General features: G+C 41.4%; 11 protein-coding genes across 20 annotated transcripts in view; 4 read left to right on the forward strand and 7 right to left on the reverse strand.

Moving 5' to 3' along the window:
• Positions 1-886, reverse strand: part of LOC306961049 (OCIA domain-containing protein 1) — a gene marked incomplete at its 5' end in the record, with an annotated part of 2,076 nt that extends 1,190 nt beyond the window's left edge. Inside the window, 4 exons of the mRNA XM_079553657.1 lie at positions 299-346; positions 417-470; positions 581-662; positions 836-886. Of these exons, the coding sequence (XP_079409783.1) occupies positions 299-346; positions 417-470; positions 581-662; positions 836-886 (235 nt within the window). The remainder of the gene's footprint in view (positions 1-298; positions 347-416; positions 471-580; positions 663-835) is intronic.
• A 3,075-nt stretch (positions 887-3,961) lies between these two features.
• slc34a2a (solute carrier family 34 member 2a) lies at positions 3,962-10,243 on the forward strand (the record flags this gene model as incomplete). The annotated part of the gene is made up of 14 exons (XM_079553658.1): positions 3,962-3,985; positions 4,825-4,870; positions 4,949-5,041; positions 6,247-6,375; positions 6,454-6,597; positions 6,758-6,869; positions 7,271-7,463; positions 7,558-7,653; positions 7,966-8,089; positions 8,860-9,027; positions 9,107-9,223; positions 9,307-9,431; positions 9,511-10,002; positions 10,235-10,243. The coding sequence occupies 14 exons, from the start codon at positions 3,962-3,964 to the stop codon at positions 10,241-10,243; spliced, it is 1,872 nt and encodes a 623-aa protein (XP_079409784.1).
• A 2,086-nt stretch (positions 10,244-12,329) lies between these two features.
• On the reverse strand, positions 12,330-13,621 carry bglapl (bone gamma-carboxyglutamate (gla) protein, like). Its single transcript, XM_079554250.1, has 4 exons — positions 13,512-13,621; positions 13,064-13,432; positions 12,848-12,938; positions 12,330-12,765 (listed from the first exon to the last, which is right to left on the reverse strand). Exons 1-4 carry the CDS (start codon positions 13,570-13,572, stop codon positions 12,663-12,665), a joined length of 624 nt encoding a protein of 207 aa, XP_079410376.1. The 5' UTR covers positions 13,573-13,621; the 3' UTR covers positions 12,330-12,662.
• A 5,004-nt stretch (positions 13,622-18,625) lies between these two features.
• On the reverse strand, positions 18,626-25,116 carry erp27 (endoplasmic reticulum protein 27). The gene is made up of 7 exons (XM_079553216.1): positions 24,905-25,116; positions 24,736-24,821; positions 20,885-21,022; positions 19,995-20,111; positions 19,785-19,910; positions 19,494-19,691; positions 18,626-18,722 (listed from the first exon to the last, which is right to left on the reverse strand). Exons 1-7 carry the CDS (start codon positions 24,960-24,962, stop codon positions 18,678-18,680), a joined length of 768 nt encoding a protein of 255 aa, XP_079409342.1. The 5' UTR covers positions 24,963-25,116; the 3' UTR covers positions 18,626-18,677.
• Positions 25,117-35,334: 10,218 nt separating this feature from the next.
• On the forward strand, positions 35,335-35,979 carry LOC306960226 (retinal cone rhodopsin-sensitive cGMP 3',5'-cyclic phosphodiesterase subunit gamma-like). The gene is made up of 2 exons (XM_079552594.1): positions 35,335-35,683; positions 35,763-35,979. The coding sequence occupies exons 1-2, from the start codon at positions 35,574-35,576 to the stop codon at positions 35,878-35,880; spliced, it is 228 nt and encodes a 75-aa protein (XP_079408720.1). The 5' UTR covers positions 35,335-35,573; the 3' UTR covers positions 35,881-35,979.
• Positions 35,980-36,631: 652 nt separating this feature from the next.
• rbfox2 (RNA binding fox-1 homolog 2) lies at positions 36,632-67,083 on the reverse strand. Of its 4 annotated transcripts, XM_079554197.1 has the most exons (14): positions 67,052-67,083; positions 66,016-66,193; positions 59,825-59,875; positions 48,852-49,052; positions 48,008-48,172; positions 47,042-47,095; positions 46,829-46,921; positions 43,371-43,458; positions 42,273-42,329; positions 42,035-42,179; positions 41,535-41,580; positions 39,763-39,854; positions 39,614-39,686; positions 36,632-39,047 (listed from the first exon to the last, which is right to left on the reverse strand). In XM_079554197.1, the coding sequence occupies exons 1-14, from the start codon at positions 67,066-67,068 to the stop codon at positions 39,003-39,005; spliced, it is 1,305 nt and encodes a 434-aa protein (XP_079410323.1). In that variant the 5' UTR covers positions 67,069-67,083; the 3' UTR covers positions 36,632-39,002. The 4 variants fall into 4 exon arrangements, with proteins under 4 accessions (XP_079410323.1, XP_079410324.1, XP_079410326.1 ...); XM_079554198.1 differs by lacking the exon at positions 67,052-67,083 and having other exon boundaries at positions 66,016-67,045; XM_079554200.1 differs by lacking the exons at positions 59,825-59,875; positions 66,016-66,193; positions 67,052-67,083 and adding an exon at positions 55,797-56,213 and having other exon boundaries at positions 36,634-39,047.
• Positions 67,084-78,993: 11,910 nt separating this feature from the next.
• LOC306960985 (epithelial membrane protein 1) lies at positions 78,994-81,867 on the forward strand. The gene is made up of 5 exons (XM_079553595.1): positions 78,994-79,106; positions 79,864-79,953; positions 80,224-80,320; positions 80,498-80,638; positions 81,700-81,867. The coding sequence occupies exons 2-5, from the start codon at positions 79,879-79,881 to the stop codon at positions 81,858-81,860; spliced, it is 474 nt and encodes a 157-aa protein (XP_079409721.1). The 5' UTR covers positions 78,994-79,106; positions 79,864-79,878; the 3' UTR covers positions 81,861-81,867.
• Positions 81,868-81,980: 113 nt separating this feature from the next.
• f8a (coagulation factor VIII associated) lies at positions 81,981-86,296 on the reverse strand. The gene is made up of 12 exons (XM_079553594.1): positions 86,189-86,296; positions 85,595-85,641; positions 85,437-85,509; positions 84,560-84,719; positions 84,301-84,369; positions 84,080-84,200; positions 83,914-84,006; positions 83,743-83,807; positions 83,535-83,616; positions 83,379-83,425; positions 82,999-83,054; positions 81,981-82,912 (listed from the first exon to the last, which is right to left on the reverse strand). The coding sequence occupies exons 1-12, from the start codon at positions 86,245-86,247 to the stop codon at positions 82,831-82,833; spliced, it is 954 nt and encodes a 317-aa protein (XP_079409720.1). The 5' UTR covers positions 86,248-86,296; the 3' UTR covers positions 81,981-82,830.
• Positions 86,297-87,205: 909 nt separating this feature from the next.
• Positions 87,206-88,653, reverse strand: nfam1 (NFAT activating protein with ITAM motif 1). The gene is made up of 6 exons (XM_079553804.1): positions 88,549-88,653; positions 88,213-88,476; positions 87,862-87,983; positions 87,616-87,720; positions 87,389-87,511; positions 87,206-87,315 (listed from the first exon to the last, which is right to left on the reverse strand). The coding sequence occupies exons 1-6, from the start codon at positions 88,637-88,639 to the stop codon at positions 87,253-87,255; spliced, it is 768 nt and encodes a 255-aa protein (XP_079409930.1). The 5' UTR covers positions 88,640-88,653; the 3' UTR covers positions 87,206-87,252.
• Positions 88,654-90,709: 2,056 nt separating this feature from the next.
• Positions 90,710-93,995, forward strand: LOC306960996 (uncharacterized protein). The gene is made up of 4 exons (XM_079553607.1): positions 90,710-90,934; positions 91,528-91,668; positions 91,901-92,030; positions 93,602-93,995. The coding sequence occupies exons 2-4, from the start codon at positions 91,551-91,553 to the stop codon at positions 93,903-93,905; spliced, it is 552 nt and encodes a 183-aa protein (XP_079409733.1). The 5' UTR covers positions 90,710-90,934; positions 91,528-91,550; the 3' UTR covers positions 93,906-93,995.
• Positions 93,996-95,542: 1,547 nt separating this feature from the next.
• Positions 95,543-143,023, reverse strand: part of grin2bb (glutamate receptor, ionotropic, N-methyl D-aspartate 2B-b) — a 75,568-nt gene continuing 28,087 nt past the window's right edge. For 4 of the 7 annotated variants that reach the window (XM_079553929.1, XM_079553928.1, XM_079553930.1 and 1 more), the window contains 13 exons: positions 125,241-125,384; positions 124,069-124,339; positions 122,898-123,090; positions 115,181-115,295; positions 114,890-115,095; positions 113,180-113,351; positions 109,590-109,743; positions 109,019-109,144; positions 105,558-105,787; positions 105,010-105,170; positions 104,051-104,238; positions 102,040-102,278; positions 95,543-100,716 (listed from right to left, as the gene is read on the reverse strand). In XM_079553929.1, the coding sequence (XP_079410055.1) occupies positions 98,368-100,716; positions 102,040-102,278; positions 104,051-104,238; positions 105,010-105,170; positions 105,558-105,787; positions 109,019-109,144; positions 109,590-109,743; positions 113,180-113,351; positions 114,890-115,095; positions 115,181-115,295; positions 122,898-123,090; positions 124,069-124,339; positions 125,241-125,384 (4,548 nt within the window). In that variant the 3' untranslated portion in view covers positions 95,543-98,367. The remainder of the gene's footprint in view (positions 100,717-102,039; positions 102,279-104,050; positions 104,239-105,009; positions 105,171-105,557; positions 105,788-109,018; positions 109,145-109,589; positions 109,744-113,179; positions 113,352-114,889; positions 115,096-115,180; positions 115,296-122,897; positions 123,091-124,068; positions 124,340-125,240; positions 125,385-143,023) is intronic. The other 3 variants (XM_079553932.1, XM_079553931.1, XM_079553933.1) reach the window with 3 other exon arrangements.

Consider the following 143,023-nt stretch of genomic DNA (forward strand, 5'->3'; position numbering starts at 1 on the left):
ACACCCCGATATTCTATAATCTGTTTATTATTTCCTTATTGTTATAATTCCACCCCCCTATTTTTGCTTTACTTATTGTACAAAAGATGCCACGTTTTTTTCCTACTATTTAACTGTTTGCACATTTCCTGTCTGTTTTTGAACACTCTGAGCGATCTTATTGAATGCCGATTGCAACAAGTGAATTTTTCCGTTGTGAGATCAATAAAGGATTATCTTATCTTATAACCTTCTATATTAAGCAACACGAGTGTGTGAAAGGGAAACTTGCATCCATCCATTAACAAAATGTACTCACATGCAAGTTTAGGAAGAGATCCAAACCTTGGCGATGCTGTCAAAGATCCTGACAAACAAAGGGTTACTTTAAAATACTCAAACATGGACAGAAGATAGTGGTCACCTTCAGGTATTACCTCTTGCAACAAGGGCCTGGGTGATAGCCATGCTCACCACAGAGAGGGGCACAGCTGCAAAGAAAACACACCTGAATAAAGCACGAATGGCCTCATCTGCATTAAAGCGTCAGCAGCAAACAACAACAACAACAACAACAAAAACAATAAACCCCCAAACTTACACCTGTACCAGAAGCTCTCCTGGTTGCATTCTTTGATCACCCTCCTCTCCTCATCTGTGGGGATGTAGTCCAACCCTGGACCCTACAAAACACACACAGCTCTGTACCAGCGTTCAACAAGCAGAGCACACATAGCAGACAGTTTAGACTAAAAGCTCAAGACACTGCACGAGACAAACCATGGGGTCAACGGTTCTACCTAAGCTAGCTCACACATTAGCCTCCCGCAGATAATGCGACTTCAAGAGTGTTTACCGGGACTGCGCTGTGCCGCTCATCGGTATACCCTGGACCGGAGGCTGACATTATTCCTGTAATGATAATTTTACTTCAGCTTTCAACGTATTTGAAATACACAACTGTGGCATGGCCAGAAAACGGCTCAGCTGTCGGGCACAATGTCATAGCAGCACCAGTAACCCGGAAATGAATTGTGACAGCCCAGCAAAAGTCTTTTACAACAATGCGTATCTGACCTTCAATTGTTCTGCAGTTCGGCTTCAAAGCGTTGAAAAGTGCCCAATGAGGCGGTGCACAATTTCATAAATATATATTTAAGCGTGGAGGGTAATTATTTGTCATTGTCAAACAGCGTCCTCGCGTGGTTACATTGTATTACTGCAAAAACTCATGGCAAAAACAACCTACTATTGTCTGAAGGCAGGCTAGGGAAATTATCGGATTATCAGTAGAACTATAGCCAAAATGTGGCTTTTCACTATTGGCTTCTTGAGTATATTCCAAATAAACATTTATAAAACTGTTTGGCTTATTCCATTGTACTATGATACTTGAATATGGCCTATCTGTTGCCTCCTCAAATTTAGGACGTCAGTGCGGCTGTGGGGTCACCACAACACTGTCTGTGGACTCATGTGAACACTGTGATCAACTGAGTTACATAGGACTGTCATCATATGAATTGTTTGTATAAAACATAAAACTAACCCAAACATATCCTATCGTGACATATTCGTTTTGTTTCAAAGCATTTTATAATGTAAACTGTTTTCAGTAGTGTATTGTCTTTGGAATGCTGAAGAGAATGCCATCTATTGGTGCAAAATATAACAGGCTTTTTTGATTAATAAACGAAGGCTTGAAAACAGCCATATTAAGACTGTGACATCAGTCTATCCACAACAGCTGGAAATTGGCATCTTTGCTATGATTACAGTGCATATTTCCCCTGTGGTCAATATTAAATTGTACTATGTTCCTCTAGGCCTACAAAACAAAAAATGTGTGAGAGAATATAGCTACATAGACAAATTGCGCCCTCGCGTGGTGATTTTGTCTTGTCGCAGGCCTTTGCAGTCAATAATAAATAATTTCAGAACACTGTAACTTGCATTGGAGATTTCTTCATACAGGTTGTGGCTATGACCAACTTCAAGATAATAAACCAAGACTTGGTTTAGACTCAATCTGGATTTTACCTGGCACAGACTGGGTGTTGAGCTAAGACGTGGTTATAAAATATTCAATTAGACCCAAAGAGCTTAATGGTGCATTATGCAACTCATAATGGTGAGACATAGGAATGTGAATATCTGTAGAAAAGAATCACAGTTCTTTATTATTCAAATAGACCCACGCAATAACACAATGACTAAGTGTTGTTTGTCCATTTTACGTTTGCCATTATAGACCTGTCAGTACAATCTGTACAATATTATAACAACAGAAACATTGACAGTCTGGTGTTTTTCAAATTAACACTGTAAACTATGTATAGACGTAGGTCTATACTGGAACCATGTTGGACTTCATTTGGCAAGTAACAAATGTAACAAAAATGACAAAGAGTTATTTAAGCTTTGATGACACTTGTGTGTATAAAACTCATAACTAGTTTTGGTATTTAAACACAATTAAAGAAACTTACTTGAGTGTCCCCTTTACATATTACTGGGTGCACTATGAAATAATGTGATTTCCCGGGGACTAGAGAGGGTCTAAAAAGGCTCTTAAATAGACCCTGTGGAATTATTTATGTCCAAACTGGAGGGAGGCCATGTCAGCTCAACTTAAATGTGTTACAAAGGCATTAATGAAGTGATCTCTAATTGAAATGAATATAGTCTAAAATTTCCCAAGTGCCCAGAGTGATTCAAGTACTGACACAGTTTGAGAATCACTGGCCAATAAAATATTGTGCTTCAGTGAATGTTGGGTGACTAAAATGTCTACAAAAGTGAACATGATCCACATTGTCTTGGATTGTTGCACTTGAACATGTTACACTGTTGTTGATACAATCATAATGAAGGCACCAGCAATCTAAAAGAGGAATTTTACATCCATTAAAAAAGAAAAGATACAGAATTAACTCACAATATTTGGTTTATCCACATCAACAGTGCCATATTTGAAGCATTTTCGAAAGTTTATGCATAAAATTCCCCAATGGGATAGTGTCAAGGGAAATCTGACTTTGGGGTATTGAGCATATTCTGTTTAATGGGTGATAGAATATAAAGATAAATAATGCTGAAAGTTTAGCATACAATATTCTCCATTGGAGCCGACACAACAAAACAACCCAAAAAAGTGTGCAACATGGGTAAACAAAATGTAAAAGATTGGTAAACTAACAGGCCTAAAGTTTCAACTCAGCACCGTCACTGGTCATTACACTTTTGTGAACTACTCCTCTGTTTTTGTTCCATTGTGATAAATATGTCACATGGAAAAGACTGACCAAATATCAATATGTGGGATCTATTTTTATAGCCCACCCCCCGACAGAGTGTTTTTCAATGGAGGAGGGAGCAGATCCAAAAATAGTTTGTAAAGTAATCAAATAAAAGAAATAATAAAGTAAAAAAAATTATTGAAAAAAAATATCTAAGCTGTGAGGTAAGTAAAACAAAAAGGTAAATAAAAATGTATAGGCCAATTTGTAGCACCAAAAACATATGCAGTCCACTGATTTCAGAAGGCACTGACGAGTGGCAGGCTAAGAGAATCAATACATTGATTACAAAATCACGGATCACATTGTGCCAGTAGTTCAAGCTCAGTGCTATTGGTGCCTGGGTGAAAAACGTCATTCTGGAAACTATACTGTCATGGAGTAAACCCCTTGTCAGAAGAGCACCTCTGGATTATTCAAGTGCATTACTGAAGGACTCAACTTGAGGTATATTTTTCGTTTGGACTTCTGTTCAGATGACTGACAACACACGCCTCATACAGTATGGAGCGGATTGCAACACGACTTTCAAAGCATTTACAGCGGTGTGAGACAAGGAAAGGTGTGTCCTCCTTATCACTGCTATATACATTTTCATGGTGATGTGACAGCGACACATCACTGGCTGCGTGGACTGCAAACTCTTCGCAGGTGTCTTTCCCAGAACTATCTGCATATGGATAATGGACTCGCTACGCCCGGTGCAGGTCAGGTTTTAGTTTTTTTAATAATCAGGTTTCTAAATCATCATGTATTTGTAGATTTTATTATGTATCCCCATTCATGTCCCTTTAAGTGCACTTTACGCACTTTCAGGCCAACTTGGTAAAAAACATTGTCTTCTTAATGTTTTGCCTGATAACATTTTCAGACAGTGGGTTAGAGGACAGTACCATCTTAACACACACGTTTTACTTCCCATCTCCCATCCTGTGACCAGCTGACCCGTTCCCTACACCTCATGTCCCTGAATCCTCCTGTCCCATCTCCCTACCCCCCTATTCACCCATCCCCCTCCCCTAATAGTGCTAGGACCTGGAAAAAAAAGAAGGGAAAGTTAGAATAAAATAAAACAGAAACAGAAATAGGGGGGAGTAGGGGAAAATTTAAAATAGATAGATAGATATAGATTGAAAAGAGAGAATTAGACATTTTAACACACTTTATTTCAGGTCATTAAGGTCTATGTAGGGTATTTTTATGCTTGACTAGTTATTTTCATATAGTTTGCAATGGAAATGATAGGAGAGAAAATTATCTTGCTTAAACAAAATCAATAATAACTTTTAATTGCCTCATAAAAGTGAAGCGGTGAGATCAGAAAGTGTGATATTCCAGGGCTTAAGCTGGTATCTTTGAATGGAATTGTACTGGGGACTCTCTCCTGACCATGTGACTGATCAATATAGTGTGGCATGTGAGAGGTGCGTGTCCACAATCTAATACCGTGATATGCAATATGTTGACTTCGTAATCAGGATATAGAAATGAATGTATTGATTACTTCTTATAACTGTCATATGATTGATTTGTTTGTCTTTTCCAGACAATGGAATCTCACAAGAATGGAGAACTTGGAGAGGGCAACGAAGGTATTTTCTGGGGAATAATAGCATCAAAGTTGGTCATATAAATGCAAACAATCATTCATTATTTTCATTTGGTTACAGCTCATTCGACCGTAGACCTTATAAATGGGGAGAAAACGGAAATTGATCCATGGGATATGCCTGAACTGAATGACACTGGGGTTCCCTGGTCAAGTAGGTATTTAATTAAGTCTTTATTATAGCATTACTTCATGTTGAGACTACTACTATGAGTCAGCTATACAGAAGCTGCCAACGCCACTTTTGTCCCAAGGTACAGATAGTGTTCACTCAGTTATATGACTACTGCTGATACTCTTTCTTAGTCGACTCAAATTATCGCCCCCTCTGAAGGACAGTAAATCAAATCCTTCTGATTACAGAATGCAGGTCTGAGAGTGCACTGGGATTATGCTGACGTCACACACTTGTATATACTGATATTGTAGTAAAAATAACTCAACAAAAATGACTGTCAAATACACTTACTCCTCCCATTCATTCAGTTGTTGAGTGTCCTATGCTTGGATGTCTCAGGGATGTTTGGTAATGGACACCCCGAGACCCACAGTCTTGAGTTTCTTTACAAAAACACATCTGGGGTTGCCTTGTTTCATACTTGCTATGTTGAGGACATATTCAGTCCATCCTTTCTCCTATAAAAAGCTAATTATGTAGCTGATGTCATCTCCAGTGTGATTTTTAAAATCCAGACAAGTCTGGACTTGTTCTGATCCTTTCAGGACTAAAATTGCCTTCACTACAAATGATTTTGAATTAGTCATCAACTATTTAAAAAGCTTTCTTTGAACTCTTTCACTCTCTTTGTGTCAGAAGATGGCAATTTTTACATACACAAATGAGACTGAGGAATTACTGTCATCAGTTTTCCAAGCACAGGGGTGGACAAACCTTTTTTCTTAAGTAAAGGTACGCATACACCAGGTGACACACAACTTCTACTGTCAAAGTATGGATGAGAATAAGACTTTAGTGAAAGTAAGTACTTGCTTTTTTATAAATACTTGTGCTGATGTTAATTAGGTCAAACAGTAAAGACTAAATGTGCTGCTGGTGTTTTCTTGTTGACTTTATTATTCTGATCAGCACAACTTTGCTGCTACACTACTCCATTCAAAAAAAATTAAATAGAAGTGTTCATTTTAAAAGTAGCCTAAAATATCTAAATTATTACACATAATAGGCTACTTTTACTTTTAAATGTGTCCACCACCTCGTACATGTACATTATTTAAAGTTATAAACCGTGACATACTGAGGAAAAGATGTCCAAAAGCCCCTCAAACACATTATTTATAACCTTTGAGTTTGTATGTATGAGCCTATTCTGACTCACTCACTCCTCTTTAATCTTTCAGCTCTGGACACAAAAGGCAAAGTGCTGAGGGTTGTGATCTCTGTCGGGAAACTCTTCCTGTTATTAGGATTTCTCTACATGTTCATCTGCTCTCTGGACATCCTCAGCTCTGCCTTCCAGCTGGTTGGAGGCCAGTAAAATTCAGCTCATGCATAATCAAGCCCCAAACCTTTCTCGCACTAGATGATTTTCTTTTTGCCATGTGTAGGTAAAGCAGCGGGAGACATTTTACAAGACAATGGTGTATTGTCGAACCCGCTGGCTGGACTAGTGATTGGCGTTTTGGTGACCCTTCTTGTCCAAAGTTCATCCACCTCCTCCTCTATTGTCGTCAGCATGGTTTCATCAGGATGTAAGTATACCGGAGGAAAGCGGGATACTGCATACATTCCGTATTAGTACATGTGGAGTTGTAAAGCAGTACAGGGAAGAGTAGAAGTAGCGTTGTTTCTAGATTAGTAGTGGTGCTTGTGATCGTATGAACATTGTTGAGTGAGTCTGTGTGTTCGCAGTGCTCACAGTCCAGCTGGCGGTTCCTATTATTATGGGGACTAACATTGGCACTTCAGTCACCAACACACTGGTTGCCATGACGCAGGCTGGAGACCGCAGTACTTTTCGCAGGTAATAATTTTGACATAATATTCAATTGAAAGTCTACAAAGTATACATTTCTCAAAGTTCAAACAGTGGATTACTTGGTAGAACTTTACTTAGCACAGTAACAGAATAGAAACAGCATGTGAATAGCATAACTTAAAGTGTAATAAACTTAATTATTGGTGATTGTGAGGGGAAAAAACAGGAACATATTATGTATTTTGTAACATTCGAACCCTTACTCGAACCACATGAGGACTGTAAATGAGCAGGAAACATGGTTAGCATTATATAGTGATGAGGAAACAGGGCTGCAAGATGCATTCTCCTCTGCTATCACCAGAAACCACACCATTTCCATCCAAAATAAAGTGTGACCAATTGTTTTGTCAAGAATGCAACACTGAGCTTTGTCTAATCCCCAGAGCGTTTGCGGGGGCCACTGTCCATGACTTCTTCAACTGGCTGTCAGTGCTGGTGCTGCTTCCACTGGAGGTGGCCACTGGTTATCTGTATAAGGTCACGAAGCTCATCATAGATTCCTTCAACATTGAGAGCGGAGAGGCACCCGACCTGCTGAACGTGATCACAGATGTGCTCACAGAATCCATTATTCAGGTACCCTGTTTCCACTAAGTGTTTCTTTTATTGCTGTGACTTTTATTATATCAATTATTTGTCTTTGCTCTTTTTTGTTTGATGCAATCTTTAGCTAGATGGCGACGTGATCAGTCAAATCGCCACTGGGGATCCTGAAGCCAATAACAAGAGTCTTATAAAGAAATGGTGTAAAACCTTTACCAATACAGTAAGATTATTTGTACTATTTTACTATTCAGAGCTCCTCAGATATGAAATGGAAGCAATTTACTTCACAGCGCAGTAATAGCATCTTAATTGGATGGAAACAGCATGGTTCCTGAAAGTGTAATTACATGGTATTTATGGTAATTGTACAGAAACAGACACACTTTGTTTAATGGTAACATCTTGGTCAATACCCCAATCCTAACTCAACCCAGACTGAAATTTACCAGGAGACATGGACAGTTATGTTATTACTGTGTTGTAAAGCTCAGTGTGAGGAGGCACTGACACTAGTTTTGTTTGTACATTGTAGACTTTGATGAATGTGACAGTTCCTGGTCCAGAAAACTGCACTCTTCCGTCTCTATGTTGGACTGATGAAAATGGACTGACTACTACATTGCAGAATAAATCTTCCATTTACAACATAGAAAAATGTGAGTAAGGCAAGGGCTTTTCTTTTGATGTTAAAAACAACTGAATGTGCCTCCCAGAAACAACATTAAAAATGAACACAGTAAAACACCAATGAAAGATTAAGAACAATACCACCTATTTATTATTCACTAAACTCTAAATGCATTGATCTGTAACTCTTCTAGCGTCACTTCCACCCATTTACAGGTTGTGTAGGTGAAATACATCGCACTCCTTCTAGTTTAAAAAGGTTCAACACTCACAATTATTCAACCTGGGTTGCCTTAGCTCTATAATCAGTTCATAGAATTCAGTCACTGGGGTTTTACTTATGGAGACCTGCTACTTTCATCATTCGGCACAGATTTGGGACATGTGCTGGGCAGTTTTGGTGGGTTGTATTTAGATCCAAGAGAACTATACTGGTTTTAGCTGTAATTTAGTCTCTGGTTAAGTATTGGGCAAAAAATAAACATTTTTACATGAGGTAAAATGTTTTGGTAATTGCATAAATGACACGTGTTATTAGTAAAATCAATATCCAATATGGACATGTTTACTTCACAGTATCTGGAGAGACATGTGTGACATGTTATTTATGTCTGTAAGTGATCACTTACTATGTTGCTCACTAATACAGTATATCCACTCCAACCAGCAAATGGTGGCTCACTTATGAAAAATTCAGTTTAATTCAAAGTAATCTTAATGCTACGCCTAATTTGGTCACAATATAGACAATCCTTCCTGGCACATGCACATTTTAGCTGTGCTCTTTTTAAATCTGTAGGTAATCACCTCTTTGTGAACGTTGCTCTGTCCGACCTGGCTGTGGGTCTGATCCTGCTGGCTCTGTCTCTCCTGGTGCTGTGCTCGTGCCTGATCCTCATTGTGAAGCTGCTCAACTCCATGCTCAAAGGACAGGTCGCAGCGGTCATAAAGAAGATCTTAAACACTGGTGAGACACATTTCCTATCTACTGGTTCTACCTACAGCAGTGAGTGGTGCTAATACTCTGTTTCTGATCATGTGTTCAGATTTCCCCTTTCCCTTTGGCTGGGTTGTGGGCTACATTGCCATTTTGGTCGGTGCTGGTATGACTTTTGTGGTGCAAAGCAGTTCAGTGTTTACATCCGCCATCACTCCACTTGTTGGTGAGGTCAAACATGCATTTACCATTTATTATTACATGTTCATAGTTGTCAGACGAGTGACTAACTTTTCATGCATTTTGTAGGCATTGGTGTGATCAGCATAGAAAGAGCTTATCCACTCTCACTGGGCTCAAATATAGGCACCACCACTACAGCGATCCTGGCTGCTATGGCTAGTCCGGGAGACACACTGAGCAATGCATTACAGGTAGATATAGGCAGGTAATTATAGGCTATTCCATGTGTATATTTACAAATAAAAGTAAATGTTTCTTTCTCTCCTCCAGATTGCCCTGGTACATTTTCTGTTCAACATAAGTGGTATTATCCTGTGGTACCCAATACCCTTCACGAGAATCCCCATCCGCCTAGCCAAAGGCCTGGGCAACATCACGGCTAAGTACCGGTGGTTCGCCGCTGTCTACATCATCAGCTGCTTCTTTGTTCTGCCCCTGCTCGTCTTTGGTCTGTCGATGGCAGGTTGGCAGGTCCTGGTAGGAGTGGGTGCACCTCTGATAGCCATCCTGATTATCATCATCATCATCAATGTGCTGCAGAAGCGTAAGCCTGGCTGTCTGCCCCCTGCACTGAGAAACTGGGACTTCCTGCCTCTATGGGCCCATTCCCTGGCGCCCTGGGACAGAGTGGTGGACGTGTTTGTCACCAAATGCTGTTGCTGCTGTAAATGCTGTCACCTGCCTGTGGATGAGGAGAAGCAAATAGAGGAGAGGAAAAGTCACGAGGCTTATGACAACCCTGCCATGGAGACGGAGAAAGAAGTAACAAATGACACCAGCAGTACAATAGATAAAATAGAGATGAAGATTCTGACAATGACCAGGCTTTAATGTTTATCTACATCGCACCATTAACGTCAGAGCTATTGATTTGTCTGAGTCAAAAATGTTCTAAATTATAAACATTTCCTTGTGTGATCTTTGAAACTCAGATCTGTGATACTAGTACAACATATGTGTAATAGCTGATTCTTGTTAAATTATGTTTCTCCAGGTCACTTGACCTTTTTGAAGTGCAACACATTACTGTTCTGTAACAGACATTATGTGTAAACAACACATAGACATCTCTCACATCGTTTTAGGGTGTACAAATTGTTCTTTAATTAAGAATAATAATTGTATTCAGAGAATATATTGTTTTATAAGATGCATGTAATTCAAGTAAATCGTATTCAAATAAATACTTTTTTTCTCAAAGTATTTACAAAGTTAAAGTTAAGTTATGATTTCTGATGTGTAGACTTGTCCTGCTGTTTATTAGCTAGTTATCAGTGTTATCTAAAGTGGGTAATAATACCAAGAAAGCACAGAAATATGGGGGCACAGTTCACTGCCAAAGCAATAAAAAACCTAATGTTGTCAGCACTATGAGTAATAATGAGTGGGCTGAAGGAACACTTCTGTCTGTGTCCAGTAGCGTTCTGTGAACTATGTGTCACATGGCACCCAGCATGTGTATGGATTATCTTTGTCAATAGTTAAACACAACTGTGTCAGTACCAGACACCCAGCTGAGCTGTGCGTTTGCCAACGGCACGGCATCACAGTGATAGTTCTGTTAATGATGAAGCCACATCACACTCAAGGCTCCTACACAGCACATGTGTGAGTGCAGAGCTTACGATACACGAGCAAGGCTTAAAGCTACATTCATGTATCATAGATACTTCAAATATCATCATTGTTATTATTATCATTATTATTATTATTATTATCATCAATATTATCATCATCATTATTATTATTATTACTATTGATAATACTCATATATATTAAGCTAATGTGCACCTACCCCGTAATCAACATTTCCTGGTGATAAGGCATAATACATTCTGTATCCAAGATAAGAATTCAGAACAACATATTCTATTGTGTAGAAAAGTGTCAAAATGGCATCAACAAAAATGACATATGCAGAACTACTAATCAGTGCTTAATTTGTAAATTAGTATTTTCAGGAACACTTTTGATCTGATGTGATGGATTGGGGAAACAGGCCAAAACATTTGCCGGAACACTCTCATTAGACTCCATTATATCAGACTTTTTTTTTTGCCGGATCCTCCTAAATATTTCCCAGATCCTTTACCCTGAAAAAAAATGAATTGGGGGAATGCGGGGAATGCGCTCCCCCAAACGGGGGATCAAATTAAGCATTGCGACTAATATTCTTAATTCCCTCCTGAGTTTTCTATTTACAAAATATTGTAACTCTGAATTCTGCAAAAAGGTTGTGTCATCCCCAGGTACAACACAAACTCGTAATCAATCACCTTCTATGATCAAACATCAATATCCATAACCAGTTTACGCAGCAAAAGGAGGACATGAAGTTTATTTGCCATAGACAGACACACACACACTGCTATGTGCCTGTACCTGTTTATGAACTACATTTTATTGTATAATTGTATATTGCAGTTTCATTCTCAACCATTAGCAACTTTAACCTTACACTCAACAGCATTAGCATTATTATCATTATTATTATTAAGGAGTGAACATGCAGCCATCATGGAAAACAAATACATGGATAGACGAAACATATCTTTTCACCTATCTCCCATGAGTCAGTAATAGAGCAATTAATAATAATAACGATAATAATAAACACCATAAATGAATAACCCAGGTCAGGCGTGGTGTATCAGAGCAGTGCGTGGTCCCTCCCAATTGGCCTAATGTCCCTAATCTTGACACCTTTATCCACCCATCAGCAGTGGACGCCTTATTAATGCAACCCTGCAACCCCTACATAATACTGGTAACGTGTTCTAATATCAATCATATCAATAATGATGGGTTTTCCCTATAATTGTTGTGTGTAAAGATAAACAGACTTCGAACACATTGTACACTGGAAATGATTACTGTATCACTTGGTACAGTCACATTGCTTGTCACTGCCATCTAGAGGCTGAAAATGGTAACAGATGCCAAAGGGGTGTGAGGACTACAGGTAACAAAGCAAAAGATAAGTTGACAAAACAAACTTTCCAACAAAGTAATAATTTATTATTTTTCAAACAGATAATGAATCAACATGTGAAAATACAGAGAACACTATTTTCTTGGTTAGTACATCTACTATGACTAATACGTAAAGACAAAAGCACCACATGAAGTAAGAAGCACCATATAAAATACATCAGTAATACATTCTCTTACATTTAGATTGCACTTGTAGCACCTTTTTCTTTGTTTTAAAGCTTAGCAATAATCTAAACTTGAGTGGACTTATATTCACAGGCTTGTGACTCCATGTGCCTCCAACTTGTACCATACAAGACCATTGAAAAGGTCACTTTTAGTTAGTTATCTGTGCGAGGACTTCATTCAAATCACCCATTCATGTGTTTTCGCATTCAGGAAGGGCATGGCATGAGTATTAAAGTTCATGTGTGTTTGGGAGGGCCTCTTCAGAAGGGGACAGGTCCGTAGTACGCAGTGTAAGCAGCAACTATACCAGCAGTATCCGCCATGTCGTCACAGGCTTCATTCAACTCACAAACCTCTCGCAGACTGTCCACACAAAACACACCGTTAGGAGATTAAACATTTTTGCACAAGGACATCTGTACTATTTATACTTAATGTGTACTACCTTTCCAGCTGAAGTGGGCTGAGCGGTCCGGGGGCTCTTCTTCTCCGGAGCAGGACAGCAGCCAGATCCCTCTTCATCACCACATGAGGAGCTAAACAGCAGACATTATGAAGTCAGTCAAAAGTCCTGGTTGTTTTAAAGTCCTGGTTGTCATCCTGGAGTTGCAAGGAAAACCCCTGGTTGACTGAGCTTACATGAATGACAGTACATTATTACCTTCAGTGCTGAGTGAGTCTGGAGAAGATGAGGCTGAAGAGTCAGAAGCAGAGGAAGCTGACTCTGAAGAGGACTCTGAAGATTCTGATGACTCAGACGACTGGGACTGGGAAGACTCTGTGGACTCTGAGGAAGAAGAGGATGAAGAGGATGAAGATGATGAGGAGTCAGAGCCCGAGTCTGATGCCGAGGAGTCAGAGCCTGAGTTGGATGCAGAGGAGTCAGAACTTGAGTCCGATGTAGAGTCAGACTCAGATGAGGATGCAGAGGAAGAGACAGAGTCTGCAGGAGCAACATCAGCTGCTGCGTCTGCTGTATCGTCCACCACATCGTCCACCACATCGTCCACCACAACCTCCGGCTCAATAGCTGCAGAGTACAGGAGAGGATGCTTGGCATAAATACAGTGAAATAAATAAGAAATGACGATCTGGAAGAGTGGACTCACCTCCCATTGACCAGCAGACTGAGAGGAGAGCACAGGCACACAGCAGCGTGAGAGTCCTCATGATGCTTTTGGAGATGCTTTGCTGTAGAGTCAAGGACTTCTTTTTCAACTCGAAGGCTAGTTCTGTGTCTTTGCACTGAGGTCAGGTCAATATATATACAAGTCCATGTCCGGAGTGAGACCAAACCCACTAAGGGAGATCTCACTCTGATTGGACAGAGAATCAAATAACAACATTTCCGCTTCCACTTGACGTGAAGTCGTCTATAAACACCCACTCGAGCCCTGGCACTGGGTCCAGAAACTCATTCAACCCACAAAGCACACGCCGGAAGACATTCCTCGAATTCAACTGTATATGGAGACTTTATAGAAAGCAGAGTGTAAGGATTCCATAGTAAAGACATAAAGACACTGAAGGACATGTCTGCAAAGGCAGACACTGAAATATGCATTAAAGCATGCACATAGGGATGTAATAATACACTCGCACTCACATCATACTCATGGGTCAGTGAGGGGGAAATTACAGTCCTTTGTTTTTCAGTTGTCTGGAACTGTCTTTTCTTCCAACTGTGCAACAGTGGCGCAGTTGATAGAGCGGGTCGTCTCAAAGTGCTTTGGGCCTAACGAAGGTAGAAAAGCGTAATATAAGTTCACCATTTACCATTCATTTTAGATTTATTTGCTTTGTCTTTTTAAGAAGATTATTTGTTTCTCCAATTCAGTCAATTTCTGTTCCCCATTACTTCTTCATCTTGGAACAAGAATGGCACACCAAATGAGGACTGTTGCATTCCCAACCTCTTTAAACCCCAGAGTGTGATTGTTTTTTAATCAGGGGGACCTGTTGGCTTCTTATTTTACATGAAGGATACCCATTTTGCTTCTGCTACTATGTTGCTATAGCCACTGCCCCAGATGTGATCTCCCACCCCCACAAACCCCAAACTACAGTCTGAGAGTGCCACAAGCTACTAATCGAGTGACACGGGGCAGCAGTGAGCCTCATTATGCGACAGGGCTTAATTAGAGTCCTGCAGTGTCCCACGAGAACCACAGTCAGTCCCTATTTACAGAGCCCTCGGAGTCCAGCTCCAGCCCCGTCCGAGCACGGGCACGGCTAACCAGCGGCAGCAGTGGCCCGGTGCACAGCTGGAGCTGATGTGCTTCTAAATATAGGAGACCCCATGTGTTGAATGCACTGATGCTGTGGCTTTGGATGCAGTATTGTTTGTCCACAGCACCAGACCCAGCTGTGGTCTGCTCTGAGAGTGGTATGTCCAGATAATGACTTGGACTTGAACCATATCTAAATCCTAAACTGTATTTAGATAACCAAACATTTATGAACACACATCAGTTGAAGTGTATAAATATATAGCACACAGTGAGTGTGACCTTGCCGTCCCTCATGTTGCTGAGTCCGGTGTTATTCTTGGCCCCACAGATTTGTTTTGGACCGTGTGGCGTGTAATTCCAATGTCTGGTCTAGAGTCCATTTTTGAGGATGTGTTTCTGGGGAGAGGGTTCAAATGCATCCCTAAACAGACAGGAAATACAGCTGCAGGGAGTTTCTGCTCCAGATCATTTCTTTTGTGTTGTGGCGTGTTGCATTGGAAAGCACTGAGAGCCACATAAAGTGCAGCAAAGAAAACCCTCATTTAAGCTTCCATGAATAGGGTTTACACCCTGACAACTTTCACCAGTGCATGTCGTAAAAATATCGTTTTTTTTCTCTGTAAAACATGTATATCATTATGCTTTTGTAATGTTATTAAAGTGACCAATGTGTAAGACTGAAGCCAGAGCCTGATTTTAGATCATAATTGGAGTTAAGCATGGTCTTCACATCATTGACCTAAAAACCTACTTAAGAAAAATGATATCCGCTATGGACTTCTTACTGTGCACACAAATAAGAAATATTACAATATTACAAATTTGATAAATTAGGTGTGGCCCGTGTTTAAATTTAAACATATCTTAAAGTTTCAACACATTGAAATAAAGAACTTACAAGAACCTTTGTGAGAATAAAAAAGTACTTCTACATTTGATCTGTGAGCGGCGAAGGAAGTGAACAGAGCATTGTCTGAAGAAAATGCATGCAAGAAACAGCATTACAAAAAGTGAACAAAACTCTAGATCATTATTATTGAGCCACTGTGACAATGCAATTTGTGGAACAATAAAGTTGTTTCTTCTAAGACCCCTTGGTAGACTACATTTTGTACAGTTGGGCCTTGGTTTAAAGGCGTTTTTGGAATGGAAACGCTGTAGTGGGGTCTGGGATCACAAGACATTTGACATCCAGCCCATCTGTGCTATTGTTGCTTTTTTGCCACTTTCAGTTGTCCAGATCCCCGTTTGTAATTTACTAAGAGCATAAAACTAGTTCTGGTTGGTTGTCTAGACAATCCTTTAACCGATACATGTTTTCAAAGATTTATGAGCAGAAGCCAAAGCTACGACTGAGACAGAGGTTGGTGGCTCTCAGAGATTAACTGTATTTTGGGGTAGACAGATGTGTCTTTTGTTTTTGGTGCACAGAACGTGATGAAATAAGACTTTGCAGCAAGTGCCAAGGCTTTTTTCCCCCTAACTATTTTCTGAGCAGCTAGCAATTAACTTCATAGTCTGCGCAGTAGTAGAATACCAGTGGAAAACAGGCTAAATCAGTGCATTTAAAACTGAGCAGCTGCAGCTTCACCGGATGCATGAACAAATCTGACACAAAAACATGCAGACTCATAAACGCAGTCAGTGTGGTCGCGTAGGTTCAGCTACCACACTCTGCCATGTTCAAAACACAGCTGTCTCTTGCTGGGGAAAATGATCTAGGGAAAAGTTTAAGGAAATACTTTGTTGACCCCATTAGGTGACCTTGTACTGAATCTATGTAATATACACTCAAAATAAGGAAACTGGTGGGCTGCTACATTAACTAAATTGTAACATGTATTATCGAAGCAATCATTTCATGTCTCCAAGATGAACATGATTAAATCATGATGGATGAATGAAATCAGAAAAAAGGCTTTCAATGAACGAAAAAAATTGATCATGGAAAACATTTCCACATGATTAAATGGCTTTCTTTCAGCATCAAGCAATTGTGTTAGTGTTAGTATTGTGTTAATAAGAAATGATAAGGCAAAAATGAAACTACAATGAGGCTACAATAAGAGTCTCATGCTTGTCCCCTGAGCATAAAAATAGACACATTTGAGCAGAATTTCTTTCTCTGCACTTTAAAAAATAAGGGGAAGCAGTGTGCTGTATTATTTTACCAGATTGTCATAAAAAAAAATTGTAACAACAATAGGACCCTAACCTAGCAATGTCATAAGTCTAATCAACCCTAATATATCATGCTGAAAGAAAGCCATTTAATCATGTGGAAATACTTTACATGATTTTTTTATGTTCATTAAAAGAGTAATTTTTTTTGACACAAGTAGGCTACATTTGAGTCAAGGGGAACCCAGGAAGAACAGGCTAATGGGCCCCAGTCATTTACAAAATATTCAGGGCCTGATCATGGGCCAGATCTTGCACGGAGGGGCGCACGGAGGGCGCAGGCTCTTGGCGAATTATTTTCCAAGTGGCGGCGCTATATGTGCCATTCGCCTCCGCACCTGTGAGGGGGCGTCACAAGAGGAGGTGACTGCACTGATGGAAACACGGCTGACATTCACTTCCTCGTTTACATTGCGCTGTCTTGCGTTCTTTCTTAAGCCTTAGGCTCTCACAGGTCAAACTAAACACTTTATTTACCCCATCGTGAGCTAAACGATGTTCACGTCTCGAGAGAAAAAGAGCTACAGCGTCCGCTGTGGCGCTGATCGGCCGCGCTTGGCGTGAACGCGAAGCAAAACAAAAGCACATGTTCACCCCACACAACCACTCTCCTGGACGCGGAGTCGATCTGGTTGGAGGAAAATGTGTGTCTCCACCCACTTAAATGCGCCAAGTCTGGAGTGGCAAGATCACAAAGTGCGCTCCTACTGAGCGCAAAATGTCACGCTATGCGTTTCTAAACACAGGCAGTAACCTAAACCTTCACATGGGGATGAAGTCTTCAGCTTGAGACTTGGGCTGGACAGACACCCGGCAGGGGACCAATGACTTGCTGGTGTTTTGATCAAGTTTCTGCACTTACGCAGCCCGGCGTTCTTCAATACCAGCGCCAGAGCGGATAAAGTTTGAAGTTTGTCCTCTACAAGCTTAAACACCTCAATGCTGCATAAAGTTACATTAGATGAGAACACACTGCATTTGGTAGGCAGCGGATTTTGTGCTCTTGCCGCACACCGTGCCTCAGGTGGCCTCTTCTTTTCTAAGCAACTCCCTCAGGCTACTGGTCGCACTGATACCTTTTTATAGGCAATAAATTAATGATTGGAATGAAGATTTAATGATACGGCTGACAGTTCTAGTAGAAGGTAAGGCTTGTATCGAACACTGTTTCGATCTCAGTGTGTTTCTGAGTCCTGGCTCCCGCTCTTCATCCCTTTCACTCTGGGCTGCCAAAATCCTTATTAAAAAAATAAATGAATATTTAGTATTTAAGTGAACTCTGTTGTGCTTGTGCCTCACAGTTTATGTAACTCTCTAAGCTTCTGCCACAGGTCCTCCACCTGCCAGCCCATGCTCCGGATGTGCTGGTCACATAACACCACTAATTACACCGATGCTTGTCTTCAAATTCCTTTATTTTCTCCAGACAGTGTTTTTGGTCCATTTTTCTGGACTTGTGTCAATTTGCCTTCATCTGCCATATTGTTAAAACCCTAAACCATCAGTATGCTTTGGTGAATCTTGTGAGAAAGTGTGCAGTGTTACGGTCCACGTCCATGTCAAGTCGGTCTGATCTCTGTCAGAGTGTGTCAGTTTCTTTGAGGTTGTTGTGTTGTGGAGGGGACAGTAACATTAGTGGGCAGCCTAACAAACTCTGCCAGGTCTCTGCAGCTTGTGGCCACCGACCTGTGGTGGACCTGTGGCACACCGCAGACTGGCTCGACTCGTGTGAGCGGGAGAGTGGGTTTAGTTTCAAGACAAAATGCAGAGAGACGTTTGCTCATTGACTGTTATGAAAAACACGGATCATTGTCAATGTGTTTTATTCATATTAGAAAAGGATCATTCACATACACTTCTGTCTTACAGTTCAGTCTTTGGATTTGTTTCTCCAGCCTGCTTCACATCCTGAAACAGAAAGGTATATTAACACATATAAACAAGGGAAAAGTGCTATTTGTGTCAAATCATTTTAAAGGAATAGGCCACCGTTTTTACATACTGAGATATGTTCTTGTCATAACCATATTTAAATAGGGAAAACATGGAAGAGCTTGGTAGCTTCTATCTTCACCTCGTTTGGAGCTATAGAGAAGAGGCTAAACGCTAACGCTGCCTGTGCTGTGTTTACGTGACTGAAGGCGCGCGTGAAGACCAGGTACAGATGAACTCGTCTAAGCTAAGGTAAGAACATATCTCAGTATGTAAAAACGGTGGCCTATTCCTTTAAGCATTGCATTAGTCTAAAGAATTATAGTTATATTTTACTGTACTAATACTGTTTAGGGTTTGTGCATTAAATAATAAGAATTTCCATAATTGAAAGCATTTATAATAAGCCATTAGCTGTTAAGCTTGAAATGCCGCCTATTTTCATTTGATGAATGTGTTTTGAGTTCTTTTGAGACATTGTGCAGCATGCGCCACTGCCTGCCTGTCTGTCAGGCTTTAACTCTCAGCTGGAGCACAGTGGTGTGTGACAGACCACATTAGTGTGAGGTTTTTTGACTTTTGTGTGGCACACACACTTCACAACGACAACAAGAGGCACTCGGTCACCTGCTGTGCAGCAAGACCCAAACTAAAGCTACTTCTGAGAGACACAGGTTATATCATGACTTCTGGAGATGTGACAATGTAAGAATGATCAGTTTAACAAGCACCTCTGTATGTGTTTACCTTGAGCTCTCCTCGTATGAAGGACTGGCAGAAGTCTTGTACTCTCTCCACTGTAATGTCTCCCTCTGGAAGCAGCCACTTCATGTCTGAGTTGCCGTCGTAGATGCCAACTCGTGGGAGGTCTTTGGACTTGAGGCCAAAGTAGCCAAGCGAGCGTGAGTTAGACTTAAGCGCACCATTGATCAGAACAAACAAGAGCTGGAAAAATAAAGTGATGGTTAGAAGGACAGGCGACTAGAGTTAGGAGGAGTGTTTTGGTCTTCGAGGCCTTTGTTGCATAACAGCCTGCACCTTGCCTGTGAACTCTGGGGCCAGCACGCTCAGTTTATCCTTCAGTCCACTGTAGTCTTCACTGCCTCTGTTGGCGAAAATCACCAGGTGTGTCTTCACCTCAGAGTTGAACAGGCCCACTGCTGTCTGAAAACAAGTTTGGTATATTGCAAGAATGGTTGACGCACGTGCTATATCTGAATGAATAACAATGAAGTTAGGAGGACCCACCACTTGGTTGTACTCTGTAATGTAGCGGACTTCATTGGTGGAAATAAAGTTCACAAGTCCATCTACGTCCAGCTTCACAGCTTCAGCAACAACTAGGTTTTCCTGGTGGTTATCTGCCTGAATACACATGATAAATAAACATAAACCAAAGTGCAGCTACATTGTTTTATAGGGACTAAAGTTGAATTGAAGCTGAGTTGAATCTGTACCTTTAAACAGTATAAAAGTATATTTGTGTGATGAAGTGGTATTTTACTTATTTAATTAATTTTTACCAATGGACCTTGAATGCACCATGCTGCACAGGTGCTGTAATCAGGGCAAGCCTATACAGGTGTGAGGTGTTTTTTGGCATTGTCTGGGGCTGAATTGGGTGCTGCTGGTCCACTCGTGCTGCCAGCATGAATGGCTGGAAGGAGTGTAGAGAGCCCTGTCAAGGTGCTGCTGGTCCACTCGAGGCCATATGCTGGGAGCTTCACTGTAAATGTAGTGTAGAGTGTAGAGAGTCCCACAGCAACAGAAATGTTTGTTGCCATGGGATGGATGACATTTTCAGTACTGTGTTTTCTGTAACGGAAGCTAATAAGTAATGGTTTGTGTTTTATTTGATGTTACAGCCAGCCACTTACCACTTTACTACATTTGAAAAAGGGCCACAAAAACAATGACCAATTATCCTTGTCACATCTTGGCCTCCTTGTCTTAGTAATAGTTCTTGTAGTGGTAAAGCAAGCTTTGTGTTTTGTATACCACAATTTGTACCCAAATTAAGTGTTTTAAAATTTATATTAAAAGTTTCTACCGTCTACTTTGCAATTTGTTGAGGTCAAAACGGGATATACAAAAAATCGGTTGCCCTACAGGGGCAGGAAGTAAAATGCATGGATTACCTTTCTGAAGAGAGTGATGGTGTCTGAGGAGACGCTGTAGTCAGCCCAAATCTCTTTCACGCTGCAAATGGCCACAGGGACTGAGTTAACTTTCTCTGCAGCAGCCAGCAGTTCCTTATATCCATGGCTGTCCTCTCCCTGAAATACATTAAGACAAAAGCATCAACTCTGCAAACTGCATCGTCCTTTATAGCTCAGGTCATTGTTGTTTTATCCGTGTCTTAAAGATACTCAGGGAGAGTTAGACTCACAATATGGAACGTAACGCTACGAGCTCGACACAACTACACAACAACAAAATAATCTAATTGCATTTTTCTTTCTTTTTTTGACAAGTATTGAAATTTGGGATAAATGCACACGCACACACACACACACACACACACACACACACACACACACACACACACACACACACACACACACACACACACACACACACACACACACACACACACACACACACACACAGTGAGTCTCAAAGCACAGAACAAAATAAAGTACATCACCTTCATTAAAAACAAGAAAAAAACATGCAATACTTAAAGGAATCCCTTAATGTTTACCGTATACACAGGTTATTGTATTGCTTAAAGAAACTGCAGGATTTGCGATTTGCTGAGTACAACCAAGCTGTGAATCTATTCCATTGAAAGTAATTCAGCATTGCTGCTACCAGCTTGTATTCATAACGACAGTAATGGAAAAACAGAACAAAAAGCAAACTAAAGGCAGTATTTCATATACAAATGATATCAGAGAGTGGCTCTAAACACCAAATATCACTCCATAAAATATTTGACCTTGCAAGTGCGACAAGGCCGAGGAGGACGACTGCAGGACGACTGCATATCCGGTCTAAAAAGGGGTCAAAAACAGACCTATTGATAAGTCCAAACTGGGTGCAAATCATAGACCAGAAAAAACGTGGCACACATACCACAGCTTTACTACCACTACCATTGTCTGGATGGGGTTCTTTAGGCATTGTGATCATTCAAGAAGAAGTATTCCTGCTGCGAGCCATGAATTCCAGCAGACCATGTTGTTTTTCTCTCCAACAACGGTTCAGCAAGTTGGCCTGGTAGCCTTGAAGCCCTTGTCCAGGGGCCAAACTTGCCTTTTGTGGCCCAAAGTAAAATCCCATTTTGAACAAATGACAGTGCTGTACATCACATCATCAAGACCTAACCGAGGTTTGAAGGGAAATTTCCAAGGAACTGAGGTACTTTCCTTATTTTAGGAGTACTTTAACATGCATTAGATCTCATGTATAAAAGAATACTCCTCAAAATGATCTTACATGTAGAAGGGATTATGCCCTCAGGCCTGATGTTGCCTACCCCTGCCTGTCATTTGCATTTGATTGTTCTTGGGGGAAAAAAAAGTTTGTACTTTTTGAAGGCACTTTCAAACTATAGAAAATGGGACAATGACAGGTGTATTTCTAATCATAGTTCTCGCTCAGAGCTAAAACCCTGAAAAACAAAAGCAGGTTTGCAGGTGGCACAGGGGCAGACAGACAAACACATGCAGAAGGAGCAGATGACTCAACATAAGGTGAATCATGCCTATTTTTGTGACAGAACTGCATGAGCCCTGCATCCGACCCGTTTGATCACTTTACAGTCCATCGTGCGGGTGCTCCTCTGTGTGACTCACAGTCCTGATATTCTGGTCTGGCTCTGTCCTGCTGTTTGCTATCCTCATGTGCTCTCCTCAGTTTCCTCCGCTGAACCTTGCTCCTGCCCTGCGCTAGTTGTCAGTGCCAGGGTCAGTGGAGCCAATACCACAAGAGCAGATATATGTTTATTTATGACGAGTGGCGCGCTGCCTGCTGCCGCCGTCCCCCGCACCGAGTGTCTGGCCAAAAGGCAGCTCTGCGGGACTGCCCTGCCTCGCACGGCTCACCCTGCCAAAGGTGGGGCTGCTCCAAATACATTTTACTTGAAAAAATAACAAACAAAAACAAATATTGTAGACAGGAAAGTGAACCATGTTTTTCCTAGGAACAAATGTATCACAATTTTCTTTATGATGGAGCTAAGTCTTTTGTTGCAGCCAATAGTCCAGTGGTAATATAGGCTGTCCTACACAAGCGTTTCCAATGACGTCAGGCATAGTTCCGGCCGCCATTTTGAATACCGAGGTACAATTATGCAATACTAGCCTACAATAGGTAGCAATATCTCTACTCAGGATGAAAATGATAAAATGATGATGACAACTTATTGACAGTGGCATTTTAATTTACTCGTAATCATTGCTCAAGAAGATAACAGTAAAAACATGGCCCCAGAGACGCACATTTATGTGAAGAAACCAGCAAATGAGGCACAGACGTAGCAGCGCTGTCCGCCAAGCTACAGCAGAATTTACTAAAGATCTGCTTCACTCCTCAGACTAAATTAACATCAAAGTTGACATGACAAACTGCAAAAATCACAGTCTGAGTCAGTGTTAAGACGGTTAGCATGCTACCAGTTAGCGACTGTCAACCAACTGTCAATGGCTTCAGCACGATTAACACATGTATGGCTGAGCAAATACCACAGTAACAGCCCAGCTCTGACCTCTGTCACTTGTTGTATCGAAGGCCGGTAGCATGCAAACATCTTAAACAATGGCTCACTGGTTTCTTAAAGCCACACCGCTTAGAATTTTACCCAATAAATAAAATTGAAATGCAAACATTTATTTTTTGACAGATATTTTCATAATTGAGAAATACCTCATAAATGTACAAACAAATATTTATGAGGTTCACCCCTCCTAAGATATGTCTGTAAACTTTACCGGGAGTGTGTACGTCTCCAGCCTGTTTCCATGGAGATGTGACGAAAATCAGTAGAACAGGTTAGGTCCTCATCCAAATGCATCATTTTAGTACACACGGCAGCAATAGCATTTTCTGTGTTTAGTTGGTCATTAGGTGCATGTTTGTTTTGCCGGCAACAGTATTGTTCAAAATGTTACGCAGTGTACCTTTAACATAAACGTGCGTCTCTGGTGCCGTGTTTTCTTACTATTACGTAAAAATTCTACTGTCAATCAGTTGTCTTTCATTTATATCCTGAGTAGAGATATTGTTACATGTTGTAGTACTGTATAATTCTAATTTGGTATTAAAAATGGCTGCCATGACAACAAAAGTCACATGACTGAAAGACATGTATACACGGATCACTGTTGTAGTCTCAGCATCGTGGGTGAGAGTCCCAGCTCCGACAAGATTTTCTCGCCCCGCTCTTTGCCCCAGAGCTGTCCAGTCTAATAAAACCTATACAGGCCAAAAAATCCTTTGAAAAAACATTCAGTTCTTGGTTGTTTGTCCCTATTTCTGAGGTAAGGTCATTTTCAGGGAAAATATTATTGAAGATACAACTTCTATTGCTTACATTTGCTCTCACCAACTTAAAACTGTCTTATACTGTTACTCCTTAAAACCTTGCAGTAATTATTGTAAATTGTTGTCATATTAGACTCAAGTAGTGTTACTTAATTAGTGATTTAATTTTCCACAAAGAAATATAAATGATCTTCAAAATAATCGTTCAAATAAAAGTTAAAAGTATTTGGTAAAATACTACCTTAAAACTGAGTAACAGTGTTTTACCTGGTTTATTAGTGGTGTAGTACAACGTGAAATAAAGTGAAAATGTACATATTAATTTCCTTTTGTTTTGTCGACACAAACCTTTTTTGACTGAGAAATTCACTAGTTGTGTTAAAATAAAAAGTGCAAATGATTCTGCTGCTGATCCAGTTTTGCACATAAACAAACCCTTGGTAAATGACCCCTTATTTTGTTAAACGTTCTAAAGTCATGTCAATGATTAGTTTTGCCTGACCTCCAAGAATCCGACCAGCACCACTTCTGCCGAGGCTACAAAGGCCTCAACGGCTTTAGTGTCATTCAGGCGAGAGAGGACAACATCTGTGGACAGCATGCACAAAAAAACACACTTTAACACAGGAAGCATGTTATTGCCATATATGCTAAAGGAGAAAGCAGCTTACTTTGGTCTTTGGCAGATGTGCATGTCAGCAGCAAGGAGACAAACAGAGTCACCAGCATTTTTCAACGGGGAGAAATAGACACAGGAAAGAAAGGTTGGTTGATCCCAGGAAGCTTTTGTACAGATATGACTGAGTGCCTATCCAATGTCAAGCCTCCACACATCTAGTGTAGACTTCATGGGAACGACCAGGTGCTACTGATAAGTCTTGGAGCTGAATTTTGGATTACGTGTCATCTAAACACCGATGGAGCGTGTGACTGTGTGCTTGAACAAATGGTAAAGTGGAGTCAAAGTGCTCAGGAGGAATTCAATGAAGGATTCACAAATATATTGCTTGGTCCCTTGTGTCTTGTTAGCAGCATCCCTGCCTTTGTCTGGATAATGTTGCTCCCAAAATGTCTGGTGCTGCAGAGGGTTACATAAATCTACTGCGGTGGGTGGGAGGAAGCTTAGGACTGGAGTTCTAGAAATAGCCAGTGAGAGACCTGTCACAGTCCACAGGATCAGAGTAAATGGGCTTCACTATGAGTGCTCACCACTGGGGGGAGGCAGCTCCGCGGGGGAAACCCTGCCTTCACGGAGTAATATTATCCTGTTTGTACTTTCAATTCTACTTTTATTAAGGTGTTGTTAATTAACTAATATCTAAATATCAGAATATCTGGATTTGTGTCACTGAGAACTTTAAGCACAAAAAACACAAGTATAGTCAGTATTCAGTTTTGTTTTTTTTACCTAATCATGCAATGCTTCAGGGGTCCCCAACTAAATTATCTCGCTATATTCGCTAGGCTTCCTGGTGTTACCAAATGTTCTCCCATTCAAGTACTCATTCAAGTACCGACCAGGCCCTTCCCTGCTTAGCTTCCAAGGTCTGATCGGGCAGAGCAAAGGTGGTATGACTACATATGCAGTCATTGCTCTTGAAAATGGTAAAACATGAGCAGAGGTCTATTTTCATAGCAGTGCTAATCAATCAATCAATCAATCAATCAATCAATCAATCAATCAATCAATCAATCAATCAATCAATCAATCAATCAATCAATCAATCAATCAATCAATCAATCAATCAATCAATCAATCATTTTGCCATTTTATTTCAATGTTATTCAAATTGTTAAGATATTTTTTAATTCAGCCTTAGAAATTAAGTGTATTGAGAGGATGAAAAGCCTTTGGGGTCCAGACTAAAGCCTCTGGTGGTTTGGCTCTGGACCCAGGTCTGCCAGTTGGGGACCCCTGGTATAGGGTATTGCCCAGGAGAAACGCAGAGTAGAGCTGCTGCTCCTCCACATCTCAGGCAGCTCTGGGATCTGTTTCTGATACTTTCTGCCAGGACGCCCTCCTGGGGAGGTGTTCCAGCCACGTGGGGCATGTGGAGAGATATGTGTGTTTGGCACTACCTCTGTTTAACTGTCTGTACAGCCATTTTATGGAAAAAGAAGAGGGCCGGTGTTTACAACTTGACAGTGAAATAAGATGTTATTTTATTTTAGGTTTCTATTTGTGCTGACAGTGCAGAAGAGACCAACAAACATGAGAATGTACCTCAAAGAATGTTTGACTCTTAACTCCGTGACTTTATCCCTCTTTTCTCGCCTAAAAGCCAGACCAGTTACACTTTGGTCAACCAGAGACAAGAATAAAGTGCAGCTAAAAATAACATGATGTCTTTAGCATAACATAGTAGTAAAACCAGAAAGAGATGATATGCTATTTTGACAATATACTGAGAAAAATACACACCATTAAGCAACACTGGAAAACTGCTGTGTAACTTAAGACTATTTTAAAAATGAGATGGCAACATCCCATCTCAAACACTGTAGTGTCAAAAACAATAAATAAATGTTCAAAAAGGTTTTTTGAAAGGAAATGTCAAATGTCACAGTGAAAGGCTCAAATCAGGAGAGCCCTGATCCAAGAACAAGTGCATGTGTTCAGAAGTATCTTAACTACTGACTTGCGTGTGTTTACATTGTGTGGATTAAGGCCATTGCTAATACTGCAAATGAGTCAAATGTCATTGAACATGACTTCAGAGAAAGCTATTTAAGGGTGAAACAGACCCTGGATGCACTGTACTGATGTAATGAACATTGTTATAGGGCTGAGCAGTTCTAATCAAAATAACCCTTCGATAGTCAAGTCTATAGCCACTATGGTAATATCAGCACTGAGTTTGGAGGAAAAACATAAACTGGCAATGGTGTGGAAAGCATTCATTTGTTGTTTATGCAGGGGTTTGTTTTAATGGTTTGTTTGTTAAAAATAAATATTTAAATTAAATTGATATTTGAGATATAAATAGGATAAAGAATGGGAGGAAAAAGTGTGTATCTTTTGGAATTTGTCCTGTGAACATGTTATGGCCAATTAAAGCATGACAGCATGAAATTGTTTGGGTGGCATTAGTTTACGCAGAAACTGTTTACTCATTTTTGGGATTTTAACAAAGATCAGACTGCATTTTATGACCCATTTAGGCAGAAATGTACTGCAAGCAATTCCCAAGGGTTCACATACTTTTTCGCGTGAGAAAAATAAAGAAAAAAACAAAGAGAAAAGACCGTCTCTACTTCATTTCCATGGCTTTTACACCCAGTCTCAGAGGTTTCTACAAGATGGTGTGCGAGTGACTGAAATAAAATAAGGCAAACTTCAACGTGCGCCACAGTGATGCAGGTAAGCCATGAGCTCGAGGATTACTGGGCCAGTTCTTCACACTTACGCAACTCTTAACCCTGTTAGCCGTGCACATGTTTATGGGGGTGTCAGATTGGGACATACTGATCCTCCATGCAGATCTCTGTTCACCATCATTTGTGTCTATGTATTATTTAAAATTGTATGATAAAAAACATAAACCTAAACAATGTAGATACTGTAATTCATGTTTCTGTCATTGGGAATACTCCCAAGTTTTTTTGCTTTATGGCTCTGACAAAATGCTAGGAATTCTTCTTGTTCCCTATAGGCATTGTGAGAGCGGGGTTGTAATTTAACTCTGTTGTAGTAATCCAGTAGAAGGCAGCTAAGTTAGAAAGAAAAAACTAAAAAGCACTGAGATCAAATTCAAGAACCTCAATCACATTTACATGCAAAGACAGAAACATGAAGGAAAAATAATGCATGAATGAAAATCTGAATAGCCTGTGAACTGAATATTTATAGCAATCCCCCTGCGTATGTGGCTGGTATATGTTTACATGATGCCAGACTTGTTTGTGTGTCGTATGGATTAACCCTTTGCTGGTGACGTACGTGAGGCTGTGGAAACCTTTAGTGAAACTAATCATTGTGATGACAGCTTCACGTCATCAGCAGAACAGGCTGTGAGATTTACAGGTAATTGCGAGACCATAAAGACTATGATATTCCAAAATTTTTGTCAAACTTGAAATTATTTACAGTGACACACAGTAATGGAAGAAGGGGACACCCAAAACATTACGAGTTCAGATTCAAGGTTAAACTGGTTGTTTAATGGTTCTTAATAGTAAAATGATGAAAATGACACTGCATTGGTGAATGCTGACCCTGATACGCCCCAGGTAAACGTACAGCCTCTAATCCCATTATGGTTCCTACAGTAGCAGGTTTGGCTTTGAGTTGTTTACGTTTGACAGAACTGTCTGTATTGACTGTGTACAGTCACTTTAGGAGGTCAACAAACAGGAGACTGCTCAGCTAAAAGACTAGGCAGGAACACGGCAACACGCTGAAAATTAGTTTAATGTATTATTTAGTAGAAGCTTTAATTGTCCACGTTTTTTTGAAAATTGGATAGAGGTGAACTGAATTTCTACTCAGGCCTACTTGTGTAAAATGATCATTGTGTCCATAGTGTGACATGTGAAAAATAAATTACTGATCAGCACAGTGGTGATGGAGTGATATATGTTCATATTTCAGTGAATTTATATCCTGATGAAGACAAAAAACTTGAATTCATTGAAAATGATGTCCAAATCAGAATCATGAGATGACCGCCACATTTGCCACAACGTTTGCCATTTCATATCTAAACTTTCATGACAGACCAGCTGCCAATAATTTAGAAAGTGATCCATTTCAGTGTAGGCACATGAGCCCAAAGCAGAGGAGACTGTGCCATTCCTTTCAGAAAAAAACATCTTTGGGTGAGGGCTGCTCACACCTGGAACATCAGGAACATCCCAACACTGAGAACCTTCACCTCTGGCTCCTGGACAATCAAACCTGCAGTCACAATGTGGACATGTAGGTTTTTTACCAATAGTGTTGCCTTGGTTATAATGTCTGCTTACTGTTATTGTGTGTTGATTTTCTGTTTTATTTTTACAAACCATTTCATGTCTATTGTCTTTTGTTCATGTCTAGTGTGCTTGTTGTTCTGTGGCCTTCCCTGTCGGTGAACAGCAACCTGCCCTGGGACTACAGATGAAAACCAGCCATTGTGGCAAACTCTGGCATATTTACATGTGGACTTCGAGGACTCATGCTAATTAATATGTTCCTTATTAAGTTCCCATCTTAAATAAATAAATAAAATTGTATTAGTACTTGTGTGTGTTTGTTGTGTTCTAAAGTAAGTTAAAATACTCTCAGTCTCAACCCTCTTACTGCAAAACTGAACTGAAGTAATTCAAGGGATCCCCGTAACCTTGGCTGAGAAACACAAACTAATCCCAAAAATAAGAGCGGAGGAAAAAGGGAATTAGTACAGATTAAAGGAATTGATTCAGTTGGTCAGTAATAAACCAGTTGGCATCAGAACAGTCTCACACTGCAATGATTCATTCTACATTAAAATAAGAGTGTATCGGAAACTTTTAGGACGGGATAAGATCAGAGGCTCACCGTAAGCCGACTTTTTAATGAGACCTCAGACACAATTAACACTGGCAACCTGCCTTACCACGATGTGCTTCTGTAAAGCTCAGAGGCTTTGCCTATAAATGAGTTTCACGCTGGACACTTTTACATCTCGCACAAAAGTCTTGGACACACCAACAGCTGCATCATCACTACACTAATAACACTGTGACATTTGACCCTGAGGTGTCCCTTGCTCCTTTTCTTTTAGAATCAATGTATATGTATTTTTTTTTTAATCAATTTCTTCAGTATCTCACTTTTTGTATCTGAATTTTAGTTTGATTTTTGTGTGCATCATATTTTTTTTCCCATGATGTAACACAATGGCTCATCACTAATTGAACAATATACCAGTAAACGACAGCAGACCTTGGTTTGCTATTCAAAAATTATGTTTTTAATTGGCATCAGCAGAACAGACAAGGTGCATCATCATGAAAATAGAAATCTATTGAACTAGTACATGAAATATGGAGGATTGGCAGCTGGATAAAATGGCAGAGGATCTCCTTAATGGTTTATGGCCATTTTTACTTACAATATTCACAAATATACGTTCCATTTGAGCGAGAACAAACTCAACTCCTGGACCAAATCAGTTGGTATTTTGGCGATCTTGACGATGATCATGGTTAAAGTCCAGTGTTCACCGGGGGGACTCTTCTATAGATGTCTCCTTCCTGTTGCATCTGCTTGGTTCTGGGTTTTGAAAGAGGTAACGAGGACAGAAGATGAGGGCAGCAAAGCGGGGACTAAATGATGCCGTATTTGGACAAGTCGCTCAGCTCCATATCTCCAAATGCCTCCCATGGGCACACCACGGTGATGTCATTGCCCAGCCCCTCCATGCCGGGGATGTCGTCTCCAAATCTAAGGGGGGGGGAAACAAGCAAAAAGAAGGCATTGCACAAATCCGTAGCTTTGTTTAGTAAAATGAAGGAACTGGTTCTTACCCCTTCTGGCCTGGCTTTGGGGCCTTGCTCTTAAACGTGCGCACGGTCCTCTGCTTGAACTTGGGAGGTGCCTTCCTGTCGACCGGGGCTGCAACGTCTGCCATTGTGATTATTTACTACAAAACAAAGTGAGCAGGGGTCAGCTTCCAAAAAGTGAATGCACCACAAGCAGCAAGACACAGCACACAGACTCGGCACAGAACTCGTTTGTTTCTTACCTGTTTGTGTTTCCACTGCGGATCTCAATTGTTACATCGCTTGGTCTGATCGTCCCTCTTTTAAAGTGTCTGTAATCTCATCAAGAGATCACTCCGGTATCAAAGATCAAGCTGAGATGATCAGATGGTGAGAAGATCAAGACGTAAATAAACTAAATTAAGCTTCCACTATCAGTCCAGGTACTTTTAAAGGTACTGTGTAACTGTATAAGTGAGTCAGCTTTACAAGGGACTGCTCACGCTTCACGGACTGTTTGTGGGAAGGCCCTGTTGTTTATCTCAATTTCAATATGTTTTTCAATACTTTGTTTTATTCGTAATGTTCGACAGGAAGTAGTCATTTCCCTACACTGGCAACATTCATGGTGAAAAACAACACATGACATCTACAAAAGCTGCTATAGCATCAGTGTTTATCAGTTTAAACATTCATATAGTTTTATAATAATACATATATTCTGCTGGCTTCATATTATATGGTAGTTCAGCAGAAGAGATATTCAGCAAATTGCCGCAACCAGGGGGCGAACTCACATTGCGGATGTTTGCAATGTGTCCATGATAATACAATATTATTTCATTACGAAACTCATATCTCGACGTGTTAGTGACCTTTTTTTTTCCTTTTTTATTCCAAAAATGATGAGTGGCAAACTCCACCTCCAGACCTACGACCTTAATTCTTTTCTTTGGAAGTTGAATGATTTATTCCAGGACTGCCTGTGTGGATCCTGCATTGCAGCACCTACTGTATGTTGCAAAATCCTGCTGCTCGAGTCCTGACCAGAACCAGGAAACATTAGTCCAGTGCACTGGCTTCAAGTCTCTTCATAGTCGGGCACCAAAGTACATAGCTGACTTGTAGGAGCCATATGAACCACCTTGGGCTCTGAGAACCTCAGGCAGGGGTCTCTTGGTGGTTCCCAGAGTCATGACTAAACACGGTGAGGCTGGGTTTCAGTTTCATGCATCTAAGGTCTGGAACAGCCTCCGTGAGGACGTGAGAGAGGCCTCAACTGTGACTGTGTTTAAATCCAGCCTGAAAACATGGTTGATTACTGCAAATGAAAGTATTTATTTAATTTGAACACTTCTGTTTTGTGTAATTGCTTTTATGGATTTAATTGACTTCACAGTTTGGTTTTGCTGTGACTGAGACACAGGGAATTGCCTTTGACATAAAATGTGCCATACAAATAAACTTGCCTTGCTTATTGCTCGTTAGGGCGGCACAATTGATCACAATAAAAGTGAAATTACCAAAAAATGCAATATTGAATCCAAGCAATATCTTTGCACACACTAAATATCCTAAAACCTCGTCCAGTAATTTTCAACAAACGTGCAGTGAAATGTATTTATTGTATGCATTAGTTTACCAGTTCTCATTTCAGTCTTCTCTCAAATATTGACACACTTAAAATGTACTTAGGCCTTTGCTCTGGCTGGTACCGTCAGATCTCAGAAGCCGAGCACGGCAGGGCCTGGTCGGTGCTTGGAAAGGAGAAGCCTGGGTGAATGTGGTGTGTTGAATGTTCAGTTTACTCCAGGGCAGCTGTAGCCATATATGTTGCTCACCTTCACCAAGTATGGTATGAATGAATAATGTACGGAATTGTAAAACGACTTTGAGCGTCTGGAAAAGTTATTATTATTTACACTCTGAACTGAATCTTAAATTATATCGCAAAACTGAAAAAAACAAAAAAACAAAAACAAAAACAACAATAACAAGAAAAAAAAAGTCTATCTTCAACTGGACTCTGACAATAGTTTCAAAATTCAATTAATTCCCAGTTTGTTGTAATTTAAAAACAATTTATAAACATTTTGTATGAATATTTAATACAATAATAGCACCAAAATCCGACTTTGGAATAGGTCACATTCGAGGTGGTATCAAAACATTCTAAAAGATAGTTTATTACCGAGTTGGAGGAGAGAAATTACTGTTAAACTGTCCAATTACAGTTTTGACTTGTCACTGTTATTACTGCAGGCCTATCCTCAAGGTGCAAAACCTAGTTTTTCTGTCAGAAAGGAAAATGTCTTTTTTTTTTTTTTCTAGTCGATAGATATGTTTGCAACAATACTTTCACTTACTTTTTTGTAATCCATACACAGACAGAACCCACTGCATCTGTTTATGTCTCACAATGTCTTTGTCAAGCCATAAGTGCTCACCTCAGCTAACAAATAAATTAAGGCCACATTGTGCGTCAAAGAGTGTTCTGGATACCTCTGTCCCGTGCTCATGTGACTCTGGATTGTCCTAAGGGAGCCCTGGTGCAGATCCATCTGGGACATGTGATGTAAGCTCCTGTGCACATGCTGCATCATGGGAGACGAATAAAGGTGTTTTACCTTTCTGTGGTGCAAAGAAGTCTAGCAGAGTTCAATGAACTCTGGAGGCCATAACTGTAGAGAGACACTGACATAGTTAATGCACTCTGCAGACGGCACTTAATAGAAATCTATAAAGTCTAATATTAGCTGTTTACATTCATGATATCTGCAGTACTATGGCTAATGCAGCGAAACCTCCAGGCTATGAATTGTCAACTTTTATCAGCAGACGTACATCGACGAGCCCAACTTGAGAAACTATTTTATTTTGAGGAGGACAATTGAAAGTCATTTATATTCAACAAAATGGTTAATAATAAATCTGTGGGGTTTCCGGTGCTTGTAAAGTTTCAAAGGTATAGGACTCAACAGACCGTGTGGTGAATATTATCTTACCGATGTTAAATTATGTGAGCTAAGGTATGATGGCTTATAATAGCTAGGTAATTTTGTGTAAAAAATATCTCTATATCTCTACATCTTAAATTTTAATTGTAAAAGAAATACACATCACAATCATCTCCTTATAAGCTTTTATTTATGAAAAAAATTCTGACTCTCTGACTGTATTCCCTCATAAAACAGCCAAGACGTGTCAAAATAAGATGCTACAGAACATTCTGGGAAGGGTCATCTAAATCCAATTAGATTTTTTCTTTAACAGCTTGTCCTTATGTAAGTCTGAGGGTTTTACATCCCTGCTTTAGATCATCATTAGCCCCTGCATGTGATCTTGAATACCTGTCAGGGGGATTAGAGAGGAGCATATAAGAGGCCACAGGCGAAAGCAGCCAGTCGAATCTGAACTCTGACACAACTACAGTGCTTCTACTTCACTGACAGGTGAGTGACAACGCAGATTTTATTTATCATGGGAGACGCTTTGATTATCTGTGTTGCTTCAGGCTGTGTTCATGCGGATGGAGTTTACCTGCTTTTGTGTTTAGTTATAATTTATCAAGTGTTTGTTGTCTTTGTAACAAGGCAAAAATGGCACCGCTCGAAACAAACCTAAACAGACCTTTTCAAATTTGCCCTCTAGTATTCTTTGAGTTAGTGGTTTTTTTTAAAACTTTAAAACAAGTATTTTACACGTTTAAGTGCTTCAAAAATACTGAAAACTAGGGTAAATTATTTAGTGATTTAACTGGGGTGTACACCAGACTCTTGCTTAGAAAAACAAACAACACCGGCAAGTGTAAAAGGGGCAGTGGTGGAAGAAGTACTCAATATTCCTCCTTAAATAAAAGCACAGATACATGATCAAAAGCCACACTGCGTAAATTTTACCCAATACATAAAATTTCAATACAAGCATTTATTTTATGACAGGGATTTTCAGCATTGAAAAATACCCCATAAATGACTAACAAACAAGTGCTTTTGCTGTGAGCAGCTCAGCTCTCCTAAGACATGACAGTAACTTTACCGTGAGTGGGCACGTCTCCAGCTCGTCTCCATGGAGATGTGACTAAAGGCAGTAGAATTTGAGATTTTAATAGGTTATGTCCTCGTCCAAATTTATTCTCTGATTATCCACTGCAACAATAGCATTTTCTGTGTCATTATCTGCATGTTTTGTACTGTCGGCAACAGTATAGTCCAAAATGTTGCGCAGTGTGCCTTTAAGTAAAAGTATAAAAGCATGCATTGTAAAATGTGCTTAGTAAAAAGTATTCACCAGATTAATGTGGAGGATTTGTTTTAATCATTTGAATCAAACAAGGTCTAAACGAGTAAACCACTAACTCAAGTCTAAACTGGGACTAAACTAATTAATCGTAGAGAGGTCACTTTGAACATAAAATACTTTTAACCTCATTTAAATATGCAGTGGAGTAGAAAGTACTGATACAGGCTTTAAAATGTAGTGACGTTGCTTAAGTAAAAGTACCTATAATTTGTACTTTTTACTACACTTTCCAACACTGGAAAGGGGTGCAGAGTTGGCCGGAGCCCCAAAGCTCGGCCCCAGTACTGAAAAAGCAAACTTAATTGTAAGTGGTTTGACATTGACATGAGTTTGACTTGATCTGGACAAAGGCAGCTTATTACACCATCACACAGGGCTTGAGTGTCGCCTTAAGGCCGATTATGGAATTAGGTAAACGTGGCCCTGTAATCTCCAGGTCAAGAGTTAAAATAGACAAAGCGGTTTGTGTACCCATGTTGTAACAAAGCTTAGTCTATTTAATCTTCGCTTGTGAGCCACTGGAAAGAACATTTGATGATGTTAGCGCTGTGAGGTTAATTCACTGTACTTTCTCTTTGAACAGTAACGAACACAATGGCCGATGCAGGAGTCGCAGTTCCCGCTGACAAGAAGGGACCTCCCAAATTCAAGCAGAGGGCCATGCGCACCTTCAAGAGCAAGGCCCCAAAACCAGGCCAGAAGGGGTAAGACTCACCGTCTACTTCTGAATGTGAGCTATTCGGTTTGCTTTGCTGCTTACTAAAGGCAATTTACCTGTTCCAGATTTGGAGACGACATCCCCGGGATGGAGGGCCTGGGCACCGACATCACAGTCATCTGCCCCTGGGAGGCATTTGGAGATATGGAATTGAGTGACCTGGCCAAATACGGGATCGTCTAGAAACGCTGCATGCCCCTTACCCCATACAATCTTCCATACCTTGTATTCCTTTGCGTTACCCAACCTCGCCCAAAGCAAACAAATCCTGGTCCTTGTAGACTTTTATTAATGCCCAGAACATTCTAAAACTGCTGGTTGGTCCAGTCATGCTTTGTACCTGTCCACTGACATAAAGCTAATTGAATGCATTTTTGCTGCTTAAGTTTATTCTCCCTTTTCCCGGCGCCTTTCCATTTTCTGATCCTACCTCACTGAAGCCTTTCTTACTGTACAGATTGAGAATTATTTTTGTTTTTATTTTTCTGAAGCACTTAACATTTAGCTCAACAATGATAGAACTGTGAATAAATGGTTATTTCCAATGTCCCGGCGTACTGGTTTCATTTTGGGATCATGTTGTTTTCAGTGGTGATCCTAGCCTGAGGTCAAGTAAACTCTGAACACGAGTTTATCAAATGTTTCTGCTGACCTCTAGTGGTTACAGTGTATACTGCAGTTACATCATCTAAAGCAGAGGTTCGCTTGGTGTAGGGCCGATTATCTTAATTATGGCCTAAATTGATGTTTTAAAGGACTTGATAGTATTTTTTAAAATTTCTAGAGAACTATAACAAGCAATTGATCTCATTTGTGTAACAATATAACTCAAAATCATCTTGAGGGCCAGAAGTTCTGTGATGAAGGGCCGGTTTTGTTTGCCCGATAGAAAATAGTTGTCAATAAAGACAAACAAAAGCCATGATCACAACAAAACATTTTATATAAAACAATTTATATGGACATTCAATAACAAAAATCAAAATGGCAGTCAAATGTGGGTTTGACATGACAGAGGAAGAGGACCAGTCATCGAGTAACCATTATAACTATGATAAGTTAGCCACACAGTTTTGTATAATACAGTGGCATCGACAGGGAAATGAAGCCACTGCACGTTCAGCCATAAGTTAGTCAGTGGGTCTTTTGCCTAGCGGCTCTGTGCTCGTCTTTGTCAGCTCACTGCCAACACCAGCTGCCTAAAGTTCAAAGGGTCAGTGGTAAAGAGGACTTGGGCTCTGCTGCTCGAATATGAAAGACACAAGATCATGCAAAACTAGTTTAAAATTGACAATATCACTCATGCTGGTTTATCCATGCCTTCAGTGGCTCTAAATGACCATCGATGTGAGTTTTGTGGGATTGGTAGCATCTTTGGCTGTTTGTTTTTTTGTTTTTTTTTACTGTTGTGTCCAGAACACATTCAAAATGAAGGTGTCAAAGAAATGTTTAAGTTTACAACAAAACTCAAAACAGCAGCACTAAACATGTCCTATAGATTTCCCACAAACAAAAAAAATTTAAAATACAAATACAGCCATAAAATATTCATGTAAAACATTCCCATTTTTGATTTTCTTCTGACACTTTATAACCTGTGGTAGCTATGTGTTAGTGATGAAAATAACTGGACAACAAAATCCAGTCACAGCATTGTTTGAAATGGATGGATCTTTTCACAAAAACGTTTTAACCAAAGTGCTACATGCCTTTTGATTTTTCCAAAAATCTTGGACTAATCCAGTCACTCATGTTTTTTTTTTGTTAGTTTTTTTTTTTAGCTAAATTGCAATGTTTTTGTCACATCTTCGATCAAAAAGAGAAAAGAAAAGCCCAGGGCAAGGCTTAATAGTGTTGCATGCATACCTTTGGATCGTCCACGTGTGCGCTCCAGTTTATAAAAAAACAAAACAAAAAGGGCCAAGAAGGACGCTAAAAAGACTGATGGGAACAGTAAATAAAATAACATAGTATTTACCATAGATGAAAACATTCTTTACAAAAGCAAAATGTGCGGTCTACAAATCTTTGGAACAAAACAAAAGCCACATTTGGAAATATAGAATACAACAGTATAGAAATATGCACAACAGTAAAGTGTTTTGCATGTAATATTTTATATCCACCCACGGAATCTGAATCTCTCTTGCTCAGTGTTTGCTGTCTGGACAGCATCTATAACACAGCTAACTAGTTATTGAAGGAAGACATATTTAATATTGGACTTGCTCTATAAAAAGCGGAGCATGGGGGAAATCCAAATAATAAATCTCTACATTAAAGGATCAACAAATACTGAGGTTGCATGTGGTAACTACAGTTTAGGGATTGGTCATTTATCAAAAGAAGACTTTTTACAGCGTAGTACATCATTTTTGTAGTGTTGAATATGTAGTTAACTGTGCATGTGTGCAGGAGCACAAGTGAGAAGGGGGTTTCTTTCAATAAGATTCTATGATTTAAACCCCTAAGTTCAGTACATGCCGCATTACAGCAGTGACTGCTGTGCAAGTCAAACAAAATAACGCCTTAATATTTTAATAATTATAATAATCAATAATAATTTGGTAACTTTTTTTCTCTATACTAATTTCTTTGCATATGACACTTTAAAGTTAAAGGTTTACCATTTCCACATACTAAGAAAACATGAGGTAAGAAACACCTCTCGCCTTTCCACTTTCAGACGATTACTGTAGTGAAATAAACCATCACAGCATGGTTCTCTGACGTCCTCCTCAGACCAGAACAGACAGCATGGCCTCTGATTTGAGTCCACCAGTGAGAGAGGTGGGAAAACTGTAAAAGCTCTCATTCTGGTCTCGAGTGTTGCACTCTTTTCAGGGCTCCTGCTGCTTCCCATCACTCCCATGTTGTGTGGATGCATTTCCTTAAATGTTGACCGTGTGCAGGTCACACAGCTCCCAGCTCTTTCATAAATAATTAATAGCTGCTTGAAAGTCACTTTTGTCAGACAGCAAGTTGGAAGAACATTTGGGCTCCATCCCAAGTTTTGTGCTGCAGATGCCGAGGAGAAAAAGAGGGACTATAATACAGCCGTGCAACATCAGGTCTTTTTTCTTCTATGTTAAAATGCAAAGGCCATTTTCAGTTTGTGATACAGCATTCCTCTATTTCTTTAGTAGTATATATATGAAAAAGTAGGGTTGGGGTCTGAAAAATCTTAGCCGTGACCGACTTTGTGTCCAAAGTAGGTGCAGTTCACCTCCACAACAACAGAGGGAGCTCTTTAATGGGAATTTTATGGAAGATAGGAGCTCCTGATAAGGGAAGTGTCTATTATATTAATACGGGGCAAATCTGCTGTATCCTCCTCTGTAGAGCGTTGCCTGTGTACACAAAAACAATACATGGTGTGTATAGTTTTCCGTAAATGTGTTATTATTATTATTCACTAAATACTGGTTCGTTTGCAACATTACTAATATTGAGCTACTGTGACAATGCAGTTTTTTCCCTTATGGATCAATAAAGTTTGTCCAAGTCCAAATTGCTTTATAAATATAATTATAATAATTATAATAATGGCTAACACTTGTATTGCACTTTTCAAGCGTCCATTACACTGTAGTCATTCATTCACACCATAATCGGTGGTGGTAAGCTATTACAGCAGCCGCATCCACCCATTGAGGTAGACTGACGGAGGCAGAGCTGCCAATCTGCCCCTCCGACCACTCTCACACTCTCATTCATTCTGGCCTAGTGTACATGATTTTAGTGGTAGGGGTAACTCGAGCACCCAGAGGAAAATCGACACAGACACGGTGATAACATGCAAACTCCACACAGAAAGGTCCCCACCCAGGCTGTGAAGCACAAGCACTAACTGCTGCGCCACCATGCCGCCCATTTATTTGTGTCATGTTTTGTGAGGAATTGTGAGATCTCTTACCATAGCTCCAACACCATAAGCAGCTGGAGCTAGTGCAGCATGATACGGATCTGCTGTATAAACACGTCCATAACTGTGTGAAAGGGACAAATGAAGCAAATTAGTAAATATTATACAAAAAAATCCTCTGATCTGAGAAGTGGAGTCACCTGTCACTGTAGGCTGCTGCTGCTGCCGCTGCTGCTGCCGGAGTGGCTGCTACGGCAGCTGGCTGGGCGTAGCGATACGCTGCATATCCACCCTATGATGAGTCAATGCAGTCGAAGGTTGAAGGCATTCCAGAGAGAACATGAAGGAGCAAAGAGAAAACTGTAAATTCATGTTAAAATAACCAAAGCAAGATCATTGGTTCAGTACATCTACAGGGTTACAGTGTGAGAAAAAAACTGCAGGGAAGAATAGTGAAAGATTAAACAAGCAGACAGCAAATATGGCTAATCTGGTATAGAACAGCATTCAAAAAGATGTAGGTCAGGGGCTTTGTGGTCTATCCCTCCATAAATAACACACCATTTTCATTAATTTGTTGCCTTTAACATGTTAGCCATGGAGGGAGAGAGTTTTCACCCATTAACTGTGCCCACCACAGATCTCCTACCAAAACACGCACAGTTAAAGAAAGGGGACGGGTGGCGAGGATGCTTGTGTCATTTTCTATGCTGAATGAAGAGCTGATGAACAATTACATCTACAACTACAGGTGTAGGAAGACAGTCAGCCAGTGAGATTAGGAGCACGCACACACACACACACAGTCGCAGGCCAGCGACCAATCATTGACGGACACAGCATGCTTTCCCAGACTGAAAACAGACAGTGTATTAGGCCAGACATCCCTATATAAACACACCACTGCATTCTACCCTACATGATAAGTCATGGCCAAGTCCCACATTCAGGACCACACATTGCTGCTATGGGAAGGAGGTTGGACTTGGAGGAAGAGAGAGGACCGAATAAAGTGGGAGCAAACGAGAGACTCATCAACAGGGGAAAAAAATTTAAAGAATCAAGAGAGTAAAGATGGAAAGTAAGGAAGATTTGTGGAGTCAGCCTTGTAAGTATGTCTGCATGCCCACACTGAATCAGTTAGCATGCCACAGGTGAAACAGATCAGGGAGATTCCTGGAAGGGGTTTCAAATAAATCCTGTATAGAGGACAGTTATGGCCCTACATTCTCTTCAATGGATGAAATTCAAGGTTTGAACATTGTTTTCCTCACAGTGTACTTGCATCCTTACATTTAAATATATGCTTCATAGTAACATCTGGTATCTTGATGATAGGTCTTAATATGCATGATGTTGTGTTTCTCTAATCACCATGAAAGCCATATTTCCTGTAGATGTTTTCACCAAAAATGTACATCTAAGTGTTTTCTACCCCTTCCGCAACTCCGCTCATGTCAGAATCCAGTGAGTTAGTAAAAGAAGACAGAAGGCATTTCGATCTCAGATGGTCAATAATGTCTAGCAGCACGCAGTCACTGGAGACGAGTAGGATGCACACTGGCTCTCACACAGAGTGTGTAAACCCTACCTGAGGCAATCTGCCACTAATGTCCTGAAACACTAGTCTACAGAGAGAACAGAAAAAGCTATTGTCAACCTGGTCATTCGCGCACACACACCATTTCACACACACACACAAACGGATAATCACATTGGCACAAACTCACAAAAAGCACAGGGACACACCCATGAGGAGTCAAATCATGAATGGGAGCTTTGATATGGACACTGCAGATGTCACTTTTGTAAACATGGCATGTTAGCCATTTGTTATGAACACTCTTGTAAATTACACCATTCATTGTCGCACCACTTTGGGTTTGCCCTGTGCCATCTCACACTTGAAAACCCAGAGACAGAGAGGAGAAACGTAGAATGAGTGATTGTGAGTAGAGAGGTTCATACTTACATAGAGGTCAGCTGCACCGTAAAAACCATCCTGATAAGCCATCACACTGAGAGCGATGAGGGATGGCAGAAAGACAGAGTCCAGAGAAATGGTGGGGGAATGACCAAACATAATGTTGAGATGCACCAACAAGGGGGCATGGCAAAACAAGTGATGATTGGACAGATGTCAATGGTGTCAGAGAGATTGTGAAAGAGATAAAAGAGAAAAAAAGGTGAGATTATTACACACCGTGCAACATGCAAGATAAAATACCACTTCTTTGTATACAGAAACATTTGTGCTTTGAATGTAAACCTTTCAAGTTTAAACAAGAAACTACTCGATGATATCTAACAATTAAAACTACAAGGAAATGGTATTCTTGATCAATCAATATCAAAAACCGCGGTTATAATAGTACACCAATTCACAACATGCAGGCATTTAAAGCGCTTTGTAGCCCACATGCATTGAGTCTATTGCACAGTACATTAATGTGAGTGATTTGAAGTGTTTACCCCGGGTAGGTTGGGATGGCAGGCTGAGGCACAGCTGCTCTGACTGCACTGTAGACGGGCCGGGCACGACCTCGGAGTGCCCCTCGAAAGGTTGCAGCAGTGGAGGCGGCGGCCGCTGCTGCTGCTGGGTACGGGAAGCCTGGGACTGAGAGGCAAAAGAGCATAAATGATTTCACAGTAATCTAAGGTCACTGTGGTGTACAGACTGTCAGGAGCTGTTAGGTTTGAGGTGTCTAACCTGTGTAAAGTTCAGGACTGTACATGGCTCCAACCATGGGACTCAACTTCCACCCAGCTAGAGAGAGAGATTTAACTGCTGTTAATTCAGAAATGGATACAGTCAATAATAATGTTAGTTTAAACTTAAACCTTGACAAAATAATAATAATAATAATCTGTCTATGTGCAGATATAATGTACCCGTGTTTTCTTGTATAAAACCAGTGGGAATGTGTGTATATATATGTATAGAAACGTATATGTGTGTAATATCTGCTTATACAGGAGGTTGCAAAATTCACACTGCTGACATAAATGAAGAATTTTATTATTCTATTTTTATTTTACATTTATTTATCTAACTATTTATTTATTTATGTTGCCGTTGTTTTCTCCTTCTCTGTTTCTGTTTTTCTGTTTACTGTTAAGAAAAAAAAAGATAATAAATAATGATGTTAGAAATAAACCTGAAAACCTTTTTTTTTCTTACATAGCATAAAACATAAAAAGTAGCAGTCAATCTATAATTATTTTTTAATCAGATTAATCACACGTTTAAAGTTGATTAATCCGATTAATCGCAGTTCATTTGAATGATTTTTGAAATTATGTTCAGTATTAATATCAGGCCGACATAAAACGCTCTAATTTAAAGCATTTGCTCGCATTTCATCAATAAACTACCAACTATTTCGTAAAGGTAAGTGAAAAGCCCAATGTGTGTTTGGTCACAATATAATGTGATTAATCCATGATTAATTAGTAAATTATCTTTTGAATAATAAAAAATTATACAAATAATAATGATAATAATAATAAATAATAACAATAAATAATAATAATAATAATAATAGTTGCCCTGGGATAGACAGAAGCAAGGCTGTCGATCTGCGCAATGGGCCCCTCTGACCACCCCCACACACACCATTCACTCAGACTTCCTGGTGTTCCCCGACAGTCTCGTATCCGAGCACTAACCAGGCCCTGCTTGGCTTTTGAGATGAGATCGGGCATAGCAAACGCTGTATAATTGTGAGTAAAGCGTTGACTTTCACTGCCATAACATGTAGAGAAGTCATTCTACATAGTGTAAGTATGATGGAACAAGAGCTTTTACCATACGGAAGAGCTGCGAGACCTTCTCCATTTGCATATGGCGTTGTAATCTTCTTGTTGGTCATCACCCTGGCGGTGGCATTGTTGACCTAAGCATCAAAGAAAGTAACAGTTTCAATGCAATGGTGTCCGTAATAATGAGGAAATTGGGAATGCAAATACATAAACAATTTCCATACAACTTCAATATAACCTTGCACATGTTACATTTTATTTTGACAATAATCTTAATTTCATTGATGAACTGCAATGGTATTTGAGGCATGCGATTTTCTTTGTAATAGGAAAAAAACATTGAATACAAGGTTCCCGGTGAGTTGTCAGGCAGTTTGCACACAACAATGCAACCATTGGCACACAGAAAAAAATAAACTGATTTGCATTCAAAAAAAGAAACCCAAGACCAACACATTTGCTACCTGCAAAAAGGAGGAAAAGAAGGTGAACTAAGCATCATCAATTCAACACAATGCAAAAAAAATCAATTAGAGTTCATTCACAAATTACAAACAGCCAATCAAGAGCGCATCACATCACCAGAAGTGAGCATAAGAAGCCAATCAGCAAGCACCAGATGCAGCAAGAGTCCAATCAAAAGGTAAGCAGCCTTCCCAGTCAAGTACACTAGACATCATACGAAGTCAGAGGAGGGGCAGGAGAGAACGACAGAAGAGACGAGGATGCAGGAGGAGGAGCCAGTCCACATGAAGAACACATAAACACACACACACGAGGAGAAGACGCACAGTGAACAATCCATCCAAATGTGCGAGATCTACAAACAAGATGCGGCGCACTCTTTCAATTACTTCTGACTACTTTGGATTGAACCTGACAAGAGCAACAATGGAGTGAGATATGAATATGTGAAGTAAGAGTCAAGAAAGAGGGGGATGGGGGATGCATTACTCATTCCTCAAAAAGTAAACGTAAACGCATCAACTCAACTCATTGTTGTAAAAAACAGGCATTTCAGTTCATGTCACATGACCAGACCTCAGACGTTAACACTAAAACACCATTCAGAAAAGGCAAAATGAAAAAAAAACCCTAATAATTCAATGAATTATTCTACCACATTGTACACCATCATTCTTTTCTTCTTTGTGACATTTCACACATGGATCTCCTTGTCCTTGCAATAAGCTGCTTTTTGTATCCGTTAAAATATTGAGGCTGTTACAACCACTATCACCTGCAGTTAAAGACCTGCTATGATCCTAAATGCACACCCATACTGTTCTGGCCTGTGCAGCTAACGGATCTCATGCGCAGCATGCTGTCCCACTAAGGTGCAGAAATGCAGCTATTGGCTGACACATGACATAAATGACATAGTACTACATGACGTCATACAGATGACGAGAAAGAGTAAACCATGCAGGATATACAGCTCTTTTTAAATGCTGAATGCAGTAAGTTAGAGAGGTGATTGGAATGAATGCATAAGAAGTGGTAGTAAAAATTGTTACATTTGCAGATAGATGCAATACATTCAGTTACACAGTAAGAGGCCTTATAATGCCATGCGGTCAATGACTAATGTAGTTATCATTTCATTCACCTCCTCCCCAGTGAATCACAGAATTAGCCAATTCGATTCTATCATTCAGTCAATCAAGCTCCCGCAGCAGGAGACCCTCATTTGGGTTAGGTGCATTTAATTTCATTTGGACGGATGAGGTGGGGGAGGGGTCATTCAAAGATGATGCCATGTGTACACAACTTACCGTTGCCAGGAATACGGCGTGAGGACACGCGAGCAGTTACCGTGGAGACTGACAACAACAACATACAAAATCATCAGGGTAATAGAGAAAAATATATGCAAGAAATAAATGATGAACCAAAAAAAAAAGGAAAAAAAAAAACTAACTTAAAAGAAAAACGAGGTATGAAGAGCAACCCCACCCCACTGAAGAGCCATAGATGTAATAGTCATATGTCGACTACAATTTTCAATATTGTGAAAAATGCCTGTACTATTAAAAACCAACAACAAACAGTCGGGTGTCGTGAAGTAGCAAGGAGATGAACAGAAAATCACAAAATCTTATTTAGGAGCCACTTATATTTCCTCTTTGATTAGCCTCTAAACATCAATCTCACTATCATTTTAGGTAAACTGACTGTCATAGGACTAGAGTGACAGATATGGCAAGGATGGACATCACAGGAGGACGACTGATGCAGGTGCACATGGGACAAACTGGGACAGGAGGACAGACAGACTGGCCAGGTGAATATGATGGAGAGAGATGATAGAAAAAAAACAGGAATAGGGATTGAGAGCTGCTGTTTCTATTGCATTCTCTTCTCCTCATTCTCTCTTTTTGCCCTCCGTATTTTTATTCCAGCACACCCACACACAGACAGAAGAGTGCAGGACATTCCATACCATGCAAAAGGAGCTTCAGTAGCAAGTAACAAAATAAAAAAATTAATAAAAAAGGCAGATCAGAGCAAATGGCAAAAGAAAATCGTATTTTGTCCCCCCCAACAATAGCCATTTGCAAGTAATCCCGGAGCTCATGCTGACAAAATGAAAAAGTCACAACAAAATGCACTTCCATGAGATTTGGTGTCGTTTAATTTTTTTTTTTTCCAGGAGTGATAGATGCAAGCACGTGTGTAAAACATTTTCATTCATATTGCAATGGTGAACTTATCAGCAACCCGCTTTGAGAGCGTCTTCATAAACACCACACTTCTCACGGCAGTCTCATTCCTTCAAACTGCCCCTGACAAATTTCTTCTCGTCATGCATCAAATCTCTAATCACATCACATATCAAGAGTCACTACCCAGAGGCACAGTGTTAGATTTTAGGAAATAGTCAACATCTGATCTCAAGCTCTTGTCCATGCAACATACAGTAGCCTCTTACCGTCGCTGTTGAGAGCTAGCGAAAAGAGGCTGGCTGTCCACACAACCGTAAACCAAAACAAATACCACTCGTTGCAATGATAGAAGTGATGGTAATAGAGGTGATGAGAAAAGGGAGGCAAGAGAGAGCAAAAACAAACGGAAAATAATGTCCTACATGCTGAGACAGAAGCAGTTTAAAGAATCAGCAACAAGGACCAACCGGCCATGCCATTCATGAAGCCTCCCCCCCTTCCCTCTACCCAGCATGCTTTGCAAACCACATAGCTACAAGATCAGAGTGCAACAAACAGCCCAGGACAACCACAGCACGGAACAACATCGGCATAAACATCGACAGAAAGTGCCAATCCGAAAGAGGCGTCTGTGTGTGCATTGCACCATGCCAGATTGAAGCCAAAGGGGGTTAAAGTTCGACATACAGATACAGTCACCCGGGACAAAAACTTCTGGGCACAAAACCCACCGTGACAAACTCATCTTTATTGTCGGACATGGGGGGAAACACAGGAATATGTTTTTGCTATTGCAGAAAGGAGGAGGGGGGGGGAGGGGGCAAGGGTTGGGAGATACCTCGATTTTACGCCCTTCCACCAGTGTGCCGTGGAGCTTCTCTCGGGCTCTCTCCGCGTCACCACTCGATTCAAACGTCACAAAGCCGAAGCCCTGCGAGTGTGGAGGGGCAGAGAAAATGGAGGAGGAGAAAAAAGAAACAAAAGGGAGGTTGGTTGGAGAAACTGCTGCTGAGCTCATTTCTGTCAGTAATACGTGACTTCACGGTCCTACCTTGGATCCCCTCTCGTTGAAAATGATCTCGACATCAAGGATTTTTCCAAATTGCTGAAAAACAAGAGAGGAAAATGAGAATCTGCAGGAGGAGGAGCCGTGCAGTGCCTTTTGCCACGGGGTGTCAGCACTGTTCAAGCATGAGCAGCTGGCACGCGGCCAATGCTGCTAGCCTTTTCTTCCACCATATCTTGCTTGCCTCTGTTCTTTTCTCTGCACCACACTTAAAAAAACATAGCTTATGTAACAGTCCCGCATTACACCAAATCCTCACACCTTACTACTTCAGAGAGCCAGGCGACTGTTATTAGAGGATACAAACCACAACTGTTTTCATCCTAAATTTAGACTAACAAGTATTACCTGATCAAGTGCCACTTTAGTAATGGGTTTAATGTAGTTATTCCCAATTTCTAATAAAGCTTCCGTAAGTCATTGACAAAGCATTGCTTCAAGTTTAATAAACAAGACCAACGTAAGTCTAAACGTTGTAGCTCTAACACATTAACAACTTCATGGTATAATGTTAGGAACACCTCATCACTTAACAGCATTGTCAACAGTGGTTACATTTATAATCGTTATCATGTCATTATAGGTGTTATGATAATTGAAAAACTGTAAAGGAAATCAAACTGGACTTACTTAAATAAAAGGTACACTCTAAAAATGCTATGCTGGGGCAATGTTTTTTTAAATTTCACACTTTTGTTTTTTTGGGACAGAGTGAACCAAACAGAATAAAAGACTTCACACAATTTCAACAATCGTCTCACGAGAATTGTAGCACTAAAATTTGACATAGTGACATCCAGCTGCTTTATAGTGGGGAGGTTTGATTAAATGTTTTGCTTTATTTTAGACACAACACATAAACCTTAAAACATCCACAGTATCCCCTATTGTAACTTTGATTTCAAAGTCAAATCTATGAGAGAATGATGAGAGCTTGAAGCCCGTACAGACCCCGAACATCTGCCGCAGGTCGGGGTCCCGGAAGCGGAAGGGGATATTAGAGACGTGGAGGCGTTTGGGGGTCCCTTTAGCATCTGACTCATCTCCGATGCTGCCTCCTCCTCCGCCGCCTGAGCCGACCCCTGACTGACCGTCAATCTGGGAAGACCCATCTGGCTGTTGGGACAGAGACAGCAGAGTGGCAAAGGAGAGGGGGAAACAAATGGAGTAAGTCACGAGTGTGTGGTAAATATTTGCATACAGGAAATTTGTCAGGATTACTGCCGCCAATGACAAGTTAATATACTGCAAGTTTAACTAACAAGAAGCGACTATGGCTTTTCAATGATTTCATTTTTTGGAATCAATTCAGATCACACTATGCTAAAAAGAATAAAGGAATCAGCAGGAGTTTTCTGATCCTATACTCTGTTACATATAAGAGAGTTATATGTGATGTCTCAGAAGAAATTAGAATATATGGTAATGTTCATCTTCGCTGGCATTGCTCACCCTTTTCTGACAGAAAAACAAACATCCAAGCAAAGACATAATCCCTTTAGAAATTTGGATTGACTAACAATATTACAGTAGCAGAAAAGATTATGACAACTGGAGGATTTTTGACTTGTAATACTGAACAGTTCACTCCGCTGCACATAACGTTTTTCCCAGCTCTTGACACTGGCCCTTACCAGTCGGTTTTCTCCCTTTGTTTGACAGGAGAAGTATCTTGAGACCAGAGACTCCATGTGCCTGTGTTTACTGAATGACTCGTGTGCTTTCACAGTGCATGGAGACCGAGGGGTGGACGCGCTGTGGGCTGTGCTGCTCCGAGGAAGCGGCTGATACTCACTTGGGCACCGAGACTGTTGGCGTTGGCGCTGTTGGCCGCTCCGCCGGCCTCCACGGGGCCCTGCACTGCCCCTGCCGCGTACAGGCTGCCTCCGTAATCCAGCGTCAGGCCGTTCTGGGGGGGCGGAGGCGGGGGTGGAGGGAAGGCAGAGAAGGGAGGAGGCACGAGTCCCTCCTGACCACCAGCACTATCCTGAGAGCCCTGTTGGAGGAAAAAAGCAAGAGAAGCCAAGTCACTGGCTGGCTAAAGTCCACAGTATCTTTTACAGGGAGCATCACCTAACCACTCACGGACCATTTTCCCATGAGTTGAAAGCCACACTCGCATTGATATTAGATTTCCACAATGCAATATACATGTGTGTGTCAATGTGATATTATTGACAGGGTCCTCCCCCCAACCATTAAACATTCACCGCGTCCATATCTATTATTGAGGGTCAGATGCTTCCGTGCACTATGTTTGGTATAACAGTTAAGTCTCTAACGCCCACGCACACTCACGCCTCTGCGCACGAACCACCTTTGACACACAAATGCCCACGCACCCAAAAGCACGCAAGGACCAACTGTTACCAAGACAGCATGCCCAAGTATTCCAGCATCATTATTACCCCCAGAAATGATTTATAAATGGAGCGTAGGAGAAACAAAACAATAAGAGCTCCCACAAACACATGGTGGAGCACGACTCAAGCAATGGCACGCACGCGTACATTCCTCGCAGTTGGCAGCAGGGCATGGCTACCCTAAATGGTAATAGAGAGCAGCAGGAGACAGCAGGGATGGAGAGGGAAAGGGGGGATGGATGATAAAAGGTGCTGACTGATGCAAGAGACATGGCCATAACTAACAGATAAACTGACCAGTCAAATCTTTACTGGTGTGGAGGGACACTCAATTACTACTTAAGTATTTTGCAACCAGCTATGGTAGTGGTGATATCAAAAATAAATGTTATCCCCATTAATGTACATTTAATGGATTTATATTGTGTTTGCAAAGTATCTAAAGCTATCTGCTTCTGCTGAGAGTACACACTACACAACAATAGGTTAAAACTGCCTCTCACTCTAGCACTGTCAATCAATACATTTTTTTCAATCGGATTAATCTCACTTGAAATTTGAATAACCATAATGAATAGTCACAGTAATCTATTGTATTTTTTACAGTAATAATTATGTTCATTAATATCAGACCTACATAAAACTCTCCGGGCCCTTCACAGTGTAATCTATTGTGGTTGTACTGAACTGGGCAGTGATGACATGCTCTGCATTTGTGCTTGAGATACTGGAGTGTGATTGGCCAAAACGTATGTGATTCATTTATGATTAATCCCCGATTAATGCACTCATTATTTTTTGATTACTCATTAGTTAAAGCGTTAATTTTGACAGCCCTAACGCGAAAGAAGCCAATAAGAAGAGTGGGTGGAGAATAGCACACGGCATGTTGTGTGTTGATCATAGAGCTGCAGTAAACAAAACGGCCCATTAAGATTCTATCTGTGTTCTGAATAGTTCTTAGATATTCAGGTTTGAAGATTTGACCAGATGTTTTTGTTCATATGAACCTCGAAAAATGCATCAAAATATACAAAAGCATTAAATAAAATGTGCAGACAGGGGCCCTGGAACAAGAATATGTGAGTAAGTCAATTTTGACAAAAAAGTTAGATGGAAAATTACAAATCTAAGAGGTGGAAAAGCTGTGATATGATTCAATCATGATTCAATAGATGCATTTAATTTTATATTGGCATATCAGCCGCCCACGCTGCAGCCTTCCCCTGATTCCAATTACAATTACTATCATTATCACATTCCATATAATTGTTAGTAGTAATAATGGAGAATGGCTTAATGATGAGCTGAGTACTAATGTTTCATCAGGGAAAGTAATACTTGTTGTCTTTTTCCACTCGAGTGCAGTAACCTAAAGGCTCCATTGCTTACTAGACATCTGTTTGGCTGCACTGACGCTAGGTGCGTAAGTGACAGGCCGCAGCAATGCCCATCGGAGTTGCACAATAGATCCCTGTCCCTTTGGGAGTGCTAAAAGTGTGGGAGGGTGCGCTTCAGAGTCTACGACTGTGCCATCTGTCTTCCAGCTTTTGACCTTTCTGAACGCCACACCTGTGACACAGAAACCAAGCCCCTTCACTCGGCCGAACAGCGAGAGGTGCGCGGCTGACATGGATCACATCGATATTATGACATAGCAGCATATACAGATAACACTGGGGAGAACTTTGTCCCGTGTTCACAGTCACAACATGTCAACAGCAGTAACCCGAGAACAGGTATGATGATCATACACAGGGAGCTGCAAACTAAAAATTTTCTTCACAAAAGGAAAATTGTTATGTATATTAGTAAGATTAAAGATTCTGGGTTACTTTTTGTTACAGGTCATACAGACGAGAATAGGAAAAGCATTTATAAACATATGCTGACACTTGTACTAGTTTTTGTGTTTGCTAAGTATACTTGTACTAGTTTTTGTTCATTTGGCCTGGTGATTGTGATATTCAAAAGAGAAGAGCATTTTGAGTTGGTGTTGCGCGGCAACATCACTGTGTCCTCTCTTCACAGTCATCTATTGCTACTCTCCTACCAGGGCGGCACGGTGGCACAGCGATTAGCGGTTGCTGCACATGCTTTACAGCAAGAAGGTTCATGTTCGATCCCCGGACTGGGGCTTTTCTGTGTGGCGTTTGCCTGTTCTCCCCGTGTCTGCGTAAGCTTCCTCCGGGTACTTCAGTTTCTCCTACCATTAAAAACACATACAATGATGTGTGTGCGTGAATGAATGGTCAGAGGGACCGTCGGCGTAGCTGTATGCAGTCGCACCTCTGTCAGCCTCACCTACAAAATTAGATAAGCAACATGGAAAGCAAAGTTGTTCAATATCTCTATCATATAATGCAAGCAGTTTCCAGCAAGTCTAAAAAAAAGTAAATATCCGCCACAGAAAAAAAAATGAATGGCACGAGCTAAGTACTTCCACTATATCTGCAGTAGGGGTGAAATGGATAGTGGGTGGAGCAAGTCAAAGTAGGTAATAGCTAACCCAGATGACAAACAGCCAGAGTGTCTTTCTACAAAGAGAAAACTGATCTCTTGGTTGGGGCGACTTGGCGAAGGGGGAAAAAGCAATGTTGTTTAAAAAAAAAACAAGAGGCCCTGGCGTACAATAATACAATAATACTAAACTAACAGTACTGTAATAAGTGTAATACAGAACTGTTCAGGAATGCCCTCCTACTAGGCATTTAATATATTCACCATTTTAATGAGTCACTGCACATGACTAAGTAGACTTTACAACTTCTTGATCGAACAAAGCAGCCTGTATGATAAAGCATGCCCGGATGTCTTCAAAAGCAGTGTACATGTGCATGTACATTTTGCCTGTGTGCTCGGCAGATTAAATCATTTTTATGTCAGTCGTTGTTTACACAGCGGAACAGACTAGAGAATAGCAGGAGAATGGACAACCCCGGCTGTTGCTGTTCCTATTGCCAGCCTGAAATAGAAGCGGGAACGCGGGCCAAAAACAACCTTTTATTTGTGTTCGACGATTGGCCTTTTCAGCACAGATCCGTTATTGCAGTGACTCGACGGGCATCTCTCTACCTGAAAAGCAGTCAAGTAGCTCATGTAGCTGCAGAAATAGTGTTGGTTTGCCATCCCTGATTCTTTTTTACAGCCTTGTTTCCCCGGCTGCTTGCGGCCTTTGTGATTTGATGGATAAAAGCATGCAGCGAATAAATGCACATAGATGGGGGAGATGAAAGGATTCATGCACACAGATGCAGCAAGAGGAGGGACTTGGTCAATTGAGAGTTGCCCTGTAGACAAATTGTAAGCAGTGCATTTGTGTCAGCACTCAGGTTTGTGTACATTTTGCTTGCCAACGTGTTCCCGTCTTGCGTGCATGTTTGTGCACACGCTCTCCTAGTGTTAAGGCGTTATTCTTGTGCAAGTGTATTTGTCGGCTAGGCAAAAGCCAGTGACTCAGAGTGGTAGCTGTAGCTAGCTTACTTTCGGGTCACTTAACAAGCAGCAAGTGTGTCTGAGGAGGCATGTTATAAAATGTGCTTGTCTGCAGCAGTCTCACTACACGGTACAGGAGACAAGTAGGAGGAGAGGAGCGTGGCTAAGAGCTAACTAGGGCAACGCTGGGTCATTTCACATGAATAATGACATTTCAGGATCTTACTTTGGCGGGCCCAGAGCCATTAGACTATAACCTCATTCAGCAAAGTTGATGGAAAATGTGATTTGCCCTGTTAACAGTCGCACATATTTTGGCTCGACAATCAAATTAACTGAGGTACTTCTGTTTTTGGCTATGGTCCTTGTGTATTGTGTTATCTAAGCGAGAAACAGCTGGAGAAGCGTTCGCTCCGTGTGTGGCATAGTGATGAGCCAGGAGACACCCTCTTGTTAAATTATTCCATCCTACATCAAGCCCTCCCTCACCATTCTCCTCCCCCTCATGCGGCTCTTCTCCCCTCTGCCTCTCGCTGCGCTCGCTCCCTTTTCCTCCCACTCTCCCTTTCTCGGCTTTGCTTCTTTACGCTTCATAAAATCCAGACGGGACCCTTGCATATGTCCCGCCCCCATAAACGCCAATCATCTTATTGGCTTCATAGCAACAGTATAGCAGTGTATGCCGAGCCCCTCCCTCCCACATACAGCTCATCTCCTTATAGGGTAACACAAGTGCTCGTCAAACCCAGTCCACCCACAATCATGCTCCTTGTAGGGCTTCAGTCACATATGACCATATGACCATTGCCACCCCCCTTTGCCTTGCATGCAACCCTGGGTGACTCCTTTTCCTACTGCATGTTTACAAGAGGCGTGCATGCATGTACAGGCCAGCAGCACACGCGACATCCCTGTCAACCCTGCTATCCATCAACTGGCTTTATTAAAGTTCCCTCTAAGCTTCAATGCAAAATTAACAAAAAGCAAACGCTGCACAAAAGCCAGCTGAAATGTCTTGTCTGCATTATTGCTCATTAAAAGGCAAATGCAAACATAAGTGCAGGTGGACACACAGATACAGAAACATGTGTTTACCCAACATTCAGCACACCTCGCTTCATGACCATGAAGCGAGTTTGTCTAGTTCTGCAGCTTGGAGTCCTCCAGTTCATTATTTGGAAGTCCATTGTGACTTAAAATGTACACAAAGCTGGTATACGATGCTGCTGTCAGACTCATTATGCATACAAATGTTTTAGGATACCCCAGCAAGAAATTTAACCATTGAACACAAGCAGCACTCACAAGGTGCTTACCCCACAGGGCTCTCCCATCAACGTTTCCTTCAAACTGTCTAACAATCTGCACAAATGAATGACTCATGCATGTTGCTACGGCAACACAGCTCATTGGGATCATCTAACAACCATTATTGTTAACCCTGCAACGAATCAATAACATGATCAGAGGGGGAGGACAGTAACGCAGGAGGAGCAGCTCCTTGCAACCCGGTTATAGTTATGAAAGTGTGCCGCTGTGTAAAGTTTCGCAGCAGGTAGGAGGCTCTCCCCTGCCTGGGGGCACATGCTTAGGTGGGGCTTGAGAAAGTATTTTTGAGTCTTTCGCACCATATTCAACTCCGAAGTATAGGGAGAGTGCGCAGCGTAGTGCTACCCTCATCTCTGTTGAGATAATGAAGACGCAGTGGGCTCCTCCGTGCCCATATGTAAGTGCACAGTCAGCTGTATGCTGTGAAATTGCGTCACACTGAAGTAGCTCTCGGCAGCTGACCTGTAATATTGCCTGAATGCAGACAACTCCACTGTGTTGATCTCTGCTTATCTGTCACTTTCATCCACACAATATTCCAGTTTCCTGGGCTTCCCTGGCAACTGACAGGGAGGGTGTCCCATCACCTTTGAAATCAATTTCCAATCTCATACACCCATTCTGTGTACCCTGACCCAACCCCCGTCCTCTCGTCCAGGGGCTCTTAAAGGAAAACATTGAGATAACAGCTGCCAGGGCCCCAGGGAGAGTGCGAGGAGGGAGAAAAGAGGTCAAACAGTAAAGAGAGCAGGAATCCAAGGTGCAGCTGAAAGAGCCTGACTCACTCCAAATGAAATGTAATGATACAAACATGACACTTCATGCAGTAACTTTGCAGCCTACTGTGCTCTCAAGCAGTGTGTTTGCAAAATGTGTGACACAGAAATTACTGTGAGGAGGTGTGAGCTGAATAAAGGAGATGCAGAAGGCAGGAAGAGATAGGGACTAGGAAAAAAAACAAAAAGAAAAACAGAGACAACTGTTCCACGGACACCTGTCTCTTTCACTCACAGACTTTCAGCAATGTACGGAGACAGCTGCTGGGGCAATAAAGACTTTTGGCATACCTCTCCTCCCCCTCTCTGCCTGGGCTTCCACTCTTTTGCCTCAAATGAGTTAAAAGCAGGCAGAGACAGCACACACCAAGCTGCTACATCCAGAAAACACGCCGCACTGTATGTTCACATAGATTCTTCTGAGCATACATAATACATGGCACAGCGCTTTCTGGCAGCGGCGGCTTCAATGTTCACATTGCATGCACTAGTAGCTCTGGGCAGGAGAGCAGATGCCACAACAACAATAACAACCACGTACAAAAGGCTAATTTACAGAAACAATCTCTTAGCCTGTATCGCCCCTTCATCTCCAGTCATAATAGGAGTTTTGCTGTTTGTGTAGCTCACAGCAACTAACAGTAGTCAAAAATGCCCTGAGTGGACCACTCTACTAAAGGGGTCAAGTAGAGTCCTCATCTGTTAGTAGTTAATTAACATTTCATGCTCAGTGACAGCACTGGGCACTCAGATGCCGCTTCATTTACAGTGAGAGTTGTGACGCACACAGACACACACACAACGGACAATCAGAAAAAGAGGAGCGCTAACACTCACCGACAACACGGAAGGATAGTACAGTCCCATCATCGTATTCTGTGCAACAACTCAGAGTGTGGGCTCTCCGCTCTCCTCCGCTCTCTCTCTCCCTCTCTCCCGTCGAGTCTGTGTCACCTCAGCAGCTCCGCTCTCTTCAGTCTGTCTCTAAGATTCAAAATCTCCCTCTCTCTGCCCCCGCTCACTCGCTCGCTCACTCGGTCGGTCTGCCCTCCTCCTCCTCCGGCCCCTGTCACTCGCTCTCTTTACGGTGTCTCCCACTCAAGCCTCGCTCTGGCTGCTCCTGTGCTGCTGTGCCCTCGCTGCCTGCTCATCTCTGCGTGTCTGAGCTCCACTCCTCCCTCTGCTCTGTCACACCTGCAGACTGTCCCCTCCCCTTGGACGCGCTCGTGTCGCAGTCCCTCTCTCTACATCCTGGAGCTCCTTCTTCATGTAGGTGAGTTAACTGGGGCTCCGCACCGCTGGGAGACTGTGTGAAAACTCACCATTCACGGTGTTACATAAACACGCAGCGCAGTTAAGAATTAGGGAAGGCATCCATTATGTAATAAGTCTATTTCTGAGCAAATGATCAAATGAATTAAACTAATAAAACAAATCTTATGAAATGACAGTACAGAACAAGAGATCAAAAAGAGCAACACACACAAGCTCAGCGCGCATTCGCTCACAGCAGCCTAATGGGGGCAGCAACACAGTCTTAACAGCACCAGAACAAAATGTATCTAAAGCGTCGTCAAACATCAGGTCCAGCACCTCCGTTATCATTCATATTCAGTGTCCCACAAAGCCATTTGGTTTGTGGCTATGCAATTTGCATTCTGTGCAGGAATGGGGGAAAATAACTTGTAATATATACAATTACATGAATAACAACTCAGAGAGGTAATTACTGAATGCAAATGTGTTGAAAAGCCATTTCTGAAAAGACTTGAGCCAGAAGGAAAAATAAAACGAGATGTGATATAATCAAAAATGTAAGGATTAGAGCTACACACTGGAGAATTAACTAGCTTTATTGTTCACTGGAAGCATGTTCTCATTATGATTAAAGCACAGGGACAGACAATTAAAAATAAATTACAAGCCTGTTTTGTCCAACCAATTTTTTGAAAATCCTACTTTTTCTAAATAAACAGGCTTTGTTTTCTCGAAATACGGATAATACACATTGTAAATTATTAATTTATAGATTTGCTATTCTCTGTAATTAGTTGGTAATATGCTGTCACTGGTACTTTCCAGTTTCCACTCACTGCAGTCGCCAATTAAACCTACTTCCAATTTATTTCCTCTGCGACCCAGGATAAAGCCATTAGGAAACATTAAGATGAAACCACTTGGCAGGGATTTTGACAGATAGCTACTTATTAGTGTTTCTCAGTTTGAAAAGTGTCTGTACCGTGTTCACACATCAGCTCGGTGCTGCTCTCTGGGCTCTTCCTTTGATCACATCATTCTCACACGGTTGTTGACAGTTTAGCGCCTCTGTGCTATGGGAGCTCCACTGCCCAGTATTGTCTTCCTATTAGGGCTGCACCATTTTAGAACAAAATAAACCCACTGACAAATACTGCGATTAGAGATTTAGGTTTCACAATCAGAATTCAATTCACAGAGCACATTTTAAACATGTCCAGGACAGGTTTGCAAGATATGAGTAAAAAACTGCAATATGATAATGGTCTTGAATCTGACAATATGTAATTTTAATAAAATCCTTTACAAACAGCATGTTGAGTTTCAATTGTAAACTATTTGATTTTTTAGAAACGGTATCAAAATTAAACACTAAGTTGTTTTGTTTATGTGGATCCCGATTGTCGTCATGAGGCGAGAGTGGGTCCGGATACCAAACCGAGGTTTTGTACAAGCTTTGCGATTTGGTATTTACAACTAGAGCTGTGTAAAATACAGTAGCAAATAGGGGTATCGCATATCGTTATCGCGATATAATTTTTTATATCGTTGTGGACACGATATAATTTATGTTTCACTCTGCTCCATCAGAGCAGCATAAACACTGACTGTAAAACATGGGGACAGGTGCTTAAAGAGTAAAATGAAATGGTGCAAACTGCTTGAGTAGATCATATTTGTGATTTATATATCACTGAATTAATTTTCCAAAGAGGCGTATGGCTGGGATTTTGAAGTAATTTGTCCATTGTCCATTATATCACCAAATATATCGTTATCATGATATTTCTTTTCTATATTGTAATATAGATTTTAGGCTATATCGCCCTGCCCTAGTAGCAAATTAATGTTACTTCATTATCAATATATCACGAAAATTCGCAAAATCTATATGTCGCAATAATCATAACACTTATCGAAAACCGAACATTTCTCATGTCGCGCAGCTTTATTTGCCGGCATAAATGGTGGGATTTCGACTGCGATCCACTCTGCAGCCCTGTGTAGTCGTCTTATTTCTTTTCTTTCATTCACTGCGGCAGACCTTGAATTACATTTTCACATTAATAATATGTGCAGTGTTTATGATTGTTCCACCAACATTATCATTAGGAAGGAAGTGGTTGAGAGCCCCATCGTCTCTGCAGTGAAACGAACGGCGGCTAATTGGCTCAAAGGCAATAAGTGCTAAAGAAAAAATAATGGCGTGCAAGACAGGGGGGCGGGGGCGGCGTGGGGAAGGGGGCTGCTTTGAAATGATAGTGCGCTGATAAAACAGCCAGGGGTGGTTGGGCATCGCTAACAGAGAGTCGGGGAAGAGGGGATTATGGGTAGAGCATGAGAGGATGAGTGGATGAACGAAGGATGATCTAAGGATTACCCACACAAAAGACCGCAGCCTATTAGAACAATCGCCTAATACCAAACTAAAGGTAAACAGATTGTAGAGATTAAAATGTAGATTCTCTAAATAACAGGCAGTTTGTTGGTGTCATTTGAGCGTGTAGAAGCAGCCGAATAATGTGGATGGATGCTTTCTTCAAGATGAATAATAATCTACACCCCCACCTCATGGTCCGTGAGCTCCACTGAGCCACTAAAGCTGTAGTGTGTCAAGTAGACAGAAGACATTTCAGCAAATAAAATACCACTAACAGCACGTGGTAGAGCTGCATACCTACATTGTATTATTACAATGCTACATGACGCACTATAGTGTTTGAAACCCATAATGTAATCACTATCAGGTTGGGATTTACATATACTTTGCCAACACTGCCAAAAGCAGCAGCAGCCTTTTCTAAATTTAGTTCCATTTTGATTTCATTTTATTTACCGTATAACTTTTTGGTCGTGTGCATGTTAATGAAACAAGCTAGTTTTCCAATAGAAAGCATTGCTCTTTGCACACGTTCTAAGCAACTGTAAAGCCTGGTTTCTCATTTTTTGGACCTTTCTACAGCTACATATCGCTCCTGTGATAAAGCTGGGTTAGTTACAATTAAAGAAACCAGGCTGGTTTTCGTAAGGTACATTTTAGAAATCCCGTATACTAATGAGGGCCGGACTTTGATTGACAGGCCGTTAGCATGAGGGCTAATGGCGTGGCTACGACCAAACTACACATCACGCGACGGGCGAGTGTACAGTGAAGATCCCACCCTTATGCCCTTTTTCGGAACATGCTCCGTCAGAGCTGGGTAGGAGGAGTCTGTAAATCCGCCATAGATTCCCTCTCGAACGTGGTCATTATGGTAAAACTGGGAGGAGTGAGGAGACGGTGTCTATTATTTATTATGTCTATGTGAGAGAGTTTGTGAGGGACAACGGTGGGTTCATTACAAACGTACAATAGGCCAGGATGAATGAGGGTGCATGTTTTTAGTGGTGGGGGAAACTTACACACACGGGGAGAACATCCAAACTCCAAAGAAAGGCTTTTTTTTAATTTACATTACATTACACATACAATTTACATTAAAATAACTAATATTGAATATTGTTATTGCAATATTGAAGACCACTATCGAAAATCACCATTTCCTCTCATATCGTGCTGCCCTAGTGAGTGGATGCAGTGAATAAAAGTCACAAAACAATGTTCTTACCTGACTGTGAGTAGGGTAGCCATGGTAACCAAGGGTCAACGGGTCATTGTTCTGTAAAAAAAAAAAAAAAAAGATCTTAATACCATCTACTGTGTTGAGACTCACAAATGTGCCTCATTCTTTGCCTTATTCAGACATTTCGGGTTGCTGGATTTGCCTTGACACTGCTGCAGCGCTAATCAAATTAACTCCGACACACTCCTGTTATCTTACAAGTCAAGCAGTTCTCCAGCCAACAGCTCCTTTATAAGCTGGTTAAGACATGGTAGCGGGGGCGAGGGGGGGAGATCACAAGAGCACGAGATGAAAAGATGCAGAGGAATAGCGGGAGTCACCGGCGCTCTTAAATCACAAATGGGTCGGGGGGGGGGTGTCTATTGGTAAGAGACGGCATCATGCACCTTGATGAAATCTACAACGCATTCCTTTCACTGCTCTCTGAAGCGGACATAACAAACATGTGGCGACACGGACAACTGACCAGGGTTAAAATTCATTTTGTTTGGATCCAGGTAGGAATTGGACGGATATATTCCCATTTCCCCCAAAAATGTTTGTAGCTGACTTTTCCAGGGCTTATAACACAGTGTTCCAGATTAATGCAAATTCATTTCATTAAAAAAGGAGCTTTTCACAGCAATTACAACATGCTTTGATATGAGGCAAACAGATTCGCCTGTCCCTGGCTTCATATCACTAGATTAGAAAACAACTGGGCTCCTCCCCTTTCTCTACGCCCCCCTTCCCATATTCCTTTCATCTGGAACCAATGTCCCACGTCTGCTCTGTCCCCAAGGGGAACACTTTGCTCTGTGCGCTTCACAGCTTGACTTCGCATGATTAATACTGTAGCCATCTCACTGGGAACCCCATGGGGCCATTTCACCAAAAAAAACTAAACACAAGGTCCCAAAATGTGAGCGGTTTGATCATAGGAAAAGGAAGTGCCATCTTGATTAAAAAAATGCTGTTTGTGAGAGTGTATCTCAGAGCCAAAAATGTACTTAGCGCTGGCTTTGAGAGGTAGAAGCACTAAATAATGAATCGCCTCTTAGAGGGTTGAATAACATGAATAAAGTATAAACCTGATTTTTTTTCAGCTAGGCCAAACTCCCTCAAAGTATAGAGCCACACTTTTAAAAGCCTCAAAGAAAAAAATGAATTGAAAAAGACAAAATGGAGCCAGAGGGGAGATTAATGGCCCTGTGAGGAAAAGAGAGGCATGGGACTACAGTGCAGAAACATCTGGAGTCCAGAGTGCGAGGGAGTACACTGGAAAGAAACCAGTGAAATAGTCTGAGCAGAACGAGATGGCGCTGAGTACAATGACTCATGCATGAGCACAGTCATGTGTTTAATTTCCTTAAGGATCTGCAGGAATGAGAAGAGTGTGTAACGGCCCGCTCGCTGCAGTTATCTAACAGCACACGTAAGAACCAAAACATTCGGCATCTCGCACTGATATGTTAATCGTGACTTAACCTTTTGGGTTGTCTTTGTGAGCGGTGACAAATCAAGCACACGGGATTGTTTTCGGAGGTGGAGTGGTGTTTTGTGAAGGGGGCGGTTCAAAGAAGAAGAGGGGAAGAAAGTGCAAAGAAAGATAGGGTGAGCAATTGAGAAATGAACAAATTGACTTGAAGTCCACAGATGGTGTACAGCAGGAGGGGCAAGGACAGATGAAGTGGTGGAAAGCACAATTAAAGATGTATAGTTACATTACACATTCATCTGCAGGGGTGTGTTAAACTACCAATACCAGCTTAACAGCAGACTTAATAAACTTTCAAATTGAACAAACAAGACTGATGACACTTTTTGGACACCTCAGCATTAGAAGTTCATATTTTGCATATTAAAAATTAATAAATCATTATGGATGACACATAGATTCAGCCTCAATTTTAGTGCACACAAAACACCTTTGTTGCTAAAGAAAAAAAGCAGCCATCTACCTGTATTAACACAATGTTCAGATTTTTACTGAAATGGTAAGTTCGAGATGAAACAAAACCAAAATTCACACATGCGCCCCTAGCAGGCTAAAGTCAGCGTTTTTCCTCCCAAAATGAATTTGGATATAGAGGCACACTTCCTCTGAGGAGGGCACAATCTACTGACATCAGCTGAAAAACACAGCATTTCTTTCTTGAGAATGAGACGGAATACGAAGGATTTCACAGACAAGCATAAATGACTGTTTTATGGGTGAACAACAATACAACATGGTAAAAAGTAAGTGTTAGCATTGAAATGGATATGAGAAGAGAACAGCATAAGAGCGACTCTTAAGAGTCCTGTAGCCTAGGGCATATTTGTGCTCTCCAAAAACTACAGGTATGTAGCGCTTATATTGGATTGTTTGGAGTCTGCGAGTAGTGTCTAATTTGGTCACAAGACTATTCCCATCATGCCTTGGGACAGCCTTTCATCTGAGGAGGAGATTAGGAAGCACATTGGCTGCTCTGACAGTTATCTTACCCAACTACAGAGGCGGCTGTACCACACACTCAGGAGGACGTGAAACCATTTCATCCACACAGCACTTATGTGTTAAGCCTCATAACAGACAGGCAGCTGCTCACGTTTATCTTTCTCTCCATCCTTCACTTACATTTCCCTTTCCACAGTAAACCTACACATGCGGCATCACGCGGCCCAGGGCCAAAGTAAGTTGGACTGGCCTCTGCTCATAGTTCTGGCTCAATTATGATGAATCATTCCTTGAGCCTGAATAAAAAATGTAGCCGAGTAAGCATCAGCACCATAAATATCTGGTGACATGTATAAATTCACTGTAAAACCTGACATCTTTTATGAGAATATTTGACAGCCTAATTAGTAACAACACTTGTAAATTATTAATATCTTAATGTGCACAAGTGACAGAAAATCTACTGTCTGTGAGACAAACGACTTAAGTGGAATTGATCTGGAGAATAGCAGTGCATTAAGCATGCTTCAGAGCAGAGCCACGAGCCCTGAGCCTGCTCAGTCGAACATAATTCAGTCAACAGAGCAATGCTGGTGATTTATCACAAAAACAGGCATCCAAAAACTGAATAAATACTCTCAGCATTCAGCAGGACTACATTTTTCTTGCTGACGTTTTCATTCTATTTCAGAGCAACTGAGATGAAAATACAGAGGGGTTATCCACCTACATTAATGTCCCAGTCCAGTCATTTGTCCTCGCACTGTCACCTCAGGCAAGACCTTATTAGGTTAGAGACTGGCCCGGTTCTTACATAGTGTGACAACAAAACATAGGCTGCTCAGCAGTATTCCAGATTGATATTGAAGTAGACAGTCTCTTAAAATTCCCCCAAATCAGAGTCGTGCTAAAGATGAGTGCTTGGTGATGAATCACAGGACATCCCTTGTGGCAAAATAATAATTTACAATGAACCAAGTATTTAAGCTCTAATGCAGTATCTGCAGAGCCGAGTCAGTGAAAGGAGGCTGGGGTTTCGACTGAAGAGCTGAATTGAAGGAGTACTACTTTCTTGTTTGATGCAGTTTCCTCCCTTATTTTATTTGTGTGTGTTAGCGGAGCCTTCAGTCATACATAGCCCCAGCGCGGTGCTCATTTCTACATGCTTTACTGCTCTGCCTCAACTTTGCTGATGTGCCTTGACAGAGCTGCTCTACCCCCGCACTGCGATGACGACACGGCAGAGACACTAATGAGAAAAACAACAGTGTCAATGGCCAAGTGGGAAAATCGCATTATTGAACCCAAGTGCTTCAAATGGATTACTCTGCACTACTGCCACACCCCACTGTATTGATACGTTTACAGGTCAGAGATCAGCTCCTTCTGTGGTGTCAGCAGAAAGCACATTTCAGAAGTAATGGCACGGACAAGGAATTAATCCATGGCAGGGGGGTTTTAAATGCAAAGTGCGTCTGTGGTAATATATTCCATCCTTCACATGTATCAAAGGCTTTCAAACAAGTCAAACGTGAGCATGTGAAATGTTTTCTTTTTCTTGTAATATCCTGGAAACTTGGAATAAGTGGGCAAAATAAGTGCTTAAATACCTTACCTTCCGCAGCCGGTAGTCAAATGGTTAAGGCTGCTGTCATGTACAGGAACATTGTTCCAACCTCAGCATAGTGGGTTTGAGTCCCGGCACAGACAGTTTGCTGGATGTCGCTCCCAGTCCAGCTCCTCACCCCCCTTTACCCCCGAGTTTAAAAATGTCAGTTTTGTCATACAGATGGGGCTGGATGGTACCAATGTAGTTGGCAGAAAAATGTCAACAGCAATTCAGACTAAGGCTGACAACATATCGCACAATTATTGTTAATCGCAATAAAAGGTGACGCAGCCTCCATATCACAAGATGCCACAACATATGGCAGTATCACAGAGTCTTTTATCAGCAATAAAATCAAAACATGGTTAACTTAATAGTTCACACCTAGCCTGATTTTTAAGCCTTGTTTTGACACAATGTGACGAAAGAAAACAAGCTGCTTCATTGAATAATTTAGTAAAATATTACAATATTGTTATTGTAATATTCAAGACAGATACAGAATATTGCATCATACAGTCAATTAATTTTGTGAAACTGACTAAACTGAGTCAAATGCAGCTTTATTCATTTACAGTCGCTGATGTGCTGCTTGTTTTTAATGCCCCAAGAGATCAATGGTTTGGTAAATGCTTATTTCAAACAGCATGGATGCCAAATACATGGTTTGTGAGCCACATTCGGTCCCCTGGAGTTTTATTTAAGAGGTAATTTTCTATATTTTCCAACCAATGCATTGTGCAGTATCCAACCACTAGGACTCAAACTCCCATCGCCCCTTTTACATCTGCAATGCACTAAATGTAAACAATGAAATCACCTAGACAGTACTTGAATTAAATCAGCACCTGATTTGTTTTGTTGAATTTGAAAAAACAGTAATTTGTGGAGACTGTGTTGTGCTAATATATTAAATATCTCTATGAATATTTTGATATTTGCAAATATTCAGCCCACAATACGCCCTGACCATGGAATTTAAGCCCATGACCCAGTGCACCCCCTTTCTTGGACATGTGGATCAGAGTTTGAGTAAACAGCTAAAACAGCTTTTGGATATTAAAAAAACATATCAAAACAAGTGTTGAGCATTTTACACTAATCTTTCTTGCCGTCATGTGTGTTGCATAAACCCTCTGTCTTAGATAAGGATCAGAGTGTGGTTAGAATGCCCCCTCCAGTTTGAGATGTGATCCCATTAGCTGAAAACAAAGCCTCTTTACAGCCAGTGATAGGGCAAATCTGTTCCTGCAGCAGTGAGGGGGGCGCAAGGGGCCCTCTCCCACTCTCATTTCCGGACTGTCCAGCCAGCTCACGTTCAATACATTTTAGAGGCTGAAGCTATTGATCTGCACTTCACTCTGACACACAAACACACACAAGGGTGTGTGTTTAAAAGTGCATTACGCTCCTCAGCCTGCCTGTCAGCAGCAGCACAACCATGTAAACCCCACTCATTTAGTTTTCCAAACAGGAGCAAATAGGCCACTCCACCTCCATTACGGGCACTTTCAACAGCAAAGAAATAGCTTTCAGTGCTTCAGTGGAGACTCTCATCCTCCACAATATACCATATTAATGTCTATAGTTCAGGACTGCCGAGAAGAGTCTTGCTGAGGTTTAATGAACCACTGCATTGCTGAGGCAAGCACAGTGTAAAACAAATGCAATAGTGTTAATTAAAACAGTCCAGCAAATCAATATAATTACAATGAGTGGGTTGTAGATTGATGACTTGCTATAAACTGAGCCCAATATTTGTTTACGCCAAATGCCACCTATTGGGTTCCTTTCCCTGCAATGATCAAGCAAGTGGGCATGATAAACAAAAACAAAAACTCAAGTGTGGAGTATTTTGCATGTTAAAAGTCACACTGTGTGATGGGCCTTTTTTCCTCACCTGAACTTTAAGGAAAAGGGATTTTTGATGAATAAACTACTGTTCATGACTGCTCCATGGCCCTCAATGTGGCACACCTGAAGTTACATCAAATAACACTTCAGTTGAAAAAGGGGTCATGAATCTGCAGAGGAAGCCTTATGACAGCCGCACTACACTGGTTAACGCAGAATACACCTGTCTTTACATTAGTAACACACTGCATGTTGTGATTGGATCATTCGTGGCACAAACTAAGGACCCCTCACCTGGCCGACATCGAGACCGGTGCCATCAATCCTGGGCCGCTTGCACTCAGCTCCAGAGGTGTCCAGCAGAGCAGCCGCTGTCTGTCCGTCAGGCTCCGGGTCTCCCCGCTTCATGCCCCGCACAGCCGCCGGAGGACCGCCTGGGTTGGGGTGCACGCCTCCCATGGGGTCCAGCTCTCTATCCCGGTCCAAGAGAGCGCGGGACACCGGCAGCATGATAGAGGCAACGTCGGTCGACATTAACATTTATAAACCGTTGTGGGGGTTCCTATCTACACGGAAAATGGGCCTATTAAAAGGTATCCGAGCTGGAGCAGCACTGAGCTGACAGCTGCACGGGATAATATCCTGCACTTCTAAAGACGCCAAATAGCTATCTCGGGCCTTTGCATCAGCCCAGAGTTGTAATGTTATTTAGCTCAAACGGAACAATAGCTTTGGCTACAATGAAACGTGGTTTGATTCGCAAAGACACAAATAACGAGTCTCACAAACGAGGCGAGCGATTGTGTAAAACAGCAGCTACAAGGCTACTCTACAAAGATCTAATGGTAATGCTCGGCTACAGCCCAGTTTCACCGTGTTTATTTACTGCGGGTCGCCTCAGAGGCCTACGTTATTCTAGCTCATAATAAACTAATTATACAAACACCGATCAAATCATTGGCTCCTGAGCATTATCTACCGCCTGATTTCCATCTGCTCTGTTTTTTCCTGAAAGGGGCGTCTTTTTAGGAGTAATATATCAACATCCTACCGCAGCCTTAAGGAGAAAAGCCCCTCAACATGTCTTCCCTGTCGCCTTTCCTCTGTATATTAGCCAGACTTGTGCCACAGAGAAGAGGTTCACTTAAGAGCAGGTCCTCGTCAAGAGCTGGCGCTTTCCCCCATGTTAGTCCGCTACTCTGCGTTAAAGAAAGGACGCGGTTTTCTTGCCTGAGTTTCCTTGTGCCTATTTTCTTCCCTCTCCGTTTTCCCAGTGTGTTCTTGTAGCGTGTGTTTCAGAAAGGAAATTGTCCTCACTGCCTCCTCCTACCCTCTTGGTGTAGTCATTCCCCTCCTCCTATCTTCCGCTCTCCCTTTGAACGCAGAGCCATGCAGCCACGCAGCCTGCAAACAAACGCAGTGTGCCGCAGTGCTTCCATACATTTCATTGGAGGGAGGTGTGCGCGTGTACAAGAGGGGTCTTGTTGTGCTGAGGCGGTCATGCTCCGTGAGTGCATCCCCAAAAGCATTAACTGACATTTTGCCGCATAGTACAGTAGTGCATTTCCGATTACATTTGCTGGAAGCTCACCGAAGTGCGCGCACACACACACGCCACCACTACCACCACTATATCAGTCATTTTGTGCGTTTTATCAAAAAGCCTGCAACATTTTTACGTCGAACTTTATCAAGCAAGCTGTGCCAACCGCAGTCCAGATGTGTTCTGCGTAAAGGGGTACCTAGTGTTGTTCTAGTAGCCTACAGTATTTCTATTGCTTGGATGACACCCAGTGGCCAAAGGCTACAACTGGGAGGTACAAATGCAACCTCTTATTTGGCCACAATACCTGCAGCGAAATTTGATCCGTTTTATCTCTTATACGTTTGTGTTTCCCTCTTTCCAACGTGATAGTCAATTTAATTAATTACATTTCAGAGAGAAGTATTCAGAGCTTTATAAGCAATAGCTGGAGCATACTGGCAGCATAGTGTCGATGCAAGAGGCGAGACATGTATCTGTGTTTCTGCAGTCACTTCAGATTATAAATGGCAAATATTGTACACAATTCAAAAACAAAAAAACAGATACAACTTCAAGCATATTTTAATACTGGTAAAACTGAGAGGCCTGCTCTTCATTTGCAGCTTGCAGCAGCTTCCATGTTGCTGAAAAACAGGATATGCATCAGTCTTAATAATTAATGCAAATGTTGGCTCATGACTAAATGAATCAAAATTCTACTGTCGTCAGTGTGGCTCAACAGTCCAGGCTCCTCCCTGGTCCCAGAAGTAAATGTCCCATTACAAATCTCCACAGACTTTCGGGAAAAATAAAAATAATACACGTTTAAATATTACAGGACATAAAACGCACCATTTTAAGTTGAAGATTTAAATGATCCAATTTTTACATTTATCTTATGAAAGCATTTTGCCATGTTAAAGTTTCTGACATTTTCTTTTTCACTCTGGTCGTTGTCGGCACACAGCCAAATAGCCTCTGTCGTGCCTTTAAACTTATTTTTATTTGTTGAAAAGTCTATGGAGAACATATAGAACATTTTTATGGGATTTTTACTTCCGGCACAGGGCGTAACCTTGACTGTTGAGCTGCAGTCGAAGTCCATGTGATCTGTGGGAGTGGTCTGTAAAGTGAGAGCACAAACATGCTTACCGTCATTGAGCAAAGCAACCCTCGACACATGGGCCGTCCCGCGGTGAGCAAAGCTCTGTTCCACACATTATGTAGATCTGAAGGGAATAAAAACTGTTTCAATTTATGGCATGAACATCATTTTACAATAGGATCTGGAAGTCACCCCAAGAATGCAATTCAATAAAAAAGTCATACTTAAACTATTACAATGAATACAGGCCTAATGCATAAGATTATAGCTCTATTGGTTTTGTCTAAGTTGCATACAGTAGTGACTAGCCTATGTTTTATCAATGGAAGAATCGCATGCATTTCAGATTCAGAACCTGTTTTTAAACGTCTACGCTACAAAGTTAACAGGTTTTAAAATGATGGAATCAGATTATTTTGTAGTTTAAGAAGACATTACCTAAATACCTTTAGCCTTTGTGTTTTTGTTATTGCCATAAAGCAGTGATTTTTAATTCATTCCAAATAATTTTGCATGTAAAGCCTGTGCATATGACGCAGCTACATGACTCTCCAGTTTATCATGTCTCTTCCGGTCCTTGCCCTTGTAATTTCCTGTCACTTCATCTATTCATTAAATCGTTGACCTTAACGTTACCTCTTCATTTGAGTCCATGAACTTTCCGTCAGGAAGAAACTGGAAAGTGCTGATTTTGAAGCGACGAGTTTGAGCAGGAACAGACACTTGTAGATTTGAGACCACAACCTGGTTAGGGTGAGGATCCAGTGGATTTGGGCATCTGGAGGAAGAATTGTTTTATTTGTCTGAATAACTGGATAAATTATCATTGTCTTGGAGGATAGGATTTAACACATTTATAACCTACCCATTGTAAAGCAACACCCACACGGCTTTCCCAGAGCGAGGATAAGCAACACAGTAGTGTACAAGCAACACCAAACTGGGGTCTGGGGAGTTCAACAGACGCACCTCCAGATAGAGGGGTTTACCTAGCAGTACCTGCAGGGGCTGGTGATGCTGGGGGTAGAAGCTCGTATATTGAGAATCTAATTTGAGGACATGCATACCTTAGTATTTTATTAAGCCATTGTAAATTGTATTGATGATAACTTTGACTTACCTTTGGCAATCCTGATCTGGACTCCGAAAGCTCCTTGAGTTTGAATCGCTGGACCCAAAGTCGGTGTTTTTACCATGTAGCTGACAGTGAGTGCACTGCCTGGCAAAAATCTGCACTCCACCAGTAATCTAATCCACAAAGTCAGTGATGCAAGTTAAATTCTTTCAATTTGTAGTTCTAGCTAAGGAGTCTGGAGTGTACTGACCTGACAGGCGAGTCTCTTGTGATTGTGCCATAGTTGAGGCTGATGCTATTTACGATATTATTCACTTCTAATATATAGATGACAGTTTTTCCGACTTGCTACAAAAAAAGGTAGAGAAGCAAAACACCTTAATGTAAGTTTGCAAAGTGAGCTCGGAGAGATAGAGTGACATTTTAAAGTAATCAAATTCCTCTTTGCAAAATAAGGAGAACAGGATTTTCAAAAGTAAATGATCAAGCTCCTCCCCCTCCCTCCTGATTGGACCCGACAGGCTGGTTCACAGAAGAGCTTGTCTCATTGGTCAATGCGGGAGGATACTAGACTAGATTAGTTTCCTAGATCCGGGAAGGAGGGACTTTACAAAAAGTCATGTAATGTAATGTAATATAATATAACGATTTTGCACATTGTATAAAATTTGTAATACATTGAGACTACCAGACAATGACTTTAACAAATGTAATAAAGTACCTAACTACTAAATAAAAATGTACCATTCTGCGTGCCCCACAGCCATCCATAGGAACCTTAAACAAGGCAAAATCAGAAGTTACTCTCTCAGGTTTGCAGGACGAGTCACTGCCAGCAATAAGAAGAGGGAGGGACAGAGGTGGCTCCGTGAGAGATGCCGGCACAGAGAAGACAAAGTGCCTGTCAGCAGTGCACTCTGCAGAAATACAAACACACAATTATACAAAAAACCTTTCACCCCCCCTCCACCAACACTCATATTACCTATTTGTATAGTCATACATTGTCTTTTTTTAAACAGGTGCAATATCATCTGTTACAGTTCAGTTTTTTCCCTCACAAACTATAGATCAATTCTGAGTGTTTTATTTTTTAAATAAAAATTGAAACCCAAGACCTCGCATATTTAGCTATTCATAACTCATTTTTTACTTTTTATACAAGCTTCTGATTAGCATATGTACTGAAAAACATAGAAATTAAAAGGATACGGTTTTCAATTCCTTTCTATGTCCCCATTGGTAAATTTAGACATAACGTAGCTCACCATCCATGGGATAGTAACAGGCAGGAGGGTGATTGCTAAAGCAACAGCCCATGGAGATGCACTGATGCTGGGATACAGAGGCTGGTCCACAGGGGAGGCGTCTATCGCTGGGAAAGTTGCACTCTGAGGGACCACACAACAAAGGTCAAGCACACAGTTAAAGTTGACTTTGAAAGACCCGGAGGAAGCCTTTCAGGGGTGTAAAAATATCCTAGTACCTTGAGCAGAGATTGGGCCAACACCCCCTGGACAGGAAAATTTAGTCTCTCTTGTCCCATGAAATATCGTGTACACTATGGTGAGGGTGTACACCGAACCCTTCAGTACACAATGTTTAGACAACCGGTTTTAGATACAGTGCGATAAAATGTGCAACTTTGAGCCCAAGTCAGAACTTGCCTGTAATGTCATGTGACAATGCAAATGTAAGGGGATGCTCAAACGGATCTTTCCATCTTTGCCCATGTTTACAGAATACCCACAGTCCTGTGAAACATCCTGGAGTTTTACCTTGTTCCCATACAAATCTGTAAACAAAAGTGTCATCTTATTAACATACGATGCAAACAAGAACATCATTTCAAACAGAATTTATCTTTTCACATACATTGTACCTTTAACATTGATCTCAGAAATGGGCCCAGCAGGGAACTCGATAGTCATGTGATGAACGGAGCAGGACTCTTTAGGAGGCTCATATAGGAAAGGTGGGGCAGGTGGAGATGGGGGAAGTGGGGGTGGAGTTATGGATTGTTCAGGGCACCGAACATCCACTGTCCTAAAGTGCGCAAGCGACGTGTCCCAATAGCGCAGAGACAATGAGGCGGAAGTATCGAACTTGAAAAAAATGCAACAGTACAACGCAATGAATAAAAATGTGCTTTGCTTTTGTTTGCCTTTTCTTCTTATGTTACTAGCATCTCTAAAACCTCAAAATAAAAAAAGTGAACGCTGAAAAAGGCACATATGGAATTGATCATTTATACCGTGAAAGTTGCTGACTGGGAGAGAAATGCTCATCTGTGTTTGATAAATGCATGTGTATTCCAGACTGCAGCTACAAATCACTATAGACTTGAGTGACAAAACAGCTTCAACAATCTTAAGACACTATTGACAAGACTCTTTTATAATATACAAGCTATCAAACTAATAATTATTAGACGAACCCCAGTTTGAGAACTGCTCTACTATTCTGATGTACTACATTTCTCCCTTTGGAGCTGAATGACTCTATAAATATATACAGATACACTGAAGTAGTATCAGCAGTAACAGTAGTGATGGTTACCTTAGAACGCGCGTGACAGCCAGGCAGAGGACTCTGAAATATCCCAGCTCCATCAGACCAATGCAGGTTGTACAAACAGAATGAAGGCACATCGGAAAGAAAATGCCACACATTTGTTTGATCTAGCATTAAAAAAAAAAAAAGACCAAAAATGTGTTTATTGTTGACTGGGATTTACAGTCTATCAATGCAAGAAACTGAACTCTACTCACCTTTAACCTGTATGGAGCCTGGATGTGCAAAAGGTAAACGGACAAATATCCTGTTCCCGAGACAGTAGTGTTGGATTTCCTGTGGAGGGGAGTGAGTTGGGACGGGGGTTTGCTGCACTGGGGGATACATGGGTGGTTGTGGAGGATGATAGTAGGGATAGTAAGGACTGGGATAGTAGGGGCACAACTGGTCCCCATAAGGGAAGCAGTGCTTATAAGGTTCAGGAACGGTTTCAGGGAATGAAGGCTTGAGGTGTGATGAGGGACCGACTAAATTAACTGATGTTTGGTGATTTGGATTGTAAGGCGCATCTGTGTAACCAGGCAAAAGGAAATTAACAGGCGGCAATGAAAACCCCGGTGGTATTGGGGGTACAGCCAAAGGGCGAGGTGATGGGGTCGTGGTCGTTTGCAGGGCAAGATGGTGAGGCATATGAAAAAAATGGGCACTGGGATGAAGGTGTTGAAAATTTGGCATCTGTGGTGGAGAAGGAGTGGGCTTTACAGAATACTCGGGGTAGAAGTACGGCGCATAGGGGTTATACGTATGAGGTAAAACAAACTTATCTTGTCCTATGTTGAAATATGGTGCTGCTGGAGGTGGGTGGGGCTTAAATGGTGCCATGTACCCTCCATCAAAGTATGGCACTAAAGAATGGGCATGGTGCTGTGGGAGGGGTCCCAGGGGCGCATCCGCAGTGGGCATAGGAAGTTTAGGGAACAGTGGAGCAGGAGGATGGATCTGTGGGAATTCGGGGTGCAGGTAGATGGGGTCCAAATACGGCTGAGTCGGTCGGGGAGGAGCTAAGGGGGGCGCAGGATTGACTGGATCAGGGAAAAAGGGGAATTGAGGTTCACTGGGAAATGAAGGAGGGACAGGGGGGAACTCGGGACAGGAGAGTGTGTATTCCAGCTCATCAATGATAAGCCACAGGTGAACACCAAGCTGAAAATCAGTCACAAATAGATTTTATTCACTGTCACCATAAGGTTTTGGGATATAATCATAGTACTTACTTCAACAGTAACACATGCAGCAGAGGTAGGGATAAAGAAAAGGAATTTCTCAGGCTGAGAACTAACAAGAGTGGCGCACTCTTCAGCCAACAATGGTCCCCAGCGGCCATTCACTGAAATTATAATAATAACAGCAGCAGAATCAACAACAACCACCCTCAGGACTGTGTACTTTCCCCTTGGCTCTTCTCGCTGTACACAAACTGCTGCACCTCCAGTCACCAGTCCGTTAAACTGATCAAGTTTGCGGACGACACCGCCCTCATCAGGCTCATCTCGGACGGTGGTGAGTCCGGCTACAGGAGAGAGGTGGACTGGCTGGCGTCCTGGTGCAGCCACAACAACCTGGAGCTGAACGCCCAGAAGATAGTGGAGATAATGGACTTCAGGAAAGTCACAGCCCCACCGCCTCCCCTCGCCCTGACAGACTCTCCCACCTGCATCTCCATCGTGGACTCCTCCTGTTTCCTGGGCACCACCATCACCCAGGACCTCAAATGGGAGCCAACCATCATCTCCCTCATCAAGAAAGCCCAGCAGACTATTCACCCCTCTACCCTCGGGCAGGAGGCTACGGTCCATACAGACCCACACCTCCCGCCACTTGAACAGTTATTTCTCTTCCGCCATCAGACTCATGAACAAAAACAAGACCCAATAACTCAGTTGCAGACTTGTGAATGTAATCTGCTCTATTGCACTATGTGGTATGTCCACACTCATATTAGCTGCCAACACTCAATGCACCTGTACACCTAAAGCTACACACACGCTGTTGTTCTTTGTCAAATTGTTGTCTTTATCCTAGTTTAAATGTAATCTTCTTACACATGCCCTTATAGTATAATAGCCTTACAGTTGAAAGTTGTTATAGTTTCTATTTAACCAAGTTATGTGCTACATGCTACATGTGCTCTTGTTGCACGATCAACCGAGGAAAATTCCTAGTTGTGAACCTGTTCATAACCATGGCAATAAAACCAATTCTGATTCTGAATACAGAAATGTTGAAGTGTTAATGACGTGCGAAATTAAGAATGCTTTTAAGAGTTTACCTTTAAATCCCAGTGTTGGCAAATCTTCTTTTTGTCCGACTATCTGCACCACCATGCCATACACCGAGCAGTACACTGTGGGAGCAGGATTGGGTCTCCACACGGGACAAGAGAGCCGCAAAGGGCTTCCCCACCACTCCAGCGGCAGGACAATGGTACCATCCTAAAACATCGTTAAACATCGAGTATGTCCGTGTTGTTGATTTTTTATTATTATTGAGCAAATCTGCAATAGTTTTAAACCAGGCACAATGGGAAAACTTAGAGAACGACTAACATAGTGTAGGTGTATCGTCACAAGCGGGTATGGTTAAAAGATCCTAAAAGACGGTTTGCAGATACCTCCTCAATAATGTAACATGCGTCATATGGTATGGTCATCTCCAGACCACCCCATTTAGTCTTCACAACGTAACCACAGATTGAAGGAAGATCAAAGAGCGAGATGGGGGTGCCTCCATCTGTGACACACATTAGTATGCAGAATATAATTACGATAAGAAAATGTCAACGATACATAATGTCTTAAGAAAAGACACTGCAGGTTTTGGCCCAGGTCTCTCATAATGCAACATTTTACCAGCAATTTCAAAGAAATTAAGATGATACTTTATTGATCTCACAGATGGAGAAATTGCAGATGGAGAAATAGTCCAATCTATACAAACTGTTTTATTATTTCACTTAATAAATGTTCCTCCATAGATTTAAACGCCTTTGCTCTAAACAGTTTTTTTTAGTTTAATTTCTTTCATGATAATTTGAACAAAAAATGAACATCCAAAATCCTCTCTGAATTACTCTTTGTATCCGATAAAAATACATAAATTTAAACATTTTGGAAAATTGTAATACAAGTAAGTTAGACTATTTTTTTTACGATTGAAAACACAGTAGTATTTAAAATGTTACTTATACTTATAATCTGTTGGACATTATTCAAGTAGGTATTTTTTCTCCCTATTCAGCTGCGGTTTCTCACCTTCCCTGTTTATACCATTACAGCCATTAAAATAAAGAAGACAGTGACATATTAGCAGCTTGCTGTAGGGAGCATGTTGTTCTATGTACAGTAACAAGCCAGCTTACCTCTGTTCACAAACAGGTTTGTGAATCCTCCTCCAGAGGCAGTGAAGGTCATGGCATTTTGATCACAATGCACCAAAGGTCTCATAGCCAGCCACTCAGACAAATGGGCAGTGTCAGGAGAAACGCCCAAGATTTCCCCTTGGACGGGACGAAAACCTCAAGGATATAAATTAGGGCATGTAAATTGGGGAGGCTGTCAGGAGCGCGTGCATAATCGCCTCGAGTTTACCTGTATAGTCGGACTGGTATCCTTTACCAGACTTGTAGGTCGGAGACTTGTGATGCTGGCTGACATTACCTAAGCGCCACGACACGCTTTTCTGGTGAAGGCCATTTTCCTGAAGTTGGCGCAAAAGAACTCCCTCCTCAAAAGACGTTAATTTAGGGCTGGTGTTTGTTAATCCAGGCCACTTACTTTTGTGCTGGTTTTGATCAATTGTTTGTTTATTATCCAGCAACAGTTTGTTTCCCTGGGGGTCAAGCCGAATCCACTTCGACTTTTGAGGTTTCCTAGAACCAAAATCATCGTCTAACTTTCCTAAACTCAACGAGCGGCAGGGATGATATGTCAAAATGCAAAAAGCGGCAAGAATAAATATTAAGTGTTGTTTCTTTTTGCCAGACATTGCCAGGATGTTAGGATTGGTTTCACGCGCAAACGCTCCAACGGCAGGTGCGAGTGGACGTCCAATTAAGACGCAAACCAATTACGTCATGTCCAAAATAGTAACAAAGAGGTGTCGAAAAATAGCATAAATATTTCTCCAATTCAGAAATAAATAGATAGAAAAAATAACTACAGAGAAAATTGACACACACACACTTAAACGTGCATTATGCAACTTTTTATGTAAAAAAAACCCCCCCAAAAAACAGTTGATATTTATAAGTATTTTACCTTGTAGTGACCCAGTGGATGTATGAGTGGTCAGCATGACGCCTTTACTTTCCATCACAGTGGTCTCTACAACGCTCTCCATTTTTTTTCATACATACATTTAAATGCACTTGTAACTCAAGTTACTTGAAATGTAATGACTAATATAGTCCTGTATTTTGTTTGATTAATATGTTGTATTCCTTAGTTATTGAAAAAAAGTAACATATTTTTGTAACTCATTACTTTTGTAATACCCCAACACTGCTGGCCACCTCCTGGACACGACCCTGCAACTACTTGGCCAACAAGCAGTGAGAAGTAGCCCAACATAGGCTGTAAAAAAAGCTACAGGGTACATTTATAACTAGGATTACACAACTCCCTTGTTCCAACAGCTGCAATCCAACCAGATTCACAGAGAACAACTTCCTGTCGATTTTGGAAGCTGGTTTCACTGAATAAATTAAAATGAATATACTACTGCTGCAGCAGAATGGAGAATCTATCGAAATACTCAGACAGATCTTTGATGTTTTAAAAGAAGAAGCTCAAAATGGGAATTGCAGTTGACTCTCCTTCAAGATTTAACCCAGAGGAATCAATAACAAGGATGTGTGCTGTCTAACTATTTCAGTATGTGTCTGATGAGTAGTGGCCTTTACAAGGAAATATGCAGCTATTCAGTATTGAGTCTTATACTGGCCTGTTTATGGTTCTTGTGGAGTTTGAACAGAGAGGATATAAAAATATACAGCAATGTTAGCATGAACAGTCATTTTTTCCAGCAGCTATCATTCTTTATCCATCTGTAGGCCTCATCAAAGACAGACTTTTGCAAAAGTGACCAGTATTGAGTCACATCCCAGCTTGCTATTGGTCTCTCTATTCATATGAATGTCAGTGAGATTGATTAATCAAACTGCTCCCATTGAGTATTTCAGTGTGTATTGGTGTGACAACTATGTCTGAGTGGAGAGAGGATGCTGCTCTAATGAGCCTCACCCACACACTGTGAAGGCATGACCAACCAAAGAAGTCAATCCAATATTCACATGTACAGCCTGCACTCTCACCTTCCCCCTGGTATAAACACGTCTCCACAATGGATTCTATGTCTGAATTACTGCAGTGCTGTCTCTGATAGCTCTATTACTGTTCAGCCCAGTGAACTCTGGTTGCAATTTGTTCACACAAAAGGAAATATTGGGTTTCAGCAGTGGACTTTGGCACTGTCATCCTTAATAACTCATCGACCCATCGACAAAAAGCTCAAGGAGAGGCGAGCTGACTGGCCATAAGCTGTCTATCTATAGCCCTTCAGCCAAACCACAGGAAAATGCATTGAACTTCCTGTAATAGCTTGTACAGTATAGGCAGTATAAGAAACTCAGATGTCAGATTCCTAAATATACTCACGAAAGACAATATACAGGTTAGTAAAAATAGATATTGTTAAAATGTATTATGCCATAGTCTGTCTGTCTGTCTGTCTGTCTGTCTGTCTGTCTGTCTGTCTGTCTGTCTGTCTGTCTGTCTGTCTGTCTGTCTGTCTGTCTGTCTGTCTGTCTGTCTGTCTGTCTGTCTGTACATGTGGTACCCTGGCACTACATGACCGGGACAATCATCGACTGCAGCGCATTGTGCTGCTGCTGAGAAGGTGATTGACTGTGAGCTCCCATCTCTGGACCTGTTCAACTCCAGGACCCGGAGGTGTGTGGGTCGGGGAGGCTACGGTCTGTCCAGACTCATAGATCCTGCCACTTGAACAGTTTTTTCCCCTCCGCCATCAGACTCATGAACAAAAACAAGACCCAATAAGTCAGTTACAGACTCATGGATGTTATCTGCTGAATTGCATATGTGTCCACTCACTTTATAACTTTATGCAACTGCACATCTGTAAATATAATCCCACTGTTGTCATCTTATCATATTTTACTTTTTATTTTAATATTCTTTATGCATGCCCTTATAGCCTTAGAGTTTTACAGTTTTTATAACTTATTTTAATCTAAATTCTGTGTTTTATGTTGCACGATAGCACCGAGAAAATATCCTAGTCTGTGAATCTGTTCTCAAACAATGGCAATAGAAACTATTCTGATTCTAAATTCCTAAAATTACAAAGCATTCAGTGATGACACATTCATGTAATAATAACTTGTAAGTGGATGGATTGAAACAGCTCTTCAACAGCTGTCAGGATGATCAGGTGGTCACTGTCTCACAAAAGGTTTGTTACTATATTGTGCAGGATCCAACAAGTCAATGACTGGTTAAAAAGCTGTGTGTTACATTGACTACATCTGCTTTGTTGCTGTGAATTTGCTGTAATTAGGCAATATAAAAACACCCTAAACAAAATTTCTGGTGACGTTTGAAAACAGGTTAGTATTTACAATGGTCTGTGCAATGACTGCGCCTATTCATTTCAGTGTTATAGTCGAAGATAAGCCTTTGTATTGTTGCTGTGGCAGACGTGCACAAATGAGCGGAGAGCGTCTGCTGTGGCGCTTGAGGGATGGCGGGTAACGAAACGACACTGATGAAAAAAACATCTGGAGTGAACAAAAGGTTCTGGTGCGTCCCTTTATGTCTTTGAAAGCGTCGACTGTGTTTACAAACTGTGCGTAGTCGGGGCGGGCAGCTTCAACTTGATGCCGTTTACTTTTAGGGCATTTCATTGAAGGGAGATTTTCTTTCTTTTTTTTTTTTTTTGAAACTTTATGGGTGGGGCCTGGTCAGGGGTAAAGAGGGAATGGAGAGGGAAAACAGAATGATGTGTGTGCAGTGAATTCAAAGTTGGGTGGGTCTACCGTGTTTCACATTTCCAGAGAACTCGAGGTCCGTGCGTAAAAGCGCTTTCAGGTAACGTTTTTTCCCCCTCTTTGGTTGCCCTTTGGGTATTTTTGCACTACGAGCTGACGTCTAGGTGCGAGCATAATGCGAGGTTCCCGTGTTTTCTGTGGTGAAAAGTTGTGAAAGGAGTGTCAAATTACAGCATCGTCTGTGAAGCGTATGGGGTATGTGTTGGTGCGCAACAAAGTTTAAAAAGACGCGCAGTCAGTCGCTAGGGGTAGGGAAGGGCTTTTGGCTGTTTTATCTTTGCGTGGACGTATCGGGGACGTTTTATTTCAACGATACTCGTACGGGATTGGGTTCTCGCGCTCTTTTCAAAGCTGTTATTTGGGGTAAGGCCCCCTGAGTGAGAGCCCCTCACATCAGCCAAACAAATGCGTCTTTCTTGTCGCCGGAAATAGTCCACACTAGTAACAGAAGTATCACCTTTTTGTGAGCTTTTTAAAAACACATTTGCTTTCACTTACGAGAGCAGTTACTGGCATGCTACCTAACTTGTTTAAAGACCGCTAGGTGTGAAGTCATGCACTGTGTAAGCAGGAAAGCGCTGGAGTCTGGCCTCAGTATGGCTTGTGCAGTTATTCCTAAAATGCCTGTGAGGCTTGTGGGCGAGTTGGGGCTTGCGCGCAAAAGCCCCCCCTCTTTGCATTCTCTCCCCCCAGATTTTGAGACAGTATTATTTGGGGGAAGGCAGTATAATACCAACATAAAGCCCATACTGTGATGTGGAAAATAAATGCTGTACATCCTTCCTTTTCCTTATCAGTTTCTCAAGGCCACCATGTTGATGCTGGCTGGAATCGTCGTCCTGCACTTAACCACCGTCATCCTGCTGCTGGTGGCCACCATTGATAATGTGAGTGCCTCATCCCATGCTTCAAATTTAGCCCGCTGTCAACGAACCAGTAAATGCATATAATTAAAATGTCCTTCTATTATGCCCTAATGCATCAGTCTAACTCTGCAAACCTTTCTTTGTCAGTAGTCAGTGCTGTTACTATTGTAAAGATTCAATACAAGACTGTTACTATTATAGATACAGTATAAATAGGGTGGTATTCAAGTGTAGCAAATGTCCCATGTGTAGCAGTTGTAATAATTGTTTTGTGTGTTTGTGTGAATTAAGGCCTGGTGGGTCAGCGACAAGGTCTCCACTGACCTTTGGGGCCGATGGGAAATGACCGACACTTGGCACTACACAAACCTGAAAGACTACCCACAAGGTAATCTATCCCAACTATGTAAATGGTTTTGTATGGTTAGAGTACTTTTATCTACACTGATTACTCAACGTGGACTATTACTTAATGTGGATTATCTCTGTATCAGGTTCCCATATAATAAAGCACAAATAACTTGAGGGGTATGCAGTAAGCACACTTGTGTTTTTGCCATTGCAGAGTTACTCCAAACCGTTCAGGCCACATCTGTGCTTGCTTGCATCTTTGCCATCTTGGCCTTGTTCGTGTTCATCGCGCAGCTCTTCACCCTTCCCAAAGGCCAGCGCTTCACCTTCACAGGAATCCTGCAGGCCATCTCCTGTAAGTTATCTTGGAGATCTTCCAGAACAAAATGTTGTTTTACTCGTCTCTGACAAGGCACAGGTCAACTTCATATGATAATCAGAAAACGCAGGGTGATGAGATCTAAACCACCAAGGGAGAGCATACATTTAAATTTGTTATTATCCAAATTAATTAACATCACAATTCTTCACAGGGTTGGGTTTATAACCACGTTTCACATCTTACAGGGAGCAATAACTATTTTATGATTACGATACCGGTGCCTAAACAATCCTCTTTCGGTATCTACATCACTCATACACTTCATTAACTGTAGAACCATACACCTAAAGATAATGTTTATTTGTTTTATTAAAGACCATGTCTTTTAATTTTGCATCATTTATTTGAGCTGGAACAACCAAGTAACTTTCTTTAGTGCTGTCTCAAGACTCACCAAGCATCAAAACTTGCTGCTACCTAATTAAATATTTTTTTCCTACACCACTTTTCAATACCAACTGTTTTCATCCCGATGCCAGTAGTACCTTCACTTTTTTTTAGCCCTCATACAGTTTAATGTTAACCAGCCCTATATCTGGCTAGTCAACAAGGCTGCCTTATAAAAAGATACACAGCCCACACAGGTATTTTTTCACAAACATCTGCATTTACAATATAGTGAAGGATAAAACACTTTTCTTATACTACTACGAAAGAAAAAATATCAGGTATAGGGACTTTAATGACAAAAATAAAACTACTACTTCCAGTGAACTTTTAATAGTAACTAATATTGGACATTTGGAGGCATTTGAAACAGAGGCACGTGTTCAGGGGAAGATGCTGTCACAGTGCAGCAAAGTTAGAAGATTATTTATGGTGCTCAGTTGGCACATGTGCGGTTACAGAGAGCCTCATTGTCAAAAGTGGATATCTGTCGAAAATGAGTATGTTGAAGCTGTCATTTGTCATAATAATAGCCCAGGCTTCTCTGCTTTATATTCCACTGTGTGGTGAGCCATAGCCTTGAGTTAAAACAATAATGACTTCTTAGACGCCTGGGTGTGTGTGACAGTATTCTCTTCTCTCCCCAGGCCTGTGCATAATGATAGCAGCCTCGATCTACACGGCTGAGTTTCACACCAGCGAAAAGGAAGGAGGCTACGGCCACTCCTACGTGCTGGCCTGGATCTCCTTTGTCTTCTCCATTATCTTAGCCATCACCTACTTCGTCTTACGAAAAAAGAGCGAGTAAATAAAAGGAGGGGTATTGTGTATTTTTGGAAAACTCAAAAGCTGGGTTTTTGTTTTAAAAATATGGCAAAACAACAGTGTATGGATTTCCTTTGCAGCTATACACTTCAATTTGAATTGTAACCTTACATGAAGGGCTAAGCTTGATTGAATATGAGCAACTATAATAGAATTGGAGATTGAAACTTTTAATATGGTTGTGAGTTAAAAATAATTCCTATAAACATTTAGTGTGACATCATCCAGGCATGTGAAAGAGCTTTTAAGCTGATGTTGACTGTAATCATGTAGTGTGCCCAAAAGGTGTCCCTTGTGCTTCCTGTAAATAGTGTGCCGTGTGTTGGCACAACTACATCTGTGCAGTACTTGAACAGCAGGAGACAAGCCTTTACTTTTAATACAAGTGTTTTATTCATTATTTTACAATTGAAGTATCTTGTATCTGTATCCACATGTCAATTTACAATGTAACCATTATATTTGTTTTTGTACTGTTTGTTCTAGCCATGTTTTTCTAGTCTGGTTTGGCTGCTATAGGCATGTACAAACATTTGTGCAAACAGTGAACTAAGAGTAAACCAGGGAGGACTAAGGTGAGCCATTTCACTGTATTTTAAGCTAAAAACTGTTTTGTGTGTGTAATTGTCTAGGAGTTTAAGCCATATCAGTTAAGAATAAAACATGCAATAAACAAAGTTCTTATCGGTCTAATTAATTGATGCAAATAAATATATTTTACATAACTACCTTTAGCCAACACAAGTCAAATTCACATTTTCATTAAACATAGATCAAGTCAACAAAACGACTTTAGTTAAAGTTAGTTTGCCTTTAGCTGCTCAGCCAAAGAAGCCATCTCTCTTCAACAAAAAGACAAAAACATCAGGCCTTACAACAGACCCAGCCAGAAACAGGAATGTTCCATTATATAAAGAATGGTTCCCAGAGGAAGTCCGTAAAATCAGAGCAGCCTAAATGCCTTGTCCAGACGGTGTAATGCGCTCCTGCACCACTAGATGGAGAAGGTGGTTCTGCTCAGCTGTTAAAAACGGCCTTTGGGGAGAACAGAACCTTGATGTTATATGGAAGAAAGGCAAACAAACAACATGTAAATAAGATTTAAAGTCTGTATGTCTTACCAGAGCTCTGTTTGAAGAGATTTGAGAGACTCTGTGTCTTTTTCCTGACAGGCCATCTGCAAAACAATCAGCATTAGACACTGGCCATATAAACATCCTTCACTGTTGTAATGTATAGTGTCATTTGTTGAAGACATCTACAGTTTCACATTATTTTCCTGAAAAATGTGTTAATGAATAAACATCAATCATGTGGTTTGATAACCGATGGCTTCAACAGAAAACCGATGAAAATGGAAAAACACTGAAACACAGATAGTTACAGACAAACTGTTAGTTCATTTGTTATTGTCACAAGGCTGACAATACTTCATTCCGTATGAGGCAGGAGAATCAGGAAATCCTGTCAAATGTTTAAGAATGAGAAGAATGACACTCACCACGACTGATTGGAGAAGCAGGAAAACATTCTCAGGCAGGAAGGTCACTGTGGGCCATGTTTAATTTTTTAATATCTTTAAAGTTACAATGAATTTCATAGATTTGTCATATATGTTCATGACCCACGTTCGGGCACTGAATTTAAAAGTCATTACCTTGGCTGTGTGTGTCGAAGGACTCCCATGCGTAACGTTCCAGAGTTTGTGCATGTTCAGGGAGCAGCTTCTGAGGCGGAGGCTACAAAGGAAACAGTGAAGGACAACCATCAAAGTTGACTGCTACGCTACCCATTTGCAATTGTTGTTTATGACGCAAGCAGGGGCTTAAAACACACATATGTAATATGTTCAAAAAGTGAGTTACCTCGAGCAACATAAGCAACAATACCCTTGAAATCTCACATTTGGCCACAACATCCAGAAAAGCCCCTATGATACAAGAGACATACCGGTTTTAACGGAGATAGAAATGAATGAGAATAAAATAGACATCTTTCTCATAGACAAGACTGGAATAGGATTACTTGTGCCTCACCTACGGGGGAGTTAGTCCCTGGAAGCTGGAGCCCTCGCTCCTGACATATAAGCTGCATTTCTGTGAACACTGACAATGCGCCGTCATAATCACCTGTGAAAATGGAAGTATGACAGTTCAAACTATACTTAAGTAATGATGAAAACATAAGATGCAAATAACTCACGCGTTAGTATTTTGCAAGTGGCCATTTCACCCATTGACAGTAGGGCCTCAATGGGCATTTGTGACTGCAACTCTGATGCCCTCTGGAAGTGAACAATAGCCTCTCCTGGTCGGTTCATTTCCTAAAAAAAAAATCAATACTTAGAGTCAAGAATGACTTTAAAAAAAGGTATGTAGTGGCTAACCATGAAGCCAATGATTTGCAGCCTTTCTCCATTTTACCTTGAGTGCATTGCCAAGTTCTAGACACAGACTGGCTGCCATTACAGGCTGGTTCATCTCAATGTACACCTGTAAAACATGTGAACAGCTATATTCAAATGAGGTCACTACACAGAAACCTGAACATGTGTTATGCCATGGACATACTGTCTGCTCACATAATATATAAACTTTAGTTACAGTTTGAAACTTTCTAGTTTTATTTCCTGTTTTGTTTTGTTTCTAAAACAGCCAAACATCTGCGTGGAGTAAAAAGTACCTTTATCGCAAAGCTGTAGCAGTTGAGTGCAGCCTGAAGGTGCTCATCAAAGCCTGGTGCCTGCAGAGCCCTGTTCTCCTTCTCCGATGTGAGGAAGAGGCGGGCGGCATCTGTCAGTGCTAGAGCCTCCCCGGGTGCATTAAACAGAGTCTGCTCGCACCTGCAGGCAGAGCATTCACAAAATGGAGCAGCAGATTCAGATTCAGGCAAACAGTAACTTGTAGTTATTGGCAAAACTGAATAAAAATTGGGACAAATGTATATATACATTTTGTACACACTACACAGACACATCAAACTATGATGGACAGCATCATAGAGATGTTTTCACTTGTCAATAAAACAGTACTTTGCCCCACTGTCCTGACGACACTGTGTTTAGCGCTTGTCCTTCACAGTAAGGTTCCAGCTTGATACCTGTCCAGACGGGGCCTTTTTGTGTTGTGAGTTTATAAGTTCTTCCCGTGCCAAGGCCTCTGTTTGCTTCAGTTTCCCCTACAACTTAAAATATGTACAATAGTCCAGGGTGAATTAATGTGTGCATCTGCGCGTCTGTCAATCCATCACAAGGGACACAGTGGCTACAAACATACAGTAGCTTACACCCACCGTGTGTGCAGTGAATGAAGAAAACATTCTCTAGGTGAATTGTGTGAGAATTCACCTAGAGAAGCGCTTTACAAATAAGCATCCATTTCTTCTACAATAATGGATACTGTCCAGATTCTCTTGAACCTAATGTCCAAACTCTTATGAGCAAAATGGTGATGCAAGTGATTTAGTATAGCACAACAGCATTACACTAGTTTATTATCTCATTGCACTGCCATCATGACAACAAGACAACCAATATTTACACATCACAGTCACCACTTACCGAGCCATGGCCAGATTGCAAAAGGCAGCATACTGTAAACAGTCCTGCTGCTTCAGTTCCTTGGCTAATTGACCTAAAACACAGATACATACTTGGTAAGGGGGGGATACTGTGTACAGAGGTAGCAAACCCATGTTCCAAAGAGGATGGATGCTTACCAAACTGCTCGCTTGCTTCTGCTACATTGGGTTTCCGAAGAAAACGTCTGCAATACATGTCCATCAAATGTGTGTTAGTATATCATAAAAATTAATCTTCTTAATACTTGACCTGGTGGCTGCAATTACACGACAATACACCTCAAAAGTACACAATAACGTAGTTGTGACGTTCAAAATATGTTTAAACGAATGGTGATGTCATATCGCTACGCGCAATGGTTTTTAGCAACAATAATAAACGAATGGCGACTTTAAAAGGTAAAATATTGGAGTTATTGTTCATATTAAAACACTTGGACACCACAGTGTGTTAGATGTATTCACCTAACAGTCACAGACATGGCGGATCTCCATGGTAACAGTGGATTTTCGAAGAAGAATTACGTCGTATATCGAGACATGGATCAGATTAAGAAAATTGATTTCTGATATAAATCTATCGCTGTTACGGCTGCAAAAAGAGCAGCAACCCAGAGGTTTAGCCTAGCATCTAAAAGCTAATGAGCCACGGCATTACATAGTCTTATCTGAAAGTGAGAACAAATACCCAATTTAAGTTGAGGCGAACATAATATAATAAAAATGATTTACTTTTTCAGTTTATTGGATACAGCTCGATATCTTGCCAGAAAATCTCCTTCAGCAGCCATGATTACGCAGGACAGACCAAAGCAGGAAGTCAAACTGACAAGTGCACTGGCATTGGTCAGTCGAACAGAAAAGCGTGCAATGTCATTGGTTGACGTCAAGGGTATTTTAACGTTGCTTTATTTGTTGCTTTATTTTAAACTGCACCACGGATCTATTATCATTAACTGTACAAACTATCAACTGTGCAACGAAATGAAATGCATCATCTGCTTTTGAGCCATCCTTTGATGTCCCAGGCGGCCACCCGCGCGGGGAACCATACATTAAAAAATAAAAATAAAATAAAATAAAATAAATAATAATAATAATAATAATAATAATAATAATAATAATAATAATAATAATAATAATAATAATAATAATAATAATAATAATAATGAGCAGAAACCATAACAGGAAGTTACCTTGAATATAATAATATATGGATGCTTGAGAAAATTGGTTAAGATAAGCTTATGTATAATTGTTGTGCATAAATTGGAACAAAGCAACAAACAAACATTTGCAATTACAAAGTTTTATTTTTTATTCTGGAAAAGAAGAAACAATATGTGTACTCTATATGTGTGTATGTATATGTGTGTATATATACTGTATATATTTAGTTTTTGTTTCATTGTTGATGGGTAGGTGTTGTTCTGTAAATAGGCTAGGCATAATAAGCCACGCATTCAGCATACACCTTTTCAGTTACCCTCCTTGTTTGTAATGAATTTGCTGTACATGCATTTTGTTCTATGTTTTGTAACCGAATAAACCTTCCTTCATTCATTCATTCATTCATTCATTCATTCATTCATTCATTCATTCATTCATTCATTCATTCATTCATTCATTCATTCATGTGTGGTTGATATTTTCCAAATATGGGTACAAAATATTTTGTGTAATTTGCTGAGTGTACAGTTCATGTAAATATAAATTGCTTTGGTTTGTTTCTGTTAGTGGTGGTGCGCATCAGCTCTTGAGCAACTGCATTTCTCTCATCATCAGTTTTCATGCGATCAAAAGTTCTCATATACCGATTCAAATATTCCTTCATCTTGCTTTTGAGGAGTTTCTGTCGCCTGTAGCAAAACATATGGTTACAACAAAAGTCATCGTCTTTCAAAAAAAAAAAAAGATGACATGGTGACCTACCTTCGTTTGAGCTTTGCTTTTCTTAGGTGTTTTGGCTCTTTTGGGGTCACTTTGTCCACTAGTGGAAGGAGTGGCAGAGTGGTCCAGTACATCATAGACAGACCTTGAACGAGGGTCTAGACTCTGAGAGAAAAAAAAGTTATGATGACTGAATTACTTTCATCCTCCGAGTTAAACTTCAACCATTTAGAAAGTCGTTGTATAAAATGATACATCGAGACTCTTACAGCATAGTAAGACGCCGCTTGTGCTGGTTCGCCATTTGCGGTGTCCTCTGTTTCCTCTTGTGTCACATCACTGTTCTGGGTTTTATTTTGAGTTTTGCAACATTCCTTTAAAACATTTCATTTAGACCCAAACGCTTGAAATATGACTAAATGTATTTGCTGATCAGCCCGATAAACATATTGAAGCTTGTGGTTTTTTACAGTATCATCATAAAATCTAAAGGTCATGAAACTTCCCCATCTTACCCAATTTCCTCTGAAGACATAGATGGATCCTCCCACACTGAAGATCAGCAGCAGGCCAGTGACAACAGACACAATGATGACCTCTGTCTCAGAGTATCGCCACACCTCCTTATAGCCACTGTCTGGAAAACAAATCGGTTTAACTATTTTCGACATAAGTCTAGAGCAAGATTTAACTCTTAACTTAACTTTAGTAGGAAAGGACATTGGCTTCTATCTATCTGCAACATCCTACATATAATTAAATACCCACATCAATTGTTTATCATGAATGAAAGGATGACACATGTCGGGACTCTGTTGTGTCCATTTTGTGTCCATTAAGAATGAATTAAGATAAAATGTACTCACCTCTTACTCTGAGGAACCAACTGGCCTTGGCAGTTTTATATTGACAATAATACTCCCCAGATAAAGTTAAGTTTTCAAGGTCTAAATTGCCATGAATTTCATTTTCTGATGTCGCAGAGATTCCAAAATGATGTATGGATTTGCCAAAAGGATCAAAACATTTCAGAGCATCTTCAGTTTGATTTGGAGGTTTGCTGAGTTCAAATGAAATGTTGAGATTTTCTCCTTTAAGAGCCACGAAAACACGATCTCCTAGCTTTAGTTCTGAAAAGATAAACCAGAAACATTTCAAATATCTCTACACTTTACAACATCCATGAAAAGAGTTGAACTTACCTATTTCCTGTCCAGTTGTGGAAGGCAGAAAATGAAATGTCAACAAAAAGACAAAAAACAAAGATCTAGAGCTTTCGGTGACATGAGCCATTGCTTTTCCTTAATGGCGGATGAAATACTCTTTAGTTGAGCTGTAATATACTGTAGTTTCCCCTTGTGGCAATCCTGCTTCCTCAAAATATTAGTGTCGTTGGACTAAGACCCAGCCCATGTCTCGGGTAGATATGGCTTTAGGGTTATGGTAAGCACAAAAAGTAATGTAATGATCAATGCAGAAGTGAAAGAAGTAGTACCATATTAAAAATAATAATAATAAAGAAAAGAAAGAAATACAATTACAGGGGATCCTTCATAAGCCCCTTGAGATACATCATCTCCGAGTGGCCAATAATAACCAATCCAAGAAATTCTAGTTGTGAGACGACTGAACCACCAACTTTATTACCAATGTTAATGCTGGGCTACCGGACGTTTTCTTGTTTTTTTTGCAACCTGAAACTGAAAGCAATAAACAAGCCATGTTTGCATTGTCTTCACCTCATGTCTATTGAGCGATGGTACAAGTGTAAATTAAGTAAGTAAGCAAGTGAATTAGTGCAATTTGAGGATTGTGACAGGTAGAAATGAGTTTAGGCCCAAACTAAAACTTTCATAGTTTTTTAATTGAAGCACCCTCAGCTTTATGTACAGCACACGTGCGAATTTTCTGTCAGAAAATATGTTCTTATCCAGAAATTGTTTAAACAACCTTTTATTTTCTACCTCTATTTAAAACAAAGGCTATTTTAACGTTTGAATTTCCAAGTCTGTTTGAGCTAAAATAATATGCAGTTCTGTCTTTTCTCCACAGAAGGGAGACATAGAGATAACAATAGATCTTTATTGACATGCACATGGTCACCTGTTGTTTTTTCCCCCCAGAAACTTTGAACTTTGATCATCAAAGTGAGATGAACTATGTGAGGAATCCATGTGAAAGTGACAAACGGCCTGATGCTAACGTGAGCCATCTGTGGACAGTCTCTCTCTCTCTCTCTCTCTCTCTCTCTCTCTCTCTCTCTCTCTCTCTCTCTCTCTCTCTCTCTCTCTCTCTCTCTCTCTCTCTCTCTCTCTCTCTCTCTCTCTCTCTCTCTCTCACAGATGTTAAAGCACCATTTGCCTTTCCTATTTCCTTCTGCACCTCCCCTCTCACAATCTTTGCCTGACTTTCTCCATGTGTTCACTGGTGGCCAACGCTGACCTCAACATCAGAAAAAAAGAAAAAGAAAAAAGACACAGCTGGAAAAACATCTGTGGATAATAGAATAATCTATTCCGCATTCAAGGCTCACAGTGTAATCACTCGCTTCAGTGTTTCCTCACACAAAAACAACCGTTTAATACACTACAATAACTAATTACATTAAACTGTCCATTTAGAAACATGCTTTGATTGCATTTTACTGTTTAATCACAACCTTTTTACATTGACAGCAGAAAGTGTATCTGGCTAATTCACATAGAAATATGCCTGGGCTTTCTGTGATGCCTTTTCTCCAACCACAAAAGCATAGTCCTTAATGGGGCCAAGACTTGTCCTACTATAAAAGAGACTGTGAATCTTATTTAGACTTTCCGCTTTAAATAAAGGTCAGAAAAATGTTTATTACTAATAAATATGTCAATGGCTGGTGAAAAATCTCCAAAGTTATACAGTTTAATTTAAGATGAGATAAGATAATCCTTTATTGATCTCACAACGGAGAAATTCACTTGTTACAATCGGCATTCAATAAGATCATTCTTGCAAAACAGACAGGAAATGTGCAAACAGTTCAATAGTAGAAAACGAGGTATCTTATGTACAATAAGTAAAGCACAAATCTTAGGGGACAGAGTAGTAGCAATAAGAGAATCGTAATAAATAAAAATAGGATAAAAATTAGAACAGGTTATATAAGTAAAATATCGGGGTCTGTCTGAGTGAACATATACGTATAGCCATATAGTTCTCAATAGTAACGTGATCTGCAGCAGCAGAGAAGTGCATCAGTCATGACCCTCCATGTACCTGTGCCTCAAAGTGAGGGGATGAGCCCATAGTAAATCTTCAAGAGGCGTGCCCCACATCTGGCAAAAGAAGAGAGAGTTAGTCAGCTCTGGTAGAAAATGACAACATAACTTCAGTACTCTGGAAGCACTGGACCTTGTGGAGTTTTTCTTTTTTTTCCCCTTCATAATTATTTTCCAAGAACTCATCAAGGGCAGAGGGATTATTGGGAAGTAATAAAGTGCGAACAGTGGGGCAGTGACAGAGAAACAAAACAGCTCTTGCATCTGGGACTCTCAAAACCTCGTCGGCAAAGGATTTCCCACTGAGACCTGAAGCATCCTCGTCATTCAGCGAGTGAGTGTTGCCTCCGTCGCGCTTTTCAGTTATTTTCAAAGACGCAGAAAAGAAGTGTGTCTAATGATGTTGTTAGCGTCTCCCGAGAGAGGCCGACTGTTTGAAGCTGATGATCTCTTTAGCTGCAAAAGGCTCAGCTGCACCTTTTATGAAACTCGAAAATTTACATCTGCTGAGAAAGTTAACCTCCGACTCGCAAGGCCATTAGGATTCGGTGCGTTGTTTTTTTGTGTGTTGCCTTTTATAAACAGTAAACACCACACTTTTTTGTCATTTTGTACTCAGATAGTGGCATTTACTCGGCCTAAAACAAACGGTTTCCATGTGGTGCTTCTCATTACTACTTTAGACTATATTTTAGCTGAAAAAGTAAAAAAAAAACAGTCACCATAAAAATGGAGTTTAGAAACCTGTCTGCTACAAGTACAGTCAGGCTATAATTAAAACTACTGCTATCATTATTATCCACTTTACCATCTGAAAAGGGACTTTCATAAATTACATGAATAAAATATGTTTTTCCTCATACAATAACAAGTTAGATTATGGCCTATATATAAGCCTGTTATGTTTCTTGTTTTGTTTTTTTTTAGGAGGGGAGTGTCTGAAGATCACCATGGCCCCTCCCACACTGTTTTGGGTGCTGATGTCGGTTGCCATGGCGACAGGGGCCCGTTCAGGCGGCGGCGAGGAGAATGAACTGGATTACGGGTACTGGAACTACAGAGAGGGAGGTAAAATCACGGGTCTGCGTTTGATCTGCGAGGCTCGTAAATCTGCCGGTGACAAAATGTTTGAAGCAGTGGATTTGAGAGAATAATTTATAGCTGGAGGATGTTAATGACATCGAGTAGTTTTAATGACATGAACCCAGAGCTCTCACTCGAAGCAACACACTTTTCTAATTAGCATTTTTTTGTGTGCTTCATTTCATGTGGATGCACATCTGTTTGTTTGTGCCGACAGCTGACCATGTAAACGTGGCTACAGTGCGCAGTGTGACCAGAGTGTTGGACACATGGGGAAAACGGATCTTCAGTGAGATCAAAACTTTACTGCACTCCCAGCCCAGCACGCTGCTGCCGGACTACTCCAGGTAAACCTATCGTGAAAGGTCTCTCTTTTACAGATTTAGGCCCTACATCTGTAATACGGGCAATTTCAAACGGTTAATTACAACATGTCTATAAATAGCTATGTGCTGATTTCCAACTTGCACTCGCTATATAGCACCAGTCTTGATAAATGATCCCCTGAGTGTAAAGCTAGCTTTTTTTCTCGTTATATATGGCATCTGCTATTGGCTTAAAAGTCAAAAAGCAAAAAAAAAATTCCTTTACTTTCAAATGATCCATGATACAAGTACTGCAGTTTACAACAGTTTTGAGTAGGCTTGAATGCAATTTAAGTCTTGTGCCAAAGATCGTAGTAACGCACTTAACTTTACACACACACAAAAATATGTTTCTATAGTGACAGAGGTTATTCTGAGAAACTCATTGTGTCTCAGTGTCAGTGGGATGTTCATGTTAAATAAACCTCCTAACCCCCACCTCAAGTGAGCACCTTTTCTCCTGTTACCCAAATCTAAAAGATTCAACACCAAAAAAAGGATTAAAAGAGAGATTATAACAAGGATGAAAACGTAATGAAAATGTGATAAAAACATGCTGGAGAAGCAACAAAAGTGCAACAAAAAAGCGATGAAAAAAAGCGATGAAAGAGCAGCAAAAAAAGACACAAAAAGTGACAGAAACGTGATGACAACATGACAAAAAGCAACAAAAAAAAAGAAAGGAAAAGGCAATAAAAAAAAGACAAAACGCAACAAAAACGCTTAAAGAGGGGGTATTATGCAAAATCGACTTTTTCAAGCTTTACATCATGTTATTATGTCATTCCCTCATTAAAAACATGCCTGAAGTGTTGCCTTGGCACATTCACGTATTTTTGATTAATCTGTAAAAACTCTGATGGCAGCCATTTTAGGGATAGCTTTGCCTGAGTCCTCCTAGGAACGCCCCCACCTCCTGGAGACGCCTCCGAGCTTTCGTCACCAGCCGAGTAACCAATCACTGCTCCTCAGCAGAACCCCCTCCCCACTGATGCCACAGACAGTGTGTGGAGGGGGCGTGTCGGAAAGGGTCAGAGGTTCTTAAAGAGACAGAGGCCTATTTCAAGACATTCACTACAGCCATTTTGAGAGAGCAATTTTATACAAGGCAGTTATTCTAATTTACTGCATTTACAGACCAACAGAAGGTTTCGTCATCATTGTAGTGTGCTATAGACTGGTGCTATGTGGCTGAAAAAAGCATAATGCCCCCTCTTTAAGAAATGTGACTAAAAACGCAACATGCCAAAAAAGTTAGGATCACTTTTAAAGGTCTTCGCTTTCAAATTGCTCTCCAGTCGAGAAGCTTTTAGATTTGGGTAAAGCCAAACTGGAGCAAATGCACTCGGTTCAGATGGGGGGGTAAGGAGTTAATGATGTAATAAAAATAGTATATATTAGCCCCAGGCTTGATGCAGGTAGTCAATAAGAAACAATAAACAAAACAGTACTAACACAAACAGCCCCAAAAGCCTGTGTTCTCTCACCCTTACATCTTTTTGCACAATTGTGAACTTTGGAGACTACCTGCAATCCCCTCTGTGCTCCTGCAGGGTGCGCCCTCTGTCCGAGTCTGTCAATGACTTGTTCAGGGAAGTGTCGCTGCTGCACCGGCGCATCACGGAGCTCACCCATCGCTTAGCAACCCTGGATCCGTTCCTCCGTCACCACGGTTACCGCGGCGAGGGGGAGGAGGAGGAGGAGGGGGGGCCTGTGACGCCTCTGAACGTCAGGGGGGGCGCACTGGTAGCCCTGTCGCGGCCCGGTCCTGCATCTAGGGGCACCCGGGTCCTGAGGAGGAGACGGGTCAGGATCTTTAACAACGGTGGGGTCCAGGTGTTCCAGCCGGACACGTGAACTTCCACGACACTTCCCATGCAGCGTCGTCTTTTTGGAAATTTGAGAAGAAGCTAAAAAGTCTAAGAAGTGGGGTAAAACTTGTAAACTGACCTGGTTAATAAATGCTCCAACTATACCCTTTATGTGGTTGACATTGTTTTCTGTTCAGAGTAAACTTGCAGACCTTCCAGAACCATACAGGAGCCATCTTTCCGCCATCACGTGGTAGCTACCAATCTGATCTACCCCCTAAAACCTGTTGGTCACACAATTTTTGTTTATTTTTTGCCATGGGGGCACAGATTAATAGGCCTAATTATGTATTTACTTTAATTTGTACTTGTAGCTATAGACAAAAGGCGCCAACAGGTTGACCTTCCATTATCGTTCGCTTGATTACATTAAAACTCACTGGGGCTTTGTCTTTTTTTCTTTTCTTTTTTTCTTTTTTTGGCTCAATTGAAGGCTGCAGTGGCCCAGCAGGTGGTGCCTATTGTCTGCAAACATAATTACACACTTTGTTTGCTTACGGCGACGGCGCACGCGCAGCACTGTGTGGGCAATAACATCGAAGTTCATGCCTTCATTAAAAGTTTGCCAAGTGTTTCTACAGCAACCGGTTTCTCTCCTACTACTGAGGCGGCGGCATCACCACCACGCTCGCGGTCCACGTATGGTGACACGGAATGCACTATTTTTACCTCACTCCTCCTCCATCTGCATGTGCCGCTTGTCAGCTGCTCTGTGCGGACCGCTCTTTAAACGCTATAGGCCCCGCTTTTCCATAGTGCAATCGAGCATCTGTGCAGTCGAGCCCCCCCTCCCCCTCCCCTACCCCACCCCAACATGTGGGCGGTATAAGCCCTAGATGTACTTTCCCATTCTGGCATTGTGTTGTCAGTGCATTGTTGCATCCAATCCAGTTAAGATACTGTGGGAATACTGTATAAATCTTCCTCTGCCGCGTGTCTCTGTGCCCCCCCCCTCCCCCTCCCTGTCTCTGGAAAAAGAGCCAGTTGCTAGGTTACTATTAATTGTCAAGAAGTAGTTACATGTGTTGCAATGCATCCTGAGCTTGTTGGGCTGGTGCGAGGACTAAATAAGTAGGCAAGTGACTGATTGCGAGTTTGGTTCCCCCCCCCCCGATGCTCTGGCGGCTGCTGTATCTCTGAAGCGTGGGTATCAAAAAAGTCTGAGGGCATGTATAGTGTGGAGAAAATTTGGAGGTTTCTTTAAATAACTCCTGTTGCTGGACAGGGCGTGCGCCGGAGTAAAGAGGAGTGAGGGGGAGTTTGGAGGCGCTTTGATCTCTGCCACTCGGTTTGCATCACTTCTCCCGTTTCAGACCATCTCTCATCATTATACTTTACCCCCGTTCCTTGCATGCTCTCTTCTTTCTCTTTTGCGTGTAGAGCATTCTCGTTCAGCCTCGCACGGGAGTCTTGTTTATGAAAGCGAGTAGCGCACAATCAAAAAGATGTAATGAAAGACCCTCGCCTGTGTCCTTTTTTCTTTAATAAGGCCAAATAATGGGCTCCACGCATGACGCACTTGGAGGAAGGGGAGCATGATGTTATCACAAATATCTTGCGAGGACAAAGGCGAAAACAAGCCCAGAAGACATTTGATCTTTTTTATTAATACTTAACACTTTATTCCAAAGAGACAGAATAATAATATTTCCCAGCACTTATTTTCACGTTGACTGTTGAATCTGTTCTTAGATATGACTAAATATTCAGTCAAATTTGAAATACCTTCGTCACACAAGTAATTTCTCTTCATACAAAAAATGTGAGAGTGAACTAGAGTTTTTTTCTCCTATTTACATTTTCACAATCTGTACAGCTCAGGGACAAAATAATCCATCTTCTCTAACAAAACAGAAAAACAGATTCAAGTCAGAAGAGAAAGATAGTGTCCGTGAAAAAGATGTGATGATCTATTGTGCTTTTGGTGTTGCGTTACAGTTGATCATTTTTACCAGATCAAAAGAACATAAAATAAATAAATCACAAGAACCTCAATTCATTAGTGAATACATTTGTAGAGAGAGAAAAAAAAAGAATGATTGCACATACCTTGGTTTGAAGAAATAGCTGAACATAATTTAACAATTAAACCTATCAATCAAAGTTAAATTTCAAATAGCTCTATTCTCTGGCATTTTGTACATTTTTTAAAATCAAAACTCTATGTGAGGTATTTACAAATAGCTTTATGATGCATGTAGCCTACGATAAACAGTTGTCTTGCGCAATGTCTCTCGTCCAAATGAGCACACACGGAGGTAATCAAGCGTATGTATCCAGGCACATACAACGACAGAAAACGATATATTCTGAGGAAAAAATAGAAAGTAGATGAAATGAAAAAGGCTTCTTCAGTGACTAAGAACCTTATTAAAACCATTTACATAAACTATATCAAGAAAATTCAGTTCTGAATAACAATAACAGTAAAAGCAATCTTATCCTCATAAGATCTTAATCAGTTTAGCCATATTTTTTGAATAGCAAAAATTTCAACCCATAAATTAGTGTCTTCTCTTGCACAAACACACACACACCTACAGTACTACATGGATCCGTACCAATGAAATTGCAAATAATCCAAGTATCATAAAAATGCCCATTTCTGAGCTGAAAGTTAAGATGTAAAACAAGGAAAAGAAAGAAAACTAAATCTACACATGCAAATCCTATAAACCCCGGTATCATACATACTGACTTGTCAACTAAAATAATTATTAACAAAGATCTGTTAATCAGGTGCATGGGGTCAGACTGTGCTTGGGTATAAAATTGTGAATATCTAAAGCTTTGCATCAACAGCTGGGCAGGGCTCAGGATCAACAATAGCAAATGTTCATTTGTGATGGACTCAACATTTGGAAAGGGTTGACTTTGATGTTTAATGTGTTTTTGTAAGATTCACCTTTCCATAATTGATTCCGTATACCTTTGTGTGTAAATTTAAAAGAAAAAAATAATAATAAGTAGAATACATAGATTAATTTCTATGATATACATATATATTCCTAGGTTTTTGTTGATCAAAACACTTTCAATCACGCACACAACAAAAAGAAACAACTACCATTAGGGTTTGCTGCAGCCCTTACGATGAATTATCATGCTCCTTCAATCAAATGGGCCGTCTTTATGACAGGCAGTGCTTATAGCTGTGATCACATAATAATTAACATGTCGTGTGCTCATTTCTGTGCTGGAGGCCTGACTGCCTGACAGGAGTCCATTTTGCTCATGATTTTAACAACCAAACTCTCATGGCCAAATACATTGGCTAAAATGCAACATTTTAAGGATGAGATGTTTTAAGGAGGACATCATGGTTGTCCCCGTGCGTTATTTTGTGAGGTGGTGTTTTGTAAATATGTATATTGTAATTTTTGGCACTATGGTATACCCCCTGTAATCCTGCTAATATACTAATGTACCGTATACAAGAGAGGCCCAGTGTTGGTGCGTGCAATAACATTTTGCCACTTTAATGTTAACTTTTTCTCAATAAAAAAGTTGGGCTTTTACCGTCTAATTAAATAACTAGACAAAAACAGGCTTCTGTTCTACCAATGGAAATATTGAGAATCATCTGAATAACATCAGTATTAATCCTTTAAGGCACATAAAGCGAAAAATTCAGAATCCATTTGGTCCTGCCTGACCCACAATAAAAAATGGCAAATCAGTATGATGTAGCGTTTGTCACTTGACTCTTGTAAGTGTACTAGTACATAAACGTACTCAGGAAGCCATGCCTTTACACACCACAGAGCTGAAATATGAGAAAAGTGAAATAATCAAAGATATGTAAGAAAATGAACAGCAAAAAAGAAGAATGAAAAAAAAAAGAGTCCAAATAACAGGAGCCGTTTTAGAGTCACTTTGTTACTCCATTTAACTGATCTCCTGAAATCTGGTCAGATAAGAAAATAACAATACCAATATGTAACATGGTCTATCAAATTATGAAAACAATTCAAAACAATCTTAAAACACTAGAATAATATTCAGTAATATTAACATTATCAATACAGTTATTGTTAGTTTACCCTGTTAATAAAACAGAAATTCTGATTTCTCAATGGTGATTGTATTTCCGTACCTATAAATGTTTCTCATAGCGTCGGACTGCAAGAGGGAGGGCAGGTCAGGAGCATATAAAGAGATAAGTGGGCACTCTGTTCTCCTCCCTCCTAACAACGACCCTATCTTGGACTGAGTTTCAGAACAGCACCAAAAACCTCTCTTTTCATGTAAATTTGGTCCCTTAAAAAACTTCACCACAGCTGAGCTTGCTGTGTAGAGAGTGGATAGTTCAAATACATCCATTTAGTGGAGTGCGAACATACACAGTATTGTGTCTCATTCACTTCACACAGAGAGGTCACTGGCTTGAGTTGCCCCGCAGATTCTCTTTTTCCCAAATGACTGCACCCATTGTGTTGGCGTTCACATCACACATCTGACTCGATGCTGGACAGCTTTTCATAGACATGTCCATTGGCTCCGCTGAAGGGTCTCGGTCCCAAACCTAATGTGTCCCTGCCTCCGGGAAGAAGCTTGTTGCCCACGTGGTGGTTGCCCATGGGTCCTCCCACCCCACCCAGACACAGCTCTTTTGGGTACCTGGGGGCCATATTGGACATCACTCCTGCAGTGGCAGACACGGGTAAATAGGAAGTAGCTCCCATTGAGCCTCTGAAATCCCCTCCTCCTCGGTTGTTGTTGAGAAGCTGCTGCTGCTGTTGTTGCTGCGTCTGTGGATTTTTCATGTAGTATGGTTGGGCACCGTGTAAAAGACACTGGTCGTCGCCGAACGTTGGGATGAAAGGGTTCTGGTTCACCTTATCTGGGTAGAGAGATTTAGACAAGGAGTAAGTCCCGGCCCCTCTGCCGCCACCACCACCACAGCCCCCACCTCCCATCATTGTCCTGTCTCTCTCCCTCAAATCTCGCTCCCCCACAGAACGCCGATGAAGCCCGCCTTCACTTCCACGGAACAAACTGAACGATGACCCTGCTTTGGCCCGGTCTCCTAGTCCTCCAAACATAGGGGAATCCCTGTCACCCGAGTACCTCTCAAACATGTGAGCGTACGGACTGGGGCCCTCCATAAAACGATCTTTGTCTTTTAAACTTACACTACGAGGCTGAACAAATTGTTCACCCATACTCCCGCCGGAGCTCCCCATACGCCCTGCTCCCTCCCTCTGCAGGTCCACAAATGTATCATAGGAATGCTGCCTCCTCAGGACCCTCCCGCCTGGGCCTAGCTTCCTGCGTTGAATCTGAGTTTGTGTTTGAGTTCCCCCAACACTACTCTTCCCCCCTTGGAACACAAGGTTGTTGTCCTCACTGATATTATAAAGGTTGCTTGGCTGAATTTTACAAGAATCACAGCGCTTACAGGAAGCGGAACTGGGGCGACTGCTAGTCCCCCCGTTCCCACCTGCTGGGCATGCGCCTCCTCCATGATGACAGACACTGTGACAATTACGGCACTCCCAGTCTCCTCCTGCTATACCCCCTCCACCAATCCCAGAAGCACTCTTTTCCCAACAGCTGTGGGCCTGCTGGCCTGCCGACACTGTGTTCTTGACTTTACCTTTGAGGAAGTCTTCTACTGGCACTAAACTCTTACAGACGCCACCACCACTAGCACTGCCCACACCGCTTCCTCCACTTCCTCCCTCCTGCTCCCATATGGCCTTGCCTTCCTTGGAGCGGAACTGCTCCGCATAGAACTCTCTGAGGTTCTCTTTGTCTTTACGGAATGAGTAAGGAGAAGAATTACCCCCTCCGGCGCCCCTCTTCCGCTCCAGGGGTGGTGAGACCGCACGGTGCGCCAGGGACCCGTGGGGGAAGTGGTGGTGGACGGTGTGGTGGTGGGGCCTCCTCCTGAAGCCACTCAGCTCTACATCGTCATGCTCCCGTCTGCATTTGGCCGAGGCCGGCCTCTTTTTCAGACTGTCCCTGTACTGCTTACGTCGCTTGTTGTTGCCTTCCAGGTTGCCGTAGGTGACTGTGTGCGTGGAAATATCCGAGACATCAGAGCGAATATTGCCATCATCGCCCCCTGATCCTGCCCCTCCCCCGCCTCCACCACAGTATCTTTCGTGACTCCCGATCAGCCCCGTGCTTGATGCTCCTCCTTTGAAGGAAAACCTGCCGTACACATTGCCAGCCTTGAACCCTCCCTGGCTGGAGTCCGCCGGGGTATGGCCAGCAATCAAGTCAAACTTATTGGTGTTTCTGTGAGTCATGGAGGGGCGGGGCTGCGTTGTAAAGATGGGTGCAACCCCTCCACCTAAACTGTCACAATCAAACATACCCCCTTCCAACGAGCTAGCGCTGCCTAAGCTACGCGGCCTATTGGGCGGGGGCCCGGACATACCCAGAGCTGAGGCCGGGTGGTGGTGCCGGTAATGGTCCTGGTACAAGTTGCTGTCCTTCAGGGGCAAGTTGCCAAAAGTCCTCTCCACCTCACCAGCGTAGTCATTAAACATGTGGTCCTCAGCCATATAGGGAGGAGCAGTCTTGCAGTCCATGGGGTGACCCACCAAGCTCCGCCGGTGCTCTTGGATATCGTAGATAGCAGAGTCCCGGCCGCTGTGACTGTACTCCAGGGCAGCGTGTGGAGAGCCATTGATACCTGGCACCGCCGTCATATCCTTGGCTGTACGGATCAAGCGTAAGATGTTGGAGTGGGTGTTGTTCATGTTCTTCTTCATAGTAGCTGAGGGAGAGTCTGCAGTTGACTTGTTTTCCTCAATTTGAACACCGTGGATGCAGCTGTAGATTCCCTGTAGTGAGCAAATGAGGGGAACAAAAAGACAGACAAGGAGAGAGAATGTGAGACAGGTCAAGGAAGAAGATGAGAGTAGCTCGGTTTTAGGCTCAGTGTGAACAGCATAATGGGTAAAGTGTAGAGGGTACGGTAAACACCAGAAGGATCAAATGTGAGGGAGGCGGGCCAAACAGTCGACACAGAAACAGACAGACAGAGCGAGGAAGCAAACAGGGACAGACAGAGGCAGAGAGAGGTTAATACATTGCCGTGTTCCCCTGACCACTCACTTGTTTACACACTATCAAACAGTAATAGGGGCTGAGTTCACAAACGACTTTTCTCTGGGAATTGTCTAGGACCCTTACAGCTGCCGCTCAGCCCTTCACCTCAGGTGGCAGTGGATGAACAAGGGAGCGTAAGGATCAACGGCCTGATTGATAACAGCAAGCACAATCAATAACTTTGGTCGGTATCATTTAAATTCACCTGATCCCAATTGGTCTGGTTTTGTTTCTTTGCCACAGCTGTTTTCACTTACAAACGTAATGTAAATGAGTCACTTTAGCTTTTAATGGTCCTCATTGCTTAAAGCATTTGGCTGTCTATATGGTTAAGAACATGTGTCAAACGAAAAGGTCATGCTGTCGAACCAATTACCAAAAGATACATTCTCTTGACAAAAAAGGTTTTCTGTCTATTGCAGTTAGTTTCACGGAGAGGGTGTATATTAAAGTATTGTCAAACCTGTGGATCTATTTCTTTCTGTGTGTTTTATCTTTTTTTCTGGGCGCTGTGACAAGAAGCAGCCATTCCGATGGGAATTTCTGTCTTGATCTCCTACTTATATAGCTACTACATCAAGTTGTAAAGGTAATCGGAAAAGGTTAGAGCTTCCCCATTGTATTAACTTTTTGTACTCTACTTTGTCCTTTGCCTGACTCATTTTCCCCCTCACCACTCAGGCCTTCTCATCATATTTACAGAATCCTTCTATCCATCTTTACTGTAAATCTTGATAGCCCCAAGAGAGTTTATGAAATGAATTAGACAATCATAAATAAATATGTTTGGATTTTAGTCTAATAGTGAGTTCATAAATATTTATAAAATATTCTATAAATATGCATATGTATATTAATATTTATATAATACATAATATTGTGGCATGACATTGGGGTATTTTAGTAAACATTGCTCATGGTTATTTTGCTAGTCTGGCCCAAAAAGCCACAGGTAGGTCAAGTGATTCATTCTATCACCCTGAGTGGCCCACTACAGCTCAGCTGTTCTGTCAGGAGGACAGAGGTTTTGTCTAAAATAAAACAAGCGCACTCACTCTGCTGATGGAGTAGGTGAATCCCGGCTGTCCCGAGCACACGCCCATGAAGCAGAAACGCAGTTGCCAGTAAAACCAGTGTTCACAGATGAATGTGATCAATGACAAGATCATAGCGGCCCCAAGCATGTAGAAGACGCCTGCCATGTTGTCCACGTCCAGTTGACTGCTCATTACCTCGTTCTTCTCATTGTGGCAGATACCCGTGAGCCAGAGGGCCTCCAACTCCTCCATCTCACCTGCAGCAAATGGACAAACACATGCAGATGTTGGTGAGAGCCTGCAGTGAGTGGGCTTGCCTCAGGATGTTTGAGTCAGAGGACTAAAACAAAGGACTTGATTTCAAAAATGGCCCAGGTCTCATGAACATGCCACAAATGTCATGTTGCATTATACTTACTAATCCACTCTCTCATCCCTTGAGGATCATCTTATTAAGGATTGCTTATGCAAAGCTAACCTCTTCCGTTTTGTGGGGGAAATGCACTGCCCACTGGGATTTGTCTGCACTCTGGGAGGATGGTTGTGTGTGACAAATTCTGCCCAAAAACATGTCGCCCTGCAAGTATCTCAGGAGGGTTGCTAAAGGGACATGTCCAATCAAATTTGTCTGGTTTGCACCAGTGCTACTTGTGTCTCTCAGGGCACAAAGTTCCTTTGCAGATTCTCTTAGCTGCATAAACAAGTGTCTATGTCATATTGTTAAGTGACTGTTTATTATGTGAATATGCATTGCACATTTACAGTGACTAGGAGCCATGTACAATCCCCACAATCCCACACTCAGGAAAGAGGTCTGTTCACCTCAACCAGAGGATTCCAGTAGTGCATGTCCATGACTGTCATATCTGTTGTGTACAGACCACTCGTCTGTGTCCGGCAAACAGATAGAAAATGATAGCAATCATACTTTGGTCTGTCAGTTTGCGCTGCATCAAGCACATACAATCACTTCCACTGCATAGAATAAGAGCATTCCTGAAAATGGCCTTGAATCCAAATCCTTGGATTTTGCAACGTTTGTACATAAAAAGGTTATTATCAAATCAAATCAAATCAATTTTATTTGTATAGTGCTTTTCATACATGTCATGTAACACAAAGTGCTTTACAGATATTAAAGGTTATTAAGGTATCTGTAAAATATTGAGAGTAATCATTCAACATAGGGTGATACTAACACATAAAAACATGACTTCTATGTTGTCAGCACTAAGTACAGAGATGAGTTACAGCCCTTTTAAAAACTACAGACACTCCAATGACTTCTACTATGAAGACCTTGTAATAAAATGGTGGTAAACTAGCGGTTTTCTCTCTGAAGTCTAAAATACTACAACCAGTCGGATTAGAGCAGTCTATGAGGTTTTGGCGCTGAAATTAGAAGTCATTGATTCATTCCAAATGTCTCTGGGCCTGGAAAAACTATGGCACTGAGAAAATGTGTCAGCTGTGACCAACAACATCCACAGGCTCCAGTTTTCATCCACATCTCCAGGTCAATATCTACCTCTCTCGGACAAAACAGCCATTGTGATGCACTGTCTGCTGCTCGCGAGTTACAAAATAAACACAGTCTGCTGCAGCCGCTCGGGGGCCAGCTGGTCGCTCTCTGCCTGTTAAAGCCGGGCTACACTCTGCATTTTGTGACGATGTTTTACTGTGTTTCAAAAAAATGTAACTAAAAAAGTAAACTAAAAAGAGACCTACACATTGACATTTAGCTGCAGAAGATGGTTTAGTGTAAAAAATAATAATAACAATAATAATTTACCAAAGAAACAATAAATAGATTAATTGTTTAGATTAATCAGTAGTCTTCTGGCAAATTGAGTCATGTATTTTTTTTTTTTTTTGGGAGAAAATAAAAATATTTTTGATCCCTCATAAAGGTGAGTTATAGAGAATGTGTTTTGGTTTGTGAAAAACCTTCTTTTTTGCCAAAGAATGTCTTTGACAAATTCATCATGTAAAATGATAAAACGAGCTTCATATAAATCAAATACTATACCATCTCCAAACAGCATGAGGATGGCCAGATCCACAGCTCGTTTCCATCCAGAGTCCTTTTGGATGGCAATGCCATAGCCCGTAGACGCAAACACCTTTCCACTGCCGATGGTGACCAGCTTACAGCCCTCGTCTCTGCCCGCCATGTAGTTCAGCACTGCTGCGTCATAGATGAATGCGTCCAGTTTACTGTAGCACACATGAAAACAGCATAAGAATAAGCACATTAATACATCACAGATAGTTATTTTTGTTAGTTAAAAGTCTCTATTAAAGTTTGAATTAAACAATCTAGACTTTTGACAATTAAACACATATAACTAATAGCACTAACATTACAGTCATAATGAAAGTGTACAATACTTGTTAAGTGGACTGCTTCAATTTTCAATGATCTGATCTGTGTTTTGTAAAGTGTTCTTTGCAAATTATAGTTAGTCCTGAAAAACACACTAATAAAAAATAGAGAGAATAGGGCGAGTCTCACAAACACAATTGATTTAAATAGCCTCAATTGCTATTTAATTCTCCTCATAACAAAACATTTGTACAGCTAAATCCACCAAGCACTCTCCATTGTTGTGCTTGATGGACAAAGCGAAAATCATAAAATGCCAGATACTATAATAGAGGCTGCACTCAGAGTGACAGAGGCGGCAGATAGATAAGAGTCAAGAGCAAAGAATGGTATTAGCTAGCTTTTCAGATTTCACCACAAACCACAAGCTCCGCTGCTATTCTGGGGCCTGTGGCAGGCGGACACACTGCCCACCCACTTTGCCCACAACGCTCTGTCTTCGTCTGTCTGCTGCTCTTACTCCTTCATCATCTTTTCGCTCTGTTGCATCAGGACAGTACCTCACAGCTCCATAACACTTTCTCTCTCTTTTCTCGCCAATCCTTTTATGTCCCTTATCCCTCCTATCCCCCATCTGTTCCTCTGGCTGTCTCCTTTCTCACCCGTGCTTCAAACTGTACAGCGCCTCGTCTACGTTTTTCTGGTGGAAGCTGGTCATGTAGGCGTGCATGTCCCGGTAGTTGTTGCGGATGTTGCGCTCTGTGCTCCCATTGGGTACTGTCCCAAAGCGGAATGGCGGGGAGAACTCGTTGGGCTTCTGGAACTGTAGCGTGTCCGGGAAAAAGGAAGAACACACAGAGAAAATTGCAGAGGAGAACTCGTTAGTATTAAAGAGGCACTGAGCTGTATCAAATAGACTTTAATGCACTGTTTAACACGACCATAGTGCAGCACTTTTGAGCGCTAAAAATTAACTAAACGCCCCTAATGGACAGACAAATACAAAGTGCAAGTTAAGGGAATCAAAAATGAAATGTTGGCGAGGCAGAACAACAAGAACATAGCACCCTCTATCTTTTATGGATAATTAGTGAAGCAAAAATGACTACTTTCACTTTTGTGATTTACTTCTAAGTCTGACATTGCTCGATTTACGGCAAACACCTGCTCCCTCGTCCCTAAACCCGAACATTTCATCATGAGTTCACACCTTTTTGTCTGACAGCCCCGACACCTGGTCCACGTACTCTTCCTGGATCATAAAAGCGGCCAGGTTGGCAGTGTAGGAGGCCAGGAAGATGACAGCGAAGAAGGCCCACACCGACACCATAATCTTACTGGTGGTACCTTTGGGGTTTTGCACTGGCACGGAGTTGTTGAAAACCAGACCCCAAAGCAGCCAGACGGCCTTTCCGATGGTAAAGGAGGGGCCACCAGGTTCTGAGGAGAAAATGACAATGGAAATGATGCATGTATGATGATGGGCAATATACCACTACGGTGTAAAACTGTTGCCTGTAAGAAATGCAAAATGACAATATGGAGTAAATCTAGAATGGAAGAAGAATAGTTATAGCTGCGGTAATAACTAATGGGGATTCATAATAAAAATAAAGATACATGGAAAGTAACTATGGCTGGGTGTTGATAAAAGGTTCTGGTATATATACTGGTACAGAAAACATTTTAGTAACAAAAATTACTGTACTAGTACTTGAAAAAAATCTAAAGATACTAAGTTTCGATGAATGGAGGGTCAGGGTTAGGGACAACAAGGGTTCAGCGAATGGAGAGTCTAATACATAAAATAATAGATAAACTTCTCAGCTCAAATAAATGATAAAAAAGTGTAAAATACTGCTCAAATAGAATTTATGGACAGTATTGTTCTAGATTGTGTGTATTGTTGGGGTGAATGAATTGTATTTGTTTTATGTTTGCACTGTATATCTTGTAATTGTCTTTTTACTCATTAATTTCAGATGTGCTTTATAAATAAAGTTGACAATGACATTGACATAATCAAAAGCTCCAGTAAAATATGTTTTGATTGGGCCAGAAGTGGTATTACTTTCCTTTTTAATGTGAAATAATTCCAAGTACAGCCACCCGTCACCGTACCATTGGTTGGGTATCATAGCCGTAAAGCACCATTACAGTGCTGGTGCTAAAGTTAATTGGAAAATAAGTCATCTTTTTCAGAACCTAATCTTATTTCTGCTGCTATACAACAAAGCATTGACGGATAGAGCAGTGGATTTACTCCCATCCAATAGTTAGTCATTACATGTGTTGAATGGTCCACATCTGTACGCTCACCACTGCTGTGACAACCCACTGTTACGGACTTACTCAGCTCCACCTACTCCTATGGCAGCATGACAAGGTAGCGCGCTGGAAACACTACCTACTGGAGCACGGTGGCATCTGTGAACTGGAGAGGCGCGAGGAAGGGGGGTAGATGGGCAAGCAGCAGGCTACAATTATGTTACAGCTGGAGCGGTGCTATAGGACAACAGCCTGGCATAACCCAGTGATTAAACCGCTTACATCAAACGAGAGGAACGTCTTTTAGCAAAAGTAAAAAAAAGCGAAGTCAAAAGTTAAAAATGACTCTTCTCATCCCCTCAGGACCTCGATGAGAAAAAGTCACGGAGCAGCAAGACGGCACTTTTTTATCTTGAGAGAGTGCAATTGTGGCAGGTTAATGCAATACTGAGAGTCAAGCAGAGCTGGCTCTATAAAACCTGGAAAAAATAGATTGAATCTGAGCCATTGATTTTCACGGGCAAATTGATTTGAACAGTCTGCTGGAACTGTATTTCACTCAGCGGATCGTGTTCAGCAGACAAACACGTTCTGAATGTGTGATGAGACATTTGTTTACATATTTACCGTGGTTTACAAGCCCAGATGTGCAGTGTAACGGAGATGACTAAATACATTTGAGAGAACAGTGGGAACCTCTGAGCAACCTGAATGGCTAAAGATAGCTCAGATCGCTTATCGGCTGCTTGCCTTTTCATTAGCGCCAGAGCTTAAGTGCGTGGAGATGTAGATAAACACTCAAGTTAAAAAGGAGAAAATCCCGGGAGTTCAAGTCACGCTGACTTTGAAGACACTGCTGAAGTTCTCAAATGTGATTCTGTAAGGGTGTAGAGAACAGGCTAAAAACAAGGTAAAGGCTAAATCACTGGTTTATGCCTTTTTGCATAACTTATTTAAAATTTTGAAATCATTACATAAACTAAACATACTGATTAAAGTGATAGTCTGGAAGTCTAAATGTTTTACAAATGTTATAAAATTTGCAAAATCCACCACCTGGTCTTGCATTTTGATGTTAAGTTAGTAATAATATATACATATTATTTTTTGTAAAGTCCCTCCTTCCCGGATCTCAGCGGCTAATCAGAGTCTAGTATCCTCCCGCGTTGACCAATGAGACCAGCTTTTCCTGTGAACCAGCCTGTCAGGTCCAATCAGGAGGAGGGGGAGGAGCTTGATCGTTTACTTTTGAAAATTCTGCTTCTGTTTTCCTCATTTTTGCAAAATAAGAAGAAAGGGCTTTCTGGTTAAAGCAGTACTAAGTAACTCTTCCCCCTAAAGGCCATAAGCGCAACTGCAGGTGTAGTAGCAAGTTACGATTTTTTAATTTATTAATTGTCTTGGAGAGTAGACAGGAAAGGCGAAGGGAGAGAGGGTTACTGTGCATCCAATTATACAATAGAAATATTTTTTTTTCACTCAAACTTGGCTGTTAATACTGTTTAAAGTGACGTTAGCCCGCAGTTAGCTTTGCCCGTTAGCCTGTTAGCTTCTTCTTCGTGATTCCATTAGTGTGTATTGCTTTCTCCGCACCGGGGGCAGTCAAGTTGCAAACATGGTTTTCTGGCCAGAGACACCAGGGGGAGATGAAAGACCCTCCAATCATCCCATAAACACTTGTATTACCCCCCACAGGGACTACGGAAAGGATTTATTAAGGTAAATAAGTTACTTAGTACTGCTTTAAAGAACGGACACATTTGATTGTTTGCTTTCAAATTTCACTCTCTCTCTCTGCAAACTTACAGACTATCACTTTAAAGCATACATGAAATGCACTATTTGCAAGGTTTTAATCATCATAATCACCTATTTAAAGTTTTGCTAGAACAGGGATCTGGACCTCCAGAGGCTTTAGTCCGGACCCAAAACCTTTTCATCCTCTCAATATACTTAATTGCATATAGCTGAATTAAAAATTATCTAAACAATTTGAGTAACCTTGAAATAAAATGGCAAAATTATTGATTCATTGATCAGCTCTGCTATGTAAAAGAGACAAAAGAGAAGTTTGCGAACCTCGAGCTGATTTAGTTGGGGACCCCTGTGCTAGACCATATATTTAATTTAGTAAATTTAGACATTACCTTATTACTAGATATTAGCTTTATTTAACTTACTCTGTTTTTAATAATTTGCAAGTGCTTATTATTTTTTACTACTGTAATTAATCTATATTTCTTGTCTGCACCATTTCAACTAAGAAAATGTTAATAGCAACAATGACAGTTGTAATTCAGGTTTTAAAATACTGATGGACAATCTGTAGATGTGCTGAAGTGACAATAGTTTGTGTGCCCTGGCCTCGGTGTGTGTGGTGAGGTGTTAGTGTGTCGCTCTCACCTCGGCCGTCAGCCAGACAGCGGTTGTAACCCACAGGGCTGACGTACTCAAACGCAAACACCGCCACGGCCGACACCATGAGCAACATCACAAACATCATCACCCAGACGTCCGCACTGAAGGGCTCTGCAACAGACAGCGGGGCATCAAAGGTCTGATCACTAATAATAAAAACAAGTGCAGTGAATAATGCATTAGTGATTTTTCCAGACACTCAAAGTCGCTTATGCCACACCCACAGCTGCCCTGGGGTAGACTGATGGGATTAAATATATATCATTCACTGCTTGCATGATTTGCTGAACTGGTCTGATTAAAACAAGATTTTTCTAGGTCACGAAGGCCAACAAAAAGGTCCCAAGTTCAAATCCCCAACTATGAGGGTCTTTCTGTGTGATTTTGTGGCAAGTTCTGTGTGGGTTTACTTCAGGTCCTCGTTCTCCTACCACTAACATGTACAATGTTTACACCAGCTTTCTTGAAAGAGCAACATTAGTCTAGCTACAGAACCACCTAATGGATAAACACACGATAAATGTTTTCCACTCGAACTGTGGGTCAGTTTTTTTACCAAGAAAAGCAGATGGGGAGACTGTTCCATTGCTCCGTGACACCATGACACTGATCCCCGTTTCTATGAACGGCACAGAGAAATCGATGACCTCGGACCGCTCCTCGTTGATGGTGAGCGAACCCACCGCCATATGGGCATTCTTCAACACCACCTGAGGAGGAAGAGACGCAACACAGAAGAAGAATGTATATGAAATAGTTCATTTATGAGTCAGTGATGTGTTTAACGAGCTATTTCCAAGCCAAGTCAAAGTAAAAGGGGATCATTACTACATCAGGTCACAATACGACTCCAGTGGCTCCCTCTCTGTATTTCAGGTATATTTAGTGCTGTGTCAAAAGCCTCAGCTCATGAATACAAATGCAGCAGAAGGAGAAGAACGTTAATAAAGGATGTGTATGCCACAGTGAGCACGAGTCTTGCACTGATTTGTTCGCTGTTGGTCACACTTTGCTCACAGACTGTTTTTAGTCTTATCTACTTCTCACTATCCTTGCTTCCCCTGCACAAATTAAACCATTAGCTGCTCGCTTAGGGACTGGAGGACACAAGACTAAAATCTACTCACCGAACTGCACATCTACACAGCCCAGTACTTCACACGCTACACTATAATCGGTTAAAAAAGGGGCATCACATTGATTTGAAACGGCCGCGTGCTGCTCAAGTCTAATGTATGCAGGCCAGAAGTAGAAGAACACAAGTAGTTCTTTCCCGAGGCTACAATCTCCTTCTTGTCCTTTCATTTTTGTTCGCTATGATCAGGACATACACACTCTCCTGTCCGGAGCTTTGGCCCATCACAGCTCAGCCCAATATCCACCATAACATGACAATGGGAAATGTTCTCACAATATAATTAGCTCATCATAAATCCCCAAGGATGCGCTGTATTCAAATTAGTATAAGATTACATACTTATCAACTTGTTTTAATTAATGTTTCATTTCTGCAATGTAATTAGAGAGCCGAGTTGCCAGTGCATAATGCAGGGAGGAAACAAAGCAGTCGGAGGGGGAATTACACATGTTGAATCAATATGACCAAATAAAACAGCATCATTGAGATGGGAGAGAAGATAATATTGGAGAAAATAAAATAATAATTACAGAGATATTCAGGATTTTACCGAAGAAGCGCTTCAGTGCCGCAAAAAAAGGTAATTTACTGGGGCCAGACTAACCATATAAATGTGTCAATAGAATAATTTTAACCATTTTGCATTTAAAATAACTTATATTTGAGCAGCATCAGCTTCCTCAGCAGTGGTTGCATAAGCTACGCAGTGGCGGAGTGATCTGCTAGAAAATAGTCCCTCAAAATGCGATCATTCATTTGATGCAAGGTCAGTTATATTCCAAAAATTATTCTATCGTCACAGACAATTAGTCTGGCGTTATAAGTGATTTGCCTCAGGTGCACTGTGGAGTGCGTAAGACTGTTTTTAATGCAGGCTAGCTGATACCGCGCTAGCCCAGCACTAGCCTAGCACCACGAAAACTCTTAAGAACTGCATGCATTACAAAAAACAATATCTCCAGAAATCAGCCACACTCTGAATAACTAGGAAATGAGGCCCTATGTCAAAAATCCTGAAACATCCCTTTAAGATTCTGCGCTTCAAAGCTGCTTCATTCTGTTTGAACGCTGACCTCTTGTGGATAAACGTAATTATTGCCAGATTATTAATGAGCTTGTCGTGCTCCATACGTTTCATTCCCAAGGCCAAGCTCCATATGCAAGCAAATGCAGCACATGTATTTATCGCTTATGGTTTACATCGTCAAAGCAACCCCCAGAAAACATCTGTGGTTTAGCCATAGACTGTAAAAAATAATGGACGTCTTATGCTCACTCCTCCCCGTTTACCATAATGAGGTCATGGGGGAAATCATGGCGGATTTACAGACTCCCCCTCCCCAACTCTGATGAAGCATGTTCCTAAAAAGGACATACGGGCGGGATTTTCACCGTAGACTCGGCCCTTGCGTGACGTGTAGCTCGCGCTGCTCCAATGCTAACAGTCCGAGCCTCATTAAGTGCAAGATTTAAAAAAATATTTTTACGAAAACCAGCCTGGTTTCATATATTGTGATTAACCCAGCGTTATCTCAGGAGGAATATCTAGTGTCTAAACTCCAATGCTTTTCAATGGGGGCCTAGTGGCGATATGGAGGTACTACAGCAATGGCGGAGCAATGGCGGCCCCCAGTGTAGTGGTCATAAAGCAGAGCAGCCAGCGCCCATTGGGTTTAGCGCATCACCGCTCAAAGCTGTCAAGGCAATTCAGATTACTCAAGTCAGTACTGTGCTGGTTCATGTTTTTTGTTCATTTTCTCAATCAAGTTTTGTAGTATTGTAGCATTTTGTAGCATTTTGTAGTGTGTGAAAAATGTATAATATATATACAGTGGCGAGAAAAAGTAAGTATTTCTCACATTGCTGCCTAAATTGGTGTCTGATCTTCATCAAAATCACAGGAATGATTAAACAGTTTATGCCTGAACTAATATCACCCAAACATTTGCATTTGATCACATTTTTACTGGCCATAACAAGTAAACATTCACAGGAGAGCGTGGAATAAGTAAGTACACCGCCTGAATCTCGCTGAACTGCAGCAGTTTTGTAAAGAGGAATGGTGAGTGTCTAATCTGCAAGCAGTTATTGCAGCAAAAGAAGGACCAGCAGCTATTTAATACAGGGCTGTAATTACTTATTTACATTCTGTTGTGAAACTCTCAGTTTTTTCTTCAAAATATTTTGATAAACTTGTGAATCAATTTTTCTATTTATGATAGCACGTTGTCCAGGCACTGAGGCAACAAAACAGCCCCACACCATGATTCTCCCTGCACCGTACTTCACAGTGAGGTTAGGGTTCAACTGTTCAACTTTAGTTTGTGAAAGAGCTCTTGAATACTCCACAGTAGTTGCAGATTAGACCCTCACATCAGGATCTTGGACCATTCCTCTTTAAAACTGCTGCAGTTCAGTGAGATTCAGGCGGTGCATTCACTTATTCCACACTCTCCTGTGAATGTTTACATGTTATGGCCAATAAGAATATGATAAAATGTACATGTTTGGGTGGTATTAGTTTCAGCAGACATGTGTAATCATTCCTGTGATTTTGATGAAGATCAGACCACATTTAGTGACCAATTTAGACAGAAATGTGAGAAATTCCAAACAGTGTACTTACTTCTTCTCGCCACTGTATACATTTAACCCTACACGTCCCACCAGGTCTACATAAAGGACCTGCAGGTCAATCAGGGCTGAACAAGGTCTAAAAGGATGTAAGGGTGCTCCTAAATTGGACAAACTCCAAACTGGGTGTAAACCATGAAAATAAAAAAAACAATGCTTACTTTCTGACAAATTTGCATTAAACTGTCTAAACTTTCAGATGGACCATGAGTACCACCTGAGGACACCCAAGTACCAGGAATGGTGCACTTATCACAGTGTGAGAGCCACTACATTAAAACTAAATGCCTGAACATTCTAGATTAGGGGAAAGAAAACACTTCTGTAAAATCAGCTATCAGAGCGTGCATGTAAAGTCAGAGATTGGCTTTTACCTCTCCAACCATGCCGTTCCATGTCCCGTTAATTTTCTTGCCGTGCTTGCCATTGGTGACGAGGTACAGATCATACGTAAACTTGACACTCTTGGCGATCTTTTTGAGGATGTCGATGCAGAAACCCTTGCAACAGCGCTTGATGTAGATCCCTGAATCTCCGGTTTGGTTGCTGATGAATGAAGCAGGGATGGGGAAGAAGAGGTTACAGATCAGGATCAAAAACAGAGGACAAATATTTTAACAAGGAAATTAGTTACATAAAGAAAACAATTATCTTTTCTTTGTACGTGTTTTTAGTGATATGGTAATTGGAGCGCCTGGCGAAAACCTAAAGATGTGGCAGGAAAATGCAAAGCTCAGCACAGAGACATGTAACGTAAGTTCTCAGTCCTACAGGAGGTTTCCAGCGTAGTGGTCAAAAGCCGTCATCTGCACTTGGTAGATGAAGTGAATCTATGATTGACGGGCACGGCATCCCCGCCTATATGCCCTTTTTAAAGAACAGGCTTCGAAAGAGGAGATTAAGCAGCCATGTTAATTTCACAGACTACTCGGGATCATTACTATGAATGGGGCTGAATGATCACCGGTTATCTCTTCTGTCTTACATCTATGGTTTAAACCCACACTGAAGAGCTTGTTTTCTATACGACAATATGATCACTTCATGTTATTTTACAAAAGTTGCCTATAAAGGGTGCTATTTGCCCCTGACAAACAGTTATATCTGGGGAAACAGTTATATCAAGGGAAATAGTCATATCTGTTTCCCTTGGCATAACATAGCCTTACAGAAGCCTTCTGCTACACACTAATCTATGTGCCTTGGCCAAGTTGTCTGGTAATCTTGGCGCTCTTTTGACGCCACCTCTAGGACTATTTAAAACTTCATGACCAACACCACCACGATGTGTTGAGAGCTCACGTCTCCGGGTCCCGTACTGATGGTAAATAAACTTCACCTGTGTCATTTGGAGAACACCAAATACTCCGACAACAATGTTTTGCTGACTGTGAACCGAGGACAAATTATTTAGTTTAAACCTTGTATTCACATAAATGAGTGACATTTGTGGACAATAGTATCATCAGAAACAGACCATGTAAGTGAAAACACAATTATTGCAATAAAATGAATGTTATCAAAGCCCTGCTGGTTGTGTCCACACAGTCAACTCATTCAACAGTCTGTAGCTCTAGAAAAGGGGTAAGTGATTAGTCAATAAAAGCAACAATGAGCGAAAGGACGTCCTCTAAGATTTGAGGTTGGCCAGACAAGAATAAAGAGGCCAGTGATAAAAAATCATTATCTCCCAGGACGGAGCAGATGAAGGAGGGTCAGTGTGAGGAGACGGGAGCTGGGAAAGAGGGACACAATCTAAGGCAATGATCTGGTTCAGATGAGGAGAAGAGGAAGGTAATCACAGGACGTCACAGAGAGCGGATTGAAAAAGTCAAAAGCGCTTCAGTCTCTGTCTTAAATTAAAAATATCAAACAGGTCGATATGTCGCCTTTTGGCTGTTGACAAATCAATTCTTGAGTGAACAGCAGCAGTGTATTCGAGTATTCACATTTCAGCCGTATTGTTTCATAAAATCGATGTTTTAGACTTTCAGGGGGAAAAAATATATTTCCCAACACACAATGGTCACAAATCAGACGGCTGGCCAAACTAGACACGAACTGAAAAAAAGACGAAGCGTCACCTGAGCTTTAGTTGTTTACGGCACGGCACAGTGTTCCTCATACACGTCCCGCTGAGTGGGTCCACATCCTCTACAATGACAAATGGGGCCTCCTCCAAAGTTACAATGGACAGGTGGTCCTCTTGCGCCTCAGCTCCAAAGTGCAGCTCAAAACGAGGCCACACATGGTACCTCATTGTCAGAGAGCCTCTCTCCCACTTGCCAACCTGCAACAGTGTAGGAAGTCTTAATTAATACACAAGGCAGAAACGCTGTAAGTACAAGATGTTGAGCAAAACAAAAGACAATTACCCGGTCCCATTGTCGATCCCTTTCGAGAAGAATTATGACTAGTTTCGGATGCACCTGATGTCCTTCCTCCTTAAAAGAGAGGTTTCTCCCTTCAAACGTCACGTTCATCACATATCTAAGGATCAGAGGAAAAGTGTTTGGGAAGTAAATAACCTTTCTAAGACAATTATCGCTTAAATGTAGTTGTTCCATATGGTTTTGTTTCAGATTCAGAAACTTTTATTTATCTCAAAGGGAAATTCATCTGCAGTAAATCTCAGAACATTTTACAAACATATCTCAGTCCCAACAGTACAGACAAGAGTAGAGGCTCAAGATAAACAATAGGTCTATACAGTAAAATAGAGCTCCTGTTTGAGGCACATCATGGTAATAAAAAGGTGACAGAGGCAATTATCACGGTTTACTATTTAAAAAATATGATTTAGGAAAACACAGAACAACAAGCAATTAATACCTGGGGTGGTCAAAATGTCAGTTCATTTAGTTAGTGGCTTTTAATATACAACAAATCATTGCACTGTTTCTCTTCAGAATGAGCTCCTAAATGTCAATGCTAACTTATGCAATTCAGCTTATTCCGGAGGTTCACGTGGGCCGCCATGAATTGTGCCCACCCCTTTTCTCTATCTGTTAACATGGGACTGGACAAGTCCACATAAAATCAGTTACTACACGAAAACAAAACCGTTTATCGGCCTCGCTGAGAAACGTTGCAGTGTTGACATGTTGGTGCAAGTGAACATTGGCCATTTACACCAGATTTGAACAGAGAACATTTTCCCTCGTTCTCCGTTTAAATGAACGGGCTTCGCGCTCGACCGGAAGTGTCAGGACAACGGAAGTTCCGAGACAAAGCAAAACGTGGCAAAAGTGGGCGGGGCAGAATAAGGTGGATAGTCTAGGGTTGTTTCGATACTGATACTGGATTTTATGCCAATGTCATACATTTTTCAGGTATCAGTATTCGTGAGTAGATCCAATACCAATACCATGTTGTATTGTTGCAGCACAGATGCAAGCCACAGCTGCACACTTGGTTGTGGCTCGGGCGGCACAGCAACAAGGTCCCAGGTTTGATACCTGGGCCGGACGGGGCCTTTCTGTGTGGCGTTTGCATGTTCTCCCCTATGCTACTAAAAACATGTACAATAAGCCAGGATGAATGAGAGTGTGTTTGAGAGTGAGAGTGGGGGACAACGATGGATATGGAGTCCCATGTGTGATCATTAACAGGTTATGGTTCAGGTTAAGGTGTACTTCATTGTCCCCGTAGGTAAATTTGTCCTCTGCATTTCCTTGGATGCCGCTGTTGCGACCCGTAAGGAGCAGTGGGCAACCGCAGTGCCGCGCCCGGGGAACCTGCACAGACACGGGGAGAACATGCAAACTCCACACAGAAAGGCCCCGTCCACCATGCCACCCATGCACTGTCCCGACCTGATAAACAAACACCAGTTTAAATACAGACTGTGGGGGCTCTGCAGAATCTGTAATAGTCACATTTGTGTTACCTTTTTTTGCCATCATTTAATTTTCAAGGTGGAAGCAGAACATTGGCAGAATAAAGCAGTGTAACTCACAGTGCATGACCTTGTTTATTAAGCATAATGAGCCATGTGCCTGGGCTTTGCTGTTGTTTGTATTCACACTCAGTGGTATCGGACTCGTACTCAGTATCAGCGACTGCACCGAGCCCAAGTCCTGGATTGGATTGGGAAAAATGTAATTGGAACAACACTACAAGTGACGTCTATTGCTATCATTACCTGGTTACATAATACTTGTAGAAGGCGGCGAAGGTGTGAGTGTGAGCAGCTGAGGTGAGATGAGAGCAACAAGTAACCGGCAGAAGAGGCAGAGGAGGGCGAAGGAGGCGAGAGAGTGCATTTGCTGCCGGTGTGGATCCGTATCAGCCTATGCGCCGTGTGTCAATGGTGCACAGCTGTGGCAGATATAAGTTGGGATTACTGCTCGCCTTTTCCAACTTTCTCTCTCTCCTTGCTGCCTCCTTCCCCTCACTTTTCCTCATCCTGTTCGTGGGCTGCCATCACCATGGAGACGCTCTGCCTCTGAAACAATCCACTGGAGAAATAAATATCTTGTCTCCGGCGCATGAAGAGGGAGACTGCTCATGTGAGGGTGTATGTGGTTTACAAAATAAACAATTAATCAATTCACAAGCTTATTGATAACGGTTGTATCACAAGTACCACCTACTAGAACATTCAGAGCCTCTCTGTCGCGGCTGTACTTAAAACTCAGCATATAGACTCAGGCAGATCTAAGTAGGCCAAAAACTTGACGCAAGTCACTAACATAAGTCAAGCTTCTGTGAAATGTCGATGGCTCCATAGCGGCTGGATACTGCGCAAAAAGTGCTGTAATGCGCATGTAACATGGGATTAGCCCTCTGAGCGTAATCTCATTTTGAATAGTTGAACCAATGCAATTGTGACGGTGTGGGTGGGGAATCGCCGGGCTCAACCTGTTGCATTGTGGACTACGTGATGGCCCATGTGACCGTGGTCATATCAGTGCATCGAGATGACAAGCACAGACAAGGAGCTGCAACACTGGCACGCGCAGAGACTTAACGCCGGTATAAAGTCAAGTAATGTGTTACCATGGCGCCCACAACCATAGCCATTTTCATGCAATCAGTCGCGTTGCCATGGGAACAGTAATCTCACCCAGGAGAGGCTGGTCGAACGAGAAACAGAAAGCGAGCGGGGGGTATTTTTGTGTCTAACCTGAGTGTTTACCCACTTCTCTCCATGACGTCTTTTACTCGCAGATCAATCTCTCCATCTCACCTCGGAGCGGCACGTCCAATGTATGCTGAATAACACATCAATGGGACTCATCTAGCACACATTAGCCTCTGTCTCACAGAGACTGGGGCACAGAGTGAATATTCAGGAGAGCAACTTCCTCTGTTTAAAAAAGTTGGAGCCCTGTACTATTAATGTCTTGTACGATGCCTCATCATGTGTTAAAACTGCTCTCTGAAACTGTCGAAAGACCAAAGGACTATCAAATGTGCAACTGGGACCAGATACTAACACGAGCTAATGCAGCGCCATCACAGCCATATGCAGCGCTTGCACACGACTCTCTCACCAACTGTTCCCCAACTAATCGCTGGCTGCGAGGGATTTTATTTTTTTTGTTACAGAGACATTGAATCATCAATGGCACAGACACAGTCCACATTTGTCTCTGCAGTTCTGTTCATTTCAAAAATATTTCATGTGACATGAATATTTTATCTTGGTGTGACGATGAGCACCAAGGATCACACTGAGTGTTGCTGCAATGCAGCGATGCAAAAATACATAGCTCTGCTGAGACATCTGTGCTGCACAGACACATACAGTATGTGAATATTGTAGCAGGTTTATCTGCATGACTCATAATCTGGCAGGACTGTCTCCAGTCACATCAGGTTGAATTTCACGTTGTCTAAATTCCACAACTGTATTTGTTTCAGCTCCATCCAGCAGTTACCACACAAACTAAACGTCTAAACATTATTACTTACATACAAAATGCATGCACAAAGAGCCTTGAGTGTTTGATAAAAGCAGTGAATAAATCCCTAATATCTATGGCTGTCTGCGTATTTATTTTTGTCCCTAGGTATGTAAAGAAACAGGCGAGTAGTGTGAACTTCTGAAAAAGGTGAGTCTCTTTGAGCTGCAGCCGTTAATAGGAGAGTCCACAGAAGCCATGCGATCTGGGCCTGTCAGGACCCCTGCAGAGAGCAGACATCACACAGATACCTGTGGCGCCCGCACAAACACAGCTCTGAATCAGAGAGCGTCGCTCGCTTCTTTCAAATGTGAACAAGACCAGGACAGTGACCTTCACAGCCTGCAAAACTCAATACTCCATAGTTTCACAGGCATCCACTGTCCAGGGCAGCAGGGGGCTTCATATATTTTAGTCTAAATTGTTATTATTGAAATAGAAGTACGTGCCAACATTTAAATAAAGTTCACTCTGCTCAAATTTCAGCACACAGCTATTTACATTACTACATATTAGACTCATAGTGTTATGGAGTTCTGAGTAGCCTTGTACACTGGCTATATTACAAATGCATAAAAACAATGGAGAAACTAAACTAAAATGAAATGGAATCTAAATGTTGGCATTTATTTTATTCGCATTCACACATGATTGAGTGATTAACAATACAGAAGTGTCAGTAAAATGTGCTGCCGTGATTCAATAACTTAAAGATTTAATAAGTAAAAGGCTATTATGAAAAAATAATTCTCTAACACGTAAGTTGGCTGTAATTACAAAGACGGTATTTTATCAAAGCTGATGATCTTCAAATGTTCCCAAGAAATTAGAATCCAAGAAGAAAGGACGCAGTGAAAAAATATCATATATTTCTGATGCTTATAGTATTTTAGTATTATTCACATTTTGACCGTTTTCTATTGAGAACAAAGCAATGACAACATCTAAAATCCATGTTTAAAGAACCCTGCAACCAAAAACGACAAGGAGCTCAATGGTGTAGAGGGATTTCTGAAGTTAAGTCAAGGACAACGAAGTCTCATGACATATATACATGGCACAGATGTGAAAATCGACCTAGAAGACAAGGCTATGAAAAGACTCTCCTATATACAGTGGTGCGAGATGGCCAAAAGCACATTGAATAGCCAACTCGACTTCTAATAAACAGTGGGGGGATTTATGAGACAGCCACTTTCATTATGGTCATTACCAAATGTAATAAGTAGCTCTTCTGCTGCAGGCCATACAGCAGAAGATAAAAAAGGTAAAAAATTACAATAAGAAGAAGAAAAGGAGTGAAAAGGGATGAGAAGGCATTGTGTAAGAAAGACCATGTTGAAGTGTTCATGCGATTGAATAATCGTTGATACCACGATATCCCACTACGCAACATTTTCAACAACGTGCTTGATTCACAACTGGAGTGGCTACATCTACCGTGAGATGGGAAACAGTAATGCTAGGATGTGTGGAAGTGTGCACTTAGTCATCTTCACACAAATAAGCCCCTCAGTGCCTCATGTGAAACCACTTGGAGCACATTTTCTTATTATCTTCCAGTACTTGTCCTCTCTGTCAGGGTGAAAACAGTAGATGGCCACTAGAGCTCAGTGTGTGTTCCCATATTTGTGCATTGCTGCACCACATACAGTATATAGTATATTTCAATTAGCGTGCGCGCCCCACGAGGTCAAGATGCTCTGAAACAAATATCAGAGTATGACTCACTGGGGCATCCCATCTCTGTCCATCAGAGTTGACAGAGCGCATGCTAATGCAGCCTGTATGCAGCCTGTATGCAGCCCACAGTGACCTGTAGCGAGACAGGACCACACATAGACATATGGCCTTATCATTGCTCCTGCCCCTGAGGACTCAGGGTGGAATAGGTAGGAAGTGTATGCGTTCAGGCCATGCAAGCCCCTAAGGTCACTGTCACCATCCAGCAATTCAAATGCACTAACCTTCACTAAGCAGAATGGAGAAAAATGGTGGGCAGAAGAACACTGTGGGAGTCCCAGTCCCAGATGAGTGCCAGGAGGATGATTGAGAGCTGGCCCTGTATCTGATAACCTCCTCTGGGAGCTAAAATATTTATGAATGTAGACGCATTGTTACCTTATTTCTGTTGGTTGTGGAAAAATGAGAACAGCACTGAAATCAACAAATAAAAAGTGAAATACCAAGACTATATCAATAAAATCAAGATTTAAATATATTTAGTGGTGATGATGATGAAATTTGTGTAGTAATGTGTGTACAGTTACATGCAGGACAAATCACTGGTCTAAAGAACCAGGCAAATCAGGAGCATTATGCTGTGAACGATGCCAAGTCGCCACATGTGTGTGTGCGTGTGTGCATGTTTTAACTGATCACATTTATATAGCGCCTTTCTACCTGCTTTAGGCACTCAAAGCGCTTTACATCAAGGAACCAGTCACCCATTCACATTCTCAGTCATACATCAGTGTACACAGGCACTGGAGGCAAGGAGGGTGACTTTCCCAAGGACAACAGCATAGTGCACCTGCGGGATTCGAACTGCCGACCCTCCAATCCAAGACGACCCGCTCTACTATCTGTCTCTACCACTGTCGCAGACGTGTGTGTGTGTCTGTGTGTGTGCGTGAGAAGAACCATTTATAGTACATGTGTAAAAACTGTACAGTACTTAAAGGTAGGACGATACACTTTTGCCACAATACTATACTATCACCATACCATTTGCATTGCAACTATAGCGATACAATAATAATGATATTATAATAAATCAAATCCAGGCTGAATGAATTGAAAAAGAAAACAGTTGAGCAAAAGTCACTGACTCTAAATTCATGAACATGTTTTATTTTGTCACCAAACACAGTATGCACCTATAAAATGAAAACATTTAATTTAATCCAGTCAAAGTGTTTGGCAGACCAAGCTGTACTCCAAGACTGAAGGACAGCTACATCCAAGCTGAACTCTGCCCTTCCCTGTCTCTGCTGCCCCTTATTGTGTACATATGTATTTAACTATTATCTTTTTGCACCAAGAGTAAAGTAATTTCCTTTCACCGTATGTGCTTGACTTGAGGTAGAATTGATAACAAAGCCAAATGAACAGAATTGAGCTTCGAGGTAAAGTGCTCAGTCTCCTGTTCTGGAACAACTCAACACCACCTTTGGCCCATATTGACGGTGAAAGCAGTCGAGCACTGCGGCTTCATTAATATGTATCATAATTGAAAAGTCATAGTAAGAAAGAAAGTACTGCAAGTATCGGAACATCGTTTTTTACATACATGGAAACGATATGTGGTCCCAGCTCTAGTAAACACAAGTGCACTATATTGTATACTGTATATACTGTGCAGAGAACTGTTGTGTTGGAAGATAAACCTGTAACAGTCCCATTCTTTGTTATTTTAATGAATCTATGTGTCCCCAAGCAGTCAATGAACTGTGGAATCGGTAATCGATGTGAACACAGAAAGCATGGCCTATGAAGTTAAATGGGGATTAATTATTGAATGCCAATGCTTCTGCTTGTTCTGTAATGTACAAAAAACAAGGGGCTTTAGTGACAGAAGAAAAGCTGGACGTTATTAAAGATGGCTGCAGGTTTAACTGAAGATGGGCCACAAAGCATATTTGTGTTTTAGTTTTGAATCATCGTGTGAAACAGATTTCAGCCAGGGAATATCATCGTCCGTAACATTTCTTTCAGTGTACTGATTTTCACACAGTTAATAGATGTTGTGCTTTGCGTGTGGTCAAAACTGTGTGGTTATTTCCGTGATATTTAGCTGTGTCTCAGCAGTGGCAGCCAGTTTGTTTGTTGCCTGTGAGTCATCTGGGTAAAAAAAGGGATTTCATCTGCTATTGTTTAGACAATCTTTGTGAATTCTGCATGACACGTTGTTCAAACAAAGGATTTCAAAGCTCATAAACTAGGTGAAGAAGACATTTCTTTCTGCTACTAAAATTAAGACTTTTTTTTAGATGTGGGCTCAAATCAAAACAATATTGTATCACATTCGCCCTTTGTTTATTGGATGTTGCAGCCTTCATAGCTAATCTTCTCCTGCCGTTATGATGTCGGTGTAACCTAGTTCTCTGAGACACTTTGCCCCGACTGTTTACTCCACACCCGCTTCTTATTACAATTCCTGACGCCCCCCGCCTTGACTCACTTGAGTATCTCCTTGGAGTGGACGGGGTTGGGGTTCTTTTTGTCAGGCGTCCCGAGGCAGCTGGACTTCAGCAGGGTGTGTGGCCCGCGGTCGAGCATCATGGTGGAGGTTGCGGTAGCGATGACAGCCACTGCATCACGTACCCTGGCCTCAATGTTGTAGTCCCATTCGTCATATGACACAGAGATAAGCCCTGGGACAGGGAGAGCGGGAGAAAAAGACCAAGGTGAGGGAAAGTGGTGCGGAGACAGAGCAGAAAAAGAAATATGGGGAAAGAGGGAGTATAAGAGGAAATATAAGAGCAGAGGAAATGGACAGCCAGCACATAAGTGTAATAAAAACAGCCAGAGGAAAGAAAAGGATACATCACGTAGGGCTGTCACGATAATTAGTATATCGACTTATTGTTCAATAAATCACTGCTAAACGATATATTTTGTTTATTAGCATTTCCTCCCCATTCTGTCTTTGTAAAACTTAGATTTCTAACTGAAGCAAATTGAGTTTCATTTAATTTCAGGTTTATTGCAGCTTGTGTGGTACTTTAGGATATGATTATGCACTTTAAGAACAAAGGTTTACTGTAATTTTTATTCTTGAGAGTTGACAGCATCCAGTATCATTAGAGTCAATAATATCGTTTCTCGCGATACTTTCCTGCCTCAATATATCGAACTTCAAATTTGTTATCGTGACATCATGGACAAAATTAACTGTGGTCACAACATATCCAGTATTTGTCCAGCTGTCTGTGATGTTACATCTATTGCTAATGGTTTTCAAGACAAGACAATTCCATTTTGTCCCATTGAGCGAACTGAGATAAATTCAATCACGGCTTATTCATTTAGGAATGCTATACTGGGTAGATAGACTTAACTTCCACTCCACCACGTACAAACACAAAGCAGAGCAGTTGTCCCAGGTCCTGGATCATCGGGATATTTGCATATATGCAAACGAGCCCATCTGCCACTTGTGCCCACACTTCAGCACAGTCAAGTTATCACAGAATTTCACTGTCTAATCCAGAAAGTCGGATTTTATTCTACACCAACATTTTGATTAAATCTCTTGTCTTAAAGTCTTCTCAACTGGAAACAATTCCACCTGAATAACGAAAGGGACAAAGTAGTTTGACCTCCGTTCATTTGTACAAGCCGATATGTACCTATTGGGAAAACCGCTGGGACTTGGTCTGCGTCTCCAGCCACGAGAGAGGGCACAATCCAGGTGTATCCGTAACCTGTCAAGCCGACCGAGTGGGCCACCTCAAAGATGGTTGTGGCCTCCTCTTTGGTGCAGTAGAGCAAGATCACGGGACTCTGCAACTTCTTCATCTGGTTTTGGATTTTGGAGTCTCCGTCATCCACTGACATGTCCAATAACAGCACTTCCTCCAACTCCCAGCCCACAAAGCTGTTCTCAATAGTGCTGCGGATCTGGAATAATAAATGGATAGAAAGATGAGAAGAAAAAAAGACTTCTTAGCTCTTAATCCACAAATGCTACATAAAGCAGATATGCACATACAAACAAACAGAGCCCTCAAAGTTCTGGAGTGTCAAAACAAACACCAAAGCAAACTGGCCACTCATTTATCACTCGCAGTCCCTCTACGGTGGTGCTCTTTGTTTTTTGAATATTTATGTTTGTCCTGTGGTTTCTCTTCTCAGATGCAATTTTTTTTTACAATCCATGAAAACTAATACCAAAATTAAAATGCCATTGATCATTGGATAATAAACTATAATTTGGGTAAACCTCCCAAAAACACACAAGCATCACTGCGCCATTTCAACAAATGTCTGCAATTACTAAATAAACCACTCAATTTGAATGTTTAATCTGATTTTATAAAGCTGCAATTTACAGCCGACATGAAGTCAAATCTAGACACAGTAATATCTGCAATATAAAAAGTCTCCACAGTGCTCTGGTGACAGGCATTTAGTGAGCACAATGAACACACTGCAGCCAAAATAAATAGAAAATCAATATCTTAATCTTGATCAACAGAAAAGCCATGACTTGAATTCAGACAAAGTACAGTGTGTCAATATGAGTTTTTGAACAGCGAGTGTAAGATGTGGTCAGGCTTCTACTCTGACAAAGTTTTTATGGCTTGACTTAACGTTTTTGTTGTTGTTGCCAGTGACACCTAAAGTAGCAGCAGTGATCAGAGATTGGAGTCAAACAAAACATCTCAGACAAAAAAAATCTTTGGAAATGATTCTAGGAGGCTTTTATTTTATTGGATCCTTTACATACTTTCACACATGTTCTGTAAGCACTTGTGTACGAATAATGCTCTGCAAACAAACACGTGGCGAGACACAGTACCTTGTTGACAAAGTCCTCGTAGCCGGGGTAGTATGTGGTGACTATGGAGAAAATGTACCAGTCATACTCCTCCATGATGTTCAACATGACCTGGGCCTGCTGCTCAATGGACGGCCCGAACTGGAAAAACATGGAGTGGTCGTCCTGGAAACAGAAATGTGCAGCCAATCAGCAAACAAGGTCATGAGTCACGACGCCCGCGAAACCGTCATGAGGCACGGCCCGATCTGGCCCAAGGGAAAATGTTTTAAACGCGCTTTTTACAGGTACTTTGCTGTCCCTTATGTATTGTTTTTTTTATGTATTGTATTATATTACATGTATATATTGTATTATGTATTTTGTATGTATTGCTTCCATATACTTTTTGTCAATCAATGTCCCCCAAACTTTTTTCTTATTCTAGATTATATTTTCTTTCTTTTATCTTTCTACTTGTTGTTTTAATTACTTTTCATAATTGGGTTTAGCGATTTTAATGAAGACTGGCGAAGCTGGCAAGATACGTTTTTAAATGTTTTATATCAACTGACCAAATATCCCGATTTACTGGAGACAGTGCTATTTTTGAGCCCTTTGTCCCATGTCGCTGTGGATTGTTTCCAAAGGATTTGTCCCATTTATCAATTTATAAAATCAAAATAAAAGTTTGATTTATAAAAGTTTTATTCACAGTAATTTGTCTGTAATATCTGGTCACTCTGTATCAACTACATGTATATCACTTTGGGAAAAGGTTTATGCAAAATGTATGTAGATCAGAAAAAAGATTTCTCTGACGTTTTTTATATGTAATTGATCATGTTAAAAACAGGCTAACGTTTGTACTTGACAAAAACCCTTTCATCTACTAATTATTATTCTGTGCAGACAAGGTGACTCGTTCATTATCAAGGAGCTGTAACAGAGCTGTCGTCCCACTTGGAGCCTTCGACACAGAGCACATAAGGCTAGACGGCCACCTGTTTCACTGACACTTTCTTCACTGTGATGGAGATTTGCGAGTGCGTGGATGGACATTTCTGTCAAAACACTTTTTCTTGCTTGGAAGGTGGGCGTGATAGAGAGTTTAAAGTGCGTTGTTCCTGTTTTGTCAAAATGCAGGTCAGTTATAAATCAAGTACAGTGAGGTGGATTATGCCAGCTGTCTTCTCCATTTCTGCTGGTACTAAAGTGAACTGATCTTCAAGAAAAAACAGGCCCTTGGGCTGAATAATGATCGGGGAACTTAGTGGGCTACTTAGTGGGTGTCATGTGCACACATGTATCAATTAACTAATTTATTTATTTATAAGTGAAGCATAGCCTGTGGTAAGAACAACCCATGCTGTGCTTAGTCTGAGCAGACATGGAGTGAGGTTAGAGGTACTGCCCTACAACCAGATAAAGCTTATCCCCTCTGATTGTCTTCCTCCTGCCTTAGGACAAGCATTAGCATATTTTATGAACTGGAGAATCCAAATTGAAGAAAGAATGAAGTCATTACTACTACTAACTGGGGCTGCTCAAATTACAAAAAATAATTATTATTTTAGTAATAATTGAAATCACCATTATTCAAACGATAATTGGTTGCCTTTAAATACAAAAAACCTATGCAAAATACATCTTTGGACCACTAAAAAAAGTCTAAATGATGTGTTTCTTAACTAATCCTCTATACATCCCTGGCTCACCTGCCCCCTGCTGGCCAGCCCTCACACCTGCCCAAGCAAACCGAGCACGCGGCATGATGACATCACACAGCGCTGTTTGTTTATGTCAGACCAAAGCATTTTTGAGTAGCACATGAAATGTGAAGGGAATAGAAACACTCATCCCAGTGGCATGAAATAATACAAGTTTGCTTTGAGCTGATCTGCTCCTGAAGAAGAGTATTAGACTTTTCTGCAACAAACAGCCCTGGGCAAAGGATTTAGAGGCTTCTACACTTCGGTTCTTTCAGCAAAAGGTGAGCACTTATAAGAAGCCTTATCTCAAGAGCTACGTATACAAATTATTATTATTATTATTATGTTATTATTTCCGCAACAAATAACAGCTCATCATGCTGCGTTGGTATTTCAGCCGATCAACCGCGCTCACACAAACCGCGCAGGATGGACTTTCTGCACTTTGGATGGACAAGTGTTTTTTTCCCCCAATTACATGTATTTAATCATCGAGCGTAGTAATCAAAATCATAATTGAATTTTGATCAATTGCACAGCCCTACTACTAACTAGTGCTCCTACAACTATTACTAATACAATTCTCCGGTGTGTAGTGCATTTCCTGAACTCTGATGTTTTCGTCATCTGCCTTTGAACATAACCTGCACCACCACATCGTACTATTCGTAGTAATGGTGATCAAATGTGCATCTGTCCACGTGTGCCATCAGTCATACTTGTTCGTAATGCAGTGACTTAGAGCTCCTCGGGTCAGGTGAACATCAAAGCTCTTTCCTTTTTTCCTGTATGTCTTTTACCCAGAGGGACAGAAATCATATTACCTACTTTTCACTGTAATGAGGTAATTCTGTGACAATATGAAGTGAAGCAGTGAACAGCAGAGCCAGAACAAAGGGGGATGCACAGACTATAGGTGTGTGCGTGTGTAGCGCTCGGGGTAGTATGTTTACAACCATAAAAACTATGCATTTTAAGCCCACTGGCAATATAGTTCTCACGCATGACCGACAGCTCATGCACCCTCCACCTATAACCTCTTCATTCACCTCTTGCCTCTATCAAATCCTCCAGGGGTAAGAGCAGCACACCTTCTACTGCTTAAGATAGACTGCAGAGATGAGTGTGACATTATTATCTATGGATTGACTTTTTCTGATTACCCTTGCCCAGGGGCGGACTGGGACTGAAAAACGGCCCTGGACTCAGACACTTCCACAAAGACATAATGTCAACCTCTTACTATCCGCCTTAAACGACTGCATCTTCTCCAGTTCGGCTTTACCCAAAATTATTATACGGCTCTTCACAACGCAAGTAGAGCGCTCCATTGACTTGAATGGGATTTTTCAGCGTTCTACCGGTCATTATTTTCTGATAGAAGACCTCTGAAAATGATCAATGCCAATGGCAACGGAGTTCATGCTTGTAATACAGGTCTTTCATATCACTCCGCAAGTAGTTTCTCTGTCCTCACCCCTACGAGAGAAGTTGGGGGAATCCTTTGTGAAGTTAACTTGACCCAGAGATTCACCACCACTCGTCCTCTCCAACTGCACCGTCAACTAAGTAGCTAGGCTAGCTACTAGCCTAGCCAAACGTTGCCAAGCAACGTGCACACTTTTGGGAACTATTTGCCACGGAAATCTTTGAATAAACCTTTCGGCATTCATAAGAGTGTATGAAGTTTATGTTGTGTGTGTTCAGTTGGCAAATGGCCGTATAATAAGCGGGATAATGTATAGAATGCTGGTCATTATCGGGAAATTTTACGAAAGTTCTATACATTATCCCTTACATAAAAGCTTCTTGACTGGAGACCAACAGTGTAAGGACTCATTTGAAAGCTAAGACCTACAAAAGTGATGGTAACTTGTTGTAATGTTGTCGTCGCATTCTTGTCATTGTTTTGTGTTGCTTTTTCATTACTTTTTTGTCACGTTTTTGTTGGTTTTTCATCACTTTTTTTCATTGCTTTGTCGTCAGATTTTTGTCACTTTTTTGTTGTGTTTTCGTCACATCTTTTGTTGTATTTCTGTTCCGTTTTCATCCTTGTTTTTGTCACTATTTCGATGCTTTTTTTTCAAGCTTTTAGATTTTCTAAGGCAGGGGGTAAAAGGTTAAGGAGAAATTAAGCGGCCAGACCGGTGGCCCTTCTGTGCTCTTCCAGAATGGACATATGGCCAGTCCGCCCCTGCCCTTGCCCTGCCCACTATGTATCCTCTGAACCATTCTCAACACAAACATATCTTTAAAGGTCACTCACGGATAGGGGAAAACATCTCAGCACTATGGAAAATGTACCAAAGCTATGCATTTTACCATGAATAATATTTTGCTAGTTTAAATACAAATTCATACAGTGTGCAGAGTCTAGAAAGTCTGCAAAATGTCAATCCCAGACCTGTTCCATATTTTACACTCATTTCAGTCTTGCCAAGGAATTATATTCTGTATGTCACCGAGCTGATTGTCCCTCCTCAAAGGGCAGTGTAATCACTTGTGAGAGCGAGCTGCCACTGAGACCGATCATTAGAACACTATTCTGTTCTTTACAGATTACAGCTAATCATCTCTATCACGTAGTAATCACTGCGCTCCTGTGTATTATTCAAACGCCCGTCCTTCTTCCTCTTGAACTCTCCCCCTCACCTCCTTTTCCTGCTCTATTTTAAAGGCAGCAGCTCCATTAGTTTATACAATCGTAGAGTGAACTGTCCTGCCCTTTGCCATTAGCAGCGCTGCCGGACTGGCTGCCAGTTGTTTTTCTGCTTGTCGTTTCACATCACACACACAGCGACCAGGAGGCACAGAAAGCGTTTTGTCACTTAATTTTTTGCCCCTCTTTTAGTGTCTGCTATCTTTTAGTCTCATGTTATAGTCTGTGAAATGTGCCACATCTTGTAATTTGTGCTGTCAAAGCTGGTTTGCCTGGGCTGAGCAAAACTGGCTGAACAAATGGAGGTGGACAGTTGTAAACAAAGGATGTCGTATGACAGCAGCAATTACTTTGTTCATTTTAATCTCTATATTATATTGAATGAATATTCAGTGAAAAGCAAATAAATGTACCAGGTAAAGCTACAAATAAGCCACATGAAGACATCCTTATATAACATATACTTATACTGTTATATAACATATACTACATATCTATTTTGAATCTGTCTATTCTGTTGTGACATAATTCCATAAAAGTATGTATCTTCATATGTGAGATGTTTTTGTCATGGTACACAAGCAAATATCAATGGTACATTTGTCAACACTTGTGTGGTTTTTAAAAACAGTATTTGATCATTTGTTTAAAAAAGGAGCTAATACATTAGTCATTGATAAGACAGTTAAGAATGAATCAACATCCAGCAAACAGTCAAATGCATGACAATAACATTGGTAGTTTCCTTGTACATGCAGCAGCCTTAGCCACGAGGCAACTGTCTGCAAATATTTTTTTTTTAGTTATAAAGTTTTGTAGCTTGTTTTTTTCAATTCTTTGTTTTCCATTTTCTCTACTGCTTCTTATTCAAGAGCCCTCTTTCTCAATCACTTCAAAGAATTCTTCTGTTTCTGCAGAGCAATAGCGACTTAAAATAGCATCACAAAAACTGCAACAAGTTTCGAGTGTGAATTTCCCCCCAAAAGCCTACTGTGACTCACAGGAGGCATTACTGCACCTTGTGCGGATCTGGCCCCTGAGAGAAGCTTAGTAACACAAACCTCTGGGTCTTATTAAGGCTCCCTGAGGTACTGCACTGCAATGTGAGCTTAACTCCAGTAAAAGGGTGACTCTACATTGAACTTAGAACAGCTTCTGCGAGTCGGAAACAAACTGTAATATGCCAACCATAAAAGGCCACTGTGTTTTTAGTCATGCTGTTTCAGGTCAAAAACTTGACTGAGAACATGGACTGATGTACAGTATGCGTATCAAGACGCAGAGCATTGTACATGTTTAGAGCGTCTTTGCAGCTCTTTGACGCCTATAGTCTTAGTGGTGAGCTCTTCCACCATGGTGGCTGCTGCGTCAGAGCACGGCTATACGTGCGTCGAGGGAAGCGCGCCTCAAGCAGGAGGGCTCAAAGGATTTGGCAACTCATCTCCATGTCATCCCAATGAAAGCCTGTCTCCAATTAGATTTGCCGAGGAAGAGTGACATATCGGCCCACTGCTCGACAAGCCCTGGTGGGAGAGGATTGGAGGCTAGAGATAGAGCACACGAGGAAAACGGAGAGCGACAGACAAAGAAGAAAGAAGAAAAAGAGAGCAGCAAGTTGGGGTGCAGTTGAAGCTCAGAGAGGGATAGAGTATTGCTTGAGAAAACAGGCAAAACCTTAGAACTCAGTGAGACAGTCTCACACATACAACACACACGCACTTCCCACTCGTCGTTCTCCTCCAACTGCTCCTTCTGCCTGTCTTGGTACGAGGTCTGAAGCCTGTCGCTGTCAATCAATGTCCCCTTTAGCCCAACAAGCTTCATCATCATATAGCTAATCAAACACGCCGGCTCTTAATTAATCTCATATTAAACTCTTAAAGCGACGGTGTGTGATCTGACATCTCCCAGGGCTGTTCATTGCTCTTCACTTTTAAAATCCAGAGCTCATAATGGAGCAACTGGACACTCTCATAACAGCTTCACATGTAGAAAAGGCTCCTTTTCTGCATAAAGAAATATGTTCATTATCATTAGTAACGAAGATTTTCAAAAGTAATCTTGTCCAGGATATTAATGTTTTCTGTTCTTCTGATAATGAAATATTTCATCTGAAGGGAGGAATGAAACAAGCTCTTTAAGCTGGTCCTTTTTGACAACATACAAATTTTAGTCAGGGCAGATACGACAGCATGGTATCATTTGCTTTTTGGAAAGGAGCGACCCGACCAAGTTGCTGTGTATAGAATAGAAAGAGAACTTGTATTTGGCTGGATAGGTTTCCTGCTTCCCTGTTCCACAGGAACCGGTGCACACTCTCTGTACTGTCACAGGAACAGACATGTGTTCTGCTTAAAGCAGCGGCAGGACAGGCTCATATTGTCATGTTGGACTGACACTGAATGTTGGATGGGCTCAGGCCTCTCAAAGGCCTACCTGAGACATTGCATATGTCTGGAACATTTCCATTCCCAAAGCCTAATAAATAAAATGCAGTCCCACCTTTTCTGCTTAAAGCTGATGTAGTGCTTGAAACCTTAAGTTGACCTTTATTTATCACGCCATAGAAACAATGCTGCCATGCTTCTGTATTAAGTACACAGGACTCAATTTTGCCTTAAGGCATCTAACACTAGATAAGGGTGCTATAGATGAGTAGATAAAAAATTCTGAAGTTAGCCATTATGCATAATCAGCCACTCCAAGCCACATGAAGTCTGGATGAGTCAACCTCCTGATTTATCAAGCTACTCTCCGACGACGACATCAGTGCCAAATCTCTAACTGAGTGGATAGGAAAGGGCTCAATTACTGGCTAAGAACATGTGCAGGGCAGAGAGCTGCGTGGCTTAAAGAGGGCTAAGTGTGGAGTTAGAGTTGGACCTTCGATGACAGATTCAGAGGAGGCGGCTGCATTCAGGCGTCACTCACAGAAAAGCAGTGCCTCATGCTACGCTCTCATGCGCTTCAAACTTCAAATTGTCACGCAAACGACAAATCATTCAATTAAAGCTCTCAACACAGTCATCAAAATAATTCTGCACTTACTGAAGGATGAGTGAGTCCAGTCATTTAGTTGTTACTTTTTTTGGTTTTCAGGGAACTCAGATGACTCAAAGTGCAGAAATATAATCACATTAGATTGAAGTACAGGTCATATTACAAGCCAGCTCACAATATCAGAGCGGCTGTCTTGTTATTATAACCCAGTACTATGATTGGGGCCACAGATCTGAAATGGTTAGGAGAGAATGCTACGTGAGTAATAAATGCACAAATGAATCTGCTGCTGATCCACTATTGCACGTACTACTCGTTTTGCAAATGAGCAAACGCTTGGCAAATGACCTCTAAATATTGTATAGAGTGTTAAATCAACAAGATCACTTTGAGTAAAACTATGTCAATGCTATGGCAACACTAAAGGAAAAAGATAAACAATAAAAAGGCTGCAAACATGCATCCTCGTATTTAAGAGCATGTGCAGCATTGAGAACGAGTAAGTAATGATGACAGTAGAAAGCAAACATGACAGTTAAACTCACTGTAGTGAAGCGAGAATTAATTGAATTATTTTTAAAAAGCGTGAGATGCCCAGCCCCCCCTCCACAGCTCCCTCTGTATAAATAGACTCTCATCTGTGCCAAACACTAATCTTGTTAAATGCTGTATTCACCAATTTATTACTTCCTTTGTCTGACCAGCACAGTAGGTCCTGCATTAAAATTGGGACAGTAACATTACAATGAATATTTCAACACACAAATACATTTATTTGTATTGTATAATTTTTGCAAATTCATTAACTGTAAAAAAATGGCGGGTTGATGTCACAAAACATAGAAGGCGCCATGTACACAGACATACTCATACAGTGTGTTTGGAGCTCTCAGTCACAATGCTTCTTTAAACGTCAGTAAACTTGTGCATTTCTTCATTGACAGGGCAATACTGTTCCAGAGGTTTGAGCCCTGGACTGACCAGGATGTTTTGAAAACTGCTCGTCTGAATGGAGTCTCCTCTGGCTCGATTCACTCGTGTGGAGCCACTGGCAGGTTTCTGCTTGATGAACTCATTCATTGGTGAGGGGGCAAACTGTGATACTTTGTAGATGCAGCAGGGAGATTTGAATCCTTTGATTTTGAGAAATTTAGTAACTTACATGCAGTATATTGAAGATTTGACACTGATGGAAGGAAAAAAGTTTACACTGTATGTATTTCTTCCAGCATTACATGTTCACTTTAACAGCACCATTTGGGTTTGATCATTCGGTGTAACAACAAGTATAAGTGCAAAGCAGATGAAAGCAGATTCTTTTACATCATTTGGCCAATTACCGTAGATTAAACTGCTTCCACAAGATCCAAATACTACCAAATTTCATTGCTCCGTTTTAGAGTAACCTTTTTTTGCATCTGAAAGATGTTTCATTTCTGCCACACACACAGATGTGTCCAGACTTTTTACCATTGGCGTGGCAGGTGGGCACTTTGTTGCAGGAGATTACACCAGAAGCACCCCAAGTCTCAAGCCTTCATGCAAAACATGACAGATAATTGAAGATTGTACAATTCAGTCAAAACTTGCCTGCATACAGTACGTATGTGCTGTACACTCATGTTCTTATCTAATAGTTTGGTGACACATTATGAGCAAAGTTTAATAGAGCTGTTTATTAACCCCCAATAAACTGCTTTAGCCTTTTCTGAGTGGGGCGGCCCCAGGGTTGCAAATCAGATTTCAGGGATGGCCTTTGCTTGTACAGGCAACCCAGTAGACACGTAACTGCATCCCCTAAATCATCAGATGATGAAACATAATCAACCCGTGACCAGCCAAACCGGATCAAACTAATTTCACCATTGGATTAACATTTTAAACGTATGCTCTACAACCATAAACCATAAAAGCATGTGAAACTAGAGGTTGTCTTCAGCTTGCTCTTGCTGCGTCTGCGTACCCCACAAGGAAGATACAGTTAATTGTCTGATTCAATCTCCCACTGCTAGATATGACGCCTCAGCAGCATTCACATCATGTCAGTCAAGCCCACAGCCACGAGCGCAAACTGAGTCCAGCAAAGTAACAGATGTGACCAGTTCAGGGCCAAGTGCCACTAAGACAGAATTACAACAACAAAGGACTGCACAAACTCCAGTCAAATTGAAATAGGTATTTAAATGGTCACAATATGCAATTTATATACAATTCAAAACAACTACTCTTTCACCCATTACTCCACCACTACTTGAACAAATGCAGACATGAAGCTTCAGTGCAAATTCAACCTGGAAGACCTACCTGGAGCATTCATTCATTGCCTCATCAATGGCAGATCTTCACCAATCATCCAATCACAGTCCCATCTCAAGTCGCACCTTCGCGACAGCCGATCACCACAGCTGCTCATTCCTGCTTCAGCCATTCATCACTCAGCCGTTTGCCAGTTGTGCTGCGACCGTTCTCCGCCCCTCCTACATCTGGCCTCTCCTCGGCTCTGCTCGTCTTTGTCAACTGGTCGCCCTGGATCTCATCTTCTATCACCACCAGTGTCCAGACTCCAAGGGGAGACTGTCGATCATTCATCATTGACTTGTATTTCATATTGTTAATGCAATCTTCCACCGGGGTCGTAGCCCCAATTACAATTCACGTACAATTAAACTTTCCAAATACCACTCTGTTTCTCTGAGTCTTTTCAGGTTGAATTATGAATCAATTCTCTACTAAATGAAGCTAGAGAAGAGCAAAGTGGTTTAACCATTGATTTCTATGGGTCCAACAGCCTATAAATATATACAGTGCCTCTCGAAAGTATTCATACACCTTGGACTTTTGCACATTTTGTCATGTTTACAACCCTAAACATAGGTGGAAAAGATGCCATGGAGGGGACGTTGGGCAAATTAGCAGAGGACAGTTAGCCTGGATCTCAGCCGTGGAGCGCAATGATTTCCTTCTCTATGTGTTGCAACAACACGATTGACAGGTGTCATATGACACGCAGCCGAAAGGGCGACCTCCAGAGGAGTCGTTGGTCACGTGTCTTCCTTTGACCAATAACATTCAAATGTTTTAATGTAAACAATACCTCCAGTATATTAAAAATGTCCATTAGTTTATGATGTAATAAGCCCACTGCATATCCCATGATGCTTAGTGATGTGACATCATGTGTCAGTTTGTAATCAAACTTTGAGGAGTATATCTTTTCTTTCTTAATCTTTACCATCGTCTTCTGGGGAAAAGGGTATTACTACAACCACAGATTACACTGCACTTAATGCAGCCAAATCTTGAAACATGAAAATACCCTTAGTCTTAAATGTGAACAAATCAATAGCTGTGTGATTAGCGTATAGCTGGAAGTAAAAAGAAAAACTTCTGTATGTGTGTTGTTGTAGTGCTGACCAAAAGATTATAATTTCTACGCTATTATGATCATTTTATGTCTTGGATTTGATGATAAGTCCATGGAAACTGTCAGCATAACATGAACACCGCGCCAACCATAGATAGTGTGTTACGTACTTGGGCAAATGTAAGGCTTCAGAAAAAACTACAATTAGATATATTCCAAAATCAAGCAAGCCTAAACAGAAGAAAACCACTCACTGAAAGCAGGCTACCTGTAAACATAAGAATGATTAATAACGGCAAAAAGCACTAAACTTGACAGAGACGACAATAAGAAACGAGGGGCAGGACAGTCAGCCAGCGTCACCTTGGGCCCAGTGAGTGAACAGAAAGCTCCTCCACAAGGACTTGATTAAGCTCGTTAGCACAGCTGCGAGTTCAGGTAATTAATCACTGACACATGGAGGCGCTGCGTGCTGATTGGACGTCTGCCCACCAATCCAAACGAGCCGGAGACCCAATTAGACGTGACCCTGGCAGACCCACGATGTGAGGCTATGAGGGCTTATCGAGAGGGGCACAGCGATGGACACAAGTCTACAGGCCCAGGCTTAAAAGATCAGATGCATCAAATTAAAAAGCTAAGCTAGGAACGTCCATTTAGTTGCAACTGAATCCAAATGTGATTCTTTACTTTACTTGACAAACTTTTATCATTGATATTTCGTTGTTTTTGTTTTGTTTTTACTCTGGAGTCTGGACACAATTTCGCTCTCTCAGCAGAACAAACAACCTGTAATAGTCAAGTACAAATCTTTTAATCTTGTATTGGAATGATTCTTCAACTCACATAGTTTTGAGTGCTTGTGTTGTGACTATTGTGTTGTAGTGGTGTCTGAATTCTGCCTCCATGTGTTAACTCGTGTTGCTTGTGTGCTTTAATCAGCAGATGGGTGAGAATGAGCGAGAATGTGCCCAGTATTTTGAGTGTTTGGTTCATGTACGGTCTATGTTGGCGTCTAATGGGGGAAAACATTTGCATTGAATGGCACCGTCCACTTCGAACTAAGCTGTCTGGTTGTTGTTATGTGACTCCAATGGCTCCATTTGACACAACACATCTTCCTCCGTCCCCAAAGAGCTAAAGCTGACCTCTTCACAGTGTAGTGACATGATTGGCCTCTGTCCCCGACCGTTCTGATTTGGCTTGCGCCTCCGGCTCCGTCACATCCAAACGCACAACCTTTTCAATTTTACCTTCCTCACTAACAAGCACAAGAGGTGAGAGTGCGCTCTGAAGTCAAGCGCAGTGTGCAGTGAGACATGCAGTTCAAAACCTTGTCACTGCTTTCTCGACTGTGCCATTTCCGTTTCTCCTGTGGATTAATTAACTGTTGCTTTAGCAGATCTCTTTTCTGACTATGAATAACATTGGCAAATATTTTCTACAGACACTAGAGCTGTGGACTCACTGGAGGAAATCCTTGTTGCAAATGCACCACAGGAACGATTTTTAGTTATGTCATACAAATCTCAAACCAATGTTCAATCAACTAATGCCTTAACTCTTTACGCCTTTTCATTTTGTCTATCCCCCTCTTTCTCTCTGGTGCACACAGTATGTCAGACCATTGAGAAGAGTGTGGCAACATGGTTTGAAAGATACCAGAGGCACCAAGAGAAAAGGTAATCAATCACTTTTGCCACACCAGTCTCTGTAGAAACCAGGACTTTGTTGGCTTTCGCACAAATACTACATTCTCTTCATTATAGCGATTACACAGCATTGATTCCAATTTCAAAGTATTGCTTTTTTAAATCCCAAAACACTGCAAAACCACATCCTGCCCTCACCATTATTTTGGTCTTGGGAGAGCACACAGGTGTCGGCTCATCTTTTCTCCATTTCCTTCATTTGTGGCTCATGGCTCCTTCAACAGCTCTACAGTTTGTGAGTGACAGCAGTTGACCTGTCAAAAACAGGGGAGTGAGGAAGAGGAGCCCAAGTAAGCCAAAAGTGAAGGCTCCACGCTGAGGGGGGGAGGAGAGAGGGATAGAGAAAGACATTTCTAATTCAAAGAGACATGCAGTGTTTCCGTGGCAACTCTGTTACCATAGAAACGGTCCGGCTAAAGATGCCATTAGTGTGGAAAAAATATACCACACACTGTATGCACACAAATATAGAAACGTATCAGTTTTGGGAGCGTAAGCCTATGCGTCCACGGACCAAAATGAGAGAAGACACAGAAGCGTTTTGATAAGCCAAAAGTCAACTATAATCGGCCCATTACAGCCCATATACAGTGGGAGCTCAATAATGGGGTTGACCTATTGGGAAAAGTGACCCCTTCTCTTATTAATATCATTAACTGTACTCACTGTGGACTTTTATTATGACGTCAAAAAGAGCTAACTTCTACATTGCATGGACACAATCTGCGGACTCGGACCACCCATCTCCACACATACAGTACGCACTCATGCAACACTGTGTGTAACAAGCCCGAGCTAACAGCGGCTGACGGCGGTGGACCATATACAAAGACGAGGCTTCAGTATAGTGCTAATAATGAACTACATGCCAAGTCGTCTGGATGCCCTGTCTCCTCAGTAGTATTGCTGATGATTCAACATAATGAGGTCTCGCTGCAACAGCACAGCCGCCGCTTCATCTGAACAAAACATCTCTGCGCATCGTGCCATTACACCCCGGACTAAAGGCACAGCCTCAGACCTGGACAACAGCGCAGTTTCAGAGCTCTTAGGGAATTAAACTAAAACATACTTTGAGATATTCCAGCTGACAGGGAAGTATAAAGAGTTTTCAATACAAATAGGCGACATAAATGGCATAATCATAGTAAATTATGTAAAGGGACATGGGCTAAGGCAAGATGCTAATAGTTTGCAGCTTTGATAACAGGCAACTCTCAGGCCATTTACTCATTAGTGGAGAATGAAACATAATAATTCCTATTAACGGACATATTTTTCTCTGGGGTGTTGGAAATCCCTAATCTGTCAAGTGAGTTGCCATTTCTTGTAATTACATAAAGGTAATGGCTTTGATGGGAGACAATTTAAGCTTTGTGTCTGCGCTCAGGGAACCTTGTCTTACTTTGATGTAACGGTGGAGAAAAAAAAGGAAAGACATGAAAGCGGAGCTAAAACCCGGTGAAGAAAAAGAAGAGACAGAAGAATGAACGACGGGAAAAAAAGGATAGACAGAACAAAAACTGCAGCACATGACGTTTTTACATTTTAAAGTGGACATACACTGCGTAATTGAGGCCTTAGACAGTGACATGAAGAAACAGGAGTGAGGGCTGGGTTGAAGCTCCCTCTGCAGGCAGCAGTGGGAATGATCAGATATAGAGAGCAAGAACTGCCCAGAATGAATGCGATGTTGGATCGTAGGATTTCAAAATTTACCTGACTGTTTTGTGTTTGTGACTCCACGTAATCCAGGGGAAACAGATCAGAGTGACTTCAACAGCAGAAGAAGAAATGGCCAAAATGAAAAGGTTTCCTCAAAATAAAGCTAAAAATATATATATTATTTTTGAATGTCTCCTTTGAAGCCATAAACTGAACTTAACTTTGTTGTATGGTAAATCCACAATGAATACTCCCTGCAGTGTCACCTTGACTTTTCTTAAATAACACTTTTGCATTATTTGTGCAGCTAATTGAAAAGTAATAAAGATGAAACCAGTAGAGGGGGAGAGCGAGGTGGGTTGGGTTTCATAACACATTTCTTTGCTTTACTGAAAAGGCTTTCAAGATTTTGCCAAGAAACTAAGTATGCACACTCTCCAGAACAATGCATAGATAGTACCTCTAAATCATGAGGTAATAATATTCAACGACCTAGAGTACCTGTTGGTTATCATGGACTTTGTGGACTGGTGTGAGCGCAACCATCTGTGCTTGAACACCAGAAAGACGAAGGAGATGGTGATCGACTTCAGGAGGAAGACACTACCGCACTCACCACTGAACATCCAGGACATTGAGGTGGTGGACAGTTTCAAGTACCTGGGTGTTCACCTCAAAATAAACTGGACTGGTCCCACAACACCAACAAGAAGAAGACCTGAACAAGCAGGTCTGGAGGGCCAGCTCGGAGGGTGTTAGCCAAGCTCACCTCCATCATGGACAACACCTCTCACCCACTGCACAGGACTGTAGAGGAGCTGAGCAGCTCTTTTAGTGGAAGACTGAGGCGCCCTCAGTGCAAGAAGGAGCACTACCGCAGGGCCTTTGTCCCCACTGCTGTCAGACTGTACAACACTACTGAAAGTAAAATGTGCAATAACCTCTGAGCAAAAATACATCATCTCTGTATCTGCGTCACTTTATCAACCACTTGCACTATGATTGTAGACCTGCACTGCTAATACTGACATTTTTTCTTAAAGTATGTTTATTTTATTTTTTACTGTTTATACTTCTTGCCCCCTTAAAGTTTGTGGCATCTGTTTACTATTTAATTGTTTCCTGTCTATCCTACTCACCCTGAGTGTTTCTGAGAGCTGAATGTAACAAGTGAATTTCTCCATTGTGAGATCAATAAAGGCTATTTTATCTTATCTTATTATACCAATTATAATTATTTCAATGATTTTACATCTGGTTGGATCAGTCCACGGGGAAGGTTGGGTCACTGTTGTGAAGTGCAGACACTAACATTTATCTATGACAGGATGATGTCTCACAGAATTTTTATTGTTTATTTGGTTAGAATACTGAACTTAATAACCACTAAGATCTACAGGAAACATAACAGATTGAGCAGACAAGTACAGATAAACAGTCTCTGGATTAATACATGTAAATTCTCATTAGGTCTTCCTCGTCCGGGTCTGCAAACAAAGCTTTCGTCTTTGGAAGGAAAGCACACAATAACAGATCAACAGACCAGAAACTTTCATCACCTCCTGACTAGACTGCAACAGCCTCTTCTAATGACTCCCTTCAACGGACGTCCAAAAACTGTGCAAAACTCCGCATTCACTTCAAGGTTCTACTCATCACCTATACAATGTCCTCCATAACCTGGCCCCCACGTGCCTCCCTGACCATCAACAGCACCACCGCGCCTCCGCTTTGCCGACTTAAACCCTCTCAAACTTATCACCAAATCAACGCACCAAACCTTGGGAGACCGAGCCTTTGCCATTGCTGTGGAACTCACTCCCCATGCACACCAGAAACTCACCTGTTCCACAAAGCAAATCGCTCATAATCACCATCACTACTTTGTGCCTTTTCTTCATTTTTGTCCCTATGTAAAGCGTCTTTGTGTCCTTTATATACGTCCCATGCACGATCAATGAAAATCAAGTTCTTGGTAAGCTGGTATGTTTTAGTTTAGCCTGGTCTCTCTTATTAGCTCTAAAACACGAGCGATCCAACCCTCCCCGTGACCCAAACCACCCCGATCTCCCCCACGTAGACGTCTTTATTCTAAACCTAGATTCAATATGAATCACAATAAGGAATCTAAGTACCATCATAACTTTAAATCTGTAAAAGGCATTTTCTTCTTAGAGCTAAACCTATGCAGTCGCTGACACTGTCTTTCCGCTTTTCAGAGCACTTGCATTTCAAATCTCCTGCGCTAAAAATAGGAAGTTGCCCCAAGGGTTGAGAACCACAGATATTTAGCACTTGAGGTATAATGTGCTATATTCATTTTATAATCCCATCATTGTCATTGTTTGGCTGCCTCAGCGACAGTCGGGGGCTCAGTACAGTGCAGGTTGACAGCCTGATGGCTCGGCGGCCTGCAACCGCGTAATGACGGCGCAAATGTCTCAAGTTTCCCCCGGTATTGGCGCACAGTAGTTTCCTCCTCATGGAGTTAAAAATGCACACGGCTTTGAGTGTGCTGCTAATGTTGTTGTAGAGCACAGCGGGGTGCCTCTGAGCTGTGGAGCGAGTGATGAAAACGTGGCCAAGGCTTATTAGAGGTGAGTGCTGTGAAGATGGCACTCATAAAGACTATATGTGTGTGCGCTCGCAGCCACTCACTGCTACTCAGTCTTCATAAAATCACTATCTTTACATTCAGAGAGGTCAGGAAATGAATGAATACACGCTGATGGTCTGAGGTTGCTCCCAGACGCTGGAACCATCACTCTTGGCCTTATCTATCAATTGTATACCATTCTGAGGGTGGTGCCCCAAAATGATAACTTTACTTTTCCCACATCAAAAAAAAAATTGGTTTATTCCTCTTTGGTCCTTCAGTTGAGTGGCTGTTCTTATACACAGGCCAGATGACGCTGCTACGGAAACGTTTCGACAACATCCTTCTTTTCAGATCATTTTCCAGTGGAGAGGCAAAGGCCAATCATAAAGGGAAATCCAAACACCTTTATAAAACATTGACCATCTGCCTTGGGAATTGGCAGACACTCAGCAAAGTAGGACTATACTGTATATAGTATACATTACAAGTTTGAATAGGAATATTATAGAGAAAACATTTCTGCAGATGTATAACTTTCTGGTTTGGGTTGGGGGTGAAATCTTCAGCCTCATATCTGGCACTGTACGTGGTCTGAACAGGGGGCGGTGTTTTCATCGTGGAGTTTGTTTTTTAATACTACAGCGGGACCATCGATATATTCGGGAGATAGACAGTGTTTAACTCACAGGGGGAGCAGTAGATTGTTGTTTGTCCTGCCAAAAGATTGCCTGGGAAAATCCCAGGGTGAAGAGTGAAGAACTCGTAGTCAGCGTTGTTTGTAGCACACCACGCCTAAGCCGACCCCTTATTTCTCTAAGCTACGCCCTCAGGCTACTTTCTGTATGCAAGATTCCAACTTCATCTTGTGCGTCTCTGTTGTTGCACCAGGCGGAAGATCGGGCCCTACTAATATCAGCAACGGTCACAGCAATGCGGCAACAAAAGCATGTTGGCTCCAGCTGGATTTTCCTAAAAACTGCAATTAATTTTTTTTTTTCTTACATAGAAACTCGCTGAAAGACCATGAAACTTGTTTGGACAGAAAAAAAACGTCTGCAATGTTAATCCCTGAAGAGTCAACAGTTAAGTGAAACACCATAAGGCTATAAAAATG

Source organism: Gobius niger, assembly GCF_951799975.1.
Source record: "Gobius niger genome assembly, chromosome: 3".
Classification (NCBI taxonomy): domain Eukaryota; kingdom Metazoa; phylum Chordata; class Actinopteri; order Gobiiformes; family Gobiidae; genus Gobius; species Gobius niger.

Coding starts and splice junctions, on each gene's coding strand:
- bglapl (XM_079554250.1), bottom strand. CDS start 13,572: ATGAGGACTCTCACGCTGCTGTGTGCCTGTGCTCTCCTCTCAGTCTGC. Junction 13,433..13,511: donor AGTCTGCTGGTCAATGGGAG/GTGAGTCCACTC, acceptor TGTACTCTGCAG/CTATTGAGCCGGAGGTTGTG. Junction 12,766..12,847: donor AGCCCACTTCAGCTGGAAAG/GTAGTACACATT, acceptor TTGTGTGGACAG/TCTGCGAGAGGTTTGTGAGT.
- erp27 (XM_079553216.1), bottom strand. CDS start 24,962: ATGCTGGTGACTCTGTTTGTCTCCTTGCTGCTGACATGCACATCTGCC. Junction 20,112..20,884: donor CCATCACTCTCTTCAGAAAG/GTAATCCATGCA, acceptor ATGTGTATTCAG/GCAGATAACCACCAGGAAAA. Junction 18,723..19,493: donor TCATACGAGGAGAGCTCAAG/GTAAACACATAC, acceptor TTTCTGTTTCAG/GATGTGAAGCAGGCTGGAGA.
- LOC306960226 (XM_079552594.1), top strand. CDS start 35,574: ATGGCCGATGCAGGAGTCGCAGTTCCCGCTGACAAGAAGGGACCTCCC. Junction 35,684..35,762: donor CCAAAACCAGGCCAGAAGGG/GTAAGACTCACC, acceptor TACCTGTTCCAG/ATTTGGAGACGACATCCCCG.
- rbfox2 (XM_079554198.1), bottom strand. CDS start 66,261: ATGTTAATGTCGACCGACGTTGCCTCTATCATGCTGCCGGTGTCCCGC. Junction 47,096..48,007: donor ACCTGCGGCAGATGTTCGGG/GTCTGTACGGGC, acceptor CTTGTTTTTCAG/CAATTTGGAAAAATCCTTGA. Junction 39,048..39,613: donor CTTATGGTGTTGGAGCTATG/GTAAGAGATCTC, acceptor TTGTGTACACAG/GCAACGCTCTACAGAGGAGG.
- LOC306960985 (XM_079553595.1), top strand. CDS start 79,879: ATGTTGATGCTGGCTGGAATCGTCGTCCTGCACTTAACCACCGTCATC. Junction 79,954..80,223: donor TGGTGGCCACCATTGATAAT/GTGAGTGCCTCA, acceptor GTGTGAATTAAG/GCCTGGTGGGTCAGCGACAA. Junction 80,639..81,699: donor AATCCTGCAGGCCATCTCCT/GTAAGTTATCTT, acceptor TTCTCTCCCCAG/GCCTGTGCATAATGATAGCA.
- f8a (XM_079553594.1), bottom strand. CDS start 86,247: ATGGCTGCTGAAGGAGATTTTCTGGCAAGATATCGAGCTGTATCCAAT. Junction 84,007..84,079: donor CACTTGCAAAATACTAACGC/GTGAGTTATTTG, acceptor CCATTTTCACAG/GTGATTATGACGGCGCATTG. Junction 82,913..82,998: donor TCTCTTCAAACAGAGCTCTG/GTAAGACATACA, acceptor TTCTCCCCAAAG/GCCGTTTTTAACAGCTGAGC.
- nfam1 (XM_079553804.1), bottom strand. CDS start 88,639: ATGGCTCATGTCACCGAAAGCTCTAGATCTTTGTTTTTTGTCTTTTTG. Junction 87,984..88,212: donor TTGGTTCCTCAGAGTAAGAG/GTGAGTACATTT, acceptor TTTGTTTTCCAG/ACAGTGGCTATAAGGAGGTG. Junction 87,316..87,388: donor AAAGCAAAGCTCAAACGAAG/GTAGGTCACCAT, acceptor GTTTTGCTACAG/GCGACAGAAACTCCTCAAAA.
- LOC306960996 (XM_079553607.1), top strand. CDS start 91,551: ATGGCCCCTCCCACACTGTTTTGGGTGCTGATGTCGGTTGCCATGGCG. Junction 91,669..91,900: donor CTGGAACTACAGAGAGGGAG/GTAAAATCACGG, acceptor TTGTGCCGACAG/CTGACCATGTAAACGTGGCT. Junction 92,031..93,601: donor CTGCTGCCGGACTACTCCAG/GTAAACCTATCG, acceptor GTGCTCCTGCAG/GGTGCGCCCTCTGTCCGAGT.